This window comes from Primulina tabacum, chromosome 17 (genome assembly GCF_025594145.1).
Source record: "Primulina tabacum isolate GXHZ01 chromosome 17, ASM2559414v2, whole genome shotgun sequence".
Classification (NCBI taxonomy): Eukaryota; Viridiplantae; Streptophyta; class Magnoliopsida; order Lamiales; family Gesneriaceae; genus Primulina; species Primulina tabacum.
This window is the reverse complement of record NC_134566.1, coordinates 26,770,679-26,914,857: the sequence shown is the minus strand read 5'-3', so window position 1 is coordinate 26,914,857 and position 144,179 is coordinate 26,770,679. Positions and strand designations below refer to the sequence as shown.

The 144,179-nt window shown below is 36.8% G+C and overlaps 5 protein-coding genes, 1 long non-coding RNA gene and 2 pseudogenes across 6 annotated transcripts; 3 read left to right on the top strand and 5 right to left on the bottom strand.

The window, feature by feature from the left end:
* Positions 1–14,408: 14,408 nt before the first annotated feature.
* Positions 14,409–16,338, top strand: LOC142531789 (reticulon-like protein B5). The gene is made up of 5 exons (XM_075638047.1): positions 14,409–14,761; positions 15,190–15,370; positions 15,465–15,606; positions 15,835–15,904; positions 15,997–16,338. Exons 1-5 carry the CDS (start codon positions 14,542–14,544, stop codon positions 16,164–16,166), a joined length of 783 nt encoding a protein of 260 aa, XP_075494162.1. The 5' UTR covers positions 14,409–14,541; the 3' UTR covers positions 16,167–16,338.
* Positions 16,339–63,587: 47,249 nt separating this feature from the next.
* On the top strand, positions 63,588–65,606 carry LOC142530843 (delta(8)-fatty-acid desaturase-like). The gene has a single exon (XM_075636707.1). The coding sequence runs from the start codon at positions 63,864–63,866 to the stop codon at positions 65,211–65,213; it is 1,350 nt and encodes a 449-aa protein (XP_075492822.1). The 5' UTR covers positions 63,588–63,863; the 3' UTR covers positions 65,214–65,606.
* Positions 65,607–65,622: 16 nt separating this feature from the next.
* On the bottom strand, positions 65,623–66,946 carry LOC142530844 (uncharacterized). The gene is made up of 2 exons (XM_075636708.1): positions 66,395–66,946; positions 65,623–66,049 (listed from the first exon to the last, which is right to left on the bottom strand). Exons 1-2 carry the CDS (start codon positions 66,739–66,741, stop codon positions 65,623–65,625), a joined length of 774 nt encoding a protein of 257 aa, XP_075492823.1. The 5' UTR covers positions 66,742–66,946.
* Positions 66,947–74,107: 7,161 nt separating this feature from the next.
* Positions 74,108–82,633, bottom strand: LOC142531924 (uncharacterized; annotated as a pseudogene).
* Positions 82,634–119,787: 37,154 nt separating this feature from the next.
* Positions 119,788–124,182, bottom strand: LOC142531926 (disease resistance protein RPM1-like). Its single transcript, XM_075638195.1, has 2 exons — positions 124,098–124,182; positions 119,788–122,878 (listed from the first exon to the last, which is right to left on the bottom strand). Exon 2 carries the CDS (start codon positions 122,832–122,834, stop codon positions 120,072–120,074), a length of 2,763 nt encoding a protein of 920 aa, XP_075494310.1. The 5' UTR covers positions 122,835–122,878; positions 124,098–124,182; the 3' UTR covers positions 119,788–120,071.
* Positions 122,875–123,920, top strand: LOC142531927 (uncharacterized). Its single transcript, XR_012816412.1, has 2 exons — positions 122,875–123,559; positions 123,780–123,920. It is a non-coding gene; the product is annotated as an uncharacterized LOC142531927 (long non-coding RNA).
* Positions 124,183–131,149: 6,967 nt separating the features above from the next.
* LOC142531703 (tapetum-specific methyltransferase 1-like) lies at positions 131,150–131,972 on the bottom strand. The gene is made up of 2 exons (XM_075637928.1): positions 131,715–131,972; positions 131,150–131,349 (listed from the first exon to the last, which is right to left on the bottom strand). Exons 1-2 carry the CDS (start codon positions 131,970–131,972, stop codon positions 131,221–131,223), a joined length of 387 nt encoding a protein of 128 aa, XP_075494043.1. The 3' UTR covers positions 131,150–131,220.
* A 5,204-nt stretch (positions 131,973–137,176) lies between these two features.
* Positions 137,177–140,868, bottom strand: LOC142531702 (uncharacterized; annotated as a pseudogene).
* Between the last annotated feature and the right edge of the window lie 3,311 nt (positions 140,869–144,179).

The window sequence follows — 144,179 nt, the reverse complement described above, 5'->3', positions numbered from 1 at the left end:
AGTTTATCTTGTTTGACATGAGCATATGTCAAACACCCGAACACCTTTAGATTCTTGTAATCAACAGGTTTGCCATGCCAATACTCCATGGGTGTCTTGAACATCAGGGCACTTGATGGCCTTCTATTAATCAACAAACAGGCTGTAGTTACCGCCTCTCCCCAGAAACTCTTTGGCAATCCAGCATTCAATAGCATAGACCTTACTCTTTCAAGTAAGGTCCTATTCATGCGTTCTGCAAGCCCGTTCTGTTGCGGAGTTCCAGGAGTAGTCTTGTGTCTCACAATGCCCTTTTCTCGACAGAACTCATTGAATTGTTCAGAGCAATATTCAAGGCCATTGTTTGTCCTTAAATGTTTGAGCCTTTTATCCAGCTGATTTTCAATCATTATCACCCACTCTTTGAACCTCGAGAAGGCTTCATCCTTAGTCTTCAGAATGTATATCCATAGCCTCCTTGAGTAATCATCCAAAATGGTCATAAAACACCTTCCCCCACCATGTGTGACTGTCCTTGAAGGCCCCCACACATCAGAGTGGCCGTATTCAAAAGGTCTGGTAGTTGAGTGGCTTCCTGGTCCAAAGCTTACTCGTTTTGCTTTTCCAAGGATGCAGTATTCACAAGTTTCAAGTCTTTGAATCTTGTCTCCACAGAGGAGGTTTTGCTTAGATAATTCATGGAGGCCTTTTCCACTAATATGGCCAAGTCTCAAATGCCAAAGTTTTGTCTTCCTGTCTTGAGTTTCGATGTTAGCTGCTCCACCTAGGATTGTATTCCCTAAGAGGATGTATAGAGAATTCTTTCTTACAGCTCTCATAACAACAAGAGACCCTTTGAGCACTTTCATATTACCATTATCGGATTTGAAAGAATATCCATTGAATTCAAGCGTTCCCAGTGAGATAAGATTCCTTTTAAGTTCTGGGACATACCTTACTTCTTGTAAGATTCTATCAGCACCATCATGCATCCTCAGCCTTATAGTTCCAATCCCTTTTACTCTACATGACTTGTTGTTTCCCAAGACAACTAGACCTAAGTCTGATTCTTTAATTGATTCGAACCATGATTTTGATGGACACATGTGAAATGTGCACCCTGAGTCCAGAATCCACTCATTCAATGTGTCTTGGTCTGTGATAGCAAGGACCTCAGCTGATCCATACTCATCAGAAGTCATTGATGCCTCACCATCATCCTTTATTCTATCAGGCCCCTTTATCTTACGTTCTGGGCAATCACGTTTGAAATGCCCTTCTTTGTGGCAAATAGAACACTTGTATCTCGTATGAATCTTCGATCTTGTTTTTGCCCTTTTATCCTTATATTGCCTTCTTTCAGTTCTTCCCCGAGTATTCAAGCTTTCACCTTGTGCTTGTTGTCCTTGGGTCTGAATTCTCCTCTGTAACTCCTTGGCTTTGATAGCAGATTGGACCTCCTCAAGAGTGATGGATTGATCTCTTCCATACAACAGGGCATCTCTGAAATGTTCGTAAGTTCTTGGGAGAGAGTTCATAAGTATCAAAGCCTTGTCCTCTTCCTCCAATTTTACTTCGATATTTTCAAGATCATCGAGGATCTTAACAAATTCATCTATCAGATCCGAGATTCCCTTTCCTTCTTCGATTTTGAACGAGTACAATCTTTGTTTCAAGTACAGACGATTGGCAAGGGACTTAGTCATTTACAACTTCTCAAGTTTTCCCCACATGGCAGCGGCTGTGGATTCTTTTGAGACTTCACAAAGTTGTTTATCACCCAGGCACAAAATTATGGCACTTTGTGCCTTTGCTGCAATGGATATCCTCTCCTTCGAGTCTTCTTCTAATGATTCTTCTCCCTTTAGTGCTTCGGCAAGTCCTTGTTGAATCAAGATTGCACGCATCTTGAGTCTCCATAATCCAAAATCGTTATTTCCTGTGAATTTTTCAATGTCATATTTCAATGACCCCATCTTCCTGACTGAGCAGATCGATGTGTGTATGTGGTTTGCCCCTTCCCACGGACGGTGCCAATTGTTAATGATTGAGACCAAATCGATGTGTGTATGTGGTTTGCCCCTTCCCACGGACGGCGCCAATTGCTAATGATTGAGACCAAATCACAGATGTTGATTATGATTATGAGTCACTCTCTGTTGTAGAGAATGCAAGATCATGCATGCAGAATGCAAGAAAGAAAAAAATGGCACGAGAACAATTACATGGTTCGGCCGTAATATGACCCACGTCCACGGAAGAAAGATGGCCAGCTCTTGTTATTCAAATCACCAGAAAGTTTCTTACAAAGCATGCGATAAGAAACCAATATTCAAGAGTACACAATCAAGACTATTCTCCTTGATCTCATTTCATCTTGAACAGAGCATAGGCTTCACCTCGAGCTTGATAACCTTTCTGCCTTTTTCCTGAATAATCTTCTTGCTGCTGAAGTTTAGAAGTTCGGTATATCTCTTGTGTCTCGGTTGCTCAAAGATCCTTCGCTTTTATAAACACGGCCAGATCGATGACTTTACCAACCGATATACCAGAAGCTAACAGAAGCCTAACTGACATAACCAACCCAATGGCTTGAGACACCGCACTGATTCCTTGGTCTATTCTTTCCTTCTGCTACTCCTCATATCATTGTAAGACATCAGCTTTTACCTCAACAAAAAAATTTCTCAAAAAATAATAAATCTCACTTTAGATTCCATATTTAATAAATATCAACAACAATGATCAAATTTTAATATTAACCATAATCGTAATAATAAATAATAACAGTATTAATGATTTTATTATAATAGTAAAAATAATATGAATAGTGATAGAAAAAAACTTTTGAATTAACTACTATTATTTTAATTTTTTTAATTAAAATGTGGTTTGGTTATTTAAAGTGATAACATCAATCACAAAGAATGAAATATATCTATCATTCCATCGTCATCCTCGTTTCATTACGAAATCGAAAATATGACTACTTTATTTGATTCCAGCATACTAATCATGACCTAAAAATTTACAAATGTCGTTCTAGATAAACCCAAAATTAAGATATATAGCATTTCATCAATATCTAGAGTAGGTCTCTCGTGAGACAGTCTCACGAATATTTATCTGTGAGACGGGTCAATCTTACCGATATTCACAATAAAAAATAATAATCTTAGCATAAAAAGTAATACTTTTTCATGGATTACCCAAATAAAAATCTATATCATAAAATACGACCCATGAGACCGTCTCACACAAATTTTTTTCCCAATATCTATTCTTGTGTCAACACGCTTCATATCTATTTTTACCCAAACTGACTCCCAATTATGTTGGTAGTGTTCCTTAAAAAACGTTTAATTTTTATATATTTTTTAAGAATAGGTCTCTTGTGAGACGGTTTCACGAATCTTTATCTGTGAGACGGGTCAATCCTGCCAATATTCACAATAAAAAGTAATAATTTTAGCATAAAAAGTAATATTTTTTCATGGATGACCCAAATAAGAGATCCGTCTCACAAAATATGACCCGTGAGACCGTCTCACATAAGTTTTTATCATTTTTTAATTATATTATCGAATATATTAAGCCCTTGATCGATTTCCATTTTTTGCTAGTACTTTATTTTCCATTCGGGAAAAAATAATTTATTTTTCATTTTCTTAATTCCAACAATTTTATAAGCACTCACAACAATTCCAAGAAATATAAAAAAAGACATCCTTTACAAGCAAGGAAAAATGATGACTTTTATCTTTATTATGATAAAGGTGAAGGTTGCTCTCTTTGATTGCTCACCATATAGATGTACATATCTTAACTTCTTCTTTTTTTGTTTTCCAATTTTTTTTAATAATGTCCCAAGAATTTAATACCAACTTATATTATACCTGTTCTATTGTAGAATATAGCCATAATGAGGATTCAAATTTCAAACGTAAACCAATTAGGTTCAATCCTTTTGCATGCATCTTAATTCCATTCTCCACCTGCATTACAAAAGAAGCAACACCATATCTTCAATCGAATTAACTCGAAATAACATTCGATTTATGTAAATCCTTGGACGCCCCCGATTGTGATGTCCTGACAAGGACGTCCGTCACACTATGGGAGCTGGTCATGCCCAAAGTCATTATTTTAACCGCAAGGAACGAGATGCCGGAGGCCAGGGGTGGAGACACACTATCATTCACCCGGGCTGCTGAAAGCCCGGGTTTTCCAAAAAAAGTTTAAAAATTTATATGTAATTTTTTTTACAATTTTGGATAAATTTGATATTAACCCGGGTAGATCATTTTAAAATATTAAAGGATTTTAGAGTTTAAAATTCTAGCCCAGGTATAATCGGATTCCTGGCTCCGTCACTGCCGGAGGCAATCGTATATCACGAACCATTAACTTAGTCATCATAATGCATCTATCAGGTAGAGTTCAACTCGAAGTACACTGTATCTATAAACTGCAATTCAAGCCATATTCAATTATGAACATATTGGATCGATGGCCGCGCTCTGATCCATGCACTCACGGTGCAAATTAGCCAAAATAAGGATCCAAACTTCGATTGATAAACTAATTAATTAGCTAGGTACAACTCGAGTACATAAGATCTTCCATTATTCACTTGAGATACTGCATTTAGAATCAGAAGGAACACCATATCTTCTATCGAATCAGCTGGGAAAAACATTCAGTTTAGGTAAACCCTGAAATATCCAATGAAACGTAGTTTGAACGAAACTCGAATAGAAATTTATGCATTGCACGTCATATATCATTATCATCATATTTTCGCCAAGTATTTATGCACGTACGTACCAATCGAGTATCTGGATTCGGCATTTTGGAGCAGCGGCTCCGCCTTGTCGAACTTGGCTGAGGGTCACTCCACCGCACAGAACCTTCACCTCAACAGTTCCAACTGCCCATCCGCTGCTCTTTATCCCGATGACACTCTCGATCTCAAGCCTGTCTAGGGTGCAAGGGTGATCGAATTTTTTCATTATCGTCCTAGTAAATTTAACCATTGTAACAAATTTCTCTCGAACTCAAAATAAATATATGAATGACAATTAAGTGATATGATATAAACTTCTCTCAATTAAGACGCACGTTAGAAGTAAACTCTGCCCTTGCGTTTAAAAATAAAATTGCACAAATTGTGATTATTTTATTATGGTTTGTAAATAATTTTTGGATAATATGTGATTTTCTAAGATAAATAATAACTCAGTTATATTATATAGATGCAAGTTATGTAGATAATGGTTGAAGTTTGAAAAATGAACGAGATATGATAGTTATGTATACATGATTAATTTAGTAAAATAGATTTTTATAAAATGAGAAAAGTGTTGAAAAATATATTTAAAATGTGTGTATTGAATATTTGAATGTTGAATATTTGAATGTTGAAAATAAGAGTTGTAAATATTGAAAATTAGTGTGTGATGATGTAGATAATGATGTATTTTATTTTTGGATTATTTGTAAAGATTTCCTATAAATAGATCTCTCATTTGTGAAGAAGATCACAATTGAGTAGAGAGAAAAATATTATAAAGTGTGTAGTTTAGTAAATTTTGAGAGTTTGAGATTTTTACTTTTTACCATAAATTTTTACTTTTTCACAACACGTTATCAGCACGAAGCTCTAAAAGTCCTTCATATTTTTCCAAGCTCCAAACAGAAGAAAAAGGTAACAAAAGTAATAATATTTATTTTACTGTTATTTATTTATTGTGTATATATTTAATATATAATATAATATTATTATTAGAAATAATAAAAATAAATTTTTCAAAAACTTGTTATAAATCCTGGGAGGATGTTAAGACGACATCCCACACTCCAGGTAAGGGATACGACAAGTATAAAAGCCTATAAGGTTTTTAAACAAAATAACTTACGACACCTCATTATAATAATGTGATATGATATACATAATTATTTAAACATGATTAATATTATATTCACCATATTATTACCATAAAATTATACAAATACATACATTTATTTTTTGTACACCAACGGTAACAAAACGGCTAGTTTTTACCCTATAAATATCATCTCACAAACACATTCAATCACTCCAACTTTCTCTTCTTCTCTAAAAATTATTCTTCATCAAATTTTTCGAAGAAAAAAGAAGATGACTTTCTCAAAGTTATTTTTAATTATTTTGGTTATCATACTCACGAGTCTTTTATTTATCGGAGAATATCCTCCTCGTGTGTTTTCTTTATTTTTACAAATACTTGTACTTGTTGTTTATCCATTACTTTGTATTGCAATATTCATTAACTAATAAAATGCATCGTAATTTTTTTTAGTACCACCATGTCAAACTTGGCAAAACTCGAATTCATTGCTCTTGATATCACGGAAAAAAATTATATGCCATGGACTCTCGATGTATAAATGCATCTTGAGTCATTGGGTCTAAATGAGACCATAAAAAAAAATGGCATATCGACATCCCAAGAAAAGACAAAAGCCATGATATTTTTGCGTTGGCATCCCATGGCTTTGTGGAAAGGATTAAAAGAAAGATTCGAACAAATGAATTTAGTGAGAAATCATCAGGCACGACCCACTAGTTCAACGGCATTTCCTGAAGTAAATGTCGTAAGCAAAAATGAATTTAAATCTGGAAACCAAAATCAAAGTTATAAACAAGATTTTGGTCGAGGACGAAATCGAGGTCGTGGTCGTGGATGTGGACGTGGAAGTGGTCGTGGTCGTGGTCGTGGACGCGGCCGTGGTTTTGAAAATAATCGAGATAGTTACTTTTATAACTCATCTCAAAAGAACGTCCCAAACCATCCACATAAAATGCATCATGAAAATATGAGTGTTAATGAGAATCACTCAAAAAGATATGAAAGTTCTTGTTTCAGATGTGGTACTCCAGGACATTGGTCCCGTATTTGTCGAGCCCCTGAGCATCTTTGTAAACTTTATAAAGAATCATTAAAGGGGAAAGAAAAGGAGACCAACTTCACTGAACAAAGTGAACCTTTGAGTGATTCAACTCATTTTGATGCTGGAGATTTTCTGATTGATTTCTCAGACAATGATCAATTTGCTGGTGGAATAAATATGTAAAATATTTTATGTACCCATATGATAATGTTATATTGTGTGCTATATTTTTGCATTTTATTGTCAGTAATTTTATTTCATTGCATATATTTTTGAAGTTGAAATATGGAAAATACTATGAGCAAAGCTGAAGTTTGCATACCCGATAGTGGTACAACGCACACTATCCTCCGAGATAAAAGATATTTCTTGGAACTAAAACCAACAAAAACAAGGGTGAATACAATATCAGGTCCTGTAGACTTGATTAAAGAATGTGGTAAAGCACAATTTTTGTTACCTAATGGTACAAAATTTTTTATCAATGATGCTTTATATTCACCACAATCGAAAAGAAATTTGTTGAGTTTTAATGATATATATTCCCATGGGTATGATACTCAAACAATGAATGAAGGGAATGAGAAATATATGTGTCTTATCACATATAAATCAGGAAAGAAATATGTGATTGAAAAACTACCAATGCTCCCTACTGGATTGCATTATACACACATAAGTCCCATTGAATTAAACATGGTAGTTGATAATTCTTCAATATTAACCAATTGGCATTACCGATTGAGACATCCTGGTTCAAAAATGATGCGAAGAATTATAGAAAATACACATGGTCATCCGCTGAAAGACCAGAAGATCTTTCAGAATAATAAGTTTCAATGTAAAGCATGTTCTCTTGGAAAACTTATTATAAGACCATCACCAGCCAAAATCCAAACTGAATCACCAATGTTTCTTGAACGTATTCAGGGTGATATTTGTGGACCAATCCATCCACCATGTGGACCATTCAGATACTTTATGGTATTGATTGATGCCTCCAGCAGATGGTCACATGTATGTTTATTGTCAACTCGAAATGTTGCATTTGCAAGATTACTTGCTCAAATAATAAAATTGAGGAATCAATTTCCCAATTATACAATCAAGAAATTAGACTTGATAATGCTGGTGAATTTACTTCCCAAACTTTCAATGATTATTGTATGTCTATGGAAATCATTGTTGAGCATCCTGTTGCTCATGTACATACACAGAATGGATTGGCTGAATCATTGATTAAACGTCTGCAAATGATTGCTAGACCAATGATTATGAAAACAAAGCTCTCTATTTCTATATGGGGACATGCAATTTTACACGCTGCTTCATTAATTCGCATCAGACCAAGTGCATATCATAAATACTCCCCATTGCAGCTTGCATTTGGTAAAGAACCAGACATTTCTCATCTGAGAATTTTTGGATGTATGGTGTATGTGCCTATTGCACCACCGCAACGAAAGAAAATGGGACCTCAAAGAAAGGTTGGAATTTATATCGGTTATGATAGTCCATCAATCATTCGATATCTTGAACCTCAGACAGGCGACGTGTTCACAGCACGTTTTGCTGATTGTCATTTTAATGAGGAAATCTTCCCAATGTTAGGGGGAGAACAGAAACATACCGAAAAGGAAATTACATGGCATGTATCATCGTTGTTACATCTGGATCCAAGAACAAAACAATGTGAAAAAGATGTACAACAAATTGTACACTTGCAAAGAATAGCCAATCAAATACCAGATGCATTTGCTGACACAAAAGGGGTAACTAAATCATATATACATGCTGCAAATGCCCCTGCTCGAATTGAAATTCCAAAGAAACAAATTGAAAATACTCATGATGTCATTAAACGCCTGAAGCGTAGAAGGCCAGTCGGGTTCCAAGGAATAAAAATCCTCGAAAAAGAAAATTTATAGAGAAACACGATGATCACAAAATAAAGAATTATGTTCTTGAAGAAACACATGATGATCACAAAATAGAGAATGGTGTTCCTGAAAAAACACATGATGATGAAAATATTCTGTCAGAACCACAAACTGACGAGAATCATGAAATCTTTATCAATTACATTAATACTGGAAAAATATGGAACCGAAAAGATATAGAAGAAATTGATGATATATTTTCTTATAATGTGGCAATCGACATCATAAATGATAATGAAGATCATGAACCAAAAGCTTTTGGTGAATGTAAAAATCGGCAGGATTGGATAAAATGGAAAGAAGCCATCCAGGTTGAATTGGATTCGCTAAATAAACGTAATGTTTTTGGACCTATAGTCCTTACACCTGAAGGTGTAAAACCTGTTGGATACAAATGAGTTTTTATTCGAAAGCGAAATGAGAAAAATGAAATAGTGAGATATAAAGCTCGACTTGTTGCACAAGGTTTTTCTCAAAGGCCTGGAATTGATTATGAAGAAACGTATTCTCCTGTGATGGATGCAATTACGTTTCGGTATTTGATTAGCTTGGCGGTATCTGAAAATTTAGAAATGCGTCTTATGGATGTTGTTACAGCTTACTTATATGGATCACTTGATAGTAATATATATATGAAAATCTCTGAAGGATTTAAGGTGCCTCAAGCACAAAGTTCAAAACCCAGGGAATGTTATTCTGTGAAATTACAAAGATCATTATATGGGTTAAAGGCAATCAGGTCGAATGTGGTATAATCGACTAAGTGATCACTTGATGAAAAAGAGATATGTAAATAATTCAATATGTCCTTGTGTTTTCATTAAGAAAACAACATCCGGATGCGTAATTATTGCTGTATATGTTGATGATTTAAACATCATTGGAACGAATAAGGAAATTCAAGAAGTTGTGTCATACTTGAAGGAAGAATTTGAAATGAAGGAATCTTGGAAAAACCAAGTATTGTCTGGGTTTACAAATTGAACAAAAAGAATGTGGAATGTTTGTTCACCAGACAAATTATACAGAAAAAATCCTTAAACGTTTTAATATGGATAAAGCAAATCCTTTAAGTACTCCAATGATTGTTAGATCATTAAACATAGAAAAGGATCCATTCCGACCATGTGAAGATGATGAAGCTATTCTTGGTCCAGAAGTACCATATCTAAGTGCTATCGGTGCCCTTATGTATCTTACAAATTGTACGAGGCCCGGTATATCTTTTGCCGTAAATTTGTTGGCAAGATTTAGCACATATCCAACAAAGAGACACTGGAACGGAATTAAACATATATTCCGTTATCTACGAGGAACGACAGACTTGGGACTTTTATATTCAAAAGATACTAATCCAAGTATAATTGGTTATGCTGATGCTGGATACTTATCTGATCCACACAAGGCACGTTCCCAAACTGGATATGTATTTACTCGTGGAGACACTGCAATTTCTTGGCGTTCACAAAAACAAACGCTCGTAACAACTTCATCAAATCATGCCGAGATTATTGCACTACATGAAGCAAGTCGTGAATGTGTGTGGTTAAAATCAATGACCAAACATATCCAAATCTCATGCGGATTATCATTCGACGAGAAGCCTATGATACTATATGAAGATAATGCTGCATGTGTTGCTCAAATGAAAGAAGGATACATAAAAAGCGACAGAACTAAACATATTCCTCCTAAGTTCTTCGCATTCACCAAGAAGCTTGAGAAGAATAAATGTATTGATGTTCGTTACATTCAATCAAGTGAAAATTCATCAGATCTCTTCACAAAGGCGCTTCCTACGTCAATATTCAGAAAACATATATATAATATTGGGATGCGCAATCTACGAAATTTGTGAAGAATTGTCGTGTCAACATGAGGGGGAGTTTACGTGACTGCACTCTTTTTCCCTTGCTATGGTTTTTATCCCAATGGGTTTTTCCTAGTAAGGTTTTTAACGAGGCAATATAAAAACACGTAATGAAGACAATCATTATGATCATCATCACAAGGGGGAGTGTTGAAAAATATATTTAAAATGTGTGTATTGAATATTTGAATGTTGAATATTTGAATGTTGAAAATAAGAGTTGTAAATATTGAAAATTAGTGTGTGATGATGTAGGTAATGATGTATTTTATTTTTGGATTATTTGTAAAGATTTCCTATAAATAGATCTCTCATTTGTGAAGAAAATCATAATTGAGTAGAGAGAAAAATATTATAAAGTGTGTAGTTTAGTAAATTTTGAGATTTTTACTTTTTACCATAAATTTTTACTTTTTCACAACAAAAAGAATACTTTTTAAAATTAATATGGACATTTTTATAAATTTTAATTTAATTGATATCATAAAGACTGATCTCTAGACTCTGACTACCCCCAAAGAGGTGACTATTAGGCATGTTATCGGACTGGTTTCAGATTGTCGGGTGATGAAACTAAACTAATCCCATATAATACCATATTGGATCGGTTTCGAATTTACCGGATTGGGTGCGTTACTCAATCTAAAATTGAAATCTAATTAAGCTGGATTCATGCCACTATAAGTACAAGTAGGTTTGGCATTTCTCCAAGCAAACCATGCATATCCGTAACGACGGTGGTAGAGCTGCACTATGGGAAGAGCATATCCATGGAAGAGCTGAGCAATAAAAGAGCCACATCATGAAAGAACCGAGCCATTACCTTCGTTTAACATGCCAATTCCATACCGTTTAAAACCCGACCCGAATCATTTATTACCCAAGACCATTAACCAAAATGATGGGCTATGTTTGATACTAAAAGCTAGAATAAGAGCCCCGAGTCCAAAATACTCTGTACTCGGGAAAGGACCCATAAGATAAAACTCCCGAGCTCATGACAAATCTTCTATGATAAGAGCAGAAATCCAAAGATACAAGTACGCATTCAAAATTCACAATTTGCCAAAGGTAAGGCTAGATCAGTACAAATCTAGTGTTTCACAAAATTGTCGAGTTCTGCTGCTACAAGGTGTCTAGCTCTTCCCAACTCTACAAATATCAGGTATCTTGCATGGTTTTGGAGACGCACTCATAGCTATCAAATGTTATAAAATTCTCTAGGTATTCGGGCATCAGACCAGCGCCCAATGTCTAGGCCGCTTTGGCGGGGACTAGATGTCCGCGTAGACACAGCTAAGCGTGTTAAAAAATATGAGTAATTTTGAAATTTTAGTTATCAGATGGACCATTTAATCAAGAGAATCATTTTAGTTAAGATATCGACCTATTTCTAAGTCAATAAAATATACCTATTTTTAACTATTTTTAAGTCAATGGGCTTGTCCCATTACATGCCCATTAACTAATTGTCCCTTGTATATTAGTATTTTACGACCTGAGATGAGAACCATTGTTTTCAATCGTTAGGCATCTCCTCCGAAATCTCATAATGTCTAGAATACTCGCTATTCTTCGGTAAATTGAAATTTTAGAAAATCCAAAATATCACCGTCGCCACTATTATAACAGGTAAAATTGCTCTTACCCAGACTATTTCTCCGATCTACCACCCTAAGGTCGCCTAGGCAGGCCGATTAGCACCTTTTATGTGCGGTCGGCCAATGCCTAGCACATAGGCACCGCCTAGGTAGCTCTCTAGGGTGATATTTTGAACGTTGTTGTTATCATTAGTGTCACGCCCTAAGATCGGGGTGAGTCGACATCCGGCGTTGTTTCACAATCACACAATTATAAAATAACAAGTTTCGTAGTGCAGTGTAAAACCAAACCAATAAATAAACATTGTATTTAAAATGATGCGAACCAAATACAAATGGAGCGGATGCGAATTACAATATAATTAAGTACATTAGAATAGAACTTCAATATTTATCACCATTTCCAAAACATCTTTTGTTCCTCGTCGTCAAGTTTATCTTCGTTATTATCTCTTCGTTATTATCTGGAGGGAGAGCAAGGGAATATTTTTGAAAATACTCAGTAAATAGAGGTCTATCGATCACAATAAATAACAAAATACATATATTTATACAATTCAAAGAATATCTTGTCAAAATTAAATATGAACAAAATTATGACATTCAAAGTCATATTATTCTCCATGGTTTACTGATCAGTCACTAATTTTTAATCTTCTAAGGGGCGAGGCTATGTAATCAGTTATTATATCCCACTGTATCAGGTTCATAACAAATCAAATATCAAAGGTCGGAAATTCATTTATCATTTCAAATGCAAATCGTAAAAGTATCTTCAAATAATTTCAAACATGTATTTAATTATAATGATCATATTGAAGCGAAACGAAGCAATTAAGTCATATATCAAATTGAATGAATATATCATGTTGATCGTATTTTCAAATACATACATATACTTTAAAGCATAAGCCCACTTATTGAATAATGTTCGTGGAGAGACTCGATGTTGATTGTTCAAAATAAATAATACTTGGACAGAACCTTGGTACTTGAAAAGTTGGTACAAACCTTCAAAATTATGGCTACGAATTGCGTGCGGAGAGAAAAATTTCTTTGGTATGAATTTCTCTTTCAGAAATTAAGATATTTTTAAATCATGATTTTTAAAATTTACACAATATTATATATTATCACATTGTCTTGTCAATTAAAAGTCTTGTCCTTTTAATTTATTTAATCACATGATCTTTACATTATTAACACATTGCATTGTTTGATTATATGGCTGAATATTTTTCAATGTCCTCCAAAAATTAAACTGGTCTTAATGCCATCACAACTAGCACTACTACATAGCACAATTAAGGTTTGTCTTATTACTTACTGACTTAAGCATCATATTAGTTACTTCGAAAATATTTCCGGCACCGTCTAACCTTTGTTAGTTTGTGCATATCCAAGTAAAAGTTTCGACGTGAACACGTTTGAAGTATTAAGCTCATTAGACCGACCTCAAGAGTCATTTTTTGGTATCATCATAAATCAAAAGGGAATTTTTCACGGATTATAAATCCCACAAATCAATTTTTTTGCATTCGAAGTCATTAGCTTTTTTGACCAGCGACTACAATTGCAACTTCTGTTTCCTTATTTTGTTGCAAGCTTCCCTCAAAATTAACTGATTATACCTTTTTGTTGATAAACAACGTAATTGGAGATTAATTGAAAACGAGGTTTGATGTCTCGATTCTAAAGGTGGGCAACAGATCCAAGTCATAATGAATAAAAGCTTTTACCAAAGGGTCAATATGAAACCAACATTATTGACTCACGAGTCCGTTAAACTATTTTTATGGTAATGAGTAATAACTGAAATCTAATGGAATTTGTAGAACTGAACGCTTGTCTATTTTCTAAAAGTTATAACTTGAGAGTATTGGTGCAGCTCAAATTTTTTAAATCTCATAGCATCCCAAACGTTATGGTTTGATTTTTCTACATTTTTTAAAAAAAAATAAAAACTGAGTTATTCCGATTTAACTATAGTATCCCAAGCTTATGTTAATTGCTAGACGAGAATAGACACATAAATCGAATATAAAGCATTTCATAAATTTTAAAAGAAATCAAATTTAAAGAGCTGCCGAACCGTGTTCCAAACCTGAGGTACGATTTGACGGTGGACCGAAGCAGTTGACTCATCTCTTCTTCTATTTATTAGCTCCCGACATTTCATTTCACTTCCAAATAATTTCTTCTTCACTAGGGCTCATCAATGGAAGAGCAGGAAGAGATTTCCGACCCAGATAGAGAATCCATGGTCCATGAGATCTCCGACAATATCATCGCCGGGTACCATTCCTCGTCGCCTGCTTCTTCCAACTCAGCTTTCGAGGATAAGGTAGCGCGATCGCCTCCTCACATCAAAGCTAAGACTGACCCATTCTTATACCATGAGAAACCGGAGAATAAGGCCTTCGACGGTGGAGGTCAATGTGAGTTTCTTACTCTTTGCAACGATCGGTTTTGTACTTGGATTTTATTATTTGAATTTTTCTTTTGTTCTGTGGCGAAGATATTGGTTGTATATGTATGCTTGAAATCGATGAATACTGCTGGGACGTTTGAAATGCTGTGTAATTACAAGTTATCTTATAATATGCGGTTGGAATTGCTGTAAATTAATATTTTAATGGGTTTAGAGGTTTTAGGTCCTGTAGCTTCAGTAGAATGCAATGTTATTTTAGGTTTCTAAGTTGTATAATTGGTTTTGGCTCTTAATTTGGCAGTATGGATGTTTTTTTTCTTGTTGAGCTATCAATTATTGTTTTATTTTATTTGAAGGTTTGGTTTTCAATGCCATAAAAGGATGTGTGTGTGGTGTGGGATCAAATGTGAATTGAATTATTTGGATATCTTGTAGCTGCTGATTTATTCTTGTGGAGGGACAAAGGCATATCTGCTACCGCACTCGGGGGCGCTACTGCAATCTGGGTCTTTTTTGCAGTGCTTGATTGCTATTTGATTAGTCTGGTCTGCCACATTTCAATCCTTGGCCTCTCGATTTTATTCTTCTGGTCCAATGCAACAATCATCATTAACAAGTGAGTTTATCCACGACTTCTAATGTTTGCCTCATTTCTTTGCGGTTCTCTTTCGGAGTTCTGTTCCATGGCATCATCGCTTTTGTGTTTGCAGGAAACCTTCACATATACCGGAAGTCCGACTTCCTCAGGAACCATTTATTGAGTTTGCTTCGACTCTTTGTAGTGGGATCAACAATGTTCTCGCCGCTTTTAGAGAAATTGCTTCTTTCAGGGATCTTAAGAAGTTCCTTCAGGTCAGAAACTGGATGTCAGGACTGATCTAGCATTACCTTTGGTTATAGAGAGCATATATTGTTGTTGCATTTTGAATAATTTTTATTACAAACATAAGCACAAGTAGCTACTCGAACCAAGTCCTACGTCCCCCGATGATGCTGTCCCATGATTCATCATACCTTTTCATAATTAACAGTTGGCCGATTTGATATTTGACATTGGGTCATTGGGCAATGATTTACCAGGTAATCGGTGCCTTGTGGATTATCTCCATCGTGGGCAGCTTCTGCAGTTTCGTCACACTGGTTTATATATGTAATGAGTCCTTGATCGTCTTACCCCTGATTGGATTATGATTGTTGTTGCTATAGTTCGTGCTGACACTTTTCATTCTTCTTTTTGCAAAGTATTTGTTTTCCTCCTCACGGTGCCTGTTTTATATGAGACATACGAGGACAAAGTCGAGGTATTGGCAGAGAAAGCAATGGTTACAATCAAGAAGCTGTATGCAGCCTTTGATGCAAAAGTTGTGAGTAAGATCCCAACAGGACTAATGAACAATTACAAGAGAGATTAAACATAAATTCCTGCTGAATGGCTATGCGCGCCCATTGGCGCTATTATGGAATAACTATGGTTGTCTTTTGCTTGTATGTGTGTTTCAATCCCCTTGTCCAATGTGTTAACTACCGCAGTTTCTTTTTCTTTATTAGAGACAAGAGTTAAAATGATCGTATGTTTCTCCACTACATTTTGGATGTCTACCTTAAAATCAATTACAATCCGTGTTAAATGGTTTTGGATTTCATTTTAAAATCGGAACCAGAACTGAGGACTTGTTGTTTGGTTACATTTTTCATCGTTATTTTATACAAAACAGATATGAAATCTATTATCTTGTAACAAAATACAAAGAATGTCATACATAAGAACACGAACATTTATTCAAAATCTATATTATCACTTAACACTATCACACACACACACACGCATATATATATGTGAGAAAATCAAATAATTTTTTTACATTTAAAATTTCTCTTTAAAAAAACTTTTCATTCTTTTTTATACTAAATTTATCAAATTTGGCATTCCAAATATTCTGATACTATCACTCTTCATGTGTCTGCTAAGTTTATTGATGAGTGGGCATTCAGATTGGGTAGTTCATGTCTCGACCCAAATTCGATCTAGTAGAAAAAATAGGGTAGTTCATAATTTTGTCAGTTTCGGGTTCTACTCGTACCCAATATAAATATATCGGGTCGGTTATCGGGGCAATAAATTTATATCAGATTGATGGGTTTCTTAAAATAATATAAAATGAAAAAATATATATAAAAATATAACATCTTGGTAGGTTTTACAAATGTATAACAATCCGGTATAATTTGTACCGGATTCACAAGAATCCTTGTCAGATTGTACCGGATTCAACAATTTTTAATTAAAATTTAAATATAATTTTTTATTTTGAAAAATAAAAAGAATCTTTTGAATCTGGTGCAATATAAATTTGTAGTGGTCCGTTCCGAATTCACTTTTTGCGTGTGTTATAAATTACGGAACTTAATTTGAAATAATTCACGTTGCTCTTTTGAAGAAGCAGAGTTGGAGAGCTTAATTCGTTGCATTGAGGAAGCATCGTTGGTTTTTTGTTGCTCTAATTTACGTGCATGCAAGCAATTATATATTTTTCTTATTATTAGAATAATTTTATTTTAAAATATCTGTTTTGTTTTTTTTAATATTTCGACATGTAATCGAGAACTACAGAGAAAATTGTTTTAATATTTCTTTAAACAACAAACATCTTCTAAATTCTCACGGTTTCAACATTTCTTTTTTTTTTCTTAGTTTGTTTTTCTAATATATATATAAGGTATTTGTTATATTTTTTTAATATTGAAATTATTTTGTTTTTGCACTATTTCTTATAATAATTTTAATTTATTTTAGATTTTAATATTGTTAATTGATTTTATCACAAATTTCATACCAATTTTGAAAAGATAATTTCAGTAATTAATTTTTCGTAATTATATTATTTGTAATTATGGTGTAACAATAGTTATTGTTATATAAATAAAAGTTGCATGTGTTAATATAATTATAATGTTGTTGGCTTCTATTATACTAATAATTATAATTTTGTTAAATATTATATATTTAATAATAATCACGATATAACAATAATAATAGTAATACTAATTAGACAACTAATAATAAGTAGAAGTTTGTGATTTTTAAATTTTTTTCAATATTATTATTTAAAAATAATTATATTATTTAAATATACAAAATTGTATTTAATATGACAGATGAGTTATTATTAGCGTAATTAATACATATGAAAAATTTAAATATTTAATCACTTTTGTAAAAAAAATCTATAAATACGACAACTAATTGAATTTTTTTTTGTTTTTGTAATATTTTTTATAACAATTTTCATTTATTTCAAGTTTTAATATTGTTAATTTATTTTATCACAAATTTCATATCAATTTTGAAAAGATAATTTCAGTAATTAATTTTTCGTAACTGTATTATTTGTAATTGGTATAAAAATAATAATTGTTATAGTAATAATAGTTTCATGTATTAATATAATTATAATGTTTTTGTCAGTATACCGAAAAAATGTCGGTATACTGAAAACATTTTCGGTATACTGACATTTTTTCGGTATACCGAACTTAAATTTAAAAAATAATAATAATAAAAAATTATTTTCGGTATTTCGGTATATACCGAAATACCAAAAAAAAAATATTTCATACCGATACCGATACCTAACATTTCTGTACGGTATGATACCGTACCGAAATGTTAAGTATACCGATTTTTTCGGTAAATTCGGTATTTTTTTGGGTACGGTTTTTCGGTATTTTTTCCTACCCCTAATCAAATTACTATATTTTTATATATATTTTTTTCTTTTTATATTATTTAAAGAAAAAAGCCCAGATTGATGACTTGTGTACCCGATTTATTATTTTTAAATTTTTTGTTATTTTAATTTATATATAATATCATAAATTTAATTAAATTAACTTTTGTGTTATTTTAGTTATATACATTAGTCCATCATGCTAATATACTAATTTTTTTGTATTTTTTTAGTTTGCGTATATATTAATTACAAAAGCTATAAATATAATTTATAATTTTTTTAAATATTTTTTAATAAAATCAGATAGTCCCACAACCCGACTAACCATATTATTTTGAGTTCAGGATCAAGTATATGATATAAAACTCGAATTTGATAATATATATGATCGAAATCGCAAAGAAGCAAATCTACGTGAACAAATATGCAGTTTTTTTAATCAACAGAAGTTTTATGCCTCCTGATCTGAAAAAAAAATATACGAGTTAATTTGTCATTAAAATTCATGAATAGATCACTGCTCCTAAGGATACAGCGTGAAAATTTCGAAAAGAAAGAATCGAGTCTTGGATGTTACCATCGATCCTTTTCCATAATTCCATGTGAAAACAAAGGCGATTTGCATAGGAGTTTGGTTGAAGACAAGGATGGAAGAACATTTGGCGAGGACAAGTAGGATGCTTTTTTAGGGTTGGTCCCCCAAAAGCTAGGTTTCATTCACAAAGGGTTTTCATATTGCTAGCATATATCTGGAACTCTTCGGGTGGCTATCCGATTATATGCTATGCGAGCGATGTTCAACGAAGGACATGTGCAATGACATTATAAACTCGAAATCGAAAGTCTGTTCGATTCTTTCGTTCGAAATCGAGGTAAGAATGTCGAGGAGGTTATGGGATGAAGAGGGTTTCTGGTGCGTCAACCAGCTGTAAGAAAAACTTTCGGTGGCCAGAGGTTTTGATGAATCTTCCATGGTGAGAAATAAAGATACGCAAGTGTTTTGAAATGTTTGAGGACTCAGAAAATGGTTTTATATAGTAATTCCTATGGACAAATACACACGTGTGAAACTGCTCGAACATTGACTTTTTAATTATGTTTCACGTTCAACACTCAATTATAATAATAAAAAATTTATCTTTTTAATTTTATCCATTTTACTCGGTTTGTACCCTCCGGCCACGGTGTGTAGTTATCTTTGTGGTGCATCAAATACAACATTCATCTCCAACTCATTTATTTCAAATCTCACACAAAAAAAATATTCTCGAAATATTCCTTTTATTTTACATTTATTAATTATTATATTTTATTTAATATATTTTTAATTATGACTAAATATATTTTCCTTTCGATTATTGTCTTTGTATTTGCATTTATATTTGAATTATGTGTTTCAAATCGTATTTGTATTTCGATTATCTTTTTCAATTTACGTGTGAATTGTATTGTTATATTAATTTTTTGTATTTTTATTAAATTATATTAATTAAAAATCATTAAAAAATTTATTTTTAAATATTAATAATTAAAGTAAATAAATATATATTTTAAAATTCAACAATTATTAATTTATAATTTTTATGAATAAATAACTAATTATTAAAATAATAAAATAAATATTATATTATTATTTAAATATTACTTATAATTTTAAATACAAATATTCATAATAAATATAAATTAAAAAATTAAAAATTTATTTTTTTTAAAAAAAGAATACACCTGCGCCAATTTGGCGCAGGGGTCTCCTCTTGCGCAAAATTTGGCGCAGGAGGAATGGGGCTGCACTATTTTGCCCATTGGAGATGTAAAAGCTGCACCAAAATGGTGCTCTGAAGTGAACTAAAACCCAAAAAAAAAAAATTAGTGGACAAAAAAATTAATCTCCCATCAAATTTTGATCAATTAAATGACCAAAATTTACGGATTTGGATCCTTTGCTGTGTCGAAACACAGCATCAAGTGTTGTGCACTTTTTACACCAGATGATTACATGATCATCTCATTTAATCTGACAACTTTTTAAATATATCTTATATGGTGTGATGTCCACGAGACGATCACGTGATTATCTCGTGTAAAAAATGTACATTACTTAATGCTGTGTTTGCAACACAGTAGAAGATTCAAATCCAAAATTACTGGCTAATCTCTCTTCCTTTCTCCGAAAATCCAATTCCAAAAGTTAATTACGCTTCCTTCTCCGAAAATCCAATTCCTAAAAGTGTATCCATTATAATCAAGTAGTGTGAATGCTAGTTTTTTCCTTTTTTCTTTATGGAAATGTTTTTCACATCCTTTTGATTTTTCTCGTTTGTAAGTTATAAAATAATCACGCGTCAAAAGTTTCGGTCAAGTTAATCATCCTATTATTTTGCTCAAGATCGTAAGTGACAATAATTTGAGAGAGATAATGGTAAGATTTGTATTAATTAATATTAATTTTTCTTGAGAAAAAGATTTGTATTATTTACAATCCATATATTTGTAACTAAATTTTTAATTTGTATAGAATTGTCGTAATGAATAATAACCTACAATTCATGTTAACCAGGCATACTATATTATACAAATCTTGTATGACAAACTCGTCCGAGAAGATGTTGATAGCGGAATCGAACTCCTAACAACTCAAACACCCTATTGGGAGCAAATTTTTTCTTTCTTTCTTTCTCTGCATTCAATTTACTTTCATGTTTTATTGTTGAGATGGAAATTATAAAAATAGAATCTTCTTATAAAATTAAAGTGAAACGTTTTTAACGATTTTTCTTAATTAAATAACATGTCTCTAATGTCACAATCCTTGGTGGTGTAATGACATTAACAATTCCAACAAGGGAGAAAGCTGGGTTCAAACACAAGTTAAAGAGAAAATCCCACCCCAATGTAAGAATAAAAAAAGTAAGTGTATTGTGAGAAGCTCTCACATATCTTTATTCGTGAGGCGAGTCTGTCTTGCCCATATTTACATTAAAAAGTAATATTTTTAGTATAAAAAGTAAAACTTTTTCATAAGTGACCTAAATAGAATAGCCGTCTCACAAGATTTTTTGTGATATAAAATATTGCATGTCCATAATATTACATGAATAAACAACTTAACCATGTTTGCAGTAAACAAGTAAAATTTTAAGACTTTGGAATACAATTTAATGTCGGTTTGTGTTCTAGATGTATGCATGGCTCATGATTACACTGTCTTATTTGATTACGCAACTGAAAATTACAAATTCGAAAGTGGTAATCTTTAATAAAAGCACTAGCTAGAAAAGAACTAGAAAGCAAGTCCTTTTTATCCCAATTCCACTCCTGTTTGTTACTTTGAGCGGAGTTGAGTAATCCATGTCCAGTTCCCTCGTATTTCGGCTTTCATCTAAATATATGAGAACAACAATAACTTACTCTCCTCCACTCTACATCTCATGTTCCTGAAGGCTCAAAGGGTCCGTACTCTCAACATGAAAATGGAATCGTCTCGCAACATCTTCCCAAACATGTGGCTTCAATAATGTTCCAGCTCGCAACCATTTAGAATATCAGTTGTAACCATATGTCAAACAAAAAATTCAAAAAAGAACTAGTCATTCTATGAATTTCACTAAAATTTGCTCGTAATCAGTGGTTTACCTTGCAAAAATTTAGATTTCCGAACGAAATTGAAGAAGGCGAAAGACTTCGGAGCTTCAAATCTGCATCGACACCACTGCATCTGAACTTGCAGCCGTTGTGTGCTCATGAAAATGGGTTAAGAATGGGTAAATGGCTTTTTTCAGATAAAGGGTAATTGGGTCATGAAGGGAATAATTTCCTTGTTAAATTTATTTCTCAGGATTATCTTTTACTCGTTGATTTGATCTTGATAATTTAAATCTGATTTTGTTTTTCTAGATAATGTGATAATTATGCTAAGATTTTTGTGATATGATATCTTTGTTTAAAAGAGTTTGTTTCTTAAAACTCTTACTTTCCATATTGTGTAGGTTTCCTTATTGATAAATTTTAGGGTTATAAATAAGAGGATTTATTTCATTCAAAGTAGGGTGATTTACGCAGAAGCACGTACATACTCTTTCATCTTTGCACGTCATAAACTTTAGAGAAAACAATCTACAAAATTGTTACTGATCGAAGAGTGCTGAATCCACGCGTTGCCGCGATTTTTAAAGACATCTGCAGACAACAATCGTGAAAGTGTTGGCTGAAGATTTGTTTTTGTTACTCTAGTTTGGCATCGTGTTTTGCTTCCTTATATACTGTTTTAATGTGATTTTTTTTGTTATAGGAAGCATTTGATTTTCTCAAAGTATTGAGAAAATTGATTTTGATTAAAATCACTAGTGTTAGTTTTTGTGTAAACTCGTTGGTTTTCTAGTGATTATTTTTGTCCTGAGGCTACTTGCGCAAAATTTATTCCGTTCCATCGTATTTACTTAAAGTTAATTTGTGTTACAAACTTATATATTCCGCTGCATATTTTCTGAAATATTATAATATTTCACATAACACTTGATTTTGATAAACACGAATTTACGGTCATATACGATCTTACTTATTTTACTGTCAAGCAAAATATACCCCATACCTAACAAGTGGTATCAGAGTCAACTTCTTGATATATTAAGTGATTATTCTGGTTAATTTGTTTGACAGATGATGGACGCGTCACTAGCAAATGCAACACTGCGACCACCAGTGTTAGATGGTTCTAACTACAGCCTATGGAAGGTCAACATCAGATTTTATATAAAATCCATAGATTAAAGGGCATGACAGCGCGTTATCAGTGGTTGGACTCCACCGAAGAGGGTAGACAAAGATGGTGATAACCTGATATAACCGGAAAGTGATTGGACTTCCGGTGAAGTGCAGGTTTTGAATTACAACTCAAAGGCGTTGAATGCAATCTTCTCTTCAGTCGACATGAATATGTTCAGTTTAATTACAAACTGTGTATCAGCCAAGGATGCTTGGGAAATGCTTCAGAAGCATTGTGAAGGTTCTGACAATGTGAAGAGAACAAAGTTGAAAATGCTTACATAAAAAAATTCGAGAATCTGAGAATCGAAGAAATCGAAACAATCATTGATTATGATCGACGTCTAGGGAAGATTGCCAATGAAGCATTCAGTCTAGGTGATCCCATCTCAAATGAACGTCTGGTAAGCACAGTATTCTGATCTTTGCCCGAAAGATTCAACATAAAAATATGTGCAATTGATGAGGCTAAGGATACAACTCAGATAGCCTTGGAGGATTTGATAAGTTCATTTTGTACCTTCGAAATGAACATGGACATGTAGAAAAAAGACAAAGTATAACTATTGCATTCCAAGTTTCTAATGATTCGTATAATGATCTTCTTCAACTATACCAAGAGGTTAATCAATCAGACCTTTGTGAGGATTTTATTTTCTACATCACAAAGAAATTTGAGGATTATTTGAAGAGAATCAAAGACAAGAAGAAGGCTGGACAAACATCAAGGTTTCTTAGTCTACTAGCCACTGAAAAACCATATAAGTTTCCTACCCAATGCCAATTTCGACCAAGAAATAAAGATAATGGTCAGTTTAACCCGAAAAAGCATTATTCAGTACAATGTAGAGAATGCAATGGATTTGGATATTATGCCAATGAATAAGCAAATAGAACTCGCAAGAATAAAGGGTACAATGTTTCTCTAAGCGATAAGGAATCTGATGAGGATGAGGAATCCAATGAAGGATTCAAATGGTAAAACATGTACACAAGAAATACAAGATGAAGTATTGAGGCATCTATGTTGTGCACACTTATTTGAAAAGATATATATCATTATTGTTACCCAAACAAATTTAGAAAAATTACAAAGAATAGAAACTATAATAAGAAACCAACTTTGTAACAAAAGTGCCAAAACTATTAAGAATTTTGTGATGTAAAGAAAAAAATAGGCACTCTTGGCCTCACAAAAAATAAAAATAAAAATAAATAATGAAAAAGACAATTTTTTCTTCAACCCATGAATGACCTCACCACCTCTCAACTTGCTGCATTGAATGATTGTACCTTCTAAACATGTATACCATGCATATCGAGTAGCTATGCATTCATATCCAAAATGTAATAAAGGAAATATAATTTCTTTATTAAATTCATTTTCTCAAGATTATCTTTTTCTTATTGATATGATCTTGAATATTTAAATATGATTTTGCCTTTTTATATAAAACGATAATTAATGTGATAATTATGCTAAGATTTTTGTGATATGATATCTTTGTTTAAAAAGAGTTTGTTTCTAATAAAACTCTTACTTTCCATATTGTGTATGTTTACTTGTTGATAAATTTTAGGGCTATAAATAAGAAGATTCATCTCATGCAAAGGGGGTTGATTTACGCAGAAGCACATACATACTTTTTTACATTTGCACGTCATAAACTTTATAGAGAAAACAATCTACAAGGTTGTTACTGATCGAAAAGTGCTGAATCCACGCGTTGTTTTAATGTGGTTTTTTGTTATAGGAAGCATTTGATTTTCTCAACGTGTTAGAGAAAATTGGTTTTGTTAGTTTTTATGTAAACTCGTTGGTTTTCTAGTGATTATTTTTGCCCTGAGGCACTGCGCAAGTATTTATACTAAATTTATTCCGTTCCATCGTATATACTTAAAGTTAATTTGTGTTACAAACTTATATATTCCGTTGCATGTTGTCTGAAATATTGTAATATTTCACATAACACTTGATCTTGATAAACACAAATTTACGGTCATATACGATCTTACTTATTTTACTGTCAAACAAAATATACCCCATACCTAACAACTGGTATAAGAGCCTACTCTTGATATATTAAGTGCTGATTCTGGTTAATTTGTTTGACAGATAATGGACGCGTCACTAGCAAATGCAACACTGCGACCACCAGTGTTAGATGGTTCTAACTACAGCCTATGGAAGGTCAAAATTAGATTTTATATAAAATCCATATATTAAAGGGCATGGCAGCGCCTTAACAGTGGTTGGACTCCACCGAAGAGGGTAGACGAAGATGGTGATAACCTGAGAAAATCGGAAAGTGATTGAACTTCTGATGAAGTGCAGGTTTCGAATTACAACTCAAAGACGTTGAATGCAATCTTCTCTTCAGTCGACATGAATATGTTCAGTTTAATTACAAACTGTGTATCGGCCAAGGATGCTTGGGAAATGCTTCAGATGCATTGTGAAGGTTATGAAAATGTGAGGAGAACAAAGTTGAAAATGCTTACATAAAAAAATTCGAGAATCTGAGAATGGAAGAAATCGAAACAATCATTGATTATGATCGACGTCTCGGGAAGATTGCCAATGAAGCATTCAGTCTAGGTGATCCCATCTCGAATGAACGTCTGGTAAGCAAATTTGTAATGCCCGAGATTTTATTCTGTTAATATGAGATTATTGATTATAAATTGATGTAATTATAGAAGACCACTCTGAGACACGATTTGAGATAGCATGTGATATTGTGTTGTGCGAGGACAGAAGGTCTCGCACATATGCGCGAAACGAACCGGGCATATTCACGAGCAAGGCAGAAGACCTCGCGCATATGCGCGAGAAGAGGCACGCATATGCGCGAGCATGTGAAATGAAGAAGTGCCGAGACAGTAGGTCTTGCGCATATGCGCGAGGACAGGGCGCGCATATGCGCGAGCTGATGAATCCAGAATTGCCGAGATAGAGAGTCTCGCGCATATGCGCGACAGCGCATATGCACCGGTGATGGTCGCGCATATGCGCGAGACGTGTAGTACAAAGAAGTGAGCCACATGTCTTTCCCATGCAAGTAAAGATGAAAATTCTTCATTTCCTTCAGAATTTGCAGATGAGAGGATCGAAATTTCCATAGAAAATCCTCCAGCTTTTCCTTTTAGAAATTTGAGTGTTATACAAGATCTGACCGTCCGATTTTCAATCTAAGTTTAGTACTGTGTTCCTCTCGTCAAAGGCTCCAAAAGGACGTAAGTTTTATTACTTTCTTTTCTGGTTTGAAAACTTGGTATTGAAGGAATCATGATTTGATCTATCTTATGTACTCCTGAGATTGTGATAATCGTATAATCGAAATCGGATTGAAGAACGGATACTGTATGAAATTGTTATCATTTTCCAGATTTGATTTGATTGAGATTATACAGATTTTGAGAATATCAGATTGTGTTTGTTATCGATTATGAGTTATGAATTGTATCTGTTGATATTGAGTTGCCGGGATATATCGAGACTGCGATGTTATGCCGTCGAAAGTTTATTAGATTGAGATTCTTGTATTGGATTGTATATTGATATTGTACTCCTCAATAATGTTATTCCAGAGTTGGTATTGAATACTTCGAAGATTGAACAGAGCTAGATTGATATTTTATTTCATTGACCATATTGATCTACGAAAAGAAAGGTATAAATCAATGTTAAACCGAGAAGATATGACTCGAGTCAGAGATAGCTTGAGTTTCTCAAAACCACATACTTTATTGTATTGCTTTGATAATTGCAATTCTTGAGATTGATATGCTTAGTCTATTGATTTATAGCAAAGCTTGCATCGAGTCTTGGGCAGATGTGCCTAGTCTATGGCAGAGGTGCCAAGCCACTGGACATTTGGTTTATACCGTTGTTGCTTAGGAGTAGATCGACTCCTATTGTGGAGATTCGATATAGAAGGCCAAAGTCTGGAAATTAGAACGTACAACCATCTAGCTGGGAAGAGTAGGTGGGAGACTGTTGCGTTCTTATTCGAATCGGGATCAAGAGTCGAGTCAGAGATTAAGAGTCAAAGAGTTTGATTTACAGTTTTATATCGATTCATGTCTTTCAAATTATGATACATGCTATTGATAACTGTTCTATGCTTTTATATATGTTTATATGAAATGCATGTATACGTTGTTTATACTGGGAATATATTTCTCACCGGAGTTATCCGGCTGTTGTTGTGTTTGTATGTGTACATGACAACATGTGGGACATGATCAAGGTCGAGAAGTGGATAAGAGATTGAGTTTAGAGTGGAGATTCGGACCCAGAAGTAGAGTTGATTTTCATCACTTGACATGTAGTGGATGATCATTAGTTTGTTCTGATTTCCTTTTGGTACAAGACTTGTACTTGGATCTTGTTGTAGATATTAAAATTGATCTTAGAATTTGAATGAGATGGGACCTAATTTATTATAGATTTTGTACATTTGTTTATATAGTGTTCAACATTTTAAAAAAAAAAAATTTATGACCCAGTTTATTTAATTGTTCCCAATTAATCCTAATGATGATTAAGAAGATGAGTTAGCGTCCGGGTCCCCACATCAGGTAGTATTAGAGCTGTAGCAATAGGTTCCTTAGACTGAGATAAAAGCGAGTGAACGGGGAAGATTGAGTTTTCTTTCCTGCTTTTGTAATGACAACATGTTTTATTGCTTTGAAAATACATGTTTACCTGATTATCTGATTTGATTGGAAATATGTATTATTGAAATAAATGAATCAGAACTGATTCTTGATCAGATGTATGATGATCAGAGGAGAACTGAGACAGATTTGTTATATTTGGTTACTAACCATTTTAATAATCAGATATGCCTCCTCGAAGAATCTCAGAACAGGGTAGTACTTCTACTAATCCAATGGATGTTACAGCGACACCCATGGAAACACTGCTGAAGAGATTTCAGTCGTTTAAACCGCCGACCTTGAAGGACACTAAGAATACTGTTGACTGTGAAAGTTGACTTGATGACATTGAAATGTTGTTTGACTCCCTTGATTATACAGATGAAAGAAGAGTTAGAATGATTAGGCATCAATTGCATGACGTTGCAAAGAATTGTTGGCTCACAACTAAGAGGGCTTTGGAGCATCGAGGTACGGTTATTACTTGGAAGATCTTTAAGACTGAATTTTATCAAAGATTTTTCCCAGTATCGTACAGAAACGACAAGGGTGCAGAGTTTGATAATCTGAGACAGGGTCAACTAAACATTGAAGAATATGTGGCCAAGTTCTCTACCTTGTTATGATTTGCTCCGCATGTTGCTGAGAATAATGAAGCAGTGGATGATCAGTTCATTAATGGGCTGAATCCCAAGATCTTTACGCTAGTAAATGCAGGGCGATCAAATAACTTTGCTGATGCACTGAACCGAGCCAAAGGAGCAGAAGCGGGTCTGATTAGACAGAAGGGAGCTTCGTATGTTGCTCCGGCACAGAAACAGTCACAACCTTCAGTCCCATTCCACCAATCCCCACACAGATATGATAGTGGTGGTAGCAGCAGTGGAAAGAAAGATCATTTGAAAGCCCGAGGTAAACAGTTTAAGAAGTCTGGTAGTAGTTCATCTAGCTCCAGTGGTTCATGACAGAGCCAGAGTTATACCGGGGTCTATTGCAGAACTTGTGGAGAGAGACATCCCACAAAGCAATGCCAAGGAGTGTTTGGTAGTTGCAATATCTGTCGACAGCAAGGACATTTTGCCAGAGTCCGTCCGCAGCGAGGTTCCCAACGATCCCAGAGAGCAGAATCATCTGGATCAGTGGCTCAGGCTGATAGATGATCATCTGCTGTTCACTCGTTCCAGCCACCTACTACTCAGTCACAGCCAAGGCCAAGAGGAAGCCAGACTGTTAACCAACCTCCAAGACAGCAGGCCAGAGTATTTGCATTGACTGAAGAACATGCCCAAGAAGCACCTGATGATGTTGTTGCAGGTAACTGTTCTCTTTGTGGTTACTGTGCTTATGTATTGATTGATACCGGTGCATCTCATACTTTTATATCTGAACGATTTGCATTGATGCATGATTTGCCTGTTGAGTCATTATCTGCTGTAGTATCTGTCTTTTCACCTTTGAGGAGAGGTCTTATATCAGTGAAATATGTTAAACGTTGTATACTGCAGTATGATGGGAATGAGATTGAGTTAGATTGTATTGTACTCGGTTTGTCTGATTTTGACTGCATTATCGGTATTGATATGCTGACCAAGTACAAAGCGACCGTAGATTGTTTCCAGAAAATTGTGAGATTCAGACCTGAAATGGCTGATGACTGGAAATTTTACGGTAAGGGTTCCAAAGCTCGAATTCCTTTGAAATCGGTGTTGTCTATGACTCGATTATTACAGAAAGGAGCAGAGGAATTCCTTGTGTATTCAGTAGATGTACTGAAATCAAGCCCATCATTGGCAGATTTGCTAGTGGTATGTGAGTTTGCTGATGTCTTTCCAGATGAGCTTCCGGGTTTGCCATCCGAGAAATAGACTTCGGTATTGAATTGATACCAGGTACAATATCCTTTGCCTCTTATTGATGATTTATTTGATCAGTTGCAGAGCTCTTCTGTTTATTCCAAGATTGATCTGAGATCTGGATATCATCAGCTGAGAGTCAGAGATTCTGATATATCGAAGTCAGCTTTTAGAACCAGGTATGGCCACTATGAGTTTATAGTCATGCCTGGTTTAACGAATGCTCCAGCTGTATTTATGAGTTTGATGGACCGTATATTTCAGAAGTATCTTGATGATTTTGTGATTATCTTTATCGATGATATTCTGATTTATTCCAAGAATATGATTGATCATGCTGAGCATCTTAGAACTGTACTGAGAATTCTGAGAACTGAGAAATTGTATGCTAAACTGTCTAAATGTGAGTTTTGGCTAAAGCGAATGATATTTTTGGGACACATTATATCTGGAGATGGTATTTCTGTTGAACCTAGCAAAGTTGAGGCTGTGATCCGTTGGCCTAGACCGACATCAGTGCCAGAGATACGCAGTTTTATGGGTTTAGCAGGATACTATCGTCGATTTATTAAAGATTTTTCCAGTATTGCGAAGCCGATTACTCAGTTGACTCAGAATAATAACACACCGTTTTTTTGGTCAGAGGCGTGTGAATCCAGTTTTCTGGAATTGAAGAAGAGATTAATCAGTGCTCCTGTATTGACTATTCCGTCAGATACTGGTGATTTTGTTGTTTATTGTGATGCTTCTCACAGAGGAATATGTTGTGTTTTGATGCAGCGAGGACATGTTATTGCTTATACCTCGAGACAATTGAAACCACATGAGACTCGTTATCCGATTCATGATCTTGAATTGGCTGCTATCGTATTTGCACTGAAGATTTGGCGACACTACCTATACGGTGAGAAATTCGAAATTTATTCTGATCACAAGAGTTTGAAATATCTATTTTCACAGTCAGAATTGAATATGAGGCAACGTAGATGGCTTGATTTATTGAAAGATTTTGATTGTGAAATCAAATATTATCCGGGAAAGTCAAATGCAGCAGCTAATGAACTGAGTCGAAAGGTATGTTCTTTATCCTTATCGACGATTGGTGTTTCAAATTTGATTGAAGATTGCTGTCTTTCTAGATTATTATTTGAGACAGATTGTCAACCTCTGAGATTATATGCTATTCAAGTTGAACTAGAGTTGATTTTTCGAATCAAAGAAGCACAGAAAGTTGATCAGAATGTTCAGAACTCGATATTGATGGTCAGATCAGGGCAAAAATCAGAATATCAGGTTCGTGATAATGTACTGTATGTGAATAATCGTCTTGTTGTGCCAGATGTTTCAAATTTGAGACACCAGATTTTGGCAGAGGAACACTGTAGTCGTTTCAGTGTTCATCCTGGTGGCAGAAAGATGTACAATGATCTGAAAAAACAGTTTTGGTGGAAACAAATGAAAGCAGACATTGCAGATTTTGTATCCAGATGTTTGAATTGCCAACAGGTAAAAGCAGAAAGAAAGAAACCAGGAGGTCTGTTGCATAGCTTATCTATTCCAGAATGGAAATGGGATCACATTTCCATGGATTTTGTGACGAAGCTACCAAGATCCTCCCGAGGTTGCTATGTGATTTGGGTTATTATTGATATATTGACCAAATCAGCATGCTTTATTCCTTACAGAATGACGTACAGACAGGACCAGATGACAGAGATTTATGTCAGAGAAGTGGTCAGATTGCATGGTGTGCCGAAGTCTATCGTATCAGATCGTGATCCTCGATTTACTTCACACTTTTGGCATAGTTTGCAACAAGCTCTAGGTACGAAATTACACTTGAGTACTGCATATCATCCTCAGACAGACGAACAGTCAGAGCGGACTATCCAGATATTAGAGGATATGCGTAGTGCTAGACTTTGGCACTAGTTGGCAAGATTCTTTGTCACTTTGTGAATTTTCGTACAACAACAACTATCAGACGATATAGAGATGGCTCCGTTTGAAGCGTTGTACGGCAAGAAGTGCAGATCCCCTCTGTATTGGGATGAGATATCTGAGGTACCTGAACTTGGGCCTGATATGATTCGAGATATGACTGAGAAAGTGAAACTGATTCAGCAGAGAATGAAGACAGCTCAGGACAGACAGGCCAAATATGCAGATATTCGACGTCGACCCTTAGAGTTTGAGCAAGGAGACCGAGTATTTTTGAAAATTTCTCCTTTCAGAGGCATTGTCAGATTTGGAAAGAAAGGAAAATTATCTCCATGCTATATCGGTCCGTATGAGATTCTTGAGAAGATAGGTACTCGTGCCTATCGACTCGCTATTCCGCCTTCTTTATCTGGTATACATGATGTCTTTCACGTGTCTATGCCGAGGAAGTATCTTCCTGATGCTTCTCATGTTCTTCAGCCAGACGAGGCAGAACTTGATGAAACTCTGAGTTATTTTGAGAAACCAATCCAGATTCTAGATCGTAAAGAAAAGCAGCTCAGAACGAAGACTATTCCGCTTGTGAAAGTTCAGTGGAGTCATTATGGCATTGAAGAAGTTACTTGAGAAACTGAATCAGATATGAGACAAAAATTTCCAGAGTTATTTCATTGATGTGAGTTTTCTTATTTAGCTTATGTATATCTCCTTCTTGTATGCGATTTAATTGCCTGTGATTTTGGGGACGAAATCAGATCTTAGAGGGGGAGAATTGTAATGCCCGAGATTTTATTCTGTTAATCTAAGATTATTGATTATGAATTGATGTAATTATAGAAGGACCACTCTGAGACACGATTTAAGATATCATGTGATATTGTGTTGTGCGAGGACAGAAGGTCTCGCACATATGCGCGAAACGAGCCGCGCATATGCGCGAGCAAGGCAGAAGACCTCGCGCATGTGCGCGAGAAGAGGCTCGCATATGCGCGAGCATGTGAAATGAAGAAGTGCCGAGACAGTAGGTCTCGCGCATATGCGCGGGGACGGAGCGCGCATATGCGCGAGCTGATGAATCCAGAATTGCCGAGACAGAGAGTCTCGCGCATATGCACCGGTGATGGTCGCGCATATGCGTGAGACGTGCAGTACAAAGAAGTGAGCCACATGTCTTTCCCATGCAAGTAAAGATGAAAATTCTTCATTTCCTTCAGAATTTGCAGATGAGAAGATCGAAATTTCCATAGAAAAATCCTCCAGCTTTTCCTTGTAGAAATTTGAGTGTTATACAAGATCCGACCGTCCGATTTTCAATCCGAGTTTAGTACTGTGTTCCTCTCGTCAAAGGCTCCAAAAGGACGCAAGTTTTATTACGTTCTTTTATGGTTTGAAAAGTTGGTATTGAAGGAATCATGATTTGATCTATATTATGTACTCCTGATATTGTGATAATCGTATAATCAAAATCGGATTGAAGAACGGATACTGTATGAATTTGTTATCATTTTCCAGGTTTGATTTGATTGAGATTATACAGATTTTGAGAATATCCGATTGTGTTTGTTATCGATTATGAGTTATGAATTGTATCTGTTGATATTGAGTTGCCGGGATATATCGAAACTGCGATGTAATGCCGTCGAAAGTTGATTAGATTGAGAATTCTTGTATTGGGTTGTATATTGATATTGTACTCCTCAATAATGTTATTCCAGAGTTAGTATTGAAGACTTCGAAGATTGAACAGAGCCAGATTGATATTTGATTTTGTTGACCAGATTGATCTACAAAAAAAAAAGGTATAAATCTATGTTAAACCGGGAAGATACGACTCGAGTCAGAGATAGCTTGAGTTTCTCAAAACCACATACTTTATTGTATTGCTTTGATAATTGCAATTCTTGAGATTGATATGCTTAGTCTACTGATTTATAGCAAAGCTTGCATAGAGTCTTGGGCATATGTGCCTAGTCTAGGGCAGAGGTGCCAAGTCACTGGACATTTGGTTTATATCGTTGTTGCTTAGGAGTAGATCGACTCCTATTGTGGAGATTCGATATAGAAGGCCAAAGTCTGGAAATAAGAACGTACGACCATCTAGCTGGGAAGAGTAGGTGGGAGACTGTTGCGTTCTTATTCGAATCGGGATCCATAGATAAGAGTCGAGTCAGAGATTAAGAGTCAAAGAGTTTGATTTACAGTTTTATATCGATTCATGTCTTTCAGATTATGATACATGCTATTGATAACTGTTATATGCTTTTATATATGTTTATATGAAATGCATGTATACGTTGTTTATACTGGGTATATATTTCTCACTGGAGTTATCCGGCTGTTGTTGTGTTTGTATGTATGCATGATAACAGGTGGGAAATGATCAGGGTCGAGAAGAGGATAAGAGATTGAGTTTAGCGTGGAGATTCGGATCAAGAAGTAGAGTTGATTTTCATAACTTGACATGTAGTGGATGAACATTAGTTTGTTCTGATTTCCTTTTGGTACAAGACTTGCACTTAGATCTTGTTGTAGATATTAAACTGGATCTTATAATTTGAATGAGATGGGACCTAATTTATTATAGATTTTGTACACTTGTTTTATAGTGTTCAACATTTTTTTAAAAAAAAAATTTATGACCCAGTTTATTTAATTGTTCCCAATTAATCCTAATGATGATTAAAAAGATGAGTTAGCGTTCGGGTCCCCACAAAATTACTCCGATCTTTGCCCGAAAGATTCAACATAAAAATATGTGCAATTGATGAGGCTAAGGATACAACTCAGACAGCCTTGGAGGATTTGATAAGTTCATTTCATACCTTCGAAATGAACATGGACATGCAGAAAAAATACAAGGGTAGAACTATTGCATTCCAAGTTTCTAATGATTTGTATAATGATCTTCTTCAAATTTTCCAAGAGGTTAATGAATCGGACCTTTGTGAGGATTCTATTTTCTACATCACAAAGAAATTTGAGGATTATTTGAAGAGAATCAGAGACAAGAAGAAGGTTGAACAACCATCAAGGTTTCTTAGTCTACTAGCGCCTGAAAAACCATAGAAGTTTCCTGCACAAGGCCAGTTTCGACCAAGAAATAAAGGTAAGGGTCAGTTTAACCCGAAAAAGTATGATTCAATACAATGTAGAGAATGCAATGGATTTGGATATTATGCCAATGAATGTGCAAATAGAACTCGCAAGAATAAAGGGTACAATGTTTCTCTAAGCGATAAGGAATCTGATGAGGAGGAAAAATCCAATGAAGAAAACAATACACCTCCTTGACTGCACTTTTGGTATAAAAACATTGGCTGCAGTTGAATCCTTTAGGTGTTGCTACACTTGGGCGCAATACGTGTTTAAAACCATTGTGCTTTAATTCTACCATTTCTGGAAACTCAAGTGCAGATGATGTTTTTGAACCTGATGATGAAGAAATCACTCTTGAGAGTGTACAGAAGCTTTATGAAGAGTTGTATGCTGATTGGATTAAAATAAATAAGATTAACACAACTCTCATGAAGGAGAACACTGAGCTGAAAACTCTGGCCGCCAAACTTGAAGTTATCCTGAGCAAAAAAGACCTAGAACTATGTAAGATAAAGGATGAGCTTTAAAAGGCGACTGAGACACTAACCAAGTTCAATTCGAACACATCTAAGGTTGAATCCATATTTTTGATGGGAATAGATGACAAGAAGGGTTTAGATTTCAAAGACAGTGTGTTTGAAATTGGTGAATCATCTAAATCAACTGTTTTTGTGAAAGGAAAAGATGATTCTTATAAACAGTCACAATCCATATCTTCGAGTAAAAGTCCTCCACCAAAAAGACAACTTGCTGCACCTGTTCCGAAGCGAAGAAAACGCTGGTATGTGTGTCATTACTATTTTAAGGTTGGAAATATCAGGCCCTACTGTTTTAAACTCAGGAAAGACTGCATTAATACAAAGGCGAATCGGATGTTGCCCCGAATGATGCCCAACACTTATTGAAACACCTCCAACCGTCGACTTACAGTAAGACAAATTTGGGTACCAAAGATAAAAACTCACTGTAATGTTGTCTATACATAATTAAAAACTAACAATGCAGGTCACTGGTACTTTGATAAATGATAGTGGAAGCTCACGCCATATGACAGGATCACGAGAACATCTCACTAATTATATTGATAAAAAAAAGTGGTAGAGTAACCTATGGAGGGGGAACTAAAGGAATGATTTTTGGAAAAGGGAACATTGAATGTCGAAGGACTACCAAATCTCCACAATGTGCTTCATTTCGAATGATTAATTCAAATTTGATAAGCATAAGCCAATTGTGTGATGATAATTTACATGTCAAGTTTGATAAACATGCTTGTGAGGTTTTTGATGAAACTAACATGTGCATTATGATATGAACAAGGTCTTTTAACAACTGCTAACAAATAGGTGAAGAACATGCAAACATGCACAAGTCAGTGAACTTGACCTTTGGCATCAAAAACTCGGGATGTGAATTTTAAAATCTTGAAGAACTTGTGTAAGTACGATGCAGTACGAGATATGCCTAATCTATCATCTGGCATACCATATGTTTGTAGAGATTTCCAAAAGGGTAAGAAAACTCGTGTGTCACACCCCGTGTTGCCACACTTTGGGACAACACGTTGTATCGAGTTACTACACATGTACCTTATGGGTCCTATGGAAGTGGAAAGCTTCAGAGGTAAAAAATATTTTTTTGTGTGTGTCGATGATTTCTCACGTTTTTCATGGGTAAGTTTTATTAGGTAAAAGTTGGACACTTTTGATGTTTTTAATCAGTTAATCACAAAGATTACAATCTTCAATAATTTGAAGGTGAGAAGGATCAAGACTGATCATGGTAAGAAATTTTAAAATCTTCATTCTTATCTTTTTGTGACATGAAAGGAATTTCACATGAGTTTTCGGCTCCAAAACCCCACAACAAAATGGTATAGCCGAACGCAAGAACAGAACATTACAGAAAATGACTAGGGTCATGCTTTCTTCCAAAAACATTTCAAAGTGTTTTTGGGTAGAGGTCCCTAACACTGCATGTCATATTTCGAACATGGTGTATTTAAGAAGTGGTTCAACCATGACATCTTATGAGACAATCATAGAAAGAAGCCTAACATTAAATATATTCATGTTTTTGGTTGTGTTTGTTATACTTTAAATGACAGGATCAACTTGCAAATTTTGATTCGAAAAGTGAGAAGTGTTTGTCTGTGGGATATGTCACAAATAGTCGTGCATATCTTATGTTCAACCTAAGAACAAGGACTATCATTGAATCAGTTAATGTCGTCTTTGATGATTGTGCAGATCTAAAAAAGAAAACAGCTAAAGATTATATGGAAGATCTTCTAGAAATTCCAATCTTACTGGAAAATGCAGGTGTTGCCCCAGATGTTATAACACCTAGCACAACACATAACACTGAAGTCGTTGAACCTGGGGATGAAATACATAGTGATGATGATGGACATAACATTCCAACCAAAATCCAGAAAAATCATCCATAATCTGAAATAATTGGAAATGTACATTGAGAAGTTCAAACTCGAAAAAAAGAAAAGATCGATTATCGCAAGATGGTTGGACTAGTGCATGAGCTCCATACTCACATGTCAGATTTTCATGTTTTATTTCAAATCTTGAACCCAAAAAAGTCGAAGAAGCTTTAAAATATGAGTTTTAGACGAATGGAATGCATGATGAGCTTGAACAATTTGTTCGAAATGATATATGATATTTAGTTCTACCTCATGACCATGGAAATATAATTAGTACAAAATGGATTTTCAAAAATAAAATCGATTAGTCAGAAAACATCATTCAAAACAAAGCAAGATTGGTTGTTCAAGGGTACACATAGGTTTAAGGGGTTGATTTTGATGAGACCTTTGCTCATGTTGCCCGTATTGAGTCAGTCCGACTATTGCTAGCAATTGCATGTTACATGAAAATCAAAAATTTTCAAATGGATGTTAAAAGTGCATTTTTGAATGGCTTTTTTGTGAGGAAGTGTATGTAAGACAACCTAAAGGCTTTGAAGATCCACATCATTTGGATCATGTTTACAAAATGAAAAAGGCACTCTACGGCTTGAAGCAAGCACCATGTGCTTGGTATGGAAAACTAACTGAGTATCTACTTGAAATGGGCTTCAACCGAGGTGAGGTAGACAAAACTCTTTTTATTCAAAAGTCTAAATGTGAAATCCTTATTTGCTAAGTTTATGTTGATGACATAATTTTTGGTGCATCTTCCAAAAAACATGCTGATAATTTTGTTGAGTGTATGTCATCTACTTTTGAAATGAGCATAGTTGGTGATTTAAGATTCTTTCTTGATTTGTAAATTAAACAAATATATGATGTCATTTTTCTGTGTCAAAGTAAGTATGCCAAAAATCTAGTTAATAAATTTATAAATGAAAACACCAAACACATTAATACACCTATAAGCTTGAGTGAAAAATTGTGCAAAAATGATGTTGTCGAAAATGTTGACAACACTTTATACCGCAGCATCATAGGAAACCTCCTATACTTGACAGCCAATCGACCGACATCATGTTTAGTGTATGCTTGTGTGCTAGATACCAAGCTAATCATAAAATCTCTCACTTAAAAGCTGTTAAGCATATTTTACGTTACATAGCAGGAACAACTGATTTATGATTATGGTACACTCAAGAAACTAACTCCAATTTGGTAGGTTTTTCTGACGCTGATTGGGCCAGAGATTTAGATGATAGAAAAAGTACATCTAGAGGTTGTTTTATCTTAGCAATAATTTAATCTTGTGGCATAGTAGGAAACAAAATTGTGTTTCATTTTAAACTACTGAATCTGAATATGTGGCAGCTGGAAGTTGTTGCACTCAACTCTTGTGGATGAAACAAATGATAGAAAAATATGGAATTAAGTGTGAAACCCTGGTTGTGTACTGTGATAATTCTAGCGCAATTGACATTTCAAAAAATCCAGTACAACACTCTTGGACAAAACACATTGACATCCGACATCATTTTATTCGAGATTTAGTAGAGATAGGGTTGATTCGAATGGAATTTGTTGGTACAAATAACCAGCTGGCTGACAGATTCATAAAAGTATTAGATTTTGAGAGATTTTCCAACTTTAGGAAGTCTCTCGGTATATGTTCTACCTGAAAAATCGTATATGTTGTCTTAGATGTTACAACATCTCGGACAATACCTAACATACATGTGCATTTTTAGGACTTAGGCATTCTGCATTTCATTCATACGGTGATATGACGTGTTGGAACAATGTTGCATAATCTTCTGTTGCACTTACAATTTCATGTTCTATTCAACTTAACACACTTGGACATGATTAATACTCTGATTAAGTAACAAAGTAGTTGAAGGATGATCATGTACTCCATGACCTTGTCCCATGTGAAAGGTGACTTGAGAAGATTTAGTAAACAGAAAAATAAATTATGAATATGTTCTGTGTCAGAAGAAAAGATTGGAAAAAGTTACCTAAAAGAGTCCAATGAAGACTGTGTTTTTAGTGTGGAGCTACCTCTACACAAATCAAAATAGAAAAAATGGAAAAACTATCTAGAAGAGTCTTAAAGAAGACCGTTCTTCTAGTGTGGGAGCTACCGCTTCTATAGTCAGAAAGTTGATAAGCCTCTAAGTGTACAGAAAATTCACAATAAATTTTTTGAATTGGACGTTTTGTCAGCAGATGTTGCCAACATTTGTGAAAACACTTCATCTGTGAACATATCTTATATATTTTTTCATGTTTTTATTTCTGTTATACTCTGTTTCTAGACATCAATAGGTCATGCATAAACATAAAATTGTGAGTATTGTTGCGTCATGAGGAGTTGAGTATTTCAAAAGAGAAAATTCGAAAAAAATCTAGATTTTGTTAGAAATCCAATATTTGGGATTTTTGATGGTTTAATGGTGTTAAATCGATGTGGGCTTTAATTCTGAAAATTATTTTAAAAAGATATTAGGCGCAATTATCTCGGTAATTTTGGGAAGTGTTTACGGCTGAAAATATTTTTCCCGTTACATTTTTTACTGTTAGGATCAAATCAATTGATTGAGTGAATTTGACTTTTTTTTACCTTTGTACTGAGTGTACATGCTTATCTCTTTAATCCACATTGTTTCACTCCACATTATCTGCAAAATTCTTTCTGCAAGATTTCGTGATTTCTTTCTGTGCAATTTCTCTCAATTCTCTGTAATTTTCTTGTTTTTCTTCCTTACTCGCAATTTAGGTTGTATCAATGCCAGGAAGTGGATACGAACCACTCGACATTAGAAGTGAAATTGGATACATGGAAGATGTTACCCCTGCTCTCGCAACATCTCCCGCAACATCCACTGTTGAGCCATATATGGAGATGATAAAAGCCATTGAAGAGCCTGTGCCAGTAATCGCCCCAGGTGAGCCGTGGAATGAGATTGATATTGATAATTTGCCTGATTTTACTGCTGTCAACAGGACATGTCCACCTCCACCGCAAGTTAGAATATCAAAAAGACAGGCAGGGTACAACCCTGACTTGACCACATCCAAGCGATTTCGTCACAAAGGGGAGGGGCCCAACCGACCATCTCTTGCTGATCCAGAGAACACTTCGGGGGATGACACGGAAGATGCGGATTATGAATTCGTGGCTCAGAAGAAAGTTGAATCGGAAAAGGCGAGTAGCTCTTTGTCTGATGAAGTTACAGAATCTGATGAGAATGCCACCACTGTTCCTCCACCAGTGGCTACCCAGCCTGATGATGGTGAAATTTCTTTGGCCCAGTTCATGGCCACTTTTAAGAAAGACAAGTCTTCTGTCCCTTCTAGTTCTGTGCCTACCCAGAAATAATCCGATGATGAACCTGATGTTGAAATCATGCAAGCATTTGAGGACAATCGTCCCGAGGGTTCAGACTCTTACTCATTTTCTCACATCTCTAATGAAGCCCTTGATGAGGCTACTTCTACTGTTGATGAAATCAGTGAAGATTCCCTTGCTGATGCATATGTTGCCGAAGATGTTGAGGACACTGAGGACAACACTGATCTCAGTGGTTATGATCTGACAATGGCTTTCAATAACAAGTTCTAAACTGAGAAATCGGTTGCTCAGTGGTACTTGTATGCACATCGAGACGTTCTGGAAGAAAAGAATTTGGAAGGTGATGCCTTTGCAAGGCAAAATATGATCGCATTTCTTAAGCACTGCCAGTTGTATTCAACGGTTTCAGCCGTCATGCCATTCTGTCGCAAACCTGTGCTGGAATTCTATGCCAACCTATCACCAGGGCTGGGTGATGAAAGATCTATGATTAATCTATATTACCATACACCAGCAAAGTCTGAAGTTGGACTCCTTCCAGACATTCACGATGTCACCTAGACACTCACCGGGGGTCTTATCACCCAATTCCCAGCACATCTACAACGTCTCTCAGCTGCAAATTTGACATCTTTTTATTCGGTGTTGTATAAACTGGCTATCCGCAGCTGGACACTTTCTACAAATTCCACCATTGTGACACGACACCAAGCTTTGTAATCCATTGGGACTAACAGAGTGTTTAATTTTGGGAAGCTAGTCTTCAAGACTGTGCTTCAATATGCTGAAGGAGGCATCAAAGCATCAAAGCTTTCGTTCTCCTCACTGATCTATGGAATGCTTGTATCTCAAGAATTTGTTCGGGACATTGATGAGCAACTCTCCGACACCAGTGATACATTTAAAATTGCTCAGGCCTTCTTCAAGGGTAATCGGAAGATTGATCTTCCATGGTCTGATTCTCATACTTCTCCTGCTACAGATGAAATCACTCAAAGCACTCATGATACGACTGGATCTACGGGATATGTAATGCTCTCCATGACTGCCATCCAAGCCCAGATAGACCATGCTCTAGCAAAGATAATTCAGGCCAAAGGTGATCTGGTCTATTATGATAACTTAGTTGCTGAATATCGAATGGCTCTTGAGGTAGTTGCCTATTCTGGACAAAAAAGGGCAGGAAATGAAACTCAAACCCAAGCTGATGCTGATGATGCTGAGGTTGATGCTGCTGGACCATCGGGCACCAAGGATGGTGAAGATGCTGATGAAGGGACTGCAGATTGAAAGGATCAAATGATATTTTTTTCCGATAGCTTTTATGTTTTGAACCTTGTTTTGCTTGTTTTCTCTTTTAATGCTTTGCTCTGTGATTATGTTAGTTTCTCTTTGATTTGATTGTAAAGTTTTTGCTACTCTGAACTATTAATGGTATTTTGACAACTACCAACACCCGTGCTAACTTGATTTTATCCAGGGGAGAAAAATTCTCATATTAAGGGGGAGTTAACTAGAGTTTACCTGAGAAATTGGGTTTGATCTCATTTTGTCCAGAAAGCCAAAAAGAGGGAGATTGAAGGGAAACATAATTTTCTTATTAAATTTATTTCGCAAGATTATCTTTTTCTTATTGATATGATCTTGAATATTTAAATATGATTTTGTCTTTCTATATAATGTGATAATAATGTGATAATTATGCTAATATTTTTGTGATATTATATTTTTGTTTAAAAAGAGTTTGTTTCTAATAAAACTCTTACTTTTCATATTGTGTAGGTTTTCTTGTTGATAAATTTTAGGGCTATAAATAAAAGGATTCATCTCATGCAAAAGGGGGTAATTTACGCAGAAGCACATACATACTCTTGTACCTTTTCACGCCATAAACTTTAGATAAAACAATCTACAAGGTTGTTGATGATCGAAGAGTGCTGAATCCACGTGTTGCCGTGATTGTTGGAGTTATCTGCAGACAACAACTGTGAAGGAGTTGGCTGAAGATTTGTTTTTGTTGCTCCAGTTTTGGTATTGTGTTTTGCTTCCTTATATACTGTTTTAATGTGGTTCTTTGTTTTATGAAGCATTTGATTTTCTCAACGTGTTGAGAAAATTAGTTTTTGATTAAAATTACTAGTGTTAGTTTTTGTGTAAACTCGTTGGTTTTCCAGTGATTATTTTTGCTCTGAGGCACCGCGCAAGTATTTATACTTATACAAAATTTATTCAGTTCCATTGTATTTGCTTAGAGTTAATTTGTGTTACAAACTTATTATTCTACTGCATATTGTCTGAAATGTTGTAACATTTCACATAACACTAGATTCTGATAAACACAAATTTACGATCATATATGATCTTACTTGTTTTACTGTCAAATAAAATATACCACATACCTATCAGGTCATACAAAGTTACAATTACAAGAACTGTAGTGAATGGAAATATTATTTCCAATTTTAATTGATATATCTTATTGATTTAAATTATTTCCCTAATATTATGTTTCCTTGTTGATCTAATTGAGTTTTATATTTAATACGATTTTGTCTTTCTTAGATAATGAGATAATCATTCAAATATATTCGGAGATATGTTATTTGTGGTAATGAATTAATGAGATATGGTAGTAGTGTTTAAAAAGAGTTTATTCCTAATAAAACTCTTTATCTTTCCTAGTGAAATAGGTTTCCTTATGGAATGAAACTCTACATCTATAAATAAGAGACCAAGGACATCATTGAGCTTCTTCTTCCTTTTGGTCAATATTCACTCACGTGTGCACGTTCAGAATTTCAGAGAAAACCTTATTCAAGAGACGTGCTGTGTGTAGAAGAGTGGTGAAAGGGTGTTGCCGTGAATGTTGAGAACATCTGCAGACAACATCTGTGAAGAAGTTGGTCGAAGACTGTTTCTCGTGGATCTCCTTTTAGCAACACGTTTTGCTTTCTTGTTTTAGTTTTATTCTGGTTATTTGTTTTAGAAAGCATTTGTTTTATCAACTTGTTGAGAAAATTGATTTTAATGAGAATCACTAGTGATTGGCTTTTTTGTAAACGATTGGTTTTTCTAGTGATTAAATTTTGTCATAAGACACCGCACAAGTATTTATACTTTTGCAAATTTAATCTCGTCTATTTGTTTAAGTTAAGTGAATTTGTGTTACAAAATATAATATTCCTCTGCATGTTGTCTGAGATGTTGTAACATCTTGCACAACACTTAATTCTGACAAAACACAAATTCTCTGTTTTACATCCTATACTGATATTTTTAGTATTCACTATTATCTGTCAAAACAATACGAGTTCTTACAAGTGGTATCAGAGCCTACTCTTGATATAATCTAAGTGCTGATTCTGGTTTTTGTTTTGTTTGACAAAAAAAAATTTAATTAAATGGATACATCACTTGCTAATACAGTACTTCGTCCACCAGTGCTAGATGGAGCCAACTACAATCTATGGAAGGTAAAAATCAGGTTTTATATAAAATCCATAGATGAGAGAGCATGGCAATGTGTGATAAACGGTTGGACTCCACCAAAGAGGGTAGACGAAGATGGTGACAATCTGTTAAAGCCAGAAAGTGATTGGACTACCGAGGAAGTACAGGTTTCAAACTACAACTCAAAAGCACTGAATGCGATCTTCTCTTCAGTTGATATGTCACATGTTCAGCCTCATTACAAACTGTACTTCTGCCAAGGATGCTTGGGAAATCCTTCAAAGACATTGTGAAGGCTCGGAAAGCGTAAGGAGGACAAAGTTGAGAATGATCACCTCAAGGTTCGAAAATCTGAGAATGGAAGAAACTGAAACTATAATAGACTATGATCGACGTCTCAGGGAGATTGCGAATGAAGCTTTCAGTCTAGGTGATCCCATATCAAATGAAAGGTTGGTTAGCAAAGTTCTCCGATCCCTTCCCGAGAGATTTAACATAAAAATATGTGCAATTGATGAAGCGAAGGACACAACTCTAATGGCACTGGAAGATTTGATTAGTTCACTTCGTACTTTTGAGATGAACATTGACATGCAGAAGAAGGATAAAGGAAAGACAATTGCATTTCAAGCTTCAAATGACTCTTACAATGAACTACTTCAAATATCCCAAGAAGTCAATGACTCTGATCTTTGCGAGGATTCTATCTCCTTTATCACAAAGAAATTTGGTGATTACTTGAAAAGAATCAGAGATAAGAAAAAGGATGCACAACCATCGAAATTTCCAAGTCTTCCACCTCTTGAAAGGCCACAAAGGTTTCCTGCCGAGCAACAATTTCAACCAAGGAATGAAGGCAAGGGACAATCTAATGCAAGGAAGTATGACTCGGTGTAGTGTAGAGAATGCCAAGGCTTCGGCCACTATGCCAATGAATGTTCTAACAGATTGCGAAAAAACAAATGCTACAATGTGTCTCTAAGCGATGAAGACTCCGATGTTGAGGAGAAGTCCACTGATGAAGAAAATCAAACCTCCTTGACTGCATTATTGACAGAAAATCGCAAACTGCAGGTGAATCCTTTAGGTGTTGCCACACCTGGCCGCAACATCTGCAAAAATTCATTGTGCTTAAAATCTACGACTTCTGGAAATTCGACTGCAGATGAAGAATTGGAAGCTGATGAGGAATAGATGACTCTTGAGAGTGTTCAGAAGCTTTATGAAGAGTTGTTTGAGGATTGGACCAAAAGAAACAAGTTTAACTCAACTCTTGTAAAGGAAAACACTGATCTCAAAGCCGTGGTTGCGAAACTTGAAGTCATTCTTTGCAAAAAGGATGTGGAACTAGGCAAAACCAAGGATGAACTTCAAAAGGTTACTGAAACTCTATCCAAGTTTAATTCAAGCACTTCCAAGCTTGAAACCATTCTTTCATTGGGAAGAGATGACAAGAAGGGTTTAGGGTTCAAAGACAGTGTATATGAAACCGGTGAGTCTTCAAAATCTACTCTGTTTGTGAAAGGAAAAAATGAAACATTCACACCATCTCAAACTACATCTTCAACCAAAAGCTCTCCTCCAAAAGGACAACATACTACACATGTTCCTAAGAAGAGAAAACGAAGGTATGTATGTCATTATTGTTTTAAACCTGGACATATCAGACCTTACTGCTTTAAACTCAGAGATGACCACTTGAATCAAAAGACGAGTCGGATGTTGCCCCGAAGGTTGTCCAACATTTCCCGCAACACCTCTCACCATCGACCTACAGTAAGACAAATTTGGGTACCAAAGGTAAAGACTCATTGTAATGTAGTCTATACTTCATTAAAAACTAACACTGTAGGTCATTGGTACTTTGATAGTGGAAGCTCACGCCACATGACAGGTTCAAGAGAACATCTCATCGATTATGTTGAACAAAATTGTGGCAGAGTAACCTATGGAGGGGGAGCTAAAGGAAAAATTGTTGGAAAGGGCACTCTGAATGTTGAAGGACTGTCAAAGCTCCACAATGTGCTTCATGTTGAAGGATTAAATTCAAATCTTATAAGCATAAGCCAATTGTGTGATGATAATTTGCTTGTTAAGTTTGATAAACATAATTGTGAAGTTTTTGATGAAGCTAACATGTGCATTATGACATGTACAAGGTCTTCGGATAATTGCTATCAAATAAGTGAAGAACGTTCATGCAAGCATGTGCAAATCACCGAACTTGACCTTTGGCATCAAAAACTCGGACATGCAAATTTCAAAATCTTGAAGAACTTGAGTAAGTACGATGCAGTAAGAGGTATGCCTAATCTTTCATCTGGAATACCATATGTGTATGGAGATTGTCAAAAAGGAAAACAGACTCGCGTGTCGCACCCAGTGTTGCCAACATCTGGGACAACATGCTGTCTGGAATTGCTACACATGGATCTTATGGGTCCTATGGAAGTGGAAAACCTTGGAGGTAAGAAGTATTCTTTTGTGTGTGTTGATGATTTCTCACGATATTCATGGGTAAATTTCATTAGGGAGAAATCGGACACTTTTGATGTATTTAAACAATTGGTCACAAGAATCACAAACTTCCATAATTTAAAGGTGAGAAGAATCAGAACTGATCATGATAAGGAATTTGAAAACTCTTTATTCTCATCCTTTTGTGACAAGAAGGGGATCTCACATGAGTTTTCAGCAACAAAAACCCCACAACAAAATGGCATTGTCGAACGTAAGAACATGACTTTGCAAGAAATGGCAAGGGTGATGCTAGCTTCAAAGAATATCTCAAAGCGTTTTTGGGCAGAAGCTCTTAATACAGCGTGCCATATTTCGAATAGGGTCTATTTAAGAAGTGGTTGAACCATGACTTCTTATGAAATCATCATGGAAAAGAAGCATAATCTTAAATATTTTCATGTTTTTGGCTGTGTTTGTTACACTTTGAATGACAGGGATCAACTTGCAAAGTTTGATTCAAAGAGTGATAAGTGTCTGTTTTTGGGATATGCCACTAATAGTCGAGCCTATCGTATGTTTAATTTAAGAACAAGGACTATTATGGAATCAATTAATGTTGTTTTTGACGATTGTGCAGGCCTCAAGAAGAAAACTACTGAGGATGATGTTGATGAGCTTCTAGAAAATCCCACCATACTGGAAAATGTAGGTGTTGCCCCAGATGTTGCAACACCTAGTACAACATGTGACACTGAAATCACTGAATTTGAGAATGAAGCAAATAGTGATGATGACACAGCAGATGATGGACAGAATATACCTACTAAGATTCAGAAAAATCATCCATCATCCCAAATAACTGGAAGCGTGCAAGGTGATGTCCAAACTCGAAAGAAAGAGAAAGTCGATTACCGAAAAATGGCTGGACTTATATGCATGAGCTCGGCTTGCTCACAGGTTAGATTTTCATGTTTTGTATCTTAATATGAACCTAAAAATGTTGACGAAGCCTTAAAAGATGAGTTTTGGGTCAACGCTATGCATGATGAGCTTGATGAATTCGTTCGAAATGATGTGTGGGATCTTGTCCACGTCAACATAATTGGAACTAGATGGATTTTTAAAAATAAAACCGATGAGTCAGGAAACATCATTCGAAACAAAGCAAGGTTGGTTGTTCAAGGGTACACACAGGTTGAGGGGGTTGATTTTGATGAGACATTCGCTCCTGTTGCCCGCATTGAGTCAATCCGGCTTCTGCTATCCATTGCATGCTATATGAAAATCAAATTATTTCAAATGGACATCAGAAGTGCATTTTTGAATGGCACCTTGTGTGAGGAATCATACGTCAGACAGCCTAAAGGATTTGAAGATCCACATAATTTGCATCATGTGTACAAACTGAAAAAAGGCCCTCTACGGTTTGAAGCAAGCACCACGTGCATGGTATGACAGATTAACAGAATATCTTCTTGAAATTGGGTTCAAACGAGGTGAGGTAGACAATACCCTTTTTATTCGGAAATCCAAAGGTGAAATTCTCATTTGTCAAGTCTATGTTGATGATATAATCTTTGGTTGCTCATGTCAAAAACAAGCTGATAATTTTGTTGAGTGCATGTCATCCACATTCGAAATGAGCATGGTTGGTGAGCTAATTTTTTTTCTTGGTTTGCAAATCAAACAAATGCATGATGACATCTTTTTGTGTCAAAGTAAGTATGCTAAAAACTTGATAAAGAAATTTGCTAATGAAAACACCAAACACATGAAGACACCTATGGGCTCAAATGAAAAATTATCCAAAGATGTTGCGGCCGAAGATGTTGACAACGCCCTTTACCGCAGCATCATAGGAAGTCTTCTGTACTGGACCGCTAGTCGCCCAGACTTAATGTTTAGTGTTTGCTTGTGTGCTAGATACCAGTCTAATCCTAAGATCTCTCACTTAAAAGCCGTAAAACGTATCCTACGATACATAGCCGGAACAATCGACTTAGAATTATGGTATACTCATGATACCAACTCAAATCTAGTAGGGTTTTCAGATGCTGATTGGGCTGCGGATTTAGACGATAGAAAAAGTACTTCGGGTGGTTGTTTCTATCTTGGAAATAATTTGATATCATGGCATAGTAGAAAACAGAACTGTGTGTCACTTTCAACTGCTGAATCTGAATATGTGGCAGCTGGAAGTGGTTGCACTCAATTTTTGTTGATGAATCAAATGATAGAAAACTATGGGCTTAAGAGTGAACCCTTAGTTATGTACTGTGATAATTCAAGTGCTATTAACATTTCAAAAAATCCAGTACAACACTCTCGAACAAAGCATATTGACATAAAACATCATTTTATTCGAGATCTTGTAGAGAAACGATTGATTCAAATGAAGTTTGTTGATACAAATAACTAACTGGCCGACATATTCACCAAAGCATTAGATTTTGAGAGGTTTTCCAATCTTAGGAAATCTCTCAGCATGTGTACTGCCTAATCACTCTTGGATGTTGTCTCAGATGTTACAACATCTCGGACAACATCTAATTTTCATATGCATATTTAGGACTTAGGCATACTGCATTGCATACATACTGTGATAAGTTGTGTTGAAACTGTGTAGCATAGTTTTCTGATGCACCTACAATTCCCAGTTATAGTATGAAACTTCACACCTATATACGTGAACACTGTTTCAAAGGGCTTGAAATATGGTCACTTTACTCTAACCATTGTGACAAGTTTCCCAAGAGAAATTAAAATATAATCATTCATATTGTTGGGTCTGTGATTAGAAGAAAAGATGGAAAAAGCTGCCTAAAGTAGCCCAATGAAGGCTGGACTTTAAGTGTGGGAGCTACCCCTTCTAAATACGATCACAGAAATAGAAGAAAATGGAAAAAGCTATCTAGAGGAGTCCATTGAAGACTGTTCTTCTAGTGTGGGAGCTGCCACTTCTATGATGAGAAAATCGATAAGCGTGAAAAAAAATTGAAAGTTTTGTTTTCTGGAATTGTGCGTGTTGTCAGAAGATGTTGCCAACATTTGTGACAACACTTCATTTGTACTTATATCTCATATTTGCTCATATGTTTACATTTCTGTTATTAGGCATAATTAGATCATGCATAAACATACTATCGTGAATATTGCTGTGCCACAAGGACATGAGTAAATCCAACAAAGAAAAATTCGATAAAAATCCAGTTTCTGCAAGAAAATCGAATTCATGTGTTCCAAATGTTAAGTGGAGCTAAATTAGAAATGAGTATTGGTTCTGGAACTCATTTTAAAAACTGTTCATAATTATCACAGTAAATTTCGAAGGTAGTAACGGTTACTTCTTCTGCCCGTTGTTTTTTTTTACCGTTGGATTGAGTCAATTACTGATATTGTCACCGTTGCCCTATTCAGTCATGCCTATCTAATTGATTTACACCGCCTAACTCATCATTATCTGCTTATTAATTTTTTTTTAAACGCTCGAATTTTCCCTCTGTAAAATTCTCCCTCATCGCACTATAATCTTTCTGCTGTGTTTCTAGCCTCCAAATTTTTTTTTCGAAAATCTACTTTGATTCAATGGCAGGACAGGGTTATGATCCCCAAGATATCCGGAGTGAAATGGGTCACATGGAGGATGTTGCCCCCACAGAGCCAACATCCCCAGCAACATCTACGGAAGCTTCTCCTATGGAAATCGTCCCTGTTGCTGAACAACCCACGCCACTGGAAATCATTCTCCCAGGCGAGCCAGGAAATGCGATTGATCTTGACAATCTGCCATTAATCCAAGTTTTTGATCCTCCACGCCCCCATGTTCGCCGATTGAAGAGACAAGCTATAACCCTGATCATACACCGGGCAAGAGATTTCGCTACAAGGGGCAGCCCTCCACTCGCCCATCGTTGATTGATCCAGCAGAAACCTCGGGAGATGACTCAGATGACGGAGATTATGAACTTGTGGCTCGTAAGAAGGTTGAACCCGCAAAGAAGAAAAGCCCTCTGACTGATGAAGCAAGGAAATCTGATGAACCTGTTGTCACTGTCCCTCCATCTGAGGCCGGTAATACATCGTCCAGTGAAGCTACTGAATCTAATGAGGACACACCCAATGTTCCTCCACGAAAGCCCTCACCATCTACTGAAGAGGAAATCACGTTGGCCCAATTTATGGCCAACTTGAAAAATCAAAAAGCTAACGCATCTGCTGTCCCTGTTGCTCTCCACGAATCTGGAAGTTCTCCTGACTCTAGCAGTTCTACTGATAATGCTGCCAAAAGAGATGTTGCTTCTGAGGACAATGAGCCTGCTGAACAGGATATTGTCGAGGATGTTGGCCACACTGAGGACAACACTGATCTCACTGATTATGATCTGGACAGGAAGCTTCAACACCAAGTTTTATACTGAAGCGTCGTTCTCACAGTGGTCCGTCTACTCTAATAGGGACTTTGTTGAAGAACGTAATATTGACATGGACGCCTTCTCCAGGAACAATTTGGTCCAGTTCCTCCAGTCACGAGGAATGTTGACTACAGTGACTACTGTTTTACCATTCTCCCGCAAGCCTGTACTGGAATTCTATACCAACATTTCATCCAGTGTAGGAGATGCAAGATCACCTAAATTTGGTCGTATTTTTGTGCGTAACAGGGTGTACAATTTCCATCCTCAAGTCATCAATGCTCACTACGGCACACCTGGCATTGATGAAGGACCTCAATAGGACCTTAATGAAGTGATTTCTGTTCTGATTGGTGGATTGGTTCGCCAGTTCCCTGCCCATCCAGAGAAAGTCTCGGCTGCTAACCTTACATCCCTATACTCAGTCCTTCACAAGGTCGCTGTTCGCAACTGGACACCAACCACCAACACCACGGTGGTCATCAAAGTCTCAGGCCCTCACACTGTTTGCAATTGGGAACTGCAATCTGAACTTCGGAAGACTTGTCTTCAAGACAGTGCTGCAGTTTGCTGATGGAGGGATGAAATCCTCCAAGCTGCCGTTTCCCTATCTAATTTACGGTATCCTGGACTCGCAGGGGTTTGTCATGGACATCACCGAACCATCCACAGATCCCAGTGAACCGCTGAAGATAGTTCCTGCTCTTTTAAAGGGTAATAGGAAGATTGATCTTCCTTGGACGGAGCCCAGTCATCCCTCTGCAGCACCTACTGGACCGCGCAGCCTTCTTGCTCCTCAAATGGCTACTGATTACATCATGATCCCTGTCCCAGATGCTCACGCCCATATTGCTCATGCCATGGCAAAGGTTGCGTAAGCCAAAGCCACTATTGATCATGCCATGCACCTGATTGAGCAAGCCGAGACAGACATTGCCTACTACGAAGCTGTGGCTAGAAACTTTCAGCTACTTTTGGAGTTAGCAGTCTTTCCTGGACAAAAAAGGGGAGATGATGATGATCAAACGAAGGCTGGTCCATCAAGGACCAAGGATGATGAGGATGCGGAGGATGAGGATGTTTGAATGTGTTTTCTTTTGGTGTTTGTTCTGCCTCTAGTCTTTTTAGTGTTTTAGCTATTTTTAATTGTGTGGTTAGCCTTTTATTATGTTCCTAATAGAAATAACAAAAAGTTTGTGCAGGTGTTGTTCGAATGTTGCCAACATTTCTAACAACATTGTTGATGTCTGTAGCTTGTTCAGGGGGAGAGAAAGGCCTTAACTCAGGGGATTTGATAATTGAGTTTGATCTCATTTTGTCCAAGAAAGGCAAAAAGAAGGAGATTGAAGGAAAATATTATTTCAATTTTAATTGATATATATTATTGATTTAAATTATTTCCCTAATATTATGTTTCCTTGTTGATCTAATTGAGTTTCATATTTAATACGATTTTGCCTTTTCTTAGATAATGAGATAATCATTCAAATATATTCGGAGATATGTTATTTGTGATAATGAATTGATGAGATATGGTAGTAGTGTTTAAAAAGAGTTTATTCCTAATAAAACTCTTATCTTTCCTTGTGAAATAGGTTTTCTTATGGAATGAAACTCTACATCTTTATATAAGAGATCAAGGACATCATTGAGCTTCTTCTTCCTCTCGGTCAATATTCACTCACGTGTGCACGTTCAGAATTTCAGAGAAAACCTTATTCAAGAGACGTGCTGTGTGTAGAAGAGTGGTGATAGGGTGTTGCCGTGAATGTTGAGAACATCTGCAGACAACATCTGTGATGAAGTTGGTCGAAGACTGTTTCTCGTGGATCTCCTTTTAGCAACACGTTTTGCTTTCTTGTTTTAGTTTTATTCTGGTTATTTGTTTTAGAAAGCATTTGTTTTCTCAACTTGTTGAGGAAATTGATTTTAGTGAGAATCACTAGTGATTAGCTTTTTTGTAAACGATTGGTTTTTTTAGTGATTAATTTTTGTCATCTCGTCTATTTGTTTAAGTTAAGTGAATTTGTGTTATAAAATATAATATTCCGCTGCATGTTGTCCGAGATGTTGTAACATATGTCACAGCATTTAATTCTGACAAAACACAAATTCTCTGTTTTACATCCTATACTGATATTTTTAGTATTCACTAGTATCTGTCGAAATAATACGGTTCTTACAAGTAGCATTTCAGTTTCGTAACATTGTGGCTCAATAGTTATTAGTTCCAAGCAGTTTTAAGATTCAACAGTGTTTTATTAACGGGATGCGCGTTATCCTTTGAATCCTTAAAAACTAGTCAAACGTTGGATTAAATTGTTATCACAACATAATCTCACCTACCAAACACAGCCGTATAATCTCATGATTTTTTTAAAAGAAATGAAGAAACAAAAAGTGAAATGGATGTCTGTATTTGCATGACCCACATGCCACAACTTTTGACTTCCAAAACAGATCAATTTTTTGGACTGGGGCTAAGTTGAGATAGGAGGGGCTTTTTTACTTAAGTAATTTAAAAAAATATAGGCTATTAGGCTGGGCTACTGCCCTGTACAGCCCCTCAATAAATATGTCTCTGTCAAAAGCTATTATTTATGTTTATTAAAGCTAGAAGTCCTCGATCCCAGTAGAAATCGTTGGTTTTAGAATAGTTGACTTGCCCTCGATATTTGAGTAGTTCTCTTGTGAGACGATTTCACGAATCTTTATTCGTGAGACGAGTCAATCATGCTCATATTTCCTGTAAAAAACAATATTTTTGACATATAAAATAATACTTTTTTAGATGTGACCCAAATAGAATATCTGTCCCACAAAATTGACCCGTGTGACCGTCTCACATGAGTTTTTGTGTCGATACTTATAGGTTTTATCTATTAAACTTGAGTCATATGCATTTACCAGTTTAGTTTGTCAATGTGACGTCAAACTAAATTTTCATGTATAGTCATTCTACTTCAATAAACTAATTCAAATATCAAAAAAAATATGTAAAAACTAACAACCAAATAGAATGAGAAAAAAACTTATCTCATAAACCTATTTGAAAAACCACTGCATAAATTTCAAAAGTTGATTTTCCAAAATCAAATTTTTTCTGACACACAGTGTGTACACCTCTCTATCACTAGTATGTATAAAAATGTAGGTTCTATGTTACATTGAAAGCCTCTATTTTTTGTGATAACAATAACTATTGAGTTGTTTCATTATATTTACAGATTTCGAGCTAGATGCCCTAGAGTCAAGACTACTTTACTCTCTCGTGAATCAACTTTTTAGAGCCGTTAATCGTCATATTTGGATTATACGGTGTACTGTGAAGGGAAAGAAGACAAGACATTTTGCTTTTGTTTGGCTAAAAGTATAGATGAACGTTAAAGAAGACTTGAACGTTGAAAATTTTCAATTATTTAAAGACGAGATTCAAAAATGAAAAGACCATTGAAGCTATGTTATAATATGTCTTTAAAAATATTTTGAGCACTCCTATCTTTCGATTATAAAGCTACTCAACATAGCACACACATAAATCTATATTTGATCGTCAATGATCATTTTGCTACACAACAACTCAAGATGTATCATCTAAAGATGTTTGTTAAGAGTGTTGTGACATTAAGTCTGAACTTAGGGTTCAAGAGGAAATTGTTGTTAGTTCTTGTTGTTAAAGATGATATTAGGAGTTTTAATGTAGACGTTGGATAAATCATAGTTAAAGTGAGTTGTTACAATTTTTTGTAAAACTAAGGTCTTCTAGTGAATTCTTTCCTTGATTGAAAGTAAAGGAGACTATGTAGAAGGATTTTGATTTCGAAATTCCATTAAATAATTTAGTTATTTATTTTAAGCTTCATATTATCGATCTTTTGCATCTATTTAGTTTACTAGCACCATCCGACCTTTTCCGTACTTCGAAAAACAGTTTTCCAATAATCAGTTGTGTCTAGCTGGTTGAAAATAACCATTAACAATTAATAACTTTTAAGTTCGGCTCAATTTTTAAAGTAAATTTTAAAAGAGTTTATTCATCTTCTCTAAATCTATCTTTCATCTAACACTCTATATTTGATTTATTTGGGCTTTCCTACTTCTGATATTTATGGAAAAAACTCATGAAAATATAAATGTGTTGGAGAATATTTAAAATTAAGTCATTATGTAGTGTGTTGTGTAGGAAATCATATTATAATTTATTTAAACTAATTAATCTATAATAATGTATTTAGTAGAAATAAACAAAACGTGTAATTTTTCTAAAACAATTAGATATCATAAAATAAATTAATCATTTTCTTATAATATGATTAAATTTGTGTTGAATTTAAATCAACAAAGTTGGAGCCATGAAACCAAATGGAGGGGGATTTTTAAAATAATCAAATATCAAATAAAGTATATATTCACGTAGATGCACAAAACAGTGGTCATTATTACGTTTGTACATATATTTTAAAAAAAAAGTGATTGTAAAAATTTGTATTAATTTACTATAATAAAAAATAAATAAAATTCAAAAACAATAATTATACAATATCGAAATTTTCAATACTTCATCAGTACCTAACATATTTCTCAGCAATCAAATTTGCAAAAACTGATAAAATTAATGTTTTAATCAATCATGTTAATATAATTAATAATTTTAAATTTTCTGTAACCAAACATAGATATAAAATAATTGTGAAAGAATTTACTTAAATTTGTTTAAGTTTATATAGTGTCGTTATCAAATTATTATTTATATTTTTTTATTTTAGTTAAAATGTGTCCACTCCACTCCACACTACTCCAACTCGAAGGTTGGTGGGATGGAGGTAAGTAGCTTTTTAATTGAAAAAAGACTTCAACATCGAGATTTGACTTTCATTTTTTTTACTATTTGAACTATATATCAATTTTTTTTAAACTATTTTTTTTAAAAAATGTGTTAGGAAAGAATATAAATAAGTTGACCCTTTAAACCATAATGAAGCCCAGTTAAATTGGGTGAGTTGGTGGGCAATTTATCGGGTCGAGTTTTGTTACATTTCTGATAAAACTGGTAACCAGGCAAAAAGATCATGGACTGGCGATTTGCCCACTTGGAAAGCAAAAAGTGTTAGTAGGGTGCCGAAAAGTGTTTCTAACGTAATCACTCCGACGTTCAATTTAGTTGAGTATTCACAAAAAGGAAATGAAAGTACTATATATAGAGTATATAGTGAGTGCTCATGATAAATTTTAAGTGAATGTCCTAAATGATCAAGCAAACTTAAGTATTTATATGGGAAAAGGTAATGAGGACCTTGTTTTCAGTCTCCGGCTACTCCTCTTGATCAAATGGCTGCCCATGCCCTACCCGCCTAACACTGTCAATATTGACAACTCATATTGTCTCAAGTCTTGTTACATCGCCCCTACGTGCGCTAACTGACATATTAATGATTTCGAAACATATTGATCCATATCTATGGACCCAGTATCGAGGCATGTCCCGAGATATTCGGGTAGAGGTCATGATGTGAGGACACAGACAGGGTCCTTGATCCATTATCATAGTCTTCTTATACCGTCCGGACTAAGCTAGGAGCCCGGGTTTGTTTGAGTATATGCTGGTCTAATCAACTTTCCTAGTTGTTGCATGACCAGGGATGATTTATATAAGAACACTCTCTTTAACTAGACTGGTCTTCCTCCCGGTAGTACTATTCTCCCAATCACTCTGCCCAAGTCCAACGATGACCTGGGCTCAATCTGGGGCATCGCTACTCACTACTTAAATAGTCGGACTAGAGTCCTACTCACTGTCCCGAATTTTCAAGTTGGACTTGGGTAGGGGATCAATTATTTTTTGAATTTTAGGAAGGCTAGGGCTGATGGAAACATGACCTAAGCCCTAACAGTTAAAAAGACAGAAACCTGACAGATGTTGCTTCGTATTCATGACCAGACCTTTCGTATTCTCGGGTGACCCGACTCAATTTTCTAGATGTATCTCATCCGTCCATTTACTTCGAGATCAACGGTCCAGGATCGATCTTCTCCCGCTTATAAATTCCAACCGTCTTACCTCATTTCACACTTTGTATTATCTCGTTCTTGTTCTCCTGCTTATGTGATTCCGACGTCCTTTGCCTTTCTGCGATGAATCAGCGTCCTCATTCTGACCCCTTCCTACCTCCTCCACTTCAGGTGCTAACCCTCATGGCTTCTCGGACTTAGAGTTTGTCATGATTCACTCTGTCTCTACCCCTTCTGTGTCTCGTGCTATCACCTCCACCCTTACCTCTAAGAAACCAGTCCTCACCCTACTTTCCAAGAAATACCAGAAGCTTAAAACTATCCACCAGGCTGTCGGGCCTTCAAATGCCTAGGAGAAAGATAAGAACAATCTTTTGGTCACCCCCTTCATCTTCCACTACTATTTTTTTTGTTAGTTCAATGATAGTTCATTCTCTCTGACCGTCAAGCTTCCTTGATGATATTTCCTCTTCTCTGAAGGGATGGAAAGAGTGGTTTTTCTTCGTCAGTCTTTCTTCCCTTCCCAAACGTCCAATCGGTTTTCTGCCCAGCCTTCCTTCTCAGTCCGAGTTCCCCCGGTTGTATAATTTTGAGGAGCTTTATACTCGGAGACAAGATCTTGTGGAGGGACATAATTTTTTTTTCTCTGCTGACTTCCGAGGAAAATCTGATGGCCTACGGGGTTAAGTGTCTGGACTGAGGAACCTATAGATAAGGTAATTGACGAGTTTCAGGTCTCGAGTGCTCAACCCGGTATCTCTTCCTTTTATTCTTTCTTTCTTTTACTTTCCATTTAATTATATATACTTGCTATTAATGACTGCATGTTTTTTGCAGATAAGTCCGAGATGTAAGAAGCTTTTTCTAAGAGGTGCGCGGCTGAAAAGATTTTACCTGGGTGGTCGGCCTTTCCCCTTCTCCTTCCAACTAGGTCTCCACAGAGCAGCCCCAACCAAGCCCTCAGGAGCACGGGGTAACCTTTTCTTAGATGGGGTTTCCTCTGCAGGGTACGGATCGTGAAGAGTATTACTTCCCTTGCCAAGGATGCCTATCTCCTGGACTAGGTCGCAATCACAAGTTGTTCGAGGGTACTACAATAGCTTTTTCGGTAAGTTTCTTTGCCTCCGACTTCAACTTTTATTTTCTTAGCAATTTTTCTAACTTAACTTTTGTTCACGAATGGACTTCGAATGCTTGTAGCTGCCTGTTAAAAGGTCGCTTCCATGACCAAAAGAGAAGCGAGCAAAGCCCGAGTCGCCAGTGAGCTCCACAAACAAGTCAAAGGTGATTTAGAACATGCCCGACTATTGCACGAAAAAAACGTGATTGGGCTAAGGGGTGACCTCGAAAGTTGCCTATCGACAATTGGAGGTGGCCCAGATGAGTCGAAAGAAGGTCCAGGTGGAGGCAGAGGCTTTTTGTGATAGGACAGATATTCTGAGGGCTGAGCTTCAGGCCTCAGAAAAGCGAGTCCGGGCCATGACCGAGGAAGCAAATACTTCAAGATCTCGGGCCGATGAAGTTGTAGCTGCCCTGGCGGCCCAACAGAAGTCCAAAGAGGAGTGGCGGGCTTCTTTTATCCTATTTCCTGAGTTCCAAAAGGTCGTGGATAAGAAAGTCTACTCCTACTTTGTGACTGGCTGTGACAAATTTCCGGAATAGTTCGAAAAATTCGACCTCGTTCCCAGGGAAGGGATGATTTTTCGGATCTATACAAGGCTATAGCCTTCCTCCCAGCTAACACTGAAAAGAAGGACATTGAAGAGGTTGAAGATTCTGAGAGGCCAGAGTAGATTAAGTTTTTTTTACTTCTATATTTTGGCCTTAAGGCCGTGGTTTGTAATTTTCTTCAATTGTATTAATGAAATTTTCTTCCATTATTTTGTTTTTGTTTTCCTTCGAGTCTTTAAACTGATAAGCAGACCAAACTCAAACAAGAACCCACTATTAAGAGAAAAAATATTCAAAGTGTGGAGAAGTAGTCAGGGTTTCAAGTTTGGATTTGATGTAATCCGAACATAGAATTAATTAGCCAGATTTTTTTCTAAAAAATTTCTAAGTGTTTTCGAAAATAACGGGGTTACTTCTTAACACTAGGTAAGTATTACTAAAAAATTCTTACAAGGCCCAGTATCCTCCGGATTTAGATAAGACAAAGTGTTGGGGTTTTGTAAATCTCGGGCTTTAGATAGGAAGCTGGGGCCTTATGGCTTATGGGCCTATATAAGATATAGTATTGGGGCCTTGTAACACTTAGGCTTTAAATAGGAAGTTGGGGCCTCATGCCTTACAGGCCTATGTAAGATATAGCATTGAGGCCTCGTGACACTCGGGCTTTAGATAGGAAGCTGTTGCCTCATGTCTCCCGAGCCTATGTAAGATATAGTGTTAGGGCTTCCTAACTCCCGAGATTTAGATAGGAAGCCAGGACCTCATGCCTCCCGGGACTTTGTAGGATTCCATATGTATTGAAACAAAGAAAACAAACTTTATTTATACTTGGATGATCAGTACAATTTATGAATAATATTTTTTAAATGAAAGCGTTCCAGAGCCTTTTGAGGGATCGTCCCTGGCCATTCTCTAGATATAATGCTCCTGAAATGACTTTTCGGATTACTCTATAAAGTCCTTCCCGTCGAGCTTATAGTTTCCCCACATATCCGGCTGGGTTAGCTTTCTTTAAGACAAGATCACCAATCTGAAAATCCAGGGGTCGGACCCACTTGTTGTAGGTTTGCATGACTTTGCTTTGATAGGCCTCTTTTTGTACGACAACCCTTTCTCTTCTTTCTTCCACATGTTCTCACTCTTGAGTCCGAGCTTCATTATTTCCTTCTGGGTAGACCTCTACTCGGGCTAAGGTTTGCCCTATCTCGGTAGGTAACACCGACTTGGGCCATATACCAAACTGAGAGACGTTTCCCCAGTGGCAGTCCAGGGAGTAGATCGATAGGCCCATAGAACACTTGATATTTCTTCAACTCAATCTTTCTAGACTTCTTGTAGCCTGGCTCTTAAGGCTTGAATAATGATGAGGTTGGTGACCTCGGACATGACCATTAGCTTGTGGATAGGCAACCGAAGTAAATGACGAAAGTTGATAGCATGTCTGAGTCTGAAGATTACCCGAACTCTGTCCTGGGCATCAACCCCACTTAATTTTAAAACTTATTCATTGACCCATTAGATTTTTCAGAAAATTATTAATTTTTTAATATTAATTTTTTAATATAATCAATATTCTAAATTAACTTTGAAAATATCAAATATAATAAAAATACATGACACAACTATAATAAAAACAGATAAAAAAAACTATAAGATATATAAATGATCAAGATTGAAAAATTAACATAATATATTATTTTGACAGATCGATTTTTTATTATAAATTTTGTTCCATATAAAACTGAGAGGGAAAGAAAAATTATTGGGTCCGCCTCTTCATATTTCACAAACCAAACCTTGACAAAATACTGCTGATGACGACTTATTCCACAAAAACACAGCAGCATCGTCATTATTATCGTACAAGAATAGAGAAATAAGTAGCCAATTAGTTGTGTCACTTGCACAGTCAACGTGCATTATGCGATGCTGCGTCATGATTCAGAGGTTGGCACATCGCGGGGCCATGCATTCTCAACTACTACACAAACCGAAAGTTGATGGGATTATCAAATGTGGATGTGATCAAGATTGTTGGATTTTTCCGGAAATCGGAATCAGAAAACGCAGTGTAATTTAAAATTTATAGTTCAAGACTCTCGAATATGATAATCGATATATCTGCATTCTATTCAGGGGTACTCGACCTGTTGTTATACAGAGTCTATGAATATATAAGCATAGTTTGGTACACATGATTGGATAAACATGTGATATATAATATAATGATAAGTTAAGAATAAATAAGATGTATGATATTATATTTAATGTTTGGTATGATTTTAATAAGAGTGATTAAATTTATATATTAGATTGTAATGACAAAATTAACCTTATCATAATACATTTTATAATTTCAAAGTTGTTGCTTGAGTTCATATTTCTTATCTGTTCATGCGCCGACAGTGCTTGCATGATTTTATTTATTTTTACCTAATTTTATATATTATATAATATTAAAAAAATTTAAATGCATTTAAAATAATTTAAATAAATAGATATCAAATAACCAAACCAAATTCATTTGTCGACAATAATATCATATATAAAAAACCAAAGTATGGAATATAGTATGCCAAGTCTACGAAAAAAACTCATCGTGTAAACAAAATAAGGAGTGACATTTGTAGTGTATTTTATCATTATATTAAAATTATCACACCTAATAGAAGGTACATTTTATCCTTCAAAAAAATTATTTATCAAGGGCATCATGGGCTTTTTAAAATGGTATCAAACATGAGATAAGGATGATTATTTATAAATCCATCCTTTATCTCATGTACCAAACTAGTCTAGCTCATACCAATTTCATTCTAAATTAATTTTTTCCGTCTTGAACAATGTCGATACAACTTATATATTTGTTTGAAATGTATATAGTCCGAATAAAATTGTTTTGAGTATTCAGTATATTGCTTGCCTCTTATTTTTCAGACTTGCTAATGTATGTATTTGTTTGAAATATTATTCAAACAATTGTTAGTGGGACGCCGAAAGGTTTTCCGGTACGACCACTTCGACGCTCAAGTCAGTCAAGTATTTACACAAAAAAAGTGCAATATAGAGAGTATATGATGAGTGCTAGTAGAAAATGTCAAGTATATAATGGTGACATTGTTTTCAGTGATCGACTATTCCTCATGATCAAGTGGCTATCCATGCCCTACCCTTCTGACACTATCATTGCTGACAACTCATGTTGTCCATAGTTTTATCATATCATCCTTACATATGCATTGAATAACATGTGAATGATTTCGGAGTAAGACCTTCCATACCCGTGGGCCCATGATTGACGATCGTTCCGAAATGTTTGTGCAGTGACTTCGATGTGAGGACTATGACGGGGTCTTCAATTAAGTAAGTCTTCTTATAATGTTCGGGCTAAGATGAAAGCTCGGGTTTGATCATGATCAGCTTCTCTTGTCTTTGCAAACTGTGAGAGGACCTATAAAAGAATATATTTTTTTTTACTTGATCTGGTTTTTATTCAGCTTCTTTTACCCTCCCGATCTATCTTCTACCACGACTCGAGCACTATGTATCTTGGTTTTATCACAAGAAAATGTCTGAATTAAAATATAATTTAGTCAATCGGAACATAAAATGTATTAATTAGTATAAGTAATCATGCATGTAGATGCACAGACGACAAAAAATAATAGATAAGTACACACAATGCGTGCGGTGGATGGATCACAGGTTTCCCTCTTGAATCCCTGACTACGAGTGCAGAGTTTTGTTGGTACCTATTCAGAGTTTTGTCCACATATAGGTCCCCAAAATTCTATCCACCAGCAGTTAATATATATATATATATATATATATATATATATATATATAATTCGAATTAACAAACTATATAACAAACTAAAACTTCTGTATCCAAACTCACTCTTAGTGTATGAAATTTGTTAAGAACCATCTTTTTATTTGTAAAAAAATATTTTTACAGAAATGTTTTATAATTAATTAATTCAAAAGAAACCCAAATTATGCTAAATAACATGTCACTCATATCATCCCAAAAATGGAAATCTCCCTAATTTTTTAAGCCATAATTCAGAGAAAATAAATTTAAGTCGGTCCACAAGACAGTGACAGGGTGCGACATGGCTCGTTCCGATTCACATGCTTAGGAAGTTTCGGATGTTGTCCGCCCACGAACATTCCGTTGGTGCTCGAATCTCGTCACGTGTCTGAGCTTATTTCCTTAGTAACCGACCTAAATAGGATTTTGGTTTCTAATTAGTTGGCCACCATTGCGTGTATTTCTAATCATAGTTAGTTGAATTCTAGTCCATGGTTTCAAGCAGGGGTGGTCGTTTATTTTCGAGTATTTTTTTTTAAAAAAATCGGGCTCATACTTTCAGGTACCCGACAGCCGAACCCGAAAAATCCGACCCCCGTCCATCCCTAGTTTCAAGTACCGTACCTATTGCTCTATGATCCATAAATGGTGTTTCCCTTACTCCAGTGTATCCAATTTCATATCTCACGGGTCAATATTATGAGACGAATATTTTATTTAAATCATCCATAAAAAATATTATTTATTATTTTTTATTATAAATAATTAGATATAAATGACATATCTCACGAATTATAATATATAAAAGCATACTCTTTTTATATATAGCGGATTAAGATAATAATCCTATCCGATTTGGTAATCATTATAGAAAAGGTAAAATCATTTTAAAAATTGATATTTAGATAAGATGGAAAAAATTCTTATTAAAGTGTATTTATATATAGTTGAGCCAAATTCTAGGAGATTTAATGCAATCTACCCTTTATGACAAAATTATTTGGTCAAATATGGTATTAATTAATATTTTATAATTTAAGAAAGAGTAGATGACTTTTTATTTTAGTAAATAATAATGAAGAAAAATTGTGATCCTAGAAATTGTGTGAACCTTAGCAAAGGTCCTTCAACGAGGGGACTACGAGAATTGTAGAAATACACCCACCTGTTCACCGAATAACACGGCGTAACAAAGAACCCTATTAACATAAACTTCGGTTTTGAAAATACCAAGAACTGTTCAGAATAAAATCAATTCTCAAATCCAAGGAGAAGAGAGACAGAGAATACACGAAATCGAAGCCCCTCTTTAAAGGGGTTCTTTTGGTTTAACCAGCCGCCCCGTTTCTTGATTCACACATTGGAAGGGGTTGGTTTTCGGGGTTGAATCTTGAATTTCTGTTCTTTTTGTGTTCACGCTTCGTTTGATCTATTCTTTCTTTTTTTTTTTTGTCTATTTTTCAACAATGGGGGAAGATATCAAGAAGAAATACATAGCATCTGATGAATTGAAGAAGCACAACAAGCCTGATGATCTTTGGATTTCAATCCAGGGAAAAGTGTACAACGTGACCGAGTGGGCTAAGGAACATCCTGGCGGAGATGTCCCGCTATTGAATCTGGCTGGACAGGATGTGACTGATGCATTCATCGCATTTCATCCAGGTACAGCATGGAAATACCTCGACAGGTTTTTTACAGGGTATCACCTCGAAGATTTCCAGGTTTCCGAGGTTTCCAGAGATTATAGAAGCCTGGTTTCCAGGTTCTCGAAATCCGGGATGTTCGAGAAGAAAGGGCATGGGGTGATTTATTCCCTTTGTTTTGTTGCTTTGATGCTTTCTGCTTCTGTTTATGGTGTTCTGTGCTCCGGTAATTTCTGGGTTCATATGCTTTCTGGAGCATTGTTGGGATTTTCTTGGGTTCAGGTGGCCTACTTGGGTCATGATTCTGGTCACTATAACATAATGACAAGCAAAGGATTTAATAAAATGGCGCAGATCCTCACCGGGAATTGTCTCACCGGCATCAGTATTGCGTGGTGGAAATGGACTCACAATGCCCACCACGTCTCTTGCAACAGTCTTGATCATGATCCAGACCTCCAGCATTTGCCTGTCTTTGCAGTGTCCTCGACCCTATTTAAATCGTTGACTTCGCGTTTCTACGGGAGAAAACTAACATTCGATTCCCTGTCTAGATTTCTTGTAAGCTACCAGCATTTCACATTCTATCCGGTTATGTGCGGCGCAAGAGTCAATCTTTATCTACAGACTTTTTTGCTCTTGTTTTCAAAGCGAAAAGTGCCTGACAGGGCGACTAACATAATCGGCATCCTTGTTTTCTGGACATGGTTCCCTCTTCTGGTTTCGTGTTTGCCTAGTTGGAACGAAAGGGTGCTGTTTGTCATGGCAAGCTTTTGTGTCACCTCGATTCAACATGTACAATTCTGTCTGAACCATTTTGCAGCAAATGTGTACGTTGGAGCCCCCAAGGGGAATGACTGGTTCGAGAAACAGACAAATGGGACGATCGATATATCCTGTTCATCTAAAATGGATTGGTTCTTCGGTGGGCTACAATTCCAACTCGAGCACCATCTGTTCCCTAGGCTGCCTAGGTGCCATTTGAGGAGTATTTCACCTCTAGTGCAGGATCTATGCAAGAAGCATAACTTGCCCTACACAAGCTTGTCCTTCTACGAGGCCAATATGTGGACACTAAAGACATTAAGGACTGCTGCTCTTGAGGCTCGGGATTTCTCGTCCCCGGTTCCAAAAAATCTGCTTTGGGAAGCTGTCAACACGCATGGATGAAGAATGTGATCTTTACCCAATTTTTCCGCTTGTCATTTCATCGTTTATTAGGTTTAATTACTAGGCTTTGATTATGATAGAAACTTTGCGTTTTCAAGTACAAGTTTTCAATTTATGATTTCCCAATATTATTTTTGTTTAACAAATAAAATTATCGTTTAGTCATGCGATTGATACTTGGCCTTGCAGAAAATTTACATTCTATATTATGCAGTAAAGCTCGGAGTTTATGAGCTCGAGCAGGTATAGGCTACACGCATATTTGATACATTTCAAAATCCTATGTGAAGTCTCAGCTCCATTCTGTCATAATCATAGCCAAACTCACATACAAGCTTCATGTTCCTCCACTATCTTTCGGTCTTGGATCTCAAAGAACTGGTAAGAACCGAGGTCAAGAAACACTTGATCACCAAAAACTTCTGCAATGGCACAACATTTTCATTCGATTGGATGAAAACTCGAAATAAGTAGGCTTAGGAGTCGAGGGGCAGCCAATGGATTGAATCAACTGCTCCAAAGCTAGGACATGAGACTTTTGTGGGCTGTTTAGAGCGATGTTGTGAACCTTGTGCTCATAGATCTTTCCATACTTGTCAAGCTTATACTCTGAGGTACCATCAAAACGGCTACGGCTCTCCCATGGCATGCGCGGGATGCCTTGAACGATCCAACGTACCATTATCATGTTCTCAGAAGGCTGCCACACACTTACGATGTCAACCCACAAGACCCTAAAGAATATCCTTCCGTGAAATCTCAAAGCCCAGAAGATCGATTTGTAGTTTTCTATACCAGCAAATGTGTTGAATGGATCCTTGAAAACAATATCATCCCTACGTAAGGAAGAAAAGATAAATGAAGACACAGCCCAATAAATCTAAGGCTTATGGAATTGTATTTCATCACATTTCGTGCATTTTTTGAAAAGGATCTTGAATACAATTTGGCCTCGTCTCCTTATTCATAGCAGTATAATTGACTTCCAAAACCAACATGACATGATTTTGTCAAGACAGATGATCAAAACCACCAATATAAGTTCAAAAGCACTGAATTTCGACAAAAAGTAAACAACAGATCATCCCTTTCTTCCATTTTCAATGCATTAACAGATAAAGTTCACAGGTATACCGAACGATAAGCAACCATAGACCCAATCAAGAACAACAAATCAAAACCTGTAGATATCAAAGCTGAGTTCTCTGTAGAAAAGCTCGGGAAACTCCTCCCGGAGTGTCCGAATCGCGTAACCGGTATTGACATGATAGTTCCGTCTTTCCTCTTCTTCTTCTTCCCCCTCACTCTTCCTCAAAGAAAATGGCGCAGTTTCCCTCTGCTTCACATTTTCCAGGTAAATCCCCTTCAAATTCAAAATCTCAGTGGAACCCTTTTCCAAATCCTTAACTTTGGAAGAAACCCTGAACCTTAAATCGCTCCTCCTGATTCCAGCAGCCATTATCGACTGATTTTCTCGTCGAACTCCAGCAAGCGACAGGATTTCCGGCGAGGTGATTAAGAGAGCCATTCGTTGATATCGGATCAAAGAAAGGGATAAAAAAATCTTTGGAAAATTACTCGAAAAAAGCCATTCTTCACGAAGATTAGGATCGGTGTCTCTGCGAAGCGAATATTCGTAAGAGTGAAGAGGGCTTTGTCTCGTTGCAATTGGAAAATTCGAAGAATCATTAGTGGGTAGTGAAGCAGAGGGATGACTGGATAAGCCTCTGTTTTATTACAGATAAATTATTTTGTTTCACACAAACTAATTGTTGTCATTCGATAATTCTATTAAAGTTTGATTAATTGAATATTTTTCATCAAACTAAACTATATGATTTTTTAAAAGACAAAAATTTGTGTGAGATGGTCTCACGGATCGTATTTTGTGAGGCGAATCTCTTATTTGGTTCATCCATGAAAAATATTACTTTTTATGCTAAGAGTATTACTTTTTATTATAAATATCGGTAGGATTGAGCCATCTCACAGATAAAACTTCGTGAAACCTTCTCAAAAGAGACTTGCTCTTTTTAAAATAATTGAAACCTTGGAATCCATTGCCGCTATTTTTGGTGTACTCTAAGTAAATTTTAAAAATCAATACAATGGTAAACTGAAAAATAAGATGACAAAAAAAACAATGAACCTCTCAGTAAAAAGGCAAAAATTTATCACGGGTCGTATTTTGTGAGACGGATCTCTTATTAGGGTCATCCATGAAAAAATATTATTTTTTATGCTAAAAATATTACTTTTTTATTATGAATCTCGGTAGGGTTGACCCGTCCCACATATAAAGATTCTTGAGACCATCTCACATATAAAGATTCGTGAGATCATCTCACAAGAGACCTACTCCAATAAAAATTATCATATCTTATTATCCAAACTATCGTTAACATCCAAACTATCCTTAAGACCATGAGTCCCCCGTTGAATAATTGATTTTAAAAAGTAACAAAGTATTTTTAAAAAAAACGAATGTATTGGAAAATAATATTTAAAATGTGTGTATTGAATATTTGAATGTTGAATATTTGAATGTTGAAAATAAGAGTTGTAAATATTGAAAATTAGTGTGTGATGATGTAGGTAATGATGTATTTTATTTTTGGATTATTTATAAAGATTTCCTATAAATAGATCTCTCATTTGTGAAGAAAATCACAATTGAGTAGAGAGAAAAATATTATAAAGAGTGTAGTTTGGTAAATTTTGAGAGTTTGAGATTTTTACTTTTTACCATAAATTTTTACTTTTTCACAACACGTTATCAGCACGAAGCTCTAAAAGTCCTACATACTTTTCCAAGCTCCAAACAGAAGAAAAAGGTAACAAAAATAATTATATTTATTTTACTGTTATTTATTTATTGTGTATTTATTTAATATACAATATAATGTTATTATTAGAAATAATAAAAATAAATTTTTCATAAACTTGTTATAAATCCTGGGAGGATGTTAAGACGACATCCCACACTCCCGGTAAGGGATACGACAAGTATAAAAGCCTATAAAGTTTTTAAACAAAATAAATTATGACACTCATTATAATATTATGATATGATATACATAATTATTTAAACATGTCTAATATTATATATATCATATTATTACCATAAAATTATACAAATACATACCTTTATTTTTTTTGTACCCCAACGGTCATAAATGGTAAAAAACGGCTAGTTTTTGCCCTATAAATATGATCTCACAAACACATTCCATCACTCCAACTTTCTCTTCTTCTCTAAAAATTATTCATCATCAAATTTTTCGAAGAAAAAAGAAGATGGCTTTCTCAAGGATATTTTTAATTATTTTGGTTGTCATACTCACGAGTCTTGTATTTATCGGAGAATATCCTCCTCGTGCGTTTTCTTTATTTTTACAAATACTTGTACTTGTTGTTTATCCGTTACTTTGTATTGCAATAATTATTAACTAATAAAATGCATCGTAATTTTTTTTAGTACCACCATGTCAAATTTAACAAAGCTCGAATTTGTTGCGCTCGACATCACGGGGAAGAATTATATGCCATGGACTCTAGATGTAGAAATGCATCTTGAGTCATTGGGTCTAAGCGAGGCCATTAAAGAAAATGGCATATGCACGTCACAAGAAAAGGCAAGAGCCATGATATTTTTGCGTCGACATCTCGACGATGGATTAAAATGTGAATATCTGACTGAAAAAAATCCTATGGCTTTGTGGAAGGGATTAAAAGAAAGATTCGAACATATAAGAGAAGTTATACTTCCGACCGCCCGGGATGAATGGAATACATTGAGATTCCAAGACTTTAAAAAAGTCAGTGATTACAATTCGGCGATGTATAGAATAATCTCGCAGTTAAAATTTTGTGGACATGAGGTCACAGAATCTGAGATGCTTGAAAAAATATTTTCCACGTTTCATGCATCAAATATTACTCTACAGCAACAATATAGAGTACGTGGATTCGCGAGATATTCTGAACTCATCGCCTGTCTTCTTGTGGCGGAAAAAAACAACTAGCTATTAATGAGAAATCATCAGTCCCGACCCACTGGATCAACAGCATTTCCAGAAGTAAATGCTGTAAATAAAAATGAATTTAAACCTGGAAACCAAAATCAAATTCAAAGACAAGGTTTTGGTCGAGGTCGAGGTCGTGGACGTGGACGTGGAATTGGCCGTGGTCGTGGTCAAGGCCGTGGTTTTGAAAATAATCGAAATAGTTATTTTTATAACTCATCTCAAAAGAACGTCCCAAACCATCCACAGAAAAGGCATCATGAGAATACAAGTGTTAATGAGAAGCACTCAAAAAGATATGAAAGTTCTTGTTACAGATGTGGTACTCCAGGACATTGGTCCAAAGTTTGTCGAGCCCCTGAGCACCTTTGTAAACTTTATAAAGAATCATTAAAGGGGAAAGAAAAGGAGACCAACTTCACTGAACGCAGTGACCGTTTGAGTGATTCAACTCATTTTGATGCTGGTGATTTTATGAATGATTTCTCTGGAAATGATCAATATGTTGGTGGGATAGAAATGAACAATATTGATGCTGCAGATTTTCTCAACGATTTCTCTGAAAATGAACAATATAATGGTAGAATATAAATGTACAATAATCTATTTTTCATGTATTCATAGAATAATGTTTTATTGTATAATTATGATTTGTGTTATATTTAAATATATATTGCAAGTAATTTATTTCATTGCATATTTTTTTGAAGTTCAAATATGGAAAATGCTATGAGCAAAGCTGAAGTTTGCATATCCGATAGTGGTACAACGCACACTATCCTCCGAGATAAAGGATATTTCTTGGAACTAAAACCAACAAAAACAACGGTGAATACAATATCAGGTCCTGTAGACTTGATTAAAGGATGTGGTAAAGCACAATTTTTGTTACCTAATGGTACAAAATTTTTGATCAATGATGCTTTATATTCACCACAATCGAAAAGAAATTTGTTGAATTTTAATGATATATATTCCCATGGGTATGATACTCAAACAATGAATGAAGGGAATGAGAAATATATGTGTCTTATCACATATAAATCAGGAAAGAAATATGTGATTGAAAAACTACCAATGCTCCCTACTGGATTGCATTATACACATATAAGTCCCATTGAATCAAACATGGTAGTTGATAATTCTTCGATATTAACCAATTGGCATGATCGATTGGGACATCCTGGTTCAACAATGATGCGAAGAATTATAGAAAATACACATGGTCATCCACTGAAAGACCAGAAGATCTTTCAGAATAATAAGTTTCAATGTAAAGCATGTTCTCTTGGAAAACTTATTATAAGACCATCACCAGTCAAAATCCAAACTGAATCACCAATGTTTCTTGAACGTATTCAGGGTGATATTTGTGGACCAATCCATCCACCATGTGGACCATTCAGATACTTTATGGTATTGATTGATGCCTCCAGCAGATGGTCACATGTATGTTTATTATCAACTCGAAATGTTGCATTTGCAAGATTACTTGCTCAAATAATAAAATTGAGGAATCAATTTCCCGATTATACAATCAAGAAAATTAGACTTGATAATGCTGGTGAATTTACTTCCCAAACTTTCAATGATTATTGTATGTCTATGGGAATCATTGTTGAGCATCCTGTTGCTCATGTACATACACAGAATGGATTGGCTGAATCATTGATTAAACGTCTGCAAATGATTGCTAGACCAATGATTATGAAAACAAAGCTCCCTATTTCTATATGGGGACATGCAATTTTACACGCTGCTTCATTAATTCGCATCAGACCAAGTGCATATCATAAATACTCACCAGACATTTCTCATCTGAGAATTTTTGGATGTATGGTGTATGTGCCTATTGCACCACCGCAACGAAAGAAAATGGGACCTCAAAGAAAGGTTGGAATTTATATCGGTTATGATAGTCCATCAATCATTCGATATCTTGAACCTCAGACAGGCGACGTGTTCACAGCACGTTTTGCTGATTGTCATTTTAATGAGGAAATCTTCCCAATGTTAGGGGGAGAACAGAAACATACCGAAAAGAAAATTACATGGTATGTATCATCATTGTTACATCTGGATCCAAGAACAAAACAATGTGAAAAAGATGTACAACAAATTGTACACTTGCAAAGAATAGCAAATCAAATACCAGATGCATTTGCTGACACAAAAGGGGTAACTAAATCATATATACATGCTGCAAATGCCCCTGCTCGAATTGAAATTCCAAAGAAACAAATGGAAGATACTCATGATGTCATTAAACGCCTGAAGCGTGGAAGGCCAGTCGGTTCCAAGGATAAAAATCCTCGAAAAAAAAATTCATAGAGAAACACGATGATCACAAAATAAAGAATGACGTTTCTGAAGAAACACATGATGATCACAAAATAGAGAATGGTGTTCCTGAAAAAACACATGATGATGAAAATATTCTGTCAGAACCACAAACTGACGAGAATCATGAAATCTCTATCAATTATATTAATACTGGAAAAATATGGAACCGAAAAGATATAGATGAAATTGATGATATATTTTCTTATAATGTGGCAATCGACATCATAAATGATAACGAAGATCATGAACCAAAATCTTTTGGTGAATGTAAAAATCGGCAGGATTGGATAAAATGAAAAGATGCCATCCAGGTTGAATTAAATTCGCTAAATAAACGTAATGTTTTTGGACCTATAGTCCTTACACCTGAAGGTATAAAACCTGTTGGATACAAATGGGTTTTTATTCGAAAGCGAAATGAGAAAAATGAAATAGTAAGATATAAAGCTCGACTTGTTGCACAAGGTTTTTCTCAAAGGCCTGGAATTGATTATGAAGAAACGTATTCTCCTGTGATGGATGCAATTACGTTTCGGTATTTGATTAGCTTGGCGGTATCTGAAAATTTAGAAATGCGTCTTATGGATGTTGTTACAGCTTACTTATATGGATCACTTGATAGTAATATATATATGAAAATCCCTGAAGGATTTAAGATGCCTGAAGCACAAAGTTCAAAACCCGGGGAATGTTATTCTGTGAAATTACAAAGATCATTATATGGGTTAAAGCAATCAGGTCGAATGTGGTATAATCGACTAAGTGATCACTTGATGAAAAAGGGATATGTAAATAATTCAATATGCCCTTGTGTTTTCATTAAGAAAACAACATCCGGATGCGTAATTATTGCTGTATATATTGATGATTTAAACATCATTGGAACGAATAAGAAAATTCAAGAAGTTGTGTCATACTTGAAGGAAGAATTTGAAATGAAGGATCTTGGAAAAACCAAGTATTGTCTGGGTTTACAAATTGAACAAAAAGAATGTGGAATGTTTGTTCACCAGACAAATTATACAGAAAAGATCCTTAAACGTTTTAATATGGATAAAGCAAATCCTTTAAGTACTCCAATGGTTGTTAGATCATTAAACATAGAAAAGGATCCATTCCGTCCATGTGAAGATGATGAAGATATTCTTGGTCCAGAAGTACCATATCTAAGTGCCATCGGTGCCCTTATGTACCTTACAAATTGTACAAGGCCTGATATATCTTTTGCCGTGAATCTGTTGGCAAGATTTAGCACATATCCAACAAAGAGACACTGGAACGGAATTAAACATATATTCCGTTATCTACGAGGAACGACAGACTTGGGACTTTTGTATTCAAAAGATGCTAATCCAAGTATAATTGGTTATGCTGATGCTGGATACTTATCTGATCCACACAAGGCACGTTCCCAAACTGGATATGTATTTACTCGTGGAGGCACTGCAATATCTTGGCGTTCTCAGAAACAAACGCTCGTAACAACTTCATCAAATCATGCCGAGATTATTGCACTACATGAAGCAAGTCGTGAATGTGTGTGGTTAAAATCAATGACCCAACATATCCAAATTTCATGCGGATTATCATCTGATGAGAAGCCTGTGATACTATATGAAGATAATGCTGCATGTGTTGCTCAAATGAAAGAAGGATACATAAAAAGCGACAGAACTAAACATATTCCTCCTAAGTTCTTCGCATTCACCAAGGAGCTTGAGAAGAATAGATGTATTGATGTTCGTCACATTCAATCAAGTGAAAACTCATCAGATCTCTTCACAAAGGCACTTCCTACGTCAATATTAAGAAAGCACATATATAATATTGGGATGCGCAATCTACGAAATTTGTGAAGAATTGTTCATGTCAACATCAGGGAGAGTTTACGTGACTGCACTCTTTTTCCCTTACTATGGTTTTTATCCCAATGGGTTTTTCCAAGTAAGGTTTTTAACGAGGCAGTACAAAAACACGTAATGAAGACATCATCGTATCATGATCATCATCACAAGGGGGAGTATTGGAAAATAATATTTAAAATGTGTGTATTGAATATTTGAATGTTGAATATTTGAATGTTGAAAATAAGAGTTGTAAATATTGAAAATTAGTGTGTGATGATGTAGGTAATGATGTATTTTATTTTTGGATTATTTGTAAAGATTTACTATAAATAGATCTCTCATTTGTGAAGAAAATCACAATTGAGTAGAGAGAAAAATATTATAAAGTGTGTAGTTTGGTAAATTTTGAGAGTTTGAGATTTTTACTTTTTATCATAAATTTTTACTTTTTCACAACAGAATGAATGATTTGTTTAGAAAATAAATAGAATTGTAATAAAAAAAATTAAATTAAAGTCGCTTAATGTCAAAATTGCTATTAGAAAATTGATTTCAATGGATGTATATATCAAAGTAAATAATTATATATAATGGAACAAGCATAGTTTTCCGATCAAACAACAGATTGACCACAAATCTTAAAAGCAAGAGTTAGCTCATTTACATAAACACTTCAGTCTACAATTCGACATCATATAACAAATAAATAAGAAAAGAATTGGTATACAACTAAAATACCTCCACAATTCACAGGATTTCAGACAAATAATTCCAGGCATCCATTTTTTTTGTAGAAGTTGTAAATCAGATGAAAGTTATAAAAATAAAAAAGGTTAGTGCTATCTCAAAAGCTCGGCCGCAAGAATCGTCGTGTTCGAATAATCTATCGAAGGCTTCAAGAACTTTCCGATCACTTTCTGGTGAGTCCGTTTCCGTATTCGTTGAATTTTATCTTTATTCTGTTGCCTTTTCTTTTCTCTCTCTTTGTTTCTTAAGCTCCTCTCCTTTCCATACATACCGTGCCAGAAAACTTCACCGGTTGATGGCCACAGCCACCGTCTTCTGGAAGGGTCAGAATCAAACTCCTCGGCCAAGTCCTCATCCATGCTCCTGAGAGTATTGAAGTTGAACCATTTGACCCACATTCGACCCCTCCGGTTTTTCAGCCCGTGTTGTTCTTGCATAACACCCGTCTCAGGGTTTATGTACACCATTTTTCTTGCACTATGGTATGCCCATACATTAATGAGTAACTCGAGCAAATGAGAGTAGCAATGCTTGTCCTGCCAACCAACCAGAGTTAAAAGACGAGAATTTAACTCACTATATCTGATCTCATATTAGAAACTCAGTAGCTGATAAAATCGTCTAATGACGATCAGGTCTCACAGATTTCGTGCATTTAGGATTAAGTAAGATTCCTTTTCGTCATTTTTCAAGGGGCACCTTAGAACGATAGCACACCACGGGGTTTCCAAACTTCGCTTCCCTATATGTTATTTATCTTATAGCATTAGGTCATGGACTCATGGCCATCCCACAGGGTATATTAAGTATTCAGTGATCCATAGCATCGTTCCTGGATGAGTTTTCCCGTGATTTTGAGAATTAAAATATACATATAGGGGTCCGGCCATATGCCTCACTTCTTTTTGATGAATCTTATAAAAAACCAAAAACCCATTGCAATGGAAGAGTTACCTTGGATAAACTTAGATAACAATGACCAGTCTTCTGGTGCTCATCATAGAATATTGCATCTAGCGAATCAACAAACATTCTGGTAGCAAAAGTTTCACATTAAGAATCTTAGTTGCAACGAAAGAGGATAGCATTAACGAGGCTTGAGGAAAAAGTTTAAACCTTGAAAACATAACAAACTCCAAGAAGGACTTAGTTGGTAAAGACCAGCAATGCGTGACAGACCAGGTCCCATCTTCTGCAGACATTGGGGGAAGAGAACTCGAGTTGTGATTGACGCCGTACATCTTTTTCAGAGCCTCAGAAAAAGCGAACCTAAAAGCTCAATAAGAAAATAAATCAGATCTTTATCATCCGTCCCAAGAAAATATGAAATACTTTGGCATGTAAATTTGAATGTTAACTAAAGGTGGTGGTAATGCTTCAACATAAATATATCACACCATGCAATAACCCAAACATACTGTTTGACTGCTCCACCACATGGGCAATAGAGATGAAGGGCCTAACAACGTCGAATGGAAGTGATATAAAACAAGATATCATGTTTCTGCTCAGACTCCTAGCCTCGTCAGCATCCGTGCACCAGTAAACTAGCCCAAAATACTTGAGTGCAGAATGACGGGTTATCTACTCAAGACCTTGCAAAACAATCGTGTTCTCCAATACCATTTGGGGGTGGGAATGTTAACAAAATACGAGTAAAAGGGATTCAACTCTTACTGGCAATTCCCAGCATTTATGGCATCACAAAATGACCAGAAATCATGTTTCAATGGGTTCCTAAGGTCCGTGTCCATAGAGGCCCAGAAGTAAAGAGTGTCTCCATGGCTTCGGGCTTCAATTGCATCCAACAATGATCTTTCAGCTGTCTTTGACAAAGATTTCTGCGAAATTCCCCATGTGAGAAACAGAGCAACATTGTTCAAATTACACGAGTCTTGTGTTCCTTTTAGTTTTCTAAATTGTTATGCATCATAAGCAAATAAATTACATAAGCAAACGGCACAGTGGAAAGGATTACAAGATTTTATGCATTCTTCCTTTATTTGGTCATCATGAATATATATATGTGTGTGTGTGTGTGTTTGTATGTCCTTTTCTATCAGTTAATAAAAAGGCGATCGATTTGAGAAAAAAACTAGTAATTATATGACTAGATGGAAGTAAAGGAAGCAATTTCATCCACACCATTTTTGGTGTCGCTCTTCACGACTGAAATCCTATCCAAGCATTTTTATGTATTCTGTCAATCCGATTAGCAATCGCAAAAATGGCTCCATAGTCCCCCAATACAGATCGATAATAAGCATTATTTAATAGAGGAAGACGCGAAGGTCCATCTATATCATCCGCTCCGTGTCTTCGGCCTTTTGTAGACTGCAATAACAAAATTTATGGATTATTGTCAGGTAAGTACCGTACAATATCAAAGTTGAGAAAGGGGAAATAAAAAAATCCCACAAATTGGCATCATAAGCAATAAATATTGATGTGGAATGAATCATATATGTGACAGCAAAATAAGGCCTGAGTTCCAAATTACATACAACAGAATAAGCAAAGAAGATTGTGGTACAAATAGAAGAAATAACTTGGAGGGAATGACAATTGTAACATTAAAACAAAAGAGTCAATACGCAAACAAATACAGATTAATCAATTTACACAGAAAAACACTTCATTAACCAACTTATGGAAATTGGTCTGGTCCCAGAGGTGCAGAACTCACCAGCCCCAGCCCTCTATACAGGGAAGTCCGGTGCAAAAATGGCCAGGTTCCTTCACCGAAATAAGGCTCATAAATGCATAATGGTTGACCTGTCCTTTCAAGTTCACCTTCATCTCTTTCATGCAATGTCCGGTCGACCCTTCTGGTGCTTCGGTAAACTTCATCCCATGTTCCCCGAGGTTGATCAGTTCTATCCTTCAACTGCATAAATATAAAAAAATGAAACGTATAGCCAGGAAATAAAAGTAGAATAATAAGTGGTATGTTTTCTTATTTTTAAGCTCATAAATAGAGACAAAAACAAAAATTAACAAACCTCTTCATCCTCTCTTCTTTTTCTCATGTTTGCCATTTCAATATATTTATGCTCTTCCCAGATGCTATACAAGAATGTATCGTTTGTTGTAATAGAATCCATCGTGTTCTCTTTATGGGTATGATTGAATTGCTTCTCAATCTTGTCTAAAACTTCATATATTATACTGGTTTCATTTGGAGAATGGGTATCTGCAATAGATTCAAAATAATACCACTGCCATTCAGCTTTCAATTTAGCCGGAATATCTCCGGCAGTATGGAAACTTCAGATGGGAGCACAAGAATATTTTCCAAAAGTGAAGCATATCCTTCCACACTTTCTGGAACCATCATGTTTTTAGCTGTTTGTTTACCGACTGATGCAGCACTTCGAGCTAGAAGAGAGAGTTTTCCATTTGAAACCATTTGAAACATAATCTGCGTCAGAACCTTTATATCCTCCTTTGGAAAAATATAGCCATTCATCCTGTTGCAAACCTAGAGTTGTAGCCAATTTAATTAGTGGGTCACTACGAAAGTAGAATAAGACGAGGCAATATGCATATTCATAAAATTCCATCAAGCTTTTTAGAGTAATAATTGAACAAATGGCAACAAGAGATAGAAGAGACGTAATCAAGAAATGTCTTGACCTATTAATGAACAGCCAAAGCGGACAACATGCAAAAAAAGATGCCAAAATACCTACATATTTACGGATCATTGATAGATCTGGGGCGATTATGGGCTTCTCAAAAGACATGGCTTTTAACAAAATCTCTGGAAAAGACTGCTCTCTTCACGGAAGGATCCATATATCACAAGATCAGCATCACTTATTATGTTGTCTATTTCTTGATTAATAGAAACATGCTTCACTGTGTCCTTTGGATATCTCAAGCTTAGAGCAATGGTCTGTGGAAACACATTGATGAAGAAGGTGAGAAACAGAAAAACATGCACCTGCATTTCATACTATTTGCACAGTTACTTTTATGCCCTTATAAAAAATAAATAACAAATAGAACATTCAGAATCTATTTCTTTTAGAAAAATATGGTAGGATATTCCGATGATATAATGCACACATTTTCATATGCTCTTTCATCAAACCATTAGTGTTGATAAAATTTCAGTCTAAGAAAGTTTATCAGTGCCAAACAACATGAGAACAGGGAAGCACAGGTCAAATCTGTACAGTCTCAATAGTGCTAGTCTAGTATATATCATGCACACTTCAAATTGAGGATAAAACGTTCTACCTCCACGACACTACTGAAGTTATTGGAGGAATCCCCAGCCAAGATGATGATTTTAATACGACAACCAGAATTGCTGAATTCTGAAAGAACAGGAAGTAAAGCCCGTAAAACAAGTGCATGTTCCAGCCATAGACCCCCATACAGTATCTGAGTTCCCACTACGGCAACAACAAAATCAACGGCTCCATACCTCATCATTAGGCGTGGACTTACTTTAGAGGACATCATTGGCTTATCAGCTTTCCATGGTTCTGCAGGAGAACCAGGAATGACAAAGAAGTTTCCAGGATCACATACCGAATATGCCACCTACATTGTGTAAGTTAAAGACAGTCAGCATGACTCTACTGAACATTTTGATGGAATACAAACTTTAAAAGAAAAAAAAATGGAAATCAGAATCCAAGTGACAGCTTTAAAGCTTAAATATTTTAGATAAACACAGAAAAGAATACTCCAATATCTTCAGAAATTAAGGAGGGACATGTGCTAAGGTCCTTGTAACTTTTAAAGAGGTCCTTTTCTTGGTTGATGACCAGTAAATAAAACCAATAACCTTAACAAGGTGAATGATGCAAAATCAAATGCAAGGACAAACGTAGGAATAGTGCATCTTAACATAATGGCCAACCAGTGCACTGCCTCCCATTTTTGGTTTAAACATAAAGAAATTTTTCCTTTATATATGTTAAGTACTATCATTTATATTTTTATACATTTATTTTGGGCTTTGGCAAACCATGTTCTGAAATTCAATGTGTATTGAAATCCAGAATGGAAATTAGAAAGGAAAACTGATTCATTTCGTAAAAATAGTTCAAGCAATGCTCAAACTATTGTGGTTTTTTGAAAAAGAAATATGACATGGATTTTCAGAGAAAAAGGGAAAACAGTATGGAGAAAGAAGAGAAAGGGACATAAACAACTTTCAATCCTTTGATTTTCTGTATTCCTTCTTTCTGTGTTTGGTTTCATTTGTTTAAGCAAACCAATGGGTAACTACATTGTTTCAAAAAATGTGAATAAATTCTGAAACGGTGACAAACCTTGGTCGTGTCTCTTCCACTTGATATTTTATACTTCCGCTCTAGTTAACATGGCAGATTCCAAATTCTCAAAAATTAAAACCATTGTAATTCCAAACGCAACTCAACTATCTTTCCGTACTAGGAAGGAGGAACAGAGAAGTGTTTGCTATTTGACTAATTGAATTCGGATACACGATATGTATACAAGCATGCGAAACTATGATGAATAACATTGCATTGAGAAGAAAATCAGTGCATACTGGCAAAACATAATTTGGGAAGATAACAACGGTGGCCCGGCCGAATACTTTTTTCCAATAATCAACCAACTCGCTCTGGCCATTAGCAAAGTATTGTCTCAACCGAGCAGCAAGTGTTTGTTCATGGATAGTCCATATGAGAGGTACATTTCTAAAAGGTTCCTGCATAAGACTGTTAAGTAAAAGTAAAATCTTTCATTTTATTGGAAAAGAATATTGTCAACAGCTAAAGGCAAGCTATTATACATGGTAAATATAAAGAAGGACAGAAGACAAGCGATTGTCAACAAGATTGGATTTTGTAAACATAGGATATAGTCTAATCTGTAGATTCTCTTCAACATCATTAAAATAAAACACATTGAGATACACCAGCTAGTTGATGATTTTTATTGTATGTTTGTATGTGTGTCGTGGGAGGGGGGGAGAAAGAGAGAGACTTGAAGATTAATAGAGAGACAGACTGATCTGGTTCATTCTTGCTGTTTCTCAGTCTTATTTTATCTTTGTATATAAAAAAAACTAGAGTCAAAAAAATGCTAACAGGAACATTTATAACCAACAAGGTCATTAAATCTATTACATGTGCAATGACGAAAATCATATATGGATCATCTTATTACTTTCGAGTTGAATGGTGAAATGATCAAAATCTTCAGTGACTCAAAACACTGTTTAACTAGAGGCGAGAATGTTCAGCTTCGTAATGAAATAAATACAAAGGTAACGAGTAGCTAATTCGATGATTTGAGGGGTTGTCTAAATGAAGTGATGGTGCTCACCAAGATAAAACAGAGACAGCTTTCAGAGAATTCACAAGTACCCCATCGTAGCTGCAAATCATGAGAAAAAAAATCAGAAAATACATATCACCTCACTGTTTCACGTGTTCCTTAAAACAACTGTTTTGTTCTTTCTTGAGAGTATCACCCTAAAGATCTATAGGCCTGAACCAATATCAGTTCCATTGGCTAATAAATACTTGATACTCAGCCATCTTTAACAACTGAAACACAAAATTGATATGAAATGCATCTATCTTAAAATCAAGAATGTGGTGCATACTTTAGCCAATCTATACTAAACTTCACATTCTCATCTGTCGAGATGACGCTGAGAGGAAGTCCTCGGTCTCTCCAAATAGCTTGTACAGGACCATCTTCTAGTGAGAACACCTGAAAATACCAAATATAAATAAATCCGAGACAAAGTATATTAACTTTGAGTTCTAAACACCATCACTTGCTAAAATTCTAGAGAAATATGCATAAAATTGTGATAAAAAATTTCTTTGAGCCTTCAAGAATAATGCTACTAGCGAGCTTAGTAAAAGTTAGCTAAAAAGTTGAATAAATGACAATTCACAACTTTGAATACTGTTACATGTCACCATATGTACACTTGTCCTGCGTTAATACAATTGGCATGCAAACATGTTGGTCATCTGCAGTCCATCTTCCTCATAAAACACTTAGGGTATGTTTGGTATGGGTGATAAGCAAAGGATAGATTGTTAAACTCATGTTTGTCTCATTTTTTATTGGTCCAATTAATCAAGAAGGTCATGATAAAAAAAAGTGAAAAGACATCCCATTGTTTTGGGAGGATTGAGAATCCAATTATATATCCTTACCTTAAGTTTTTATCGTCAATCCAATTAGTTATCATATCCTACACACCAAACATAGCCTTAAATTTTGAATAATAACCACAATAAAATGCATAATAATGCAGTCCATCGAAAGCCAAAAGAAAAGAAAGAAAAGACAATCAGAAACTACAAGACAAAATTACCAAAAGCTCAACCAGAACCAAGAACAGTCCTGTCTCCTCTCCTTAAATGAATTGCAATCAATAATCACCTCAATTTCATGTTAACAAACGTAAGTAAATCACCTCAATTTCGTATCCAATCTCCCGCAACGCAGCAGCAACAGTGACCATTAGAATCTGATATGGATCAACCGACAGATCTGCAAAAACCTACGAGCACAAATCAAGACAACCAATCAGCAATGCTACTCCCGCCATAATCTATATTACTGCTAGCAAAGAAAATTATGAAGCTATTCAGCAAATCCTATGTGAAATGAGACTCAAACAAACAAAAAATTTAGAATAATGAAATGCTTACCAACGCAAGCTTCGGTTTTCTGTATCCAAATCTCATAACATTTCTTGAAGCAACAGTCCGGTTGACTTCATGGACTTCCTTCTGAAACTTACCGACGATTCTTGAAGGTTCAAATCTTATATCTTCGCCAAAATCCAACTCTTTCAAAAACGAAAAGTCCCCATAATTCACACCCCCATTTTGCCTAAACAAACCATGGATTTTATGAGACTTTTCAACGTCCGTCACAGAGCCAGGCAAGAAGAACATTTGGAAGAGGAACACAACGAAGAAGAAAACAGCAACTGTGCAAATCCACAGTAAATAGTTCATATTCTTGAAAAGTACAAGTCTTGCAAATCTTGATCTGGGCCTGTGCCCCAAAAATCCATTGCTCTGAACATGAGTACTACCCCTTCCAGATGAAGAGCGCACGAAATGCTTATCCCTCTTCAATGGCAGTCCACTTTCAAGTGAGCCCATTTACACTCCCATCAAGAAAGCTATAAAACTTCAAATCTTTACAAAAAAACAAATAACAATATGTACAATTATCTATCTACGCAAAGTAGAAGGACTTCTCTCTGAGGATAATGGTAAAAGGAACTTTAAATACGATACATATAATCATCCAAATGGTTAAAAATAAGAGCTGTATAGATCACTAAAGTGACGTTCTATTAAATTTTTGTTCTTTCTCTATTAAATTTATATTTATTTACTGCACTATAGAATCAAGAATGCTTGCGAGGTTTCTTGGTAGAGAGAGAAAGAGAGACAGCTACGCAGATGACAAAGAAGGTAAAAAGATTGAATTGAGGGCATGCGTCTGCCGCAATGACGTGGTAATTGTCGTCATTTATTGTCAACAACAAATTCACGCGCAGTCTTAATGTAAAAAGGATTTCTAAATAATGTTTTACAGATTTATTTGAGATTTGGTTTAACTAAAACTTAATTTTAGTTTCCTTTGGTTCTGTTTCCATCAATATTTGGTGTTGCGGGCGTGTCAGTTGCGAAAATGCACCGATTTGTATAAAAATGATAAAAATCTAACTTTTAAAACAAACGAAAGTGAATTCTAAATTTGACCGTCGTTTCTAATCTCCTAAAACAATTATAACGCCAAAATGAAGAAAACTATTGGAATTTGAGGAATAAACGCCTGACATTGTTTATATTTTCAATAAACCGTAAGAATTTACAAGACATAAACATATAAATATAAAGTTGTTGAAATCTAAAACGAGAGAATGCTAGAAATATGCTAAAAATCTTAAAAACTATCGCTTGAAGACTGAATTTTTGCAGAGAGTATTTTTGCAAGTTTTTGCTGTAGAGTTCTGTTGTCTCCGTATTTGGGTTTGCCGATCTCTTTTCTTCCTAGCAACGGGCTGTTTCTCTCCACTCCCCCATGAACCACGTTCCCTCATGCCACGATCTCTATCTTTCCATCCACGTTCTTCTATCTTTTTCGCGCTCAGTTTTGAATTGATAAGAATTATTCCGTTATGGGCTTGTATAATTTAATTGGGCTTGTATAATTAATTATTTTTAGCCCAAACAATTGCCCCCCGCAAGCATTGGCCCATTGGGCCAATATGCCTGTAGGTATCCAAGCTTAATCATCCATTAGACGTGGCTCGCGAGTACCTCTTGTGAACGATTTTTAATTCTTGGGCCCAGCCCAATTCTTGATGGCTTTTATCCCTTGGACTTCTCTCCTACACTCCTACAGATTCAAATCAAAAGAAATCTCTCGGCCCTCTTTTCTTCTTCCCCTTCGCTGCTCCCTGCTCTTCGTTCGATTTCTCTCCACTGTTAGTGAGGAAACGCGCTGTTAATTGGAATCTGTTTGTCTCGCCTCCGCCGTCATCTCCCCTATACTGCGGCTTCTGAAGATTTCCCGATGGATCAGGAATCATCTCAGGCGCGCCTGCGCCCAACTGAATCGAACACCGCGGGCTCTCCGCGTGTCTCTGCTTCGCCGTTCGTTGCATTCGTCAGCTCCGCTTCTGGCCCCAATCCATTCCTTGCTGTCTCTGAATCGTCGATAGGCTCTCAAATAGGCACCGGCAGGTTTCCCTCGCGAAGGCGAGCGCTCCTCTCGACTCGGGTTATCACTTGGCGGCCGCTATATCAACTTTAGCCTCTCCCCTGGGCGCCTCTGCTCATCCCACGCAACTCATGCCCGTGCCGACTTCCCCAGTAACTGTACCGACTTCCATGGATTTATCAGGGCGACCGATTTCACTCTCCACGGCCATGGGTATCTTCCTGTTCCTCTTTCTCGAATTTCACTTAGTATTTCTCGATTCCTTGAATATTATTTGTCGTTTTGATTGACTCGCAATTCTATCTCTTGCTTTGTGTTATTAACCTTGATCGTTCGAGAAAAGAGTGTGACTCCCCGTACTAGGTCTTGTACTGATTCTTTTCTAAGAAGTGGCACAATAAACATTTACGCTTATTTGTCTGATCTGTCTACTTTAAAAAGGGGAAATTACGAACTTTTGGTGTTGTCTGGCCATACATTGGCCTTTGCGTTGTAGGTGCGGTAGATTGGCAATTATTTGTCCCTGAGCTATACATCAGTAGCCATTGATTTTTCTGAATATTTCTTGCCTTTATGCAGTGGTTTTTGACCCCAATCAATCTATCGACCCCGGCTTTGTTTCTGTGGTCGCCCCTATTGATGCTGAAAAAGATAGGTATGTGTTGTACTCGTCCTAAGGAAGTGTGGGGAATTTCTTTGTTTATGTCTTATTGGTTTACAGGTTGCCAGCTGTAACGTCATCCCCATCTCTGACTGCTCTTAATACTCCGACCCCATCTTTGGTAAAAGTCGTCCCATCTGCATCAGTTACCATACCAGCCTTGATTCTTACCTCGGTGATGAATACTCCCGTGGTTCACTCTTCTATGGCATCTGGTATGTCCTAGGCTCATAATTCATTTGTTGGATAAAGATGTTTAAGATACCAACGAACTTCTTGTAGGTGCACCAATGGTTAATCAACTTTCACTCGGTTCTGGGATCTCTCATCCGTTTGTGGTTGCTTCTAAGGCTGGGTATGGGCCGTTTTCTATGCATAATTGTCTGTTTGCTTCTTGTATTGTAGCGTTCTTATCTATCTGTTATTCGAATTGCAGGACCAAAGCTGCGAATTTCCTTGCCTCTGCTACTATTGGACCTATCCGACATCCTTCATACCCAGCCAATCAATTCCCCCCACCGGTCCATCAATTGTTCTTCCCCCTGCCTTCGCTACACCCTAGCGATTTGTTGCTCTCTCGACGTTTACTCCCTCATAGCGAACCATCCCAATTCAAGTCGTGGCCACGGGTTCCTGATGGTTGGATTGAATGGATAGACCGTTTGGAACCTCACTTTGGACTGGCAGTGGCGCCATCAGGGATTATGGCCTCTGGTCATGGTTTCTAAGGTGAAGATAACCAGACAGTCCATTCTATTCTATTACATCCTTAGGTTTTGGTCCCCTTCCTGTAATATCTTCATACTTTCTTTTGGCTCATTATCCATAACCCTTTATGACATATCCTTGCTCTTGGGGTTGCCTATGCTGGGGGCGGATTCCCCTCATTTCATCGATGACTCTGCCGCTCCTGCTTTGGCCCACACTCGCTACTGCTATCCGTCTTATAGGGCTGTGGTTAAAGAGTGGTTCTCACATCCCGGTATCCCCTCTGAAGTTGAGCACACCATGTTCCTTTGGGTGTTGATCTGCCAATATATATTTTGCCCGTTGTCTGGCAAACCTTCTTCTGAATATTTACCCTTGGCGTGTTCTCTCAGTACGGGTAAGGTTTATAATTTGGCAACAATGTTGTTGGGGTTCGTATACCGTGGGTTGAATCAATGTGTGCGTCACGACCCCATTTCCAAATTGGGAGGGATATCATGGTTCCTGCAGGTATGGTCATTTTCCTATTTTCCCGGTGTGATAGATTTCCCCACTGGTCCCCAGACCATGCTGCGTACCACGTCATTAATGGGGAGCCGTTTGACCTTGTCTACCCCTGCCTTGATGCATTATCTGCAGAATCTGAAACTGGATACTTTTAATCTACCATCGCGACCAAATGTCTCCTTCCTAACACAGCCTCTCTGGGTTGGAGCTTTTCCAGATTTCCATGATCGCTCCCCGGACGACGTTGCTGCCTTACTATTGACCCAGTACATTCATCAGAGGTTGCTGGTGGTGGACTGTTCCTCTACTCGTCCACCCTACAATGACAAGTCAAGTTGGTCTTTTGAATTTTACAATCCGTCCTTGTTTGCATATCAGTTTTGGTTGTCACCGACGATCCCTCAGGCTACTTTATATTTCCCGGTGGACCTGACTCATATTGCTTCTGAAGTGGCCTCTAAAAGACTTTCCAAGGCCACAGTGTAGCTTCTCTCTACACTGCCACCGAGATTTCTTGGGTCTATAGTGCAGCTAGATCATAAAACCACTGAAACATTTGTTGCTTGGTGGAGGACTCGATATCTCAACCTTATTCCCTCGGTGATACACCACCCTGGTATTGTTCCGCATACTTCTTACTTGCATTAACATTGACATAGTTTATTTGTTACTAGTACCTATTGTTTGACTGTTGTTTTTGGTATTTTTTTTGCAGGTACTTGCAAGCGAGATTTGGCTCCCAGTGGGGACAGCCCTGTGTCTGTCAAGCTCCCAAGAATGGATACTCAGGGGAGTTCGAAACTCAAACAGGATCCGGTCATAGTGCCCCAAAAATCTCAATCCTCAAAGACCAAGGCCGCTCCTAAAGTTGCTTCGACGAGAAGTATTACTCCTAAGCGCCAGACGGTGGGTCGGCGATATCATACTCGCCATTCAACCAAGCTGATTTCGGGCCCTATCAACACTTTTGATGATCCCATTATTCTTGGTGAAGATGATCCACATCCCGCGCAGCCAAGTCCCAAGGATTCTAGCGTCGAAATCTCTGACGAAAAGCTCTTGACACTGATTTCAGCTCAGCAACATCTGGACAGGGATCTCCCCATGCTGAAATTTCTGGTGCCCAACGAACCAATGACTTCTTGGCTGAGGATGACACGTTTGTCTTGCAGGGGTTCCCCTCTACTGTCTCTTTTAGCCCAAATCCTCTTAGTTCACGGCCTGCTGTTGCCACTCCCTCCATGGTAATCTCTTTCGACTGCTTTTCTGTCATGTAAGTTTTCAATGCTACTCATGCCTGACTTTAACTTTATTTATTCGACTGGATCTTACATCTCGTAGGGCGCGACTCGGTCTCATTGGCAAGTCGGAAAGCCAATTTGATTTGAGCTTCTCCGATAGCGTTCCCTTTGAGACTTCTACTCTTGAGAGAGGTGCCCCATCCCTCGAAGCCCTTGCTCATGCCAAGATGGAGGTTCGAAATTTCCTTGGTCTTGGCTTGCACCAGCTCGGGGAGTCCCAGAGATTGGCCATGCTCTCATCTATATCCATTCTTAAGACCTCTCCAGAGTTCGCTACCTCGGAGTTCAGCATACTTGATGGTCTTTCGACCATCTTTTCGCAGTCTGATGCAGCCTTGGCCGCCAGCGCAGATATGATATCTCATCGCGCGTCCTTCCAAAGCAAGCGTGAGAAGAAAGAGGAGCTGGACAGGCATGACAAGGCGCTTCGTGAGCAGATTGTTGCAGCAGCGGCCAGTTATGATGCTGAGGAGGCTGAGGTCAAAAGGCTGGAGGAGGAGATTCAGAGACGCCGAGCTAGGATGGTCACCTTGCTGGATTAAGCAGAGACCTTGGAGGTTACTCTGTTGGGCAGTAGGAGAGATTCACAAGCTATAGGCCAGCAACTTCTTAGTCTCAAGGATGACTATCAACTCTGGACCAAGCGGCTTCGGGAGGCAGAAAACACTCAATCGGCGTGTCTAGCCAAGTGGGAGCAGCTTCGAGCTTTATTCCCTTGATCTTGTTTCGTTTAGTTGACTAGTATGCATTAGTTTGAGACAGCTATTTGCATTTCGTTTGATAGGCACACTTGTAGAAACTTTACTATCTTTTCCCCTATTTTTTTACCTGCCTTTACTGCCCTCATTTTGTTGGTTTCTCTTGTGTACAAAGACGCGTTTATTCTCAGCAGGTGATATGGATTGGCCATGAGTTGGCCTCAGTTCTCTGGTGTATTCGACACCTAAGCCTTGGTTTCGTTTGGGGCTCTTTGCAACACAGGTAAGACTTAACTCTTACGTGCTCTTATGTGCTCTTTTGTGCTGCATCCACTCAAGACGATTCCCTCGCCCCTAACATTATGCATTTGCACTTCAGTCGGATCCCTTTCCCGCATACACGTATATGCATTTGCACTTCAGTCGGATCCCTTTCCTGCATACACGTATATGCATTTGCACTTCAGTCGGACCCCTTTCCCGCATACACGTATATGCATTTGCACTTCAGTCGGACCCCTTTCCCGCATACACGTTTACTTACTGTTCTTGCGTGCTGTGACTCCGCTTTGTATTTGTTGACTGTTGGTTTGATGTTGTGGTTTTTGGGTGATGGATGTGGAATGAAGGTGGGTTTGTATGTGATGTTGTGTATTGGATGTTGGAAAGGAGTTTCTATTCGTTCTTAATCTACTTAAACCAACTCATTTCAATATCTTCAATCAAAACCATAGATTGGCTTAAAACTCGCCACTCGAGATTATTCTCTTCCTTGATTCCCTATCGAAACACAATGAATCCAATATGATAAAAGTGGTCTACTGGCCAACTTTCATTGATCTTTCTCGTTTTTTGAATCATAACCAACAAGTATTTACATTAGTGGCCTTACGACCTACTTAAAACAAAATTTTACAACATGAAGCTAAAAACCGTACAAAAATGGCTAGATAGCCTATTTCTATACCAAATTCCACTTCTGGGTTCTCTTGGGGTTCGCATAATGCCCTTGTTCTCTTCTGTTCCTCATTATTATTCACTGTTCCATTCGGTGAGCCCAACTCCCCGCTCGGTATGTTTCTTTCTTGCCCTATTCTAAGTGGCCGCAAGGCCTACTTCATGAGTCTGTCACTGCACATGCAAACAACCAATTTATAATGGCGGTATGGTATATTTCACCATGATTTCTGGTACCATAACAACATTGGAAATAAGTGGCCATAAGGCCGACTCCCTAGTGAAACAAATGGCCTTCAAAATAATGAATGAAAATGGCTTACTGTCCCACTCTATCCGATCTATTTTATTGTTGAATCATAAACAACATATATTTATTTCAGTGGCCCTAAGGCCTACATCACGTGACATCTTGAAATAAGGAACTTGATATATACAAAAGTGGCCCCAAAGACCAACTCCCCACGGAAGAATGCCAACTCCCCACTGAATATTAGCCTTCGTGTTTGCTTCACTCGCAAGCTTTTCCTACTTCTTCCCTCATACTTGGGAAATACAGCTTGAGATACTTGTTGTTTATGCATCTTTTGTGTGGATGGCCATCTAAGTTTGATAGCCAATATGCATTTCCCTCTAACACTTTATGTACCTTGAATGGTCCCTCCTAGTTGGGAGACCATTTGCCCAGCTCCCTATCCTTTGTTCCCAGTGGTAGTATGGTCTTCCACACTATTTCTCCTTCGTGGAAACCTTTCTTGTTAACTCTTTTGTTGTAGATTCTCGCCACTTTCTGTTTCTGTAACAACAAAGCATTGTACGCTTGGATTCTCAGCTCATCTAGTTCTTCTAACTCCATGATCATTGCTTCATTATAATGCTCAAGAGAAAGTTCATTTTGCTTTTCCAGTCGCATTGATGTCACCATAATCTCCAATGGGAGCACTGCATCATGGCCAAAGGTAAGGGAAAAAAGGGCTCACTCCAGTGGCAGTCCTCTTGGATGTTCTGTATGCCCACAAAGTTTCTGATAATAGCCTTGGCCAATCCCTAGGATTCTCTTCCATCATCTTTTGTAGAATCTTTATCAACACTTTATTTGACGCTTCGGCTTGCCCGTTGGACTGTGGGTAATGAGGGGATGAGTTTATCAATTTAATTCCATAGTCTTCTGCAAACTCCCTCATCTCTGAGCCTGTGAACATAGTCCCCTGATCCGTGGTCAATGACTCTGGAATTCCAAATCTATGAATAATATTCTCTTTCACAAAGTTAATGACATCCCCTTGCTCCGCTTTCTTCAAAGGCACTGCTTCTACCCATTTGGTGAAGAAATCTGTAGCCACAAGGATGAACGAGTGGTCTTTAGATGATGAGGGGTAGATTTTCCCTATTAAGTCCATGGCCCAGCCCTTGAATGGCCATGGTTTGACAATGCTGTGAAGCTCATCCGTCGGAATTCTTTGGATGTTCCCGTGTCTCTGACATGGCTGGTATCCCCTAGCATATTTGATGCAATCTTTCAGGATGGATGGCCAATAGTAGCCATACCTCCTTATCAACCATCTCATCTTTATTCCAAATTGATGCGCTCCACACACTCCCTCATGAACTTGCTTCATGATCTCCAAAGCTTCTGGGAAGCCTATGCATCTGAGGAGCAAACCATCTAACCCTTTCCTGTACAAATCTCCCTAAACTAAAACGTAATTTAGAGCTCTCATTTTTAAACCATGTGGAATATCTTTCCCGGTTGATTCTAGCACCAATTTCATGTCACCCCTCCAGTCACCAGCTAAGTTTATATCCAAGTTGAGCGTGTCTACCTGAATCCCTCTTTGCTGAATTGAAGGGTGGTTTTTCTTCTGATTCAACACTAGCCTGTGTGTAAGTTCTGGAGACATCTTCAATCCCGAAGCAACCTGTGCCAACTCGTCTGCCTCCTAATTTTCTTGTCTTGGGACGTGTATTATTGACACTTCCTCGAAATCATCTAGAAGTTGGGATGCCGCGGTATAGTAAGGAGCCAATGACAAACTTGTGCATTTGAACTCCCCTGACAGCTGTTTGAGTACCAGCTGAGAATCCCCTGATATTAATAATTCTCTTGCCCCTAAATCTTTCAGAATTTCCAATCCAATGACCAGTGCTTCGTATTCCGTTTGATTGTTGGTGCATGGGAAATCCAAATTAAAGGATAGAGCGGTTTTCACACCTCTTGGGGAGGTGGTCACAATACCAGCTCCAGTTGCTGTTTCTGTACTTGATCCATCAAACTTCAACTCCCAGGGTTGAACTCCCACTCCACAAACTGGAAATCAAACCTGTTCTCCAATAAACTCATCAAGTGAAGGGTGATCAGCTAAAAAATCGGCGATAGCTTGGCCTTTTACTGACTTTTGAGGGTAATAGGTCAATGTAAACTTGGCCAATGCCAAAGACCATTTACCAATCCGCCCCGAGAGAATGGGTCTATTAAGCATGTATTTAATCAAATCGGTTTTAGCCACCACAAACACTTTTGATTGAATCAAATAATATCTTAACTTAGTACATTCATAATACATTGTTAAGCATAGCTTTTCAATCACAGGGTATTTCACCTCTACTGGAGTAAGGAATCTACTCAAATAATAGATGGCTTGTTCATTTCCTTCATGATTATTTTGAATTAGTAGACATCCAATTGATTCATGAGCAGCAGAAATGTATAATTTAAGAGGCATTCCATACCTGGGAGGCATAAGAACAGGGGGGTTAGATAAATATCTCTTGATCACATCAAAAGCTGTCTGATGCGACTCTTCCCATTTGAACTCCCCACTGTCTTTGAGCTTCAACATCTGTGAAAACTCCTTTGTCTTCCCTGCAAGGTTAGAAATAAAACGCCTCAAGTAATTCACTCGCCCAAGGAAGCGTTGCAACTCTTTCTTGTTTCTAGGCGGATTTGCTTCCATAATAGCTTTGGCTTTGTTTTTATCCACTTCAACTCCCTCTCTGATGTACAAGAAATCTCAAAAAGTTTCCTGCTTTCAAACCAAAGGACACATTTCAATGGATTTAACTTTAACTCATGTTGCCTCATTCGTTGGAAGCTTTTCCTCAAGTGTTCAATGTGATCAGCAGCTTGTTTGGATTTCACAACAATATCGTCTATATATACTTCAATATGATGTCCTATCATATCATGAAAGATCGAGTTCATAGCCCTTTGATACGTGGCTCCTGCGTTTTTTAGTCCGAATGGCATAACAAGCCATTCAAACGTACCAACAGCTCCTGGACATCTGAATGCAGTTTTGTGATGTCAGTTTCTGCTATTTTGATCTGATTGTAGCCTGAGAATCCATCCATGAAGGATAACAACTCATGCCTAGCCACGGAATCAATCAACATATCAGGTATTGGCATCACATATACATCTTTGGGAGTTGCACAGTTCAAGTCTCAGAAGTCGATGCATATTCTGACCTTGCCATTCTTTTTCATGACTGGCACAATGTTCGAAAGCCATTCGGTATATCTGATTGGTTTTATAAACTTGGCCTTTAGGCTTTAACAATTTATCGACTTCTTCTTTCACTTTCAGCTCGACTTCTTTTGACATACGACGAGATGGCTGTTGAAATGGTTTGAAGCCTTCTTTGAGTGGAAGTCGGTGTTCGACCAATTTTCGGTCCAACCCTGGCATGTCATCATAACTCCATGCAAAACAATCTTTGTATTCCTTCAACATGCTGATCAAGTCTTGCTTCAACTGCTCTTCCAGTAGCTTACTCACATATACCACTTTTGGATTCTCAAGCTCCCCTAAGTTAATCTCTTCCAATGGGTCTTGAACTTCATGTTGGCCATCTTCCATTTGAGATGGCACCATCAACAACTCATCGACTTGGAGCTCATCATCTTCGTATTCTTCTTCTTGGACAACTTCAGTTCCATAAGTGTCCCATGCTTTCTCTTCCTTTAGTTTGTCCAGTACTTGCTGCACATGTGCCTTCAATATAGAGGTTGCAGCTACCTCTTTTTCTTTTTGGTTCGAATCAATCATCAATCTCCTCAATCAGCGGCTGAATTATCGGCCTAGACGGCACGATAACAGTAGGTTTGAGGATTCTTTCCAACACCGAGCTTGGAGTTGGTGTTTGCATGTACAGTGGATTTTCTTTCTTACTATTGATACAGATTTTGATGGGCCCAAAATCCCCATTGTAATATCTGGCTTCTACTGCACTTGCATTTGTTTGGAACGGCTGTCCATCCGCTTCTACTGGCCTCCACGTCATCCCCTTTCCAAAACAACAACAGCTGATGCATTGAGGATGGTATGCACTGGTTTGCATGGATCCAATCTCTGCCTAACAACGCTTGGAAGTTGGCGAAGGAGTTTACCACGAAAAATGCACATAACGATGACATACGCCCCACAGTAACATCAGCGGGGAATACCCCAATGGTCTTGGTGGTTTCCCCTGTAAATGCAGCAACCGAAACTTCCGAAGGAATCAAGTCTTCTTCATTTTTGCCCAGACTTTTCAACATTCTTACTGGAAGAACATTTACAGCTGAGCCATTATCAATCAACACCCTAGACACTGGCTTCCCATTCAAGTGGGCTTTGATGTACAACGGCCTTATGTGCTTGGTCATGGCCGGTGTAGGCTTTTCAAGTATCACTTGTTTAGGCTTATTCGGGTGATCTTCCTTGATAATCACTCTTGAACTCCCTTCAAGGAGTTCATTTGCATGCTCTTTCTTTTGTACTGATTCTTGGGGCATCAACTCCCCATTCTCTTCTTCCATCATTTTAAATCTCTCGGGTAGTATCACTACTCCTGTGGCACAGTCCACGGTGATGTGAAATTCTCCAATGCGAAAATTAATTGTTTTTCTTGCTTGATCATCCTCTTCGCTTAACAAATCATCATCATCTTCCACAAACTTATCTTCAGTAGCCGATCTTCCAAACTTAGATTTACTCCCCACTGGCTCCCTTGATACCGGAACATCAATTGTGGGTTCATTTCTCAACTTAGCGGACTCCTCTCTTCTTGCAATAGCTCTTTCTCTTAACAGCCGTCTCTTTTGAGTCCTAGTCGGTGGCCTAGGGAACTTTTTGTGTTGGGCCACTCTCCAAGACTCACTGAACTCCCCTCTGGCTGGAAGGACGTATCTCGGCTTTGCTCTCCGGCTCTCACTCATTTTTCCTTTTGAGATTTCATATGAACGCCGCTCCATGCACTGATCAGCTGATATTTTCCTAGTTTCCACCTTTCGTGACTCAACTCTACGTATGTTTCTCCTGTCTGAGTATCTCTGGTGCTGATCATGAGATGATTCCCCCCTGAACTTTTGATTCTCAAGCACTGGTCTTTCAAGAAAATGTTGGTTCCTCGGCCTATAGGCCGCGGATTCACCAACATTTCTATGGAAACGCTGCTGAAATGTTCGCATTCGATCGGCACTATGCCTTCCATGAGCTTCAAACAATTGACCATTTGGAATCCAGTATTTCTTGATTACTCGGTTTTTCACTGCAAAGGATCAGCTTCTTTTCTCATTGAGAAAAAAGATCCCTCAAATCTGTCACATTCACATTAACCAAAGCCACTAGAGGAAAAGGATCATCATCCACCGCCATAGACTCTTGTTTGTTAGGGAATTTCACAACTCCCTTGTTAATTCTATTCTGCAAAATGTTCTTGAATGCCCAACAAGATTTGGTGGCATGATTATAGGAGTTGTGGTATTTACAATACTCTCGTCCCTTCAGCTATTCCGTAGGTGGCATCCTGTGATCAGGTGGGAATGTGATGAATTTTTCTTTTACCAAGAAATCGAAAACTTCTTCGGTCTTTGACACATCAAATGTATACTGCATGTCTTTGGGGAGTTGAGAGTTGTTCTTCTTTTCAGGTTCTGCTGGCTTCTTTTTTAGTAAGGGAACTGTGCAAGAACCAGCTGACCGAATCTCTGCCAGTGCCACATCTTCCACCTCCTGATAATAAGACCCCATAGCAGTTTTCTTCTTGTACGACTCTTCCCGCAATAGTTCTTCGTATTCAGCCACTTTGGCAGCTAGCTCGAAGAAATCCCTGAACTCCATTCCCTGGAATTTCTTTCTTAATACAAAATCCAGCCCTCTTTTGTGCCATCTTCACGAACTCGGTCTCAGGTAGGAATACCTTGCACCTATTCTTTATCTTCTTGAACCTGTCTATGAAATATTCCACAGACTCCCCTTTCTTTTGAGTGACTCTGGATAAGTCAGCAATGCACACTTCTGGCTCTGTTCTATAGAATTGAATGTGAAATTGTCTTTTCATCTCTTGCCAACTCATCACTGAATTTCTAGGGGAGTGAGGCATACCAAGCGAATGCAGTCCCAGTGAGGGAATTCGGGAACAGCCGCAACTTTAGATTGTTGAAGTTCTCCAAGTTGGCTAATTCCCCGCACTGGATGGTGAATCTGGCTATGTGTTCCATGCTGGATTGGCCATCCTCCCCGGAGAATAAACTAAAATCATGAACTCTATAACCCCTTGGGTACGGGTTATTCACGTCTATGTAGTCTGGATAGGGTTTGTGGAACTCTGGGCGGCCAATCTGTTTCAAGGCCGGCCCATATAGCTCTTGAACAGCTTCTCTCACCATTTCTGGATCAATCCCGTGCATGTTCCGAGCGGGGAGTTGGTGATGGTAGTAATTTGCCCCCCGAGCTTGAAACCCTGCATTTAAACCAATATTAACTCCTGGGAAGCCCCCATCCACTCCTTGGTAATCCATGTGCGATATGTCATCATATGCTCCTGGTTGATATAGAGGATTTGTCACGCTGTACACTTGAGTAACTGGTTGTTTCGAACTCCTCATTCCATGAGCATGTGTATATGGCTGGGATCTTCCTCCTAAGGTTTCTTCTCTCTTGTGAGGTGGTGTATACCTTCTTTCTGGATGATTTGGGAGAGTAAACTCCGGGCGGCGAGGATCGCCAGCCCTTGAGTTTCCAACTCCCTGGTCGAATTCATGAACTTGGTTACTTCCTTGACCAGCCTCTTTGATAGTGGTATTTTGCTCTCCTCGAAGAGACTGACTCGGTTTAATCAAAATGGTCTTCAAACATTGAGATCTCCTCAATCTTTATAGCAGTCAATTCTTCCATCACCCCGTTCGAGACTTGATCGTACGTAGTAGGAATCTGTAGATCCACTTCTTCAACCTGTGGTTCAACAGCGTGTTGCTCTGGCTGGGGCACCTGAGTTCCCTCTTGATTAGCCAGAGACTCCCCGCTCTCCTGACTGACGTTTTCCTTTCTTCTTGGCGGCATAGTGTGGTCCCACCGGACGTGCCAAAAATATGTTTGCACAATATTTGGTGTTGCGGGCGTGCTAGGTGCGAAAATGCACCGATTTGTGTAAAAATGATAAAAATCTAACTTCTAAAACAAACGAAAGTGAATTCTAAATTTGACCGTCGGTTCTAATATCCTAAAACAACTATAACGCCATAATGAAGAAAACTATTGGAATTTGAGGAATAAACGCCTGACATTGTTTATATTTTCAATAAACCGTAGGAATTTACAAGACATAAACATATAAATATAAAGTTGTTGAAATCTAAAACGAGAGAATGCTGGAAATATGCTAGAAATTGTAAAAACTATAGCTTGAAGACTGAATTTTTGCAGAGAGTATTTTTGCAAGTTTTTGCTGTAGAGTTCTGTTGTCTCCGTATTTGGGTTTGCCGATCTCTTTTCTTCCTAGCAACGGGCTGTTTCTCTCCACTCCCCCATGAACCACGTTCCCTCATGCCACGATCTCTATCTTTCCATCCACGTTCTTCTATCTTTTCCGCGCTCAGTTTTGAATTGATAAGAATTATTCCTGTTATGGGCTTGTATAATTTAATTGGGCTTCTAATTAAATTGGGCTTGTATAATTAATTATTTTTAGCCCAAACATGTTCTAAAATCGATTGTTTTTCGTTCTGAAACTAACAATTTAGATTCAAACAAAATTAGGAACCAAAGCCACTGTGTAGATTTGATTTCGTTTTTTGATGGTTTTAGTATTCTTCTAAATTTTAACAGTTTGTTTTCAAACAGTAGAACTCATGAAATAATTAAGATTTATTCTTTAAAATTTTATTACAAAATATTATGAGTTGTCTATGTGTGAATCTGCTCGAGGGATCGAGATGGATATGTATCCTCGATCATACTTCAGTGCTTCAGTAGCCAAATATCGTTTTGTTATGCTCTCTGTATATATATATTTCACTCTTACTACTCTGTCTTTAATTAAAAGATTTATGCGGAAAGAAATAAAATTAAGTGAAGATGAATAAGTCATTCTTTTTTTGTGAAGCCACTTCACAGCTGATTCCGAATCAATTTCAAACATGATCTTCTTGTCGTCTCGGTTACATGCTAGTTCAAGCCCCTTGAGAACAGCTCATAGCTCAGGAACCGAACTCCGAGTTCTTGGTTATAGTTCGGTCTGCCCGTCACAAAGTTCGGATTTAGAGTTGAAATCAAAAATAAATTTTACTTAGAGTTAAGGTTTGATTCATGATTCGAAAAGAACCATAATTGATTCTAATACCGGAGCACGAGTGCATGTATTTAATGTGTGTGTGTTGTGTGTGTGTATATACACATATAAATCGATTTTTTTGTATAAGTACTTTTTTTAAAAAATAGAAATTAAATTGGTAAAATTAAAAATCAAATCTACAATGTTCTGAATTTTAATAAGTTTTCTTATAAAAAAAATTACATATATTTAATTTGTCATGCCAACAAATAAAAATTAAGGAGTATTTTGGATATTTATAAAAAAAATAATCATGACTCTATTTTTTTTATTTGGCTCGCACTTAATGTATAATATAAGATAATATTTATGTAAAAAATTATTATATATTTTAGCCTGATTTATTTTGATTTAATAGTTTCGGGTGTTTTTTTTATTTTTTCAATAAAATTTATTTTATTTTTTTCTTGTATTCTTGAGATAATTCAGCATTATATCCTTTTTTTTTTAACATTTCTGTATTGTCCCTCAAGATTCTAATGTGTCGATTATATCCCTCATATTTTTTATTTTACCCAGTTATGTCCTTAAGACCTAAATATTTTCACTTTATTCTCAAAATAATTTTGGTTAACAAAAATTTAAATCGAGTCTCGAAATGGTATCAGAACCTAGGTTGAATAATTCAGACATACTTTATTATTATTACTATGTAACTTAAATGTTTGATGAGGATATATTTATAAAAAAATTATGGATTTGAACATATGTTCGATATTTATTATTTTCAGATTTTATTCCAATATTTTGTAATATTTGAAACAATGAAATTTAACCAATGTTAGATATCAGGAGTAACTAGGAACTGATCAGATTACTAAGGTAATACATAATTCAAAATATTAGATTTCTAGAAATAGATTACTCTATACTCTTGGGAGATCTTAGAGAAATTCAAATGAAGATATAAAATCATGGCAACAAGTTATACTATGTGTGAGAACCCGAATTTCCAGCATTTCAGTAGCAATGCAAAATTTCCAGAAGCTGGTAATATTTCAGAAGCTGGTACTTTTCCAGCAGATTGAATCCAGCAGCAGACAACAGATAAAATCCAACAGCAGAAGAGCGAAACTCCAGCAGACAGTTACTGATTCGGCTTAAACTTGTAACTGAAACATTAACATGGAATAAAGGCTGTTAATGACAGATTATGATCATTAATAGGGAGGCTAACAGTCAGAATTTGGCCTATAAATAATACCCTCAAGTCTCTGAAATTGTTGTTACACAAGTCTTGAGTTATCACTTGAAAATTGAGCTAAGAGAGTGTATTTTCGAGCTGTAAAAAAACCAGTAGCGAGACAAGCAGATTCCAGACTTCAGCAACCGAAATTTCTAGCAAATTACGGTAAGTAGGATTATGTATAAATATCTTGAAATCAGTTTGATAATATCTGTTTTGAAGCACAGTTTCTGTATGTTTGATTTCTGATATCTGATTTTTGAAGTACTGAAACTCCCTATTGAACTAATGGTAGGAATATATATTTTGAACATCTCTGAATTCTGATTTCTGATTCTGGCCTCACCCCTTAGAGAAGAGAACATATAGGGGACTGATATCAGATTAGCCATAAAATTCACTAACGTGCTCAGTGCTTACTAATTCTGATTTCTGTTCTGAAACCTGTGATTTTTTGGATTCTGATTACTGTTCTGAAAATAAGAGTTTTCCGTACATTATTGTATTACTGTTCTGCTGAAAATGATTTCGAAAACTGGGAGTTATTCTCGCCCCTGCTTACTGAGTGACAATCATATCACTCACCTACCAAACCCATCTCAGATAAGAATGAGAAAGAAATATTAGAAGAAGAAGAGCAGATCCAGTTCTGGGGCTGGTGAAGAAGACTATTGTTCTCAGTTTATGTTTATGTTAATTCCGTTGCATCTGTTATGACATTGTTATGTCTGGTTTTACATTTTCACTGTAAAACTTTAGTATTCGAGTTGTAACAGACAATTGATTTATTCCGTATTATGAATAAAAAGACTGGTTTCTGAATTCTGTACTTCTGAGGCTTGTTGTTTTCGAATGTAAATTTGAGAGCAACGCCGGTGTCAACCAACCTCCGTCCCGGGACATGACATTGAAGTGGTATCAGTGCTAATCAGGTTTCATAATCTGGGGAGGAGGAACTAGAAATAATAAGTTCTTATAGACTTCTGAAAATAATTTCTGAAAGTTACTGAAATAAATTACTGTAATAGACTACTGAAAATAAGCTACTGTAATAGACTACTGAAATGAGTAAAAAAAAAGAAAAAAATCAGTAGATCAAAACCAGTAAGCAAAAAACAGTAGGATCAGACCAGTAGTCTGAAACCAGAACCAGCAGAAGGAAACCAGTAGATCTGAATGCAGAAGACTGGGTCAGTAGATTCGGAATGCAGCAGACTGGTCCTAATAGTGCTGGAAAGCAGCAGACAATGCTGGAAAGCAGCAAACTTGGTTGCAGTAGCATCAGAGGTGCAGTAGATAGTGAATTCCAGCAAGCGCATGCAGTAGACCTTGCAAATGGCATGGAAGTTGAGGTGTTTTTCGCGCAAACTTCAAACGGCCATAAATTTTGATTCAGGAGGAATTTTGACTATTAAAAGTATGCGTTGAAAAGCTCTCGACGAGGAGAATCTAACCTAGAACCATCCAATCGTTCTAGCACCACCGAAGAACTTCAAAATCCTTCTTTAAGATAGTGATATCATCATTTCCGTAAAATTTTCCAATTTTTTGAAACTTTGAGGAATTTTGATTTCCAAATGGCTTAGTATTTTTGCACCAAACTTGGTACCATTGATGTCCTCGATGTGAAGGATCTTTATTAAATTTTTCAAGCAATTCTGAGACTGAAAAATTTTGAGCTATTTCTCCTATTAAATATGTAGGCAGTACTGATTTTGTTCATTCCAGTATTTGTCTATAACTCGATTTGTATTCTTGAAGATCATTTCTGAACCTTCACTCTCATGTTTTGGATATAGGATATGGCTGACCAAAGTAGCTACATTAAGAGCTTAGAAAGGAAGCTAGAGAAACTAAAGGAACATAACTACTGCTTAGAGTTTGACAAAGATGAATTGAGCAGAACACTTGAGAAGTGATGTTCAACATTATGCTCACTATCTGCATGAAGCAGAAGAGAGGAATAGGAAGACTCAAGAAGAGTTTGAAACCTCTCAAGAAACTGTTGCAGAGTTCATCGAGTTACTGTGATACATTAGTTGAGAATATCCAAATACTCAAGGATCAAAATAACCAACTCGTGCACCAGCATAATCGGTATAGTGAACAGACTGATGCTCAGATTCAAGAGCTGCAGGACAGTGTTGAAGTTCTTAGCGACCAGAATGCAGTTCTGCATGGTCATATTGAACATCTACAAGCAGTAATAACCAACCAAGATGAACCTGAAGAGGATCCAGAAGAAGAAGAAGAAGTAGAAGGGGATCCTATTGAATTAGATTTGGGATAAGTGATAGATTAGACCATCAGTAGTAATTTTTGTAATAACACTTGTTCCATTTGCATTCTGTTTTCATATTCAAAGGTTATTTGTAATTGCACTTTCTTGGGAAATCAATAAAAATTTATTTAAATCCATTGGTTTCATATTTAATTTTGGAGCAATTACTTGATCATTGTGATTCCTTTGCTTAGTTCATTTTCTGCCATCAACTTTAGAACTTTCATAATTGTAGGAAATGGACGGGTGACCAGTTAGAAACAATCGCAATCCTCGTTACAACAACAGTAACAACAACCGTAATGAGGAAGATGCACAACAACCCCCACAACCACCACCAGCAGTTGGCCTCAGTCAGGTGGACTTGATGGTTATAGCCACGATTGTGGCGACCACGCTACAAAGGTTAATGAATCCTAATGCTAATCAGCCACCGTCACCACCTCCAGCTCAGAATGGAACTAAGCAACACTATGAGTCTCTCAGAAGAGCAAGAGTTCCAAACTTCGATGGAAGCTCTGATCCCGAGGTCGGACAGAATTGGATGAAGAAAGTGGAGAATCATCTTCGACTACTTGAGGTTCCACAAGGGATCAGAGTAGATGTGATTACACCTTTTCTTGTAGATAAAGCAGCCAAATGGTGGGAAGGAGTATCACCAGCTATGGTAAGGGCGGTACCTATCACTTGGCAAAGGTTCCGAGAAGCATTTCTGAAGCAGTACTTCCCGACAACAGTTCGAGTACAGAAGCTGTCAGAATTTGAAAGCTTGGTTCAAGAAACAATCATGACAGTGGTGGAGTATTCATCCAAGTTCCACTCATTGGGAATTTACTCACCAACCATCATGGGAGACGAGGCCTTGAAGATGCATCGCTTCAAGAAGGGATTGAACAGCCGTATTCAATCTGCCCTTGCCGTTATCGAGCCCAACAATTTTGATGAGTTGATGGGAGCCGCCATCAGGGCTGAGAATGACATCAAGAGGCGTGAAGGTGAGAACAAACTAAAACGTCCTCAGTCAAGCCAGTACCAACCGGCCAGCAATTCAAGAAGCCTAGGTTCACAAGCAACCAATTCACCAGTAATCCAGCCAAATGAACCACTTCTTCTCAATCAAGCAGAGAAGGAGTCAAGTGCTAAACTTGCGAATTCACACACACTGGTGAATGTCGTAGGAATTCTGGAGCTTGTTTCCCTTGTGGAAAGATGGACCATCCCATTGCTCAATGTCCTCTTCCAGATCCAAGGAATGGTCCAACAGGAGGAACAACCCCAAACAAGCCTAAGAAGAACAAGCCAAATGCTCGAGTCTATGCTATCACTCAGGAAGAGGCTGACAACTCAAATGATGTCGTAGCTGGTACCACTCTAATCAGTAATATACCTGCTTATGTGTTATTTGATTGTGGTGCTACGCATTCATTCATGTCTAAGAGATTTGCCAAGAAGTTAGGAGCTAAGTCTGATAACTTAGAAGAACCATATAGAGTTGCAACTCCTGCAAATCGAATTTTAGCAACTCGCACTCTATATCGGAATATTAGTGTTTTCATAGAAGATCAAAATTTCAAGGCAAACCTGATTCAACTAAACATGGTGGAATTCGATGTAATTCTTGGAATTGATTGGTTAGCCATGAATCATGCTATAGTAGACTGTCATTAAAAGACGGTAACCATCCAAGCTCCACACCAATAGAAACTTTTATTTCATGGCAAGACAAAAGAACGAAAGACTCTTCTTTCTGCTTCTCAAACTTGGAAAGCCATGAAAAGTGGAGAAGAAGTGTACCTAGCTATGTTAAGCGAGGTAAAGAAATAAACCACACTTACACTAGAAGAGATTCCGGTAGAACAAGAATTTCCGGATGTCTTTCGTGAAGAACTCCCTGGCAAACTTCCCGACCGAGAAGTGGAATTTGAGATTAATTTAGTGCCCAATGCTACGCCAATCTCAAAAGCACCGTACCGAATGGCCCCAGCAGAGTTGAAAGAACTCAAAGAGCAACTTCAAGAATTGTTGGATAAGAAGCAGATTCGACCAAGCGCATCTCCGTGGGGAGCTCCTGTTCTATTCGTAAAGAAAAAGGACGGAAGCATGAGATTGTGTATCGATTACAGAGAACTGAATAAGATAACAATCAAGAATAAGTACCCACTTCCAAGGATAGATGACCTGTTTGACCAACTCAAGGGAGCTAGAGTCTTTTCCAAGCTCGACTTAAGGTCAGGATGCCACCAACTGAAGGTCAAGACAGACGATATTCCGAAGACAGCCTTCAGAACAAGGTATCGACAATATGAGTTCATGGTGATGCTGTTTGGATTAACAAACGCCCGACAGTATTCATGGATCTCATGAACAGGGTGTTCAAACCATTTCTTGACAAGTTTGTTGTGGTCTTCATCGACGATATTCTAGTATATTCGTCAAGTGAGAAAGACCACAAAGAACATCTTCGTCTCACCCTCCAGACGCTGAGAGAAAAAGAACTTTACCCCAAATTCAAGAAATGCGAATTCTGGCTAGAGAGCGTCACATTCTTGGGACACATAATATCAGCAGCAGGAGTATCTGTGGACCCTAAAAAAGTAGAGGCAATCTCAGATTGGCCTAGACCAAAGAATGTGACAGAAATTCGAAGCTTCTTGGGACTCGCAAGATATTATCGAAAATTTGTTGAAGGATTCTCTTCAATAGCCATACCTCTCACCAAGCTCACACAGAAGAACTCTAAGTTTCAATGGATTGAAAAATGTGAGTAAAGCTTCGAGACTTTGAAGAAGAAGCTGACCTCCACGCCAGTGTTGGTATTACCTAGGGAAGGCAAAGACTTCACTGTCTACAGTGACGTATCTAAAGGAGGTTTAGGATGTGTACTCATGCAAGAGAGAAGGGTGATTGCATACGCGTCGAGACAGTTGAAGCCGTATGAACAGAATTACCCAACACATGACCTCGAGTTAGCAACAATGATGTTTGTACTAAAGATTTGGAGACACTATCTATATGGTGCCAAGAGTGAAATTTTCACCGATCACCAAAGTGTCAAATATCTGTTCACTCAATAGGAACTAAATATGAGACAAAGAAGGTGGATTGAACTCATGAAGGATTACGACTTGACGATAAGCTACCACCCAGGTAAGACCAACAAGGTAGCAGATGCTTTAAGTCGAAAGAATATGAGTAAGGTGATCCTGACATCACTTTCAGCACAACCATGCCTTCGAGAGAATCAAAATCAGCCAAGATAGAGATTCCGCTTTGGTGAAACTAAAAGAGCAAGCTAAAGAAGGAAGATCACAAGATTTCGAGACGGATAACAAAGGAATCTTGTGGATGAAATGACGATTGTGCGTACCAGACATTGATGACCTTCGACATGAAGTAATGTCTGAAGCACATAAGTCAAAATTTTCAGTACATCCTGGCAGTACCAAGATGTACAGAGACATGAAGAAGAATTTCTGGTGGATATGATATGAATCTGGCCGGGATGATCAAGGAAGAAGGGCTCGTGATGCATGGGAGTATGTTTGGAGATCAAAAGAACCTTATTCAAGCATCATTTTTGTCGATCGAGGCTACACGGACCTGTACACGACCTGTACACGGGGTCCGTGCCCATCACAATCGAGAATGAAGAACACCGAGCCTACACGGACCCATGCACGGACCTGTACACGGGGTCCGTGTCTTTTGTTTGCTGGAGAATATTTTTGGCCGAGTGTACACGGACCCTCATCCGGAGGCCTACACGGGGTCCGTCTCCTTTAGTTTTAGGCGTGAATATTTGTTCCTAAATTAGAGTTTTAATTATTTTGGTAACTAGATTTGATATCTTTGAGATTTGTGAACAATATATACTCGAAAATCTATCATTGTTAACACTTTTGAGTCATTAATTGAGTTTTATATACAAATTTCTTTGAGAATTCTCTCAAAAACAAGCTTAAGTTTCGTTATAACTTTTGCGTTGTATCAAATCTAACTTATCAAAAGATTTATCTTTTGTGGCGTTTGTCAATCGAATATCACGAGGGTTGCCAAGGACGTGTTCTTTGGAGGTTCTCTTGAACGAGATTGTTCTATCGTTGATTAATTGTTGCTAGACCGCGTGATCTAGGGGCGATTGTCACATCTATCTATTACTTGTTTCAAAGATCGGGAAAAATCAAAGATCTCGTGAGCGGGATCGCATCATTTGGTATCAGAGCTCAAGGTTTTTGATTCAAGTAAGCGTATCCATTCAATTCTTCGTAGGATTTTCAATACCGATTTTCGTGTAGCGATTTCTACGGATTTGTTGAATTCAAAAAAAAAAATCGCGAATTACTGTTCATACGCCGTTTTTACTATTCATCGACGGCATTATTCATCCGACGGTTACTGTTTATCGCCGAATTTACTGTTTATCGGATATACTGTTCATCTCTGATTTACCATTCATGCCGAATTTACTATTCATATCTGAAATTACTGTTCATTGCCGGAATTACTGTTCACGGCACTATTCATCGTCGCCGAAATTACTGTTCATCTGGCGGAGTTACTGTTCATCCGGCGAAATTATTCACGAAACTGTTCATGCCGAATTACTGTTCATATGCCGGAGTTACTGTTCACTTGAAAAAAAAATTTCGGAAAAAAAAATTTTTTTGAATCGGTTGTTTGTTGGAATTTTAGCGCTTATATTTTAGCGTTAAGTTTGTCCTTGTCATTTAGTCGCATTCTACTCAATTTCCAGAGTTGCTTGTTCTTGTGTGGTCTAAGTGAGTCGAATTTCAAGCGTCACAGGATTGATCTCATAAGTTTGATACGTGGAAGCCACGAGACTTGAGCGCCCCCTTGAGAATTCTCACTTGAGTGAACATATTTGAGTGGAGTGAATTTTCAATGGAGTGATTTGTGAGGTTTTGTGGTGAGGGAAAAAGACGAGTGCGAGTGAATTTTCATTGGAGTGACTAGTGAGAATTTGTGGTGAGGAAACTTTATTCTTTTATTGTTTTATACTAACCTTTTCTTGCAGGTATAATGGTTGACGATCTTCAATATCAAACAATGTTAAGGGGGATTGATAGAATATGGGAGAAGGAGCTTAAGCCTTTACATGAAAGGTTGGATAGGCTTGAGGGAAGTGCTAATGAGAAGAGACGAGGTAGTAGATTTGGTGGGGATAGAGCATTGCATTTGGATCGTGATGATAGGAGGTGCAAATCGAGTGGTAGGCAGGGAAGTGACTCGTGGAAGGAGTTTTTGACATCCGCAAGAAGGTCGAGTGAAGAGAAGAAGGTCAAGACTAGACCGAAGTTGGTTTTGAAGCATGGGTATCAAGGTACATCTAAAATCTCAAATGTTAGTACTTATGATATTCAATGTATTTGGTGTCTAGAGTTTGGACATGATATTAACCAATGTACAAAGGAGGATGTGAATGTACTGGAGTCTAGATTTGTGATATCTTTTTATTATTAAAACATGTTTGGACGAAAATTAGAGAACACAATACACATTATTATTGAGTTTTATACAAACTTTTGAGATTTTCTCTCAAGCTTTCAAAGCTTTTTGCTTTGTCATCAAAAATCAAACTTATCAAAGTTTTCAACTTTGAGGCGTTTGTCGATCGTTCTTGTGCGGATTGTCAAGGGCTTGTTTTTTGAAGGTTCGTTATAATTTCGGTTGTTTATTCTCGTGAATATTTATTGCTAAGTTTTTATAATTTAGAGGTGAATATCACACATTCAAACTTGATTCAAAAGATCGGGACAACAACGATTCTTTGTTCGACATTAAATTGAGGGCGCGATTCGATTTTAATCGTGTTTGCTTTTATTCGTACAAAGATTCACATCATTTGGTATCAGAGCTTAGGTTCATTGAATTCAAGTAAGTTTATCTTGTTCTTAAATCTTCAGATATGTGTTAAGTTTTCGTCATTTTTCGGATCTGTTTTTGTTCTACCATTCTTCATCAGTTTCTGAAATTTTGGTGATATTTTTGTTGGGATTTTAGAGTTTTTACTCAGCCTTAGAGAAAAAAATATATATATACCAAAAATCCAAAAATTCACCACTATTTATTTTTGACATTTTGTTCTATTCCTTCTTGTGAGTCATATACAAGTGACTCACACAGTCAAAAAAAAATATTTATCTTCAAATTGCTTGTCTATGCAGTCCAAGTGAGTCGATCACGTTTGTTCACAAGTTGAACTTGATTGTTTGATATACGAATACAAAGCTTGAGCACACTTTCGAGAGAAACATCAAATTCGAGTGGAAACATTTGAGTGTGAGTGTTATTTTTTTTTGGAGTGACTAGTGAGTATTTGTTGTGAGCAAACAAAATAAGAGGGAAAAGACGAGTGAATTTCTTTGGAGTGACCGTGAGCTTTTGGGTGAGGAATATATCTTGTTTTCTACTAACGTTTTCTTGCAGGTACTAAACTGAAATTTAAATGGAGAGGGAGGTAGGAGATAGTTCAAACCCGGGGTTGTCTAAAGTCCAAATGGATGCGTTGTTTGGACATTTTAGTAAGATGATGAGGAATGAATTAGAGACCCTACATGAGAGGTTGGATAAAATTGAGGTTAGTACTAGTGGGAGTAAATCTAAGCATAAAGACTTGGGTAGAGGAGAAGAAGTGGAAGAGTATGATTTGGGAGGAGACGAGGAGAGTCAAAATGAGAATTGGGGTAGGAATGGAAGAGGTAGAGGATTCGGGAGAGGAAAAAGAGAAGCCGTACGGGGTAGATATGATGGGAATAGGGAAGATGGAAACATGGGTAGCATTAAGATGAAAATTCCTTCATTCCATGGGAAATCCGACCCGGAGGCGTACTTAGAGTGGGAAACGAGGGTAGAGTTCGTATTTGAGTGCCACCACTACTCCGAACAAAAGAAGGTTAGGTTGGCGGTGGTTGAATTCTTAGACTATGCTCTCATTTGGTGGGATCAACTAGTGACCACTAGGAGGAGGTACAATGAGAGACCCATAGAAACTTGGGATGAGATGAAGAGAGTGATGAGAAAGAGGTTTGTGCCCAATCACTGTTATAGGGAGATGTTTAAGAGGCTACAAACCTTGAGGCAAGGGTTGAAGAGTGTTGAGGACTACTATAAGGAGATGGAAGTAGTCATGATTAGGGCTAATATTGAGGAAGATAATGAGGCGACCATGGCACGATTTCTTTGTGGTTTGAACAGGGAAATCCAAGATCAAGTGGAGCTACGGCACTACTTGGATCTAGATGAGATGGTGCAAATGGCCATAAAAGTGGAGCAACAACTCAAAAGGTGTGGAGTTGGCGCAATCAAACTGGGGGTTCATCATCTTCTTGGAGATCAAATGCGGTGAAGCGTGAGGAGAACAAAGTGGTGACCAAGCCCAAATTTGAGGCCAAACAAGAGGCGCCTAAACAAGGAGTGCAAGGTAAATCTGAAACTCCTTCTAATCGATCTAGGGATGTTAAATGTTTTAGGTGCCAAGGGTTGGGTCATATTTCTAGTGAGTTTCCTAATAAGAGGGTAATGATCTTAAATGACTATGGTGAGTATGAGTCTCATAGTGAGGGTGATGATGATGATGAGATGCCTGTGTTAGAGGACCCTGATGAGGGATATGAGGCGGTTGTAGGTGAAGCACTAGTGACTAGGCGAATCATGAGTGCCCAAGTCAAGGAGGAGGAGAGTAACCAACGAGAGAACTTGTTCCATACTAGGTGTTTTGTAAATCAAAAAGTTTGCAATCTAATCATATACGGGGGAAGTTGTACTAATGTGGCTAGTGTTGAGATGGTGGAGAAATTGGGTTTACCTACATTGAAGCATCCTCAACCATATAGGCTTCAATGGTTGAATGATTGTGCGGAAGTGAAGGTGACAAAACAAGTGCTAGTGCCTTTTCCTATTGGGAAGTATGTGGATGAGGTTTTGTGTGATGTAGTACCCATGCATGCATGTCATATATTGTTGGGTAGGCCTTGGCAATACGATAGGAAGGTGACTCATGATGGTTTCAAGAATAGGTACTCATTTGTGTTGAAAAAGGAGTCCATTGTTTTACTTCATTTGTCCCCAAAGCAAGTGTTGGAGGACCAATTGAAAAAAAAAGAAGAGAGATGAGGCCGAAAAAAAGAGTGAATTAAAGAGTGAGGTGGCCTTTGAAAGTAAAACTGAAATGGCTGAAAAAAAAAGAGTGATCAAAAGAGTGAGATAGCCATGCAAAAGAAAAAAGAGAGAAAAGAAAATGAGAGGAAAGAAAATTAGGGGAAAGAGGCCAAAAAGAAAACATATATGGCCCAAAAAGGTGAGTTGGAACAATTGATGCACACACATGAACCACTTGTGTTAATTCTTTACAAGGAGATTCTCCTTAACACAAGTGATATAGCCGGGTCCCTTCCGAGCATTGTTGTTTCACTTTTGCAGGAATTTGAAGACGTGTTTCCGGAGGAGTTACCTCAAGGCTTACCACCATTGAGAGGAATCGAGCACCAAATCGATTTAGTGCCGGGGAGTGCATTGCCAAATCGTCCAGCCTATAGGAGCAATCCGGAGGAGACTAAGGAGCTTCAACGGCAGGTAAGTGAGTTGTTAGATAGAGGGTTTGTGCGTGAGTCCATGTCACCTTGTGCTGTACCTGTTCTATTAGTTCCTAAGAAAGATGGCTCATGGCGTATGTGTGTAGGTTGTAGGGCAATCAATAACATAACCATTAAGTATATGCATCCCATACCTAGGCTAGATGATATGTTAAGATGAATTGCATGGTGCATGTGTCTTTAGTAAAATTGACTTGAAAAGTGGATATCACCAAATTAGGATGAGGGAAGGTGATGAGTGGAAAACTGCTTTTAAAACTAAGTATGGGTTATATGAGTGGATGGTCATGCCTTTTGGCTTAACTAACGCTCCTAGCACCTTTATGAGGTTAATGAATCATGTCTTGCGTGCACACATAGGAAAATTTGTTGTGGTTTACTTTGATGACATCCTTGTGTATAGTAAGAATCTAGAAGAGCATGTTAAACACTTAAGACTTGTGCTAATCACACTAAGGGCTGAAACTTTATATGCTAACTTAAAGAAATGTGATTTTTGTACAAGCAAACTTGTCTTCCTTGGTTTTGTGGTAAGTTCACAGGGTATACAAGTGGATGAAGACAAGGTAAGTGCTATTCGAGATTGGCCAACGCCTACTACTGTTGGTCAAGTCTGAAGCTTTCATGGACTTGCAAGCTTCTATAGGAGGTTTGTAAAGGATTTTAGCACATTGGCAGCACCGATGACGGCGGTAATCAAGAAGAACGTTCCATTCCATTGGGGCGAGGAGCAAGAGTAGTCTTTTAATCTTATTAAGCAAAAATTAATTAATGCTCCTTTACTTGTTTTACCTGATTTTGCTAATACTTTTGAAATTGAATGTGATGCATCAGGTGTAGGTATTGGTGGAGTGTTGATGCAAGGAGGGCGGCTGGTGGCATACTTTAGTGAGAAGCTCAATGGAGCAGTGCTTAACTATCCCACGTATGATAAGGAGTTCTACGCACTTGTGAGGACCCTAGGAACGTGGCAGCACTACTTGAGGCCTAAGGAGTTTGTGATTCATACGGATCACGAGTCTCTAAAGCACCTTAAGGAGAAACAGAAGTTGAACAAGTGGCATGCCAAGTGGGTGGCATTCATTGAAACATTCCCCTACGTCATCAAATACAAACAAGGTAAGGAAAATGTCGTAGCCGACGCACTATCACGGAGGTACGTACTAATCTCTACCTTGGAATCTAAAATTTTGGGGTTTGAGCATGTGAAAGAATTGTATGTGCTAGATGAGAACTTTAAGAGTTTGTTTGAAACTTGTATGCATGGTCCACATGATAAATTTTATTTGCATCATGGTTTCTTGTTTAGAGAGGATAGGTTGTGCATCCCTAAATCATCAATTCGCGAGTTACTTGTTAGGGAGGCACATGTGGGTGGTTTGATGGGACACTTTGGTATGGCGAAGACTTTGAATGCTTTGCATGAACATTTTTATTGGCCACATATGAAGCGTGATGTTGAACGTGTTTGTGATAAGTGCATAACTTGTAAGCAAGCTAAATCTAGAACACAACCACATGGTTTGTATACACCACTTCCTGTCCCTAGTGAACCTTGGATTGACATATCTATGGACTTTGTTTTGGGGTTGCCTAGGACTAAGAAGGGGAGTGATTCAATATTTGTTGTTGTTGATAGATTTTCAAAGATGGCGCATTTTATTGCTTGTCACAAGACTGATGATGCATCTAACATTGCGGATTTGTTCTTTAGAGAGGTCGTTAGGTTGCATGGCATGCCTAGGACTATTGTTTCTGATCGCGATGTTAAATTCTTAAGTTACTTTTGGAAGACGTTATGGGCTAAACTTGGCACAAAATTGTTGTTTTCTACTACTTGTCATCCTCAAACGGATGGACAAACTGAAGTCATTAATAGAACTTTAGGAACACTGTTGCATGCCATTCTTAAAAAGAACTTAAAGAATTGGGAGAACTGTTTGCCATTTGTTGAATTTGCTTATAATCGTTGCGTGCATCGTACTACAAATTATTCGCCATTTGAAATTGTTTATGGTTTTAATCCTTTGACTCCGTTGGATTTGATGTCTTTACCTGTGAGTGAAAGGTTGAACATGGACGGCAAAAAGAAGGCTGAATTTGTTAGGGCGTTGCATGAAAAGGTCAAGGCCAACATTGAGAAGAAAAATGAGCAATATGCCAAGCAAGCCAACAAAGGGAAGAAGAAGGTGATATTTGAGAAGGGAGATTGGGTGTGGCTACACTTGAGGAAGGAAGGGTTCCCGGAGAAGCGACGTTCAAAGCTACTACCTAGGGGCGATGGACCGTTTCAAGTCCTTGAAAGGATCAATGACAATGCCTACAAACTCGACCTACCATGTGAGTATAACGTGAGTTCTACTTTTAATGTTAGTGACTTATCGTTGTTTGATGTAGGTGACGAACTAGATTTGAGGATAAATCCTTTTCAAGAAGGGGAGGATGATGCGAACACGGAAGGTCAAGTCCCAAGGAAAGCGTGGGATCCTTTAGAGTTGCCGGAGGGACCAGTTACGAGGGGACGACTAAAAAAGTTCAAGGAGGCACTACAAGGAGTCATGAGCAAGCATGAAGGGGTCGTGTTGCATGGGAGTACGTCGGGAGGCCAAAGGAATATCATTCAAGCATTGTTGGAGACGGCCGAGACTACACGGACCTGCACACAGGGTCCGTGTCCTTTACAGCCGAGGATGAAGAATTCCAGAGTCTACACGGACCCGAGCACGGACCAGTACACGAGGTCCGTGTCCTATGACATTTGCGAAGACCGAGTGTATACGGACCCTTACACGGAGGTGGACACGGGGTCCGTGCCCCTTGTTTCCAGCTGAAGGTGATTTCCCGAGAGTACACGGATGTCTACACGGGGTCCGTGTCTGAGACGGCTGAGCGAGAATATTTTCCTTTCTAGAGTTTTAATTATTTTGGAGTCTAGATTTGTGATATCTTTTTATTATTAAAACATCTTTGGACGAAAATTAGAGAACACAATACACATTATTATTGAGTTTTATACAAACTTTTGAGATTTTCTCTCAAGCTTTCAAAGCTTTTTGCTTTGTCATCAAAAATCAAATTTATCAAAGTTTTGAACTTTGTGGCGTTTGTCGATCGTTCTTGTGCGGATTGTCATGGGCTTGTTCTTTGAAGGTTCGTTATAATTTCGGTTGTTTATTCTCGAGAATATTTATTGCTAAGTTTTTATAATTTAGAGGTGAATATCACACATTCAAACTTGATATTCACCTCTAAATTATAAAAACTTAGCAATAAATATTCTCGAGAATAAACAACCGAAATTATAACGAACCTTCAAAGAACAAGCCCTTGACAATCCGCACAAGAACGATCGACAAACGCCACAAAGTTCAAAACTTTGATAAGTTTGATTTTTGATGACAAAGCAAAAAGCTTTGAAAGCTTGAGAGAAAATCTCAAAAGTTTGTATAAAACTCAATAATAATGTGTATTGTGTTCTCTAATTTTCGTCCAAACATGTTTTAATAATAAAAAGATATCACAAATCTAGACTCCAAAATAATTAAAACTCTAGAAAGAAAAATATTCTCGCTCAGCCGTCTCAGACACGGACCCCGTGTAGACATCCGTGTACGGGTCCGTGTACTCTCGGGAAATCACCTTCAGCTGGAAACAAGGGGCACGGACCCCGTGTCCACCTCCGTGTAAGGGTCCGTGTATACTCGGTCTTCGCAAATGTCATAGGACACGGACCCCGTGTACTGGTTCGTGCTCTGGTCCGTGTAGACTCTGGAATTCTTCATCCTCGGCTGTAGAGGACACGGACCCCGTGTGCAGGTCCGTGTACACGTCCGTGTAGTCTCGGCCGTCTCCAACAATGCTTGAATGATATTCCTTTGGCCTCCCGACGTACTCCCAAGCATCACGACCCCTTCATGCTTGCTCATGACTCCTTGTAGTGCCTCCTTGAACTTCTTTAGTCGTCCCCTCGTAACTGGTCCCTCCGACAACTCTAAAGGTCCCACGCTTTCCTTGGGACTTGACCTTCCGTGTTCGCATCAAATGGAATGAAAAAAGATGTTGCGACATTTGTCTCCAAGTGTCACGTGTGCCAACAAGTCAAAGCAGAACACCAAAAATCTGGTGGACTTCTTCAGCCATTAGAAATCCCAGAATGGAAATGAGAATATATTTCCATGGATTTTGTCATTGGTTTACCCAAGTCGAGACAAATTCATGACGGCATCTGGGTAATCATAGATAGACTCACGAAATCTGCGCATTTCTTACCTGTCTGCATGAACTATAATTTGGACAAGCTAGCCATATTGTACATGAATGAGATCGTACGATTGCATGGAGTTCCAGCTATCATACTATCCGACAGAGATCCTAGATTTACATCCCGTTTTTGGAAGAGCTTTCAACAAGCTATGGGGACAAAAGTTACTCTTAGTACAGCATATCACCCTCAAACTGATGGCCAAACTGAGAGAACAATTCAAACTCTAGAAGATATGTTGAGAGCATGTGCTCTAGACTTCAGTGGTAATTGGAGCGAACATCTGCCCTTAATCGAGTTCGCATACAATAATAGTTACCACAATAGTATTGGAATGGCACCATACGAAGCCCTGTATGGACGAAAGTGTCGATCACCACTATATTGGGATGAAGTAGGGAGAAAAGCCATCGTTGGACCCGAACTAATCCAAGAAACAATGGATAAAGTTTCTGTGATCAAGGGGAGGCTCAAGACGGCACAAGATCGACATAAAAGCTGGACTGACCTGAAAAGAAGACCTGTGGAATTCGAAATTGGAGAAAAAGCATATGTGAAAGTGTCACCCACGAAAGGTGTGATCCGATTCAATAAGGATGGGAAATTGAATCCTAGATACGTCGGACCCTTTGAAATTCTTGAGAAAGTGGGAACACTTGCTTATAGATTAGCACTTCCACCCGACATGTCCAGAATTCACAATGTATTCCACGTTTCGCAGCTGAGGAGATATTTCTCCGATCCAAGTCATATTCTCGAGGCTGGACCACTTCTGGTTGAGGGAAATCTAAATGAAGAACTGAAGTATGAAGAAATTCCGATTCGAATTGTGGATAACAAAGACCAAGTACTGAGGCGACGAACTATTCCATATGTCAAAGTACAATGATCCAACCACACCGAAAGAGAAGCTATTTGGGATTTGGAAGAAAAGATGCGAGAACAATACCCTTACCTCTTTGAGGATCATGTATAGCCAAGTTTCGAGGGTGAAATTTTTCATAAGGAGGGAGGGATGTGAGAACCCGAATTTCCAGCATTTCAGTAGCAATGCAAAATTTCCAGAAGCTGGTAATATTTCAGAAGCTGGTACTTTTCCAGCAGATTAGAATCCAGCAGCAGATAACAGATAAAATCCAGCAGCAGAAGAGCGAAACTCCAGCAGACAGTTACTGATTCAGCTTAGACTTGTAACTGAAGCATTAACATGGAATAAAGGCTATTAATGGCAGATTATGATCATTAATAGGGAAGCTAACAGTCAGAATTTGTCCTATAAATAATACCCTCATCTCTGAAATTGTTGTTACACAAGTCTTGAGTTATCACTTGAAAATTGAGCTAAGAGAGTGTATTTTCGAGCTGTAAAAAAACCAGTAGCGAGACAAGCAGATTCCGGACTTCAGCAACCGAAATTTCTAGCAAATTACGGTAAGTGGGCTTATGTATAAATATCTTGAAATCAGTTTGATAATATCTGTTTTGAAGCACAGTTTCTGTATGTTTGATTTCTGATATCTGATTTTTTAAGCACTGAAACTCCCTAGTGAACTAATGGTAGGAATATATATTCTGAACATCTCTGAATTCTGATTTCTAATTCTGGCCTCACCCCTTAGAGGAGAGAACATATAGGGGACTGATATCAGTTTAGCCATAAAATTCACTAACGTGTTCTGTGCTTACTAATTCTGATTTCTGTTCTGAAACCTGTGATTTTCTGGATTCTGATTACTGTTCTGAAAATAAGAGTTTTCCGTACATTATTGTATTACTGTTCTGCTGAAAATGATTTCGAAAACTGGGAGTTATTCCTGCCCCTGCTTAATGAGTGACAATCATATCACTCACCCATCAAACCCATCTCAGATAAGAACGATAAAGAATTAGAAGAAGAAGAGCAGATCCAGTTCTGGGGCTGGTGAAGAAGACTGTTGTTCTCAGTTTATGTTTATGTTAATTCCGCTGCATCTGTTAAAACACTGTGATGTTTGGTTTTACATTTCCGCTGTAAAACATTAGTATTCGAGTTGTAACAGACAATTGATTTATTCCGTATTATGAATAAAAAGACTGGCTTCTGAATTCTGTACTTCTGAGGCTTGTTGTTTTCGAATGTAAATTTGAGAGCAACGCCGGTGCCAACCAACCCCCGTCCCGGGGCGTGACAGATAATAATGGAGGCTGATCGTTCTAAAATAAATCGATGGCCTGCAGGACCATATCTTATTTTGTTTGCAAATAAATGTAAAAAATGCTAGAAGTGTGATCGACCAATTGATTCAATCAATCCAATTTGAATGATGTTATTCATGAATAATAACAAGTATATTAGATGAGATTTTAACAAATTAATTATTATCTCATAAATTTGGGGATTAAAATTATAATTATCGATGAATGTTTTGCTCTCGATGTGTCTTTCACTATTATGAAAAATAGCGAGTATTTAAAACTACAATTTGTAGTAAATGTCTATAAAATGATTAACAAATGACATGTGACATATGAGCACATTTTAGCTGAAAGCTTCTAAACCAAAGTCGGCTATGAGAATATATGTAAGTTGTAGTACAAAGAAAATGTACACAAATACTTTTATAAGTTATCTCTATTTGTGGTTGTTAATCATTTTGCCAACCTGAAGATGATGAAAAAGTATTTGCTCTTTTTAGGTACACTAGAAATAATGCATGTGAACATATACTCTTCTTCATTGTCTTAATCGACATATTTTTTCACTATATGATTTGTGTACATTAAAGATGAATAAGTTCATTTTGTAATTTTTTATTACCTGGACTTAAGTTGATATATTAAGATGCGATATACATAGATATAAGAAATTCAAATTCAATTGATTCACAATGATTTTCTATAAGAAATACAAACTCAAATAATGAAAATTTGGATTCATAATTATTTGAAATATGATATAAAAAAAATAGGTGGAAATTTTTTTTTGACCTTTTATTTGCAAAATACAGTGATAAATGCATGTAGGTGCACTATTTCGTTGTGACAATTATAACTTTCTTTAAATATCTCATTTCTCACTCAATGATCAAACTTTGTTTATTTCTTATTTTGATGATCGACAAATCCAATATTTCATTTAAATGTTTTTGTTAATAATACTTACATGAGTTTTATTGTGTATTTCTTCAATTTGAAAAGAATCAATTATAATTAAATCTACAACAATATCTGAAAACTGAAGAATTCTTCTAAATTTAAAAATCAAATAAAAACTAAAAGTTGATGCAACTTGTTTCTTCTAGTTTTACAATCGAATAATGTAGAGCCGAACATTTGCCGCTTTACCAAAAGCTATAGCTGATGACAACAATACAAGTCAAATCTTTTAAACCATACAGCAGCTCAAGCACCTACCCAGCAGGGACAATTATTGTACCTAACAATCTCTCTCCTAATAATTGCAATCAATGATAATCAAACTCACGATTTTGGCTCTGATATCAATTATAAGATCGAGTGTATTGTTTTACCAAAAGTTATAAATGATGATAATGATGCAACTCAAATTTTTAAATAAGATGACAGCTCAAGCACAACATTTCAATTACTATACCAAACGTGATCAATTATTGTACCCAACAAATAAGTTCATGCAAATAACTTTTTTATCATACAAATTTATAAGAAATCTGAGTAAAGTATATAGTTGATATTCCACATAAGTTGTAGAGAAAAAAATTATTTTCATTTATTTGATCATTTATATTTTAAAATAAAGAAAAATCAGAAAAAATAGCATGTTGACAAAATCGAAAGTCCAAATTGAAAATTGAATTAATACATTCCTACTCATCATTAAATTCTACTATTTAATTTAAACAGATTTAACATGTTCATCCAACTAAAATATTGAGAGAATTGTTTATATAATTCAATGAAAAAGTCGAAGCACATCAGTTTCTGATTCTGAACAACGATCACATTATTTTTACATTACAATGATAAATAAACTATTATTTTTAGTTTATCATCATAGTCTTTATCTCAATAAACATATTTTCGAATGTATGATGTTAAATTTAATATTGATATTAGATAATCACAGTGTTAATTCTAACAATTTTTTTTATAGTTGCCAATACATTAGTTTTTCCATCTTCAAATGTATTAATCTATTTATTGTTGTATACAAAGTATAATAATTATTTGATTAATTGATCAAATTTAAGCTTAGCTGTTTAGAAAAAATTAGCCACAATGCATGAACTCTCACTTTGTGTAATGACAAAACATAAGATGAGTTAACTACTTATCAAGTGAGATACTTGTATATATGAGTTTTATTCAGCTTAACCCATTATATTTTTTTTTTCATTAACTCACTTATCCTTCATTTTTACTCCACTAACTTCGCAGTGTGGCAGTCAACCAGTATGACTCATTCAAACGTTAGCCTTTGATTTTTTTAGTAAATAGTGACCTCCACTTTCGTCAAATTCAATTTTTAGAAGTCGATGTTATTAATTTATAGGTAATAGACAATTATTTAATTTATATTTTCTGTCTTTTGTTTAATTGTGTAATTTTTTATGTTATACCTAATTCATTTTTAGAATTTTTATTGAATTTTTTTAATCAGGATTAGAAGTGTTGCACGCATACAATATACACATAAAATTAATATATTTTAAAATATTAATATTGAAGTGTCAAATAAATGTATTGATCATTATTTAAGAACTTTTTTAAAAAATATATAGAACATAATTCAGATTTAAAGATTAACATACTAATAAATAATTGTGATGAATATCATATGAAACAAATGGTATTAGTCCGAAAAGATTAAATATGATTATTGTAAATGAATCTTTCTTAATTAATTAGAATATTTTCAGAACATGTGCTGAATTACTTAGAATTTTCTGCATGAGTTAGTGATTGAGTCTTTATGAACATTTAAAAAAATTCTTGTATTTTGTTATAGTAACAGTGTCTTATTATTTTAAAAAATAAATGAAACAAATTATCAAGATAAGAAACTAATCAGAAAATTCAATAATATATGGTTACTCAATTAGTTTGATTGACACGCTTCTTTAGTTTGTTGATTTAATAGATGTTAAATCCACAATCACTGAGTTTGACAAGAATTCTTGTAGAATAAAACACAATTACAATAAATTACTTGATTGTATTTGTAATGAAATTTTGTATATTTCATATATGCTTGATTTATTTCATTTATAAGGTTGAAATTTTATAGATTATGATATAAAATTTGTTATGCATCTTAACATCGATAAATTCACTAAAAATTTATTGATTTATATTTTAATTCCCGCTACAACACAATTCTGGTTTCCAAACATTGTGTATTTGTTTGCTTGAATTTATTGTTCCTTATTTTGCCAAGACCCATAACATGTCAAATATGAAAATGAATATTAATTTAAAGAGATAATAATATTTATATATTGCAATAACATGTTTAACCCTCTCGATACTGATATGTTGAAGAACATATCGTCATGAAGCCAAAAACACAATGTCAACTTTGATACTCAATTTTCAGAGACTAACAAAATATCTCAATGACCCACAATTTGTGGACAAGATAGTAACATCACAATTGTAAATCAAGACGATATTCTCCCATTTATATGAGGAATTTATTATGATTGAAAATCGATAATATTAGATATATAGATATTTAATATAAATATGTGCGGGCTCATTTAGGTCTGTCTTTAAATGAGTTGACAAAATTTCAACCCAACCCACTTAAATTGTTTGGCGGTGTGGGTCAAAATGATGGACCAAACCCAAGTTGACGGTTTTAATCACAATTATCTTTTACCGTGTTTTATTCAAATAATTTATAAATATAAACCACAAAAAAATGTTGGTTGCAAATTTTTTTTATTCAAACACATAAATTCTAGCCCACGGTCACAAGTAAAAAGATTTAAAAATCAGAATTTTATTTTATAAAAAAAGTATATCACAATAAATTTTTTGACCATATTTTATTAAATTAATTTTTAAATATAAACATTAGCAAAACATATCATTAAGATGCATAAGCTATAGCCAACATCACAAAAAAAATTAACGAAAACATGAAGAAAAAAACAATTAATTAGACACAAAAAAAATTCACAATTCAACAATGAGCTATTTCTAAACTTTAATTAATTTAATTAAAGAATGAAAAGATAAATAAAAAAATCTAAATCATTAGATAAAAAATAACATATTAAAATGTGGGTAAACATATAAAAAAATATTAATAATCGCACGTATTTAAAATATGAATAAATAGAAAAATAGAAATATTTAAAACAAATAATTAACAAAGAGACAGGTAAAAATTCACACACAAATTTGTAGATAGTAATAACAGATTTTTGAACACTGAAATATAAGACAGATACATTGTTTCACAACTAGATCAGCTGCTTTGGTTTCAATCCATCCTTTACCCAAATCTCAACTCTGGGGACGTGCGCAAGCTTCCCCTCATGCTCAGCAACTCTCCCATTGAATTTCTCCGACATATTAAACATAAACGCATCCTGAAGATCCCTCAAATGCTCGACGCCCTCCGGCAACTCCTCCATTCGTTCACAATCATCTAAGTTCAATTGTACCAGGCGAGGCATGGAATCCTTCTCCACTCTCACACATCTCAACCCTCTTAATTCCCCTAGATACAATATTTCAAGCTTCTGAAATTTTCTGCTCTTGAAAATCAATTCTTCGCCTTCATATGCAAATTTAACAATCTGTAGGCATACCAGATTGGGCAAATCTCCAAGGTGTTCTAATGGATCCTCTTTTAGTCTACTCCCCCATAGTCGTAGTACAGTAAGCCCATGAAGCGAATATGCCCACCGAGGAAGCTTCTCCAAACGTCCGTACAGACGAATCATACGAAGAAATGGCAAAGGTAGAGAAGACAAAGAGTGATCCAAATCAATCACCTCATCCTCGTTAATGGATGAAATGACAAGTGGCCGCAGGTTGGTAAGATTCACTAGCGACAAGCAAAGATCCCTTCCATCTTCTCTTCTCAGTTTTGTGATGCCTAACCTTCGGAGTTGAGTTAGCTTCCCTACTTGTTGCACTATTTTAATACCATCTTTTTCGTCTGCATCTATCCAAGTAAGCGTTTGTAAGGATGTCAAGTAAGATCCTATTTCATATGGCGCCTTACAGCCTTGTACAACAAATGAGTCTGGATTTGTGATGTAGGAGTAGGACTGTCCTACTACGATATGCCGAAGTTTGCGAAGCTTCAGAATCTCAACGGGGAGTTCTGTCACTTTGGATTGTTCGAGATTTAATGTCTCTAGGATTTGAAGATTTCCGATTGATTTTGGAATGACAGAGATCTTTGTTCTACTTAAGTTGAGATATTTGAGGTTATATAGTTTGAATACATCATTTGGGATGCTATCTATTGGAGCATTTCTTAGACTCAATACCTTCAATATTCTGCAATGCCTCAAAACCTCATGGAAGAGGAGTCCTGATTTTGTATATTCTGAAAACTCCAACCAAAACAAAGAGCGAAGATACTTTACATTGTATGTCCCTTTAGATCTACTATGAATTGCCATGCGTCGGATCTTATCAGGACGAATTATCTCTCCTTCACTAGTTCCTGTGAACAGATTTTGTTCTCTAGATTTCAAAATTATGTATTCTCGTAGAATGTCATGGATACGAAACGTCAGTGGGGTTCCATCAAGAGATGTTTCTGCTACCCCAATTAGACTTCTGTTGTAAAGCTCATTAAGATAGGTCTCTGCCATTTCTTCCTGTGTCTTTCCATCTTTTGGCTCCACAAAACCTTCTGCTATCCATTTACGAATTAACTCCAACTTTTTGAGCAAATAATCTTCGGGAAAGATGCTCAAGTATAAGAAGCATGCTTTGAGATAGTATGGTAAGTCATAATAACTGAGAGACAGTAGTTTGTTCAATCTTTTGAGATAGTCTCCCTGTAATTCAAGACCAATGGTACGCTCAAATATTTTCCAATCTTCAAAATTGTTGTTCTTGGTTGCTAGGAGCCCACCAATCACAACAATTGCAAGCGGCAAGCCCTCGCATCTCTGTAAGATGCTGTTCGAGATTTCGTTTAAATAGGAAGGACATGAGTTTCGTGGAAATGCCTTTCTGTAAAACAATTTTTCCGAATTTTCAGCAGTCAGAGGATCTAAATTATACAAATGGCCACGGGTCTCGCTACAAGCAGCATTGCCTAGGTTGTATAAGCGAGTCGTGATGATGATGCGGCCACGAGCATTATTTCTTGGAAATGAATACCTGATGGATTCCCATACATCGACTTTCCAAACATCATCTAGGACAATCATGTAAATTTTATCCTTGAGAAACTTATAAACATATTCTTTCATTCCGTCGCCATTCATTGCTTCCAGATTTTCTGGTGGTTGTAGCTTGACTTCGCTAGCAAGCTGGTTAATCATGTCCCGCAAAAGACGATCTAAGTCGATATTCTCTGAAACAGTAACCCACACATGGCAATTGAAATTGGCGTTTACTGATGAATCATCATAGATCTTTTTAACAAGGGTTGTTTTCCCCAACCCACCCATGCCAACCACTGAAATGACCATAAGCCCATCATCAGTCTGCTTAAGCCACTCTACAAGCTGTTTCTTCGGTTCTTCAATGCCCACAACCTCCTCTTCTTCTAATAGAAGCGCATCACCTCGTGTGTCATACGTTTTACTGCTACTGCTTGACTCTTGATTCTTGAAACCATAAATGTCTTTGAATCTCAGTTGAGTCTTGGCAACATATTCCATTCTTAACTTGATTTTTCGGAATTCAGATGCAATTTGATGGCGAAGTATTACTTTTTTTACCGAGGCATACATATTTTTGACGTATCGTTTGTATCCATCTGCATCACAATGTAAATGGGCTAGTTTGAGCATGTATCTTTCGAGGACATCTTCAGTGTCGTAAGTGATCTCGCGCACTTTCTTGACCCATTCTTTGAGTTGGGGATCAGTTTCTTCTTTCTCATCAGCAGCTCGAAGAAATGCCCTCATCTGTCCCAATTCATCTCGAATATACACGGCATTGTCTCCGATCCCTTCAAGCAATTCTTGCTCCTGTTGGAGGAAGAGAGTAAGCCGATTGAAGAGAAACGATGCCGCACTCTCTGCCATTTTTATTCATTCAAGTCCTCGTATATATGTACGTTGTTGTTATGCTGCAAGATACAAAGATTAAATGATATTTAATCAACACCTTTAAAAGGTTACACTGCCAAATTATTTAATCTTTTTGGTCAAGGTTTTCACATCGAGATTTTAATCAAAATATGATACCACCCACACAGCATAACATGTACTGAATCCAAGAAAACCTAATTTCGATTAAGAACATATATGTTCGCATTACTCTTAATTAATATATATAGTTTGACTATGTTCTCTACTTATCTTGCTCACCTCCATATCGACCAATGAGGTTGTCACTCATTTGTTGGATGTGATGAAAAACCTCATTTTTCGAGACGACTGATGAGCAAGATATCATATCAAAACTAGTTACACTAAGTAAAATAGAATTTGGATGAATGAATATATTTTATTGTTAACAATGAAACAATTAATGAAATATTAAATCTATACCTTATTTATTTACGCACTAGTTACACTAAGTAAAATAGAATTCAAATGCGTCAATTGTTGGGTGAACTTGAAATATATCATAATTAACATTAAATAATATAAAATATATAAAATAGGGTTTGAAAGTTTATGGTTTTTCTTCTCTTAAGCTATAAAAATAGCTTTGAATATATTTGACAAACTAAAAGTTTGGGCATGAATGCAAGTAATGAAAACAGAGAAGCTATTATCAATGTATATATTAAATATATGATCATGTAACATATATAAGTAACAACCATATATGTTATAAGAACATAAATAGTGATATGATAACACGGAAAAAATATATATTCATGTAGAAGAATTACGCGAATCATATGGAAAATTGTGTATATATATTATTTTTTTAAAAAAATAATAAGAATATATATATAGCACAACAAATTAGAATATGATAGGCTAAGATTTCTAGGATATAATACAAATTGACACAAGGGTGCATATAAAAGTAACAACCATATATGTTCTAAGAACATAAAAATGTGATATTAAAATGATATGATAACACAGAAAAAATATATATTCATATAGAAGAATTGCCCGACTCAAATGGAAAAACGTATATATATATATATATATATATATATATATTGAAAATAAAAAGAATATAGTACAACTAAGAATATAATAGGCTAAGGTTTTTAGGACATAATACAATTGAAACAAGGGTGCATAAATTAAACTACAAATAATGAAGTGATCTGTTTCTACGATCAAATGAAGGTAACTTCTGTGGTGGAGTAGAGGACTCACCTGATGCAGTCGTCTGTGTGAAAAAATTGAAGATCGAACTGTACAAAGAAATTAGCCATGAATTAAGAGGAAAATGGTTTCCTAATTTTAAATTTTTTCGAAAATTTAAAAGGGTACATTTGACCACTTCTTGCCACATGGTATAATATATAGTGACAATCCCATTCAAGAGGCTGATTATGACCATAAAACCGAGTAACGACAGACAGCTTGCAACCCCCTCGACGTGCAGCCTATCTAAGAAAGATTTGAATTTAGACAAGTCACAGACTAATATCACGATGAAAAGATAAATAATTTAGTTGGAAGCAACCACGACCCTAGTCTGAATTTTAGATTAATGGTACGTGTACTGTCTCAATTTAGACTTTTGAGGCCTGACTCTCAAGCTCCGATCTTGTTCATTGATGGTATGAGGGAGTCTATAAATACTAACATTTAAGGTCCTAAACACACAACTCGTCTGAAGAGTAATATACTATCTACAACGAGTTGAAGTACTCAAAAAACTTCAAATCAGAGAAAATAAGAATACTTGCAATCATTCAATGGCTAAAGATAATTGTGAAGGTCACGAATTTTGTAAGCATGCAAGACAAATGCATACACATGTTCCGAAAATTCGAAGACATAAAAGCAAGCGACTTTAGTCCCCATATATAGCTTGTTGAAAGCTCTTCAAAACGAGACACAGATCTAGGGTCTCTATCTGACTGCATGCTAGTTGGAACTTCATGTAATCGTACAATATTATTCATGTATAAGATGACCAGTTTTTCCAGATCATAGCTCATGTAGGCTGGTAAGAAATACACAAATTTGGTGAGTCTATCTACAATTACTCATACACCATCATGACTAAACCGACTACAAATTCCATGGAAAGATGTTCCGATTTTCATTCTGGGATTTCCAATGGTTGAAGAAGTTCATCAGGTCTTTGATGTTCATCTTTGACTTGTTGGCACATGTGACACTTAGAGACAAATTTTGCAACGTCTTCTTTCATTCAACTCCACTAGAAGGTTTTTCTTCAAGTGTCTGTACATCTTGGTACTATCGAGGTTGACTGAAAATGGTGACTTGTGTGTCTCAGACATCAATTCTCGGAGAAGATTATCAATGTTAGGTACACACAATCATCCTTTATCCCCATGACAATCTGTCTGGAGATCTGATGGTTTTCATTCTTTGATTTGTCCTTTCAGTTTCATCAAGACGGGGTCTCGATCTTGACTCATCTCGATCTGCATCCACATATTTATTATATTTTTTATCATGTTAATCAATGTATAGAAACATCATTTTCGAGAAAACTTTAATATTTGGTATTATAGTCCTGATGCCTTGAATATACTGTGTTTTTCATTTTTTCTGAAAATCTGATTTCAATAACTTTTCGAATTTTTTTCTCTTTTTTTTGAATGTTTGTGTAAAAAACATGAATTTTGTGTTGGTCCCACTTACAGTAATTTGAGATAATAAACTCGGAAATAAAGAATAAACTGGACACCGAAATTTACGTAGAAAACCCCTAAAAATTATTAGGATAAAAACCACAGGCAAGATGAAAAGAATTTCACTATATATTTTACGGTGTACAACTCACTCATTGTGTTTCCAAAGAGAACACACACTTTCTTAATACAGGAGAACAAAATACCTCACAAATATTATATAACTAAGCACTTGAATGCTATAGGATGAGAGAAAACTCGAAGAATGGATAATTTTCGAATGAATGCGGGAGCACTATTTATAGAGCCTCTTGTCCGTGTGAAGAGGCGTTTTATACGCGTCTTCCGTCTTCTTAATTATTAGTCAAACAACCCACGTTTTTGCCACCAAGATTATTAAATAGAGTGTTCCACCTTTGGCCCCACTTATTGCAGACATTTATCCCACTTGGAGTTTTGATTGATAATCAAACACATCTCCACACATCCTTTTAATCTTGCCATTACCTGCTGCTTACGTTTCTGCTAGGCCAGTTGAGGATCTACATCACTCAAACTTATCAGTGTTCACTGGCTTGGTCAGAAAATCAGCTATGTTTTCTTATATATGAATTTTCTGCATATCCACACTTCCTTCTTCTACTACTTCACGCACAAAATGAAATTGTACTCCAATGTGTTTCAGTCCTGGAATGAAAGACTGTATTTCTTGCGATGTGCAAGACACTCTGACTATCACAAAACTAAAAAACCTTCTCTTGTTTTTGCCCGATCTCCTCCAATAACTTTTTAATCCATATTGCCTCCTTTCAAGCTTGAGTAGCTGTCATGTATTCTGCCTCCATTGTAGATAACGCCACAAATGTTTGCAGTTTTGAAACCCAGCTTACAGCTCCTCCTGCAAACGTAAACACATAATCAGTAGTAGATTTCTTTTTATCAGGATCATCTGCATAATCTGAATCGACATAGTCCCTGAGTGTAAAATCTGATCCTCCATAACATAATGCAGCATTTAAGGTACCCTTAATATATCTAAGGATCCTCTTAATAGTGCTTCAATGCTCTCGTCCAGGATTCGCCATATACCAACTAACTGCTCCCACTGCTTGAGCAATGTCCGGTCTTGACAGATCATGGCAAACATCAAACTTCCCACTGCTGATGCATATGGTACTCGAGACATCTCTATCCTCTCTGCTTCACTGCTAGGACACATATCGGAGGATAACTTGAAGTTAACAGGAAGAATGGTAGATATTGACTTACTATCTTGCATGTTAAATCGTTGCAAGACTTTCTTCAAATAATTTTTCTGTTACTTCTGTCTCGATGAACTTGCATCCCTAGAATCTTGTTTGTTGGTTCCAAGTTCTTCATATCAAATTTCCTAGCCAACTTTGCCTTCAATCCTTGGAAATGATCTTTGTTGGGGCCTGCTACCGATATGTCGTCCACATATAACAGCAAAATTATATAATCATTATCAGACCTCTTGAAATATGTACAAGGGTCTGCACTCAGTCTGTTGTATCCAAGGCTCATGATATAGGAATCAAATCTCTTGTACCAACACCTCGGCGCATGTTTGAGACCGTACAGAGATTTTTTCAACCTGCAAACCAAGTTCTCTTTGCCTTTTTCTGAAAATCCTTCTGGCTGGAGCATATAGATTTCTTCTTCAATATCTCCATGAAAAAATGCCATTTTTACATCCAGATGTTCTAGATGTAGGTCAAACACAACACACAATGTCAACACTACTCTGACTGTTGTAAGTCGAACCACAGGAGAAAATATCTCGTTGAAGTCAATGTCTTCTTTTTCTAAGCATATCTTTTTACCACCAATCTAGCACGATACCGCTCCACTTGGTTATTGTCATCACGCATGATCTTATAGACTCGTCTGTTACCAATGGCTTTCCTCCATAGTGGTAGTGTAACAAGATCTCCAGTTTAATTCATGTCTAATGCCTCCAACTCTTCTTGCATTGCTATCATCCACAAGGATACATCCGAGCTTTGAGTAGCCTCGTGGAAACTCGATGTCTCACCATCCTCTAATAATAAACAATATGCAATATTGCTTTCAGTGATATAATCAGAAAGCCAATCTGGTGGTCTTCTGTCCGAGTTGACTGCCTCACATTGGAAATCTCAGACTCAACATGTTCTTGTTCTTCGTGCTCTGGTACTGCTTCACAATAAATTTGACCTTCGTCTGTCTTATTCTCCACCTGAAATATAGTAGTTTCTGAATTCAGTGTGCCTTTGTCTCCCTTTAATTTATCTTCATCGAAAATAACATCTTGCTTATGACAAGCTAGTGAACAGTAGGATCCCACAAGCGAAACCCCTTAACTCCATCAGCATAGCCCAGGAAGATACATTTTCTGGATTTCGAATCCAACTTCGATCTTTCTTGCTCATTATACAGAACGTACACAGGACTTCCAAATGTATGCAAATGAGAATAGTCTGTCGGTTTTCCGGTCCACATCTCCATCGGAGTCTTCAGATGAATCGCCACTAAAGGAGAACGATTGATAGTACCGACCCCAGCGATTTCTAAGGCATGATCATTTCTCATAAATACTGATCTTCCTGAGACTGGTTCAAATGATCAAACCATTCTCTTCGAGACGTCATGTACCACGTCGCTCCTGAATCCATAATCCATGTGTCACAAAATTTGTGTTTGCCTTCTGCAACAGTTGCTGCTTCGCTGAATAATATTTCACCACCGCCTGAAGTATTGGCCACATTTTCTTGAGAACTTTTATCGATACTCGTACACTCTTTCTTGAAGTGCCCTGTACCGCCACATTTAAAGCAGTAAATATTTTCTTCTTACTTCTCGACTTTGATCTACCTCGTCTTTGGCTCCCACTGGAGTCACGGTCCATAAATCTTCCTCTTATCATCGGTAAAGCCTATGCCTGCTTAGAAGTTACCAACCTATCTTCTTTATTCTTGCGTCGACTTTCTTTCCCGAGAACCGCAGTTAAGACATCGTCGAATTTTAGAAAGCCCATAAGAATATTGTTTGTAATGTTGATGATAAGTTGATCATATGAATCTGGTAGAGTTTGAAGTAAAAGCTCCGCACATACATTTTCCCCTATTTTATGTCCCATGGAAGTGAGTTGAGAAAATAGAGTATTTAGTATGTTGATATGGTCGGTCATGGATGAGGATTCCGCCATCAGAAGAGTATAAAACCTTCTCTTTAGGAAAATCATGTTGTGTCTTGACCTCGTATATCTTTGTCAGAGTATCCCAGATAACTTTTCCTATTTTTATCTCAGAGATACTTGACAATACTTCGTCTGCTATAGCCAATTGTAAATTGGCAACAAGATTATCATTCATCTCATTCCACTTTCGATCATCCATAATTTCCACATGTCTATCTCTAATAGCCGCCAAGAAATTTTCCTTTCATAAAAGTAGTTGTATCTTTATTTTTCACAACATAAAATTACTTCCGTTGAACTTTGTTATTTCGTACATGCCCGCTATTATGTCTACAATAATTTAGTAGACTGGACAAAATTAATCCAGCCTTAATAAAAAAATCTAAAAAAAAACTGTTCTGATGTGGAAGATCAGTCTAGGCTGCAACCACAGAGCATACTCACCAAGGCTCTGATGCCACTTGTGGTCCCACTTGCGATAATTTGAAATAATAAACTCGAAAATATAGTAATAAACTGGATACCGAAATTTACGTGGAAAACTGCTAAAAATTATTAGGGTAAAAACCACGGAAAGATGAGAGAATTCGACTATAATATTTTACAGTGTACAACTCACTCACTGTGTTTCTAAAGAGAACACACACTCTCTTAATACAGGAGAACAAAACACCTCACAAATATTATAGAACTAAGCACTTGAATGCTATAGGATGAGATAAAAATCGAAGAAGAGATGATTTCAGAATGAAGTGGGGAGCTCTATTTATAGAGCCACTTGTCCATGTGAAGACGCGTCTTCCGTCTTCTGAATTATTTGTCAAACAACCCACGTTTTTTCCACTAAGATTATTAAATAGAGTCTGCCACCTGTGGACCCACCTATTGCCGACATTTCGAATATCATAATATCAAGTAATTTACTTAGGAACTTTTTGAATATAATTTGTAAGAGTACTTTGTTATCGGTTCAAGTTTAGTTCTACGAAGTTCACTGTTAAATCTTAAAGTTTTGAAGTTGGTACTTTGTTTCTGAAATTTTGATATGAAATGAGCAAAAAATTTTGAGAGTATAAATGAGATGTAAGTGATTTATGATATTGAGAGATTGAAGAACATGGCTGAATATGATGTACAAGCACACGAGAATTCGATAATATCTTTCAGTTTTTCAAAGATTTTAACAAATGAAGATAAACACAAGTTGTCGGCACATTTTTTAGATTTTTACGAATTTTATATATTATAAAATGTAATTAAAGAGTGTCGGCCATATATACATTTTGAAAAAGCCAATTCCTCCAATTAATTGTTCTGCCCAATGCTCAAATAACGTGAAGTGTGTCCATTCCATGTTAAAATGGAAGACTACTTTAATCTCATTTTTTAATTTTATATATTATAAAATTTAAATGGAAAGGGACAACCAAACTACTTCAAATTGGCACGATTACGGTCTGAAAATTGCCATGAAAAGTTGCCTGAATTTTCGCTGTTTTGGATTTATTTTGCTTGATTATTTCCATTAAGGTTCCAGGTTTTGGCATCGGAAACATTTGGAGTTAAGACCAATACTTTTCTAATGGCATTAAGTGAGATTAAAATAACTGTTGAATTTGAAATATTCTGAAAATAGTGGAAATAATTTTCGATTGAAAATAATGATAATAATAATTTTGATTTGGAATTATATTTTAAAATTTCAAGTTAAATTCAATTTCCAATGCATGTTTAGAAATTAATTTTACATGTTATATATTATGTCGAATATTACGAGTATTTATTTGATATAGACATGCATATTTAATATTATGATTGCATTTACTTTTGAAATTTTAAATCCAAAGTATGATCCTATGGAGTTCTTCACATACTAATTTGTTAACTATAGGTCTTAGAGCCCACTAATCTTCTTGGAAACACTGTTGTGTCTAAGGAGTTTGATTTTTAAGGAGATTTTAGTCCTACCAATCTTTTGTGAGAGTATTACTGAAAGTGTTTGATATATCAGGGATGAACCCATCCAAATCAAGCTCACACTGGATCATGGGCCTCGGCCCATCACTAGCCAAGGTAGAAGGTCTATGATAGGCCCAGTGTATTATCCTATAAATACCAGGTTTGAGTGTCCAACTCATTCATATTTACTATATTATTTTTCAGCAACGTCCTTAGCTGGTCTCCTCCTATATCCTCAATCTCTGACTTGAGCGTCGGAGTGGCTATGTCGGGACACCCTCCCGACTCCCTTCTTACGGTCTTCTTCATGATTTCAGGCTCAGGAAAATTTCGAAGCTTGCGTCTAGACTAGTGTGACTTGCTGGAATCGAACCCTAAATTTTCAGTGAGTATCATTGTTGATTGTGTTATTAAATAATTATTATATAAAATTAAGAGAAAAAAAAAAGAAATAAAAAGAAAGCCATTTTAGAACTAGCTAGAGTTCTTTTTTAAAATCATTTTTAGCCTATGTGATACGCCTGCAAAGAGTAAGTCCATCTCTGATAGAGACAAGAGCCAATTCAATACGAGAATCCTTAGCCAAGAAATCATTAAACTCTAAGACTGGTTGTCTGCATGCCCTCGTATTAATCCACTATTCCATCCAACATTTCATCGGATTCCACGAGTTCTTGCCTCCAAGACCTCAAATGATTCTTCGTGATAGTTTCTGTATTTAACTTTATCAACATCAAAAAATGCAAAATTAAATGTCTCATTCTCATAATGCATGCATTTTCAATTTCAGTTTTAATAAATACGTAATTTTAATGTATACATATCTTAATTCATATAATATTTAATACAACAAATTATTTTTTACATTAGCAACAAGTTGCTTGAGAACCACGTCGGCTTCACATTCAGGATTTTGTGTGCCACGTACGTTTGCCTTTTGGATAAATGGCAACCTTGTCTCAATTGCTTCGCATCTATGCCAATCGCTACTGTCTAAAAATAATAATATATATTAAGAAATATTAGTATGTCTTCATAATATTTATGCTTTATAAATAAGAAATGTAGAGATCCGATATACATTTCAATCGTGGTGAAGGGCAAGAGCAGACGATAGAACGAGTAGCCGGTAAAGACTCCAATTTTGATAGTATTTTTTGTGTTCATAATTTTCAACAACATTGATATAAACAATCTCTCGTGTGATGGTACATTCATCATGCTCCTATCAATTTCTTTGCTAGAATAGTGAATATTCATTTTTTTACATTTTTAGTCATATTTTATCGAGAAAATAAAATATTCTCTAACACGACATTATATTTGTCGACAGGTGGTCGTTCTTCTTTCTTTGAGTTGTTCATGCTCCATGAGATATGCCCTTTTCTCCAAAATGTACTGCTTTTTAAAGAAACGGTTCACTAATTGTTTCTCAACCAGCTAGACACAACTTGACCAATGAAAAAATGGTTTTTCAAGTGCGGAAGGGTCTGACTAGACTAGTGAGTTAGTATATATTCACTTGTGTAGTATTTTAATAAACCCTGCAGATGTATAAATAAGGCAAATAATAAGCAGCTGTAAATAAAGAACACAAGATATATAGAAGTTTGAAGCTTAAAAATTTTGTACGTCTCTCCTTCTTCTACACTCAAGAAAAAAATTACTAAAAGACTTTCGTTAGAGATGACAATGAACACGGACCCGTATTAAACTCTCCTTGTTTGGGGCTGGTTAGACCCAGTGAAGCAGGTCAGAATGGGTCTTGATATTTAGTGAACCCGCTTCGGACCGTTCCCGCCTTTTATATGTTATCTATATATTTATATAAGTATATATGTATAATTTAATCATATTTTTAGTTATACTGAATAATAAATACATTAATTTCTAATTTTATTCAAAGTACTCTATGATTGAAATAATTTTATATTATGATATTTTAATATAAAATATAATTATGATTTTTTTTGTTATTAGTTGAATATAAATTAATAAATTTTTTTGTTACTAAATATTATTAACATAAAGATAAAAAAATATGATTTATTATTTTTAATTGTTTTAGTATCGTGTAGTGACTACTGTTAAAAATTATAATTTTTTTAAAAAATGAAAAAATTTATTGGATCCAACCTGTATTGGACCTGCTAGATGGGGGGCAGGTTTAAAGTGAGGCGAGACGGGACTTAGGTTTGGCAAAATCCATCAAAGACTTGTCTTGTTTTCAACCCTAAATTTAGTTTTACAACACTTTGTAAAAACTAACTTCAATTATATAACTTATCCAATGCATACATTGAAACTCTTAGTATCATCTGCTGCACAAATACAAACATCAATTGTCTATTGAAGACTAGGTTCAGACATAACCAAAACACAAATCTATTGAACGATCTTCTTCAGTCTTGTGTAGTGCCTTTATATGCTTGACCTCTTTCAACGGTCAAAACTTTATCAACTATCCGTATTGGTAGCCAACATAAAGGCAAGTTATTTTTTGTCTTCTTTTCCTTTGCAATCTCCGAAATTAATGCTCATTGGCATGTATTTAAAACTTGAATTTAACGGTTTCTAAAAAGTTGATTCATGAGACAGAAAATCATGCATGTATTTTCGTCTCATTAGAGATATTATTGAACAAATGGAGACATCAACTATTATCATGCATTGACTCAGAAATCTTTGGCATGTCATTCAGCGCACGTAAGGGTGATATGACAAGACCAAAAGCATATGAGTTGTCAGGTGTAACAGTGTCAGGGGGCAGGGCATAGGGAGCCATCCTGCCATGAGGAGTGGTCGGGGCACTGAAAACAAGGTCATCATCGACTTCTTTATATTACATTTCCATTTTAGGAAGACATTTGGTTAACTTGAGCATCGGAGTGGCCACGCCGGATAACCTTCCAGCACCCTGCTAACGTTCTTACCTTTAAAGTGTGCAGATCTTTCTTCTCGATAATCATCTATCCGGACTACCGTGTACCAGAGAAGAACTACCGGCCAGGTGAATCGTCCACCCAACTTACTCGATTTACCCTGCTTTCATCAGACCAGACTTTGAAATAACTCGATGTTGTTTGTTGGCGTCAAAACGGAAACACTTCAATCTAACACCAAATATTATGCATATTTGATTTTTAGTTTATTGAGAGAAATAAAAAAAAAATAATTAGTTTAATTATATAAGTTATTTGTCTGTTTATTTTCAAGAGTTTAAAACTTAAGACAAAATTATGATTTCGATTTATAGTCTTATATGTGTTCCATCAACGGTTTTTTATTTTTAGGAACCGAACCCGTTGATTTTAACAATTATGGTCAATATATAAACAAGCAATTAAGTCCAAAAACAATAAAATTAACGAATTTATGACACTTGATAGATCAAAAATAAGATCTAATAATCATAGTTTACCTTCTTAAATTTCATCTTATTTGGTAGCATAACACAATATGATATTCTTAATTCAGTAAATAAAAAAAAATTTTGGAGAAAAAAATAAGAGTTTGCAGTCACAGTGGCATAACCAGAGTTTAGAATCAGATAGAAAAATAAATAAATTTTTCTGGTAATTACAATTTAATATTTTATTATTTTAAATTTTATTTAGTAAAAATTTAAATAATGTAAAAAATGATATTTTTTTTTTAAAAAAATTTCTTGATAAGCAAAAGCCGCTTCGTCTCTATAATGGATATGCCCATGTTTATATATTTTTTTTAGCACAAAATTTTTGTGAAACGGTCTCACGAGTCAATTTTATGAAACCGATATCCTATTTAGGTCATTCATGATAAAATATTATGCTAAAAATATTATTTATTATTGTAAATATAAGCATAGTTGACTAATCTCACTGATAAAGATCCGTGAGACCATTTCACAAGAGACGTACTAATATTTTAAATAGGTAAATGTGAAAGCAATTTGGATATATTTAACTTCGCTGGAAATTTTCTTGTTCAAAGGAAGATCGAATGATAATATTTTTATTAATTAACCAAAACAGTCATTTTTTCTTATGCCCGATGAAAAGTTCTCCAAAATTTGTCGATGACTAGATGCATATTATCCCTGGCCGATATTTTATTACATGGCTTTCCGATGTAGTATTCACTTGCTAGCATCTCATTCATCAAAATTTGTAATGAAAAGTTGGGGTTTGCTGAGTTTTAATACTTTATTGTACTTGTCACGTCCCGAGCCCGGGTCCGTGGCTGTGTGACTGCACAATGAGCCCCTATAGCAACTACTTCGTATTCGTCCTCGCTTTACGAAAATGATTAATTCAAGTTGCTATAGAAGTCCATTGTAAGGCATTATAAACTCATTTTAAATCTTTCATTTTCCAGATGTGGGACAAGAGTATCACAATCACCCCTCCTTTCAGAATGTGACGTCCTCGTCGCGGCCTGACCCCTCGATCCACCAGCGCCGAGAATGTCACGCCCCGAGATCGGGTTATGACACCGGCGTTGTTTAACAACCACACGATCGAAAAACAACTAGCCTCGTAGTACATCATAAATCGAAACCAGTTTATTATCATAAATTTCCCAAAAGTTCACTGTCTTTACAACTCGAAAGAAATAGAGACATGCGGAAGGGTAAATACACGATACTGAAATCATAAGACATAATAATCGACGGGTCCCGAATTAGACTGCTTCATCACCATCCCCAAAAGTAGTCTTGCTCCTCATCCTCAATTTGATTCTCATTCTTATCTGGGTGGGAAAGTAAGGGGTGAGTATTTTGGAGAAATACTAAGTAAATGGGGGCCGATCGCGCATGACAATTATCGAGGATATACATATGAATAAATTATCAAAATTTCAATATTAAGCATGTTGAATCAAATACTAACACAAATACGAATATAGCACTAAAAATCATCTCATTTTCTATGGTTTTTTTTTTTACTGATCAGTCCCCTATATGTTACTCCTCTAAGGGGCGAGGCCAAAGGAACGGTTGTTATAACCCACCGCATCAGGGCCTAAACAAAGTATATCAAAGTTCGGAATTTCCTTTACCATTTCTAAATCGAGTCATTACAGTGCATTTCAAAAAAATTCAAACATGCTTTCACATATTTAACTGATATCGAACAAAGAACAATTCAAGGGATTTCAATACCAAATGGAAATGAATATATCACGCCGATCAAATTTTCAAAGTCATGTTTAATTTATTTTCGAAACATATTATGCCCACTTAAAAGAAATAAGTGTGCCAAATAAAATAGTATCAGAACCCACTTACAAAGAAAGATATATAGCAAAAGCCCACTTACCGTATTCTGACTGCTCAAGGAAACGTAAACGTGAACGGTGAGATTGCGGCAGAGCTTTGTTACTAGAGGGCGAAGAGCTTCGAGAATATGGTGCTGCTAGAGAGGATTTCGAGAATTTGGATGTGCAAGTTTCGAATGAGGAGCCTTCCTTTTTATAGGCACGAATAATCTGCTACAAGGTAAGCTCTGAAGTCGCTCCACGAATGCCGCTGATGACTTAATCAATGGGTGATTGCACTAACCTCTCCCGGATGAATGTGGCCACTTTTTGGTTCAAGGTGCTCACTCGAAATTTATGCTGAAATGGAGTGATTTTGGCTGTATGAGTTCCTCCACAATTGGTGCACTTCCATAGTGCATGGTCTTTACATTCTCCCCTCCTTAATGTAAGTTTCGTCCTCGAAACTTGGATTATCGTGTCCTTCGAAAAGGTAAGGGTAATGGTTTCTCATTTTCTCTTCGAGTTCCCAAGTGGCTTCTCTTTCGGTGTGATTGGACCATTGTACTTTGACGTATGGAATCGTTCGTCGTCTTAGCACTTGGTCTTTGGCATCCACAATTCTGATCGGGACTTCCTTATAAGTAAGGCCTTCATTCAAGTCTCCCTCGATTAGGAGTGGTTCAGCTTCGAGGATGTGGCTTGGATCCGAAACATATCTTCTTAGTTGTGACACATGGAAAACATTATGGATTCTAGACATACTCGGTGGGAGTGCCAATCTGTATGCAAGTGTACCCACTTTCCCTAGAATTTCAAAAGGTCAAACATATCTAGGGTTCAGTTTCCCGGGTTTGTTGAATCGAACCACACCTTTCATTGGTGATACTTTCAAGTATGCTTTATCTCCCGCTATGAATTCCACTGGTCTTCTTTTCAAATTAGCCCAATTTTTCTGTCGGTCTTGTGTCACTTTAAGTCTCTCCTTGATTATTGTGATTTTATCCACTGTTTCTTGGATCAATTCGGGTCCAGTGATGGCCTTTTCTCCTACTTCATCCCAATATAGTGGTGACCGACATTTTCGCCCATACAGAGCTTCATACGGCGCCATTCCGATGCTGCTGTGAAAACTGTTATTGTAAGCAAACTCAATCAAAGGCAAATGTTCACTCCAATCACCGCTAAAGTCTAGGGCACACGCTCTCAGCACGTCTTCTAAAGTTTGAATTGTCCTCTCTGTTTGACCATCGGTCTGAGGGTGGTAGGCCGTACTGAGGGTGACCTTAGTTCCCATGGCTTGTTGAAAACTCTTCCAAAAACGAGATACAAACCTCGGGTCTCTGTCTGACAAGATGCTTGCTGGAACCCCATGTAATCGTACGATGTTATTCATGTACAATGTGGCTAGCTTGTCCAAATTATAGTTCATGCGGACTGGTAAGAAATGCGCAGATTTTGTGAGTCTATCTACGATTACCCAGATGCCATCATGGCTTTGTCTAGACTTTGGTAACCCAACCACAAAGTCCATGGAGATATGTTCCCATTTCCATTCTGGAATTTCTAGAGGTTGAAGAAGTCCTCCAGGTCTTTGGTGCTCTGCTTTGACCTGTTGGCACACAAGACATTTGGAAACAAATATCGCAACATCCTTTTTCATTCCACTCCACCAGAAATTCTTCTTTAAGTCTCTGTACATCTTGGTACTGCCAGGATGGACTGAAAATTTCGACTTATGTGCTTCTGACATTAATTCTTGTCGAAGGTTATCTATGTCTGGTACACACAATCGTCCTTTCATCCAAAGGACTCCTTTGTCGTCGATCTGAGTATCTTGAGACTTTGCTTCCTTAGCTTGTTCCTTAAGTTTTACTAGAACTGGGTCTCGATCCTGGTTCAACTTGACGATTTCTCACAGACATGGTTGAGCGGAGAGTGCAGCTAAGGTAACCTTACTCATATTCCTCCGACTCAAAGCATCAGCTACTTTGTTTGCCTTACCTGGATGGTAGCTTATGGTCAAGTCATAATCCTTCAACAGCTCAATCCATCGCCTTTGTCTCATATTTAATTCCTTTTGGGTGAACAAGTATTTGAGGCTCTGGTGGTCCGTGAACATTTCGCACTTGGAGCCATAGAGATAATGTCTCCATATCTTCAAAGCAAAGACGACTGCTGCCAGTTCGAGGTCGTGAGTGGGATAATTTCGTTCATGCGGCTTCAACTGCCTTGATGCATAGGCAATCACTCTTCCTTCTTGCATGAGTACACATCCCAACCCTTCCTTCGATGCGTCACTGTAGATGGTGAAATCCTTATCTTCGGTGGGCAAGACTAACACTGGTGTAGACGCGAGCTTTTCTTTCAATGTCTGAAAACTTTTCTCGCAGTTGTCATCCCAAATGAATTTAGAATTCTTTTGAGTAAGTCTTGTTAATGGTACGGCTATGGAAGAGAATCCTTCGACGAATTTCCTGTAATAGCCCGCCAGTCCAAGAAAGCTTCTAATGTCTGAGGCGTTTTTCGGTTTTGACCAATCTAGAATTGACTCCACTTTCTTTGGATCCACTGATACTCCTGCTTCCGATATCACATGCCCTAAAAAGGACACACTGTTTAGCCAGAATTCACATTTCTTGAACTTGGCATAGAGTTCTTTCTCCTTTAAAGTTTGTAGAGTGAGGCGAAGATGCTCTTCGTGATCTTCCTTGATAGAAGATTAGACAAGGATGTCGTCAATGAATACCATTATGAACCGATCCAGGAACGGCTTGAATACTCTGTTCATTAGGTCCATAAAGGCTGCTAGTGCGTTTTTCAGACCAAAAGGCATCACCGTGAATTCGTAGTGCCCATACCTTGTCCGAAAGGCCGTCTTTGGGATGTCTTCAGCCCTAACCTTCAATTGGTGGTAGCCCGTTCTCAAATCCAATTTGGAAAATATTGTGGCTACCTTAAGCTGATCGAACAGGTCATCTATTCTCGGAAGAGGGTACTTGTTCTTGATAGTGATCTTATTCAATTCCCTATAGTCAATGCACAGTCTCATGCTCCCATCTTTCTTCTTGACAAAAAGTACTGGAGCTCCCCATGGAGACGCACTTGGTCGAATATGCTTTTTGTCTAACAATTCTTGAAGTTGCTCCTTTAGCTCCTTAAGTTCAGCTGGTGCCATTCTGTACGGTACCTTGGAGATGGGTGCCGCTTCGGGCACTAAATTGATTTCGAACTCAATTTCTCGATCCGGGACTGTCCCTGGTAGTTCCTCCGGAAAAACGTCTGGGAAATCTCGCACGATAGGGATGTCCCCCGGTTTAAGTTCAATTTCTTCCTTTACTGCGTTAACCGTTGCTAGATAGATATATGCTCCAGATTTCATGGCTTTCCATGCTTGGGATGCGGAAAGAAGTGACTTCCGTTCCTTGGATTTGCCATGATACACGACCTCTTTTTGGTTCGGGGTTCGGAGCCTAACACTCTTTCCCTTGCAATCTACCATCGCATTGTTTCTTGCTAACCAATCCATTCTTAAGATGATATCGAACTCCACCATGTTCAGTTGTATCAATTCTGCTTGGAATAGGTGCTCATTGATACAGATTTTACACTTTCGGTGCACTCTATGTGTTTCGACTGTCTTACTAGTAGGAGTCGCTACTCTAAATGGTTCAACTAGTAATTCCGGCGTAAGCCCTAGTTTCTTAGTGAACCTCTTAGATATAAATGAATGAGTAGCACCACTATCAAATAACACATAAGTTGGCATTTCATTGACAAAAATGGTACCTCCCACGACATCGTTTGCATCATCTGCTTCTTCTTGGGTTATTGCAAACACACGAGCGTTGGGCTTATTCTCCATTGGCTTGTTGAGGTTAGCATCAGCATTAGGCTTGGTACTTCTCTTCAATGGCTCGGGGCAGTTAACAATTCGATGCCCTAATTTCCCACAATTGAAACATGCTCCCGTCTGTCGGTGGCATTCTCCAGAATGACGATTATTACATTTGGGGCACATCTTTGGTTCTTGGTAAGTTGGGTGGGACGAAGCACCTTTGAAGGGTCCACTGGACTGATTCGGTCTCTTGAATGGTGGCTTCCCTTGAGATGACTGTCCAGTAAGAGGTCGCTTATTCTTGTTCTCGTTCTCCCGACGCTTGATATACGTCTCAGCTCTTATCGCTGCTCCCATTAAATCAGCAAAGCTTGTAGGTTGGTAAACTGCTAAGGATGACTGGATACGGCTGATCAAACCCTTCTTGTATCTGTGCATCTTTAGAACTTCATCTGCCATGATTGTCGGGGCATAAGTTCCAAGGTCATTGAATTGGGAGGTGTAATCTACCACTGACATGTCTAGAGTTTGCGAGAAGTTCTCAAACTCGCTCAGTTTCTGAAGTCTGACTTCTACTGAGAAATACTGTTTGAGAAAGACATCTCTGAATTGTTGCCAAGTGATTGCTCCGGCGGCTGTCAGGGTAGGTGAGACGGTTTCCCACCACTTGCTTGCCTTATCCTCCAGGAATGGCACTATCACCTCTACCTTAAGTGCCTCAGGTATCTCTAGCAGTCGCAGTTGGGTTTCCACGCTTTTCAACCAACTCTGGCTACTCTCAGGGTCGGCGTCTCCCTTGAACACTGGGCAACGGTTCTTACGAAGGGACTCATAATGATACTTGATCCCATTCTGTGCCGGTGGTGGTTGTGGCTGCTGATTACCGTTACCATTGGGGTTTCCCAAACCCTGGATAGTTGTTGCCACTATGGTGGCTATAGCCATTAAATCTACTTGGCTCAGGCCCACTCTGGGTGGTGGATTGCCGTCAGCATTCGGATCTTCCTCATTGTTGTTGCGGTTGTTAACGTTTGCGTATCGCGGGTTGCGATTGTTTCGGGGAGGTCTTCCGGCCATCTCCTACAAGCGTACAAGTTTCTAAGATATTTGTTGCACAAACTGATAGAATTCATTGAATAATTTGTGCGAAAATAAATTGACGCCAAGAAGTAATCGAAATAACAACTTTTATTGATTTCTCAAATAAACATAAACAACTGAATGGGGATTTACTGGAATAGCAACAACGGAAATAAACTAAAAGTGGTTCACTAAAATATTCTAATCTGCTATCTCTCCATTCCCCACGGCTACGTCAGGTGGGGCTTCTTCCTCCTCGGAATCCTCCTCCAGCACATCCGGGTCTAAAAACTTTGCCAGCTGCATCTGCAGGTCTTGATTCTCCGATTCTAATTCAGCAATCTGTTCCCTATGAGTCAGAATCTTCCCTATCGCGTTGTCCAACTCATTCTTTGCACGCGCGCAGTTTGCTTGATCCTTCTGGATGAGTGCCTTTTCTCTTGCCTTCCTTTCGTCTATCTCCTTTGATAGCCTTTGGTTATTTTCTGACAATTGCATGACCACCTTCCAGGACTCTTCCATTCTCTCCTTATCTCTTACCCGTGCAGTGACGAGCTTCAGCCAATTCTACGGTACGTCGGTCCAATTCATCCATAGCTTGTTTGGTTTGGCCCCTCGTCAGTTGTAATGACTCTCGCAGTTCGTCGTTATCTTCATTAACGAGTTGGAACATCTCATATACCTGATCGATCCTCTTTTCTGCTGCCAATAGCTTGGTAGTCAGATCCTCCACTTGCTTCCTCCTCTCCAGATTGCTAGCTCTCAGCCTCCTAACCGTCCTATCGTGGCGTGCTAGAGCCAAATCATCTAAACGTATAGGAGACTGAGCGCGCGGACGAGGTCGGGGACTGTCTAGCTGGAACGTCTCTCTATGAGTAATCGAAGCTACACTCTTACGGGCAGTTAAACGTATGCGAGCCATTTCCTGAAAAAAGAGAAATGCTCAGAGTATTGAAAATAGGCCAGAATAAAATATCAGAGTCATATAGAGTCAAATAAAGGAAAATAAATAAAACTTTTCGAAAATTTCCAAAAATGGAAAGTTTCGGGATAGACATATGAATTCGAAGCACATGTCGAGAGGATTCCAGAACAGTTGACGGAATCGAATTCGGAGTTTCTTACGAAAAGTTATAGCAGTTACAAAACTTTCCTAAAACGGTAAAATCGGGGTTTCGGAGGCCTAAACGAAGGAATTTCGCGATTTCGCGCTGTAGCTCCCAATTAGGGTGGGGAGTCTTGATCGTTGGGCCATTTCGGAGGGGATAGCATTGGCCGATTTATAAAATTCCACCGAAAATTTTTCCGAAGATTTTCTTCCCCAACCGGATTATGAACCTGGCGGCTCTGATACCACTTAAATGTCACGCCCCGAGACCGGGTTATGACACCGGCGTTGTTTAACAACCACACGATCGAAAAACAACTAGCCTCGTAGTACATCATAAAACCGAAACCAGTTTATTATCATAAATTTCCCAAAAGTTCACTGTCTTTACAACTCGAAAGAAATAGAGACATGCGGAAGGGTAAATACACGATACTGAAATCATAAGACAGAATAATAGACGGGTCCCGAATTAAACTGCTTCATCACCATCCCCAAAAGTAGTCTTGCTCCTCATCCTCAATTTGATTCTCATTCTTATCTGGGTGGGAAAGTAAGGGGTGGGTATTTTGGAGAAATACTCAGTAAATGGGGGCCGATCGCGCATGACAATTATCGAGGATATACATATGAATAAATTATCAAAATTTCAATATTAAGCATGTTGAATCAAATACTAACAAAAATACGAATATAGCACTGAAAATCATCTCATTTTCTATGGTTTTTTTTTTTACTGATCAGTCCCCTATATGTTACTCCTCTAAGGGGCTGAGGCCAAAGGAACGGTTATTATAACCCACCGCATCAGGGCCTAAACAAAGTATATCAAAGTTCGGAATTTCCTTTACCATTTCTAAATCGAGTCATTACAGTGCATTTCAAAAAAATTCAAACATGCTTTCACATATTTAACTGATATCGAACAAAGAACAATTCAAGGGATTTCAATACCAAATGGAAATGAATATATCACGCCGACCGAATTTTCAAAGTCATGTTTAATTTATTTTCGAAACATATTATGCCCACTTAAAAGAAATAAGTGTGCCAAATAAAATAGTATCAGAACCCACTTACAAAGAAAGATATATAGCAAAAGCCCACTTACCGTATTCTGACTGCTCAAGGAAACGTAAACGTGAATGGTGAGATTGCGGCAGAGCTTTGTTACTAGAGGGCGAAGAGCTTCGAGAATATGGTGCTGCTAGAGAGGATTTCGAGAATTTGGATGTGCAAGTTTCGAATGAGGAGCCTTCCTTTTTATAGGCACGGATAATCTGCTACAAGGTAAGCTCTGAAGTCGCTCCACGAATGACGCTGCGTTGATGGCTCCACGAATGACGCTGATGGCTTAATCAATGGGTGATTGCACTAACCTCTCCCGGATGAATGTGGCCACTTTTTGGTTCAAGGTGCTCACTCGAGATTTATGCTGAAATGGAGTGATTTTGGCTGTATGAGTTCCTCCACAATTGGTGCACTTCCATAGTGCATGATCTTCACAGAGAATCTAGAGGTGGCTCCTACAGGTTCAAGAGATGACTCCCATCATGTAGCACTTTGTCCCGCAGGTTCAAGAGATGGCTCCCATGTACGTAGCACTTTGCCCTGCATAGCACCTATTTCTCGGTGTTCCATGCCGGTGACCGGCTCTGATACCATTCTGTCACGTCCCGAGCCCGGGCCCGCGGCTGCGTGACTACACAATGGGCCCCTATAGCAACTACTTCGTATTCGTCCTCGCTTTACGAAAATGATTAATCCAAGTTGCTATAGAAGTCCATTGTAAGGCATTATAAACTCATTTTAAATCTTTCATTTTTCAGATGTGGGACAAGGGTATCACACTTGTGTAATTTGCTTTGAGTTACAAAGTGTTTGAAAAAAAAAATTAGGAAGAATTTCATAGATTTTAGCTAGGTGGAAGTGCTCCGAGTTGTTTGTGGATTCCAACTTCCGCTTCAACTTCTGTAATTTTTAACCAAAATCTAGAAGTAAGATTGACATGTTTTTTTCCGCTTTTAATTTTTTGTTAATGGTTTCAGGTTAAAATTTGACATTTGAATCTTTAAAAAAATTATCATACTCCACAATTACTCTTAATTTTTATACATATTTTTGGAGATTTTTTTAAATGCTAAATTTTATTTATATATCAGTTTTTAAAAGTATCGAATGAAAACTCCTAAAATTCCAA

What these genes read in the sequence shown, in the direction of transcription:
- LOC142530844 (XM_075636708.1), bottom strand. Translation starts at nt 66,741, where the DNA reads ATGGCTCTCTTAATCACCTCGCCGGAAATCCTGTCGCTTGCTGGAGTT. An exon ending in CTCAGCTTTGATATCTACAG is followed by an intron (nt 66,050 to 66,394) that starts GTTTTGATTTGT and finishes TTCCTTACGTAG; the next exon opens with GGATGATATTGTTTTCAAGG.
- LOC142531703 (XM_075637928.1), bottom strand. Translation starts at nt 131,972, where the DNA reads ATGAATATTCACTATTCTAGCAAAGAAATTGATAGGAGCATGATGAAT. An exon ending in TATTTCTTAATATATATTAT is followed by an intron (nt 131,350 to 131,714) that starts TATTTTTAGACA and finishes TGGATGGAATAG; the next exon opens with TGGATTAATACGAGGGCATG.
- LOC142530843 (XM_075636707.1), top strand. Translation starts at nt 63,864, where the DNA reads ATGGGGGAAGATATCAAGAAGAAATACATAGCATCTGATGAATTGAAG.
- LOC142531789 (XM_075638047.1), top strand. Translation starts at nt 14,542, where the DNA reads ATGGAAGAGCAGGAAGAGATTTCCGACCCAGATAGAGAATCCATGGTC. An exon ending in CTTCGACGGTGGAGGTCAAT is followed by an intron (nt 14,762 to 15,189) that starts GTGAGTTTCTTA and finishes GATATCTTGTAG; the next exon opens with CTGCTGATTTATTCTTGTGG. An exon ending in ATCTTAAGAAGTTCCTTCAG is followed by an intron (nt 15,607 to 15,834) that starts GTCAGAAACTGG and finishes ATGATTTACCAG; the next exon opens with GTAATCGGTGCCTTGTGGAT.
- LOC142531926 (XM_075638195.1), bottom strand. Translation starts at nt 122,834, where the DNA reads ATGGCAGAGAGTGCGGCATCGTTTCTCTTCAATCGGCTTACTCTCTTC.